Source organism: Ipomoea nil, unplaced genomic scaffold (assembly GCF_001879475.1).
Source record: "Ipomoea nil cultivar Tokyo-kokei standard unplaced genomic scaffold, Asagao_1.1 scaffold1936, whole genome shotgun sequence".
Classification (NCBI taxonomy): domain Eukaryota; kingdom Viridiplantae; phylum Streptophyta; class Magnoliopsida; order Solanales; family Convolvulaceae; genus Ipomoea; species Ipomoea nil.
Genome location: NW_017618364.1, coordinates 227,886 through 372,064, shown reverse-complemented (window position 1 = coordinate 372,064; position 144,179 = coordinate 227,886). Strand labels below are relative to the sequence as shown.

The window sequence follows — 144,179 nt, the reverse complement described above, 5'->3', positions numbered from 1 at the left end:
AGTTGGCAGACAGATCAGTGAAGTATCCTATCGGAATCCTTGAAGACGTGCCAGTAAAGATTGACAAATTCTACATTCTAGGAGACTTCGTGGTGTTAGAGATGGAAGAAGATGCTAAAGTTCCTATTATCCTTGGGAGACCGTTCTTGGCAACAGCTGGAGCTATGATTAATGTCAAACAGGGAACCTTAGTACTTGAAATTGGAGATGATAAAGTTGAATTTAATGTTTTTGAATTGGCTAACAAATCTTCTTGTCTTGATGCTTGTTTCTATGTAGATGAAATTGACTCATGTGTTGCAGCTTATGAGAGAGGTAAATGGATCTCTAATGATCCTTTACGACTCGAAAGTGAAGACACTACAGAGAATAGACACTTGGATGATGACACGAATGGTGGAGAATCACAGGAAACACCACTAATGTCTATTGCCTGTAGCCTTGAGGAAAAGGAACCACCACAGGTAGAATTAAAACATTTACCAACAAATTTGAGGTATGATTATCTTGGTCCAAATTCTACCTACCCAGTGATTGTGAGTGCTCATTTGAAAAATGATGAAACAGAGAAATTATTAAATGTGTTGAGAAAATATAAGAAAATCATTGGGTACACTATTGATGATATTGTTGGAATTAGTGTCTCTTACTGCATGCACAAGATTAATTTAGAGGATGGGCATAGATTCAGTGTTGAGCACCAACGTAGGTTGAACCCTATGATGCAGGAGGTTGTGAAGAAAGAGATCCTAAAATTGTTGAAGGCTGGGCAACTGTAGTCCGTAATGAGAAGAATGAGCTCATTCCTACCAGGTTAGTTACTGGGTGGAGGATGTGTACGGATTACAGAAAGTTGAACAATGCCACCTGGAAGGATCATTTTCCTCTCCCGTTTGTTGATCAGTTGATTGAAAGGATGGTTAAATATTCCTACTTTTGTTTTCTTGATGGTTTTTCTGGGTTCTTTCAGATCCCTATTCATCCCGATGACCAAGAGATGACTACTTTTACATGCCCCTATGGTACCTTTGCATATCGAAGGATGTCATTTGGGTTATGTAATGCACCAACTACATTTCAAAGGTGCATGTTAGCCATTTTTTCTGATTTAGTTGAGAAGACTATGTAAGTATTCATGGATGACTTTTCTGTATGTGGTTCTTCTTTTGATGATTGTCTTGATAATTTGGATGAAGCATTGGGAAAGTGCCAAGAAGCCAACCTTGTTTTAAATTAGGAAAAATGTCACTTTATGGTACAACAAGGGATTGTTCTTGGACACAAGATTTCACAGAAAGGTATTGAGGTTGACCCAGCCAAGGTGGAAGTCATTGAGAAATTGCCACCGCCTGTCTCAGTAAAGGGAATAAGGAGTTTTTTTGGTCATGCAGGGTTCTACATGAGATTTATTAAAGACTTTTCAAAGATCTCTAAACCTCTAACTCAATTGCTTTTAAAAGATGTTAACTTTGTTTTTGGTGATTCTTGTCTAGAAGTTTTTTCCAGGTTAAAGACGGCATTGACAACAGCTCCCATAATGTCTCCTCCAAATTGGAGCTTACCATTTGAGATTATGTGCGATGGTAGTGATTTTGCTGTAGGGGTCGTCCTTTGTCAAAAGAAGGGCAAGTGCCTACACCCAATTTACTATGCAAGCTGTACCCTTGATGATGCTCAGGTTAACTACACCACAACAGAGAAGGAGATGCTAGCTGTAGTTTTTGCTATTGATAAGTTCCAGTCTTATCTGGCTGGAAACAGAGTGATTGTCCATACTGATCACTCAGCATTGAAGTACTTAATGAGCAAAAAGGAATCCAAGCCAAGACTGATGAGGTGGACTCTTCTACTTCAAGAGTTTGACTTGGAATTCATAGACAAAAAGGGGACCGAAAATCTTGTAGCTGATCACTTGTCCCGATTAAAGAATCATAACGAAGTGGCTGTAGAAGAAAAGATTCCAATTGCTGATTATTTTGTGGGAGAGCAACTGATGGCTCTCTGTGTTTTTATACCCTGGTATTCAGATTTGGTGAACTATGTGGTTTGCCAACAATTCCCACCAAATGCTTCTAGATCACTGAAGAAGAAAATACAAACTGATGCCAAATTCTATCTTTGGGATGATTCGTTTTTGTACAAGAGGTGTGCAAATGGAATATTAAGAAGATGCTTGCCCGAAGATGAGACAGAAAGTATCCTAACCCATTGCCACTCATCACCTTATGGGGGACATTTTGGAGCTTCTAGAATTGCAGCAAAAGTTCTACAGTCAGGATTTTATTGGCCCAGTATATTCAAGGATGCACACTCTTTCGTGGCTCATTGTGATAAATGTCAAAGAGTAGGTACAGTGGGAAGGAGAAACGAGATGCCTCAACAAAGCATTCTTGAAGTGGAGCTATTTGATGTTTGGGGTTTGGATTTCATGGGTCTGTTCCCCAAGTCTTTTGGTAATGAATACATCCTAGTGGCAGTGGATTATGTTTCTAAATGGGTTGAAGACATTGCTTGTCCTACTAATGACTCCAAGGTTGTCATCAATTTCATCAAGAAGAATATTTTTGCAAGATTTGGGGTACCAAAGGCTTTGATCACTGATAATGGGACACATTTTTGCAACAAAGCGTTGGAGAAAGTCCTTGAGAAGTATGGAGTTCATCACCGACTCTCTACTCCCTACTATCCCCAAGCCAATGGTCAAGTAGAATTGTCAAACAAAGAAATCAAGTCTATTCTTGAGAAGGTAGTCAACCCGTCCCGGAAAGATTGGTCCACAAAGCTTGATGATGCACTATGGGCATACAGGACTGCCTACAAAAATCCTATTGGAACTTCACCATTCAGACTTGTTTATGGGAAGCCATGTCATTTACCTGTGGAGTTGGAACACAAAACTCATTGGGCAGTCACGACGCTCAACATGGATTTGCAACTTGCAGGTGAGAAGATGCTACTTCAACTAAATGAACTTGAGGAATTTAGGCTCGAGGCCTATGACAATGCAAAAAACTACAAGGAGAAGACCAAGAGGTGGAATGACAAGCACATTTTAAGAAGAGAATTTGTCCCGGGAGAAGATGTCCTTTTATTCAATTCAAGGATGAAATTATTCCCGGGAAAATTGAAATCTAAATGGACAGGGGCATACAAAGTGATTAAGGTGCATCCATCAGGTGTCGTGGTGATTCAAGGAACAAAAGAGGAATTCACAGTTAATGGACAAAGGTTGAAGCACTATTATTCAACCGAGGAAGTTAAGGCCAATGTGATACATCACCTTAACCTCCCGACCTACATGTGAAACCTGAAAAAGGAGGTACAGTCGAGCTAGCAACGTTAAATTTAGCGCTTCATGGGAGGTACCCCATGTTATCCTTTAATTTCTGGCGTTTTTATTCTTGCTTTTTATTTCGTTTCGGTTTTTGTTTTGCTAAACTTGAGTGGTTTTTGGTTTCGGGCGTTAATTGGTGATGTAGGAGTTGTTTTTGGCTAAGGAATAAGGCTAAAAATCGACCTGGGCGAAAAGTTCCACACTGGAATTTTTAAACGCGTCGAGCCCAGGCCATTTCGAGGGAAAAGTTTCTGGAAATTTTCGACGCATCGAGCCCATGACAATTCGAAAAAAAAAAGTTATTGGAATTTTTCGACACGTCGAGCTCAAGACGTCTCAAAAAATTCCATTCTGGAGTTTTTCGACGCGTCGAGACGTCGAAAATCAGGTCTTTAAAAAACGTGAACAGAAAGTCTTTTTTCCAAATTTCACAAATTTCTCACATCTCTCTCTCGCAGCTCTCTCGCCCTAAACTTCCCAAGTCTGAATTGCTTCAATTTCTTCATTCCAATCAACCCCTAAAGCTACAAGGTAACATCAATACTCTTCTTTGCTTTTAATTTCTTGAATTGGTGGTGCAAATTGCTCTATTTTTGGGTAGAAACCCTACCCACGAATTTTTCCCCAATTGTTGAAATTTTGAATGCTAGGTTGCTTAGTGTTGATTGTTCTTGATTGATTGTTGCTATAAGTGTTGTTCTTGCTTAATTATGATGCAAACCATTCAAGTTTTGATTCTAGTTTCTTAAGTTTTATTAGTTATTTGTTTAAATTTTACTTAGCTTTGTTGTGTGGTTTTAATTCATGATTTTTGTCCAGTTTTTATGTAGAACTTGCTATTGATGATTGGTATCCTTGATTTGGTTGTGTGGTGAACTTGTGGGATGAATGTGATATGTCAATTTTGCATAAACCTATTGTCAAAATTCATGCCCACAAGATGTTTGATAAAATGCCCAAATGCGTTTCTTGTCCTATTTTGAATAGTTTGAGAATTTTGGCTAAATTGTTATATCCTAGTTGTAAGCCCTCTGTCTTACCTCAAGAAAATATTGCTTTCATCTTGTGTTTTGTAGGCATTCCTTATGGCACCTAAGGCCCGTGCACCCTCCAAACGGCCAAGGGCCAAGTCCTCCCAAGCCCGAGCACAATCTCAAAACCCGGTGTATGAACGTTTTGCTACCCTCGCGGCAGCAGAACGGTACCACCGGCTGATGTCTGCAAGGCCGGTCCGGCAAGAAAGAGGAGCACATATAGCGGTCCCGGTGGCATGGAATTGGGGACCCCAGTTTCTTGCTCAGCCAGGGCAGGCATTTAGCACCCTCGTTCGAGAATTCTATGCTAATGTCAAGGACAGCCTCCAGGACAATATTTGCACTGTCCGAGGCATACAGGTCGATTTTTCTGAGGAGGCCATTAATGGGTACTACGGTACCACTAATTATGAGAACCAAGATTACTTTCATGGTGACGTGGGTCGTGGCAGCATGGAGCCAGGATGGTTGAACCGAATTGCACAATATTTCCACCCGGCGGCCGAGTGGAACATTAGGGGAGGTGTAGCCTCCTACATGGACTACAAATATTTCAAGCCAGCTGACTGGGCCATTCTGGATTTCATTAAGGCCAAGCTCGTCCCCAATTCTCATAAGGGGAATGTGACACCCCGTAAATCTAAAATCTATTTAAGGATTAATTAGATAATTAATCCTAGTTTAATTGGTAATTTATTCCTAAAATCCGGAAAATTCAATAGTCGGAGGACTAGAAATTGACTAGTCAATCCAAGTCAAAGAGTTGTACTCTATGCCTTATGAGTTGTTCCATTGTCTCCTTACTCTTCCAACTTTAGCAAGGGCAAAGAAGACTTCTTACCTTATGTTTGTGCCCCAAGCTAACCTAGCATCATCCTTCATTTCATTTCCCTAACACCCTAAACACAAAAGCTCCACCTTCTCTCTAGAAACTTGATAGCTTCTTCTTCAAGCCAAGTTTTGGGCAATCCTAGATTCTACAAGTTGGTCTCCAAGATTCATAATTTCTTAACCTTGAGCATAGGGGAGGGTAAGATCTTTGATCTCTTGGTGTTTTTAGTACCTTTTTAGGTGACTTTTTCTAAAGATAGAATCTTTGTTGTCTTTTGGTGTGTTCATGAAGTTGAAGTTGAAGGAGAGCTTTAGGAGAAGCTTTTAAGGGTGTGAAAAGTGAAGGTTTAGGCTACAAAGGTAACCCATGCTTTACAAAATCTATTTTCTTACCTATATGATGATTTCTTGACTTCTACTTGTGATTTTTGTTATGAAATGTGAGGTTTGATGAATTGTCTTGTGGTAATGCATATCTAGAGCTTGTTATTAGGGTTCTTGTATGCCATTTCTTGGCTATTTCTTGGATTCAAGTCATATTGTTGCATTGTGTGAGATTTTGAGTGTTTTGGACTTGAATTTGGACTTGTTGTTAAAAATCCCTGAAGGGATTATTTGTGGTACATGAGTGTACCCGTGGGCGGAACGGCGGGCAGTGGCCTACCCGCCGCCCCACCCACAGGGTACGAGCCTTGTGGGTGTATGTACCCGCGGACGGAACCACGGGTGGAGGTCCACCCGTGGCCCCAGCCGCGGGGTACACATTTGTGGTCGGTCGGGGATTTGTTCCCCGTGATTCTTTTGACTCGGTAATTGATGCTTTGACCTCCCGATGTTGTTTTGTTGGGCTATTTGAGTGTCTTCTTGATGTTTCGTATGTCTAGAACGGTATGATAGCAATCCATGTGGGATTTGGCGTCTTGAATCGTGCTAAGTGTTCAACCTTGTGATTCGTTGGACCATGATGAGTCTTGTATGTTCTATGGAACTATGTTCGGTTTACCCGTTTGATAAGCATGCTAGTTTGATGTTGAAATGCTAGTGTGTGCGGTTTGTTCTTTCCTATTGAAGTTGGCAACTTGTGTTGACCATCGTTGGTGTCGGATTGTAATCATTTCTTTTTGAGTATGGTTTCATATCTTTGTTGTGATCCATTGATTGATTCCTGTGATGAAAACGTGTGTATTGGATGTACCTTGATTGCACGATTAAGGGTATGGGACCTTAGTCACCAAGGTACAGATGTGGTCATCGTGGTGGCCATGAATTGAGTTTGGTGGTTTGTTATTTGAGCTTTGCTCATGAGTTTGGCGGTTTTGTAACATGATATTGAACGGTAACCTCGTGTACTGAGAGTTCGGCGGTATTGATTGGCGGTTGTTGGAGGGGGAACGACGGTTCCCGAAGGCAAAAGGTTGGATTTGGAAGTACAAGGTGGCACTCGGAGGTAAAGGTTGGAACCGTAATAAGGCCAGGGGTAGCCATAAGGTTGGAACAGGGCATAAGGTTGGAACTTGGAACTTGAAAGTGTATTCTTGTGACATGAAGTGTCATTGTGGCATGTAGTTGCCAATGTATGAATGTCTATTCTTTGCTAGTGAGCATGTCGAGTGGTATTCTACTTTGTGATCAGTAGAATATGCCTCGAGTTGTATGTGTTTACTGTTGTTGTTCTTGTCTTGATGTTGTCTTGGGATGATGATTTTCCTTTTTCCTTTGAGAGTGTGAAAGAGTCTTTGAAGTGACTTCTCTCTTGGCTTTTGAACTGATATATACTGTATTCCATTTTGAAAATGGTTTTGTTTTATACTATCTATATATGCTACTTAACGCGTATTGATGGGTTACCAGCATTATTCGTTGACCGGGCGTCATCCCCTTTCTTTATGTTGCTTTACAGGTCTTGAGTAGCTTATGGCGAGTGCGCTAGCTGTTGGTTGTAGTGTAGCTCCCTTGGACTGTGTCGATAGTGTTTTGGGCCTGTGTGCCTTGGGTTGTTTGAACATGGATAGTACGTTCGTTAGACTAGCCTGTGCATCCACTTGAGGTGGATATGGCATAGCATTTCCCGGTTTTCCTGTTTTTAATTTAAGACTTCCGATGTTGTTTACGTTTTATGATACATGTTAGTTACCTTACCTTACGTATTTAAGTTTTTAATATGTTGTGAAAATCAGGGGTGTTACAAGGAATGTCCGAAAGGACCAGGTGCTCCTTACTTACTGTATCAAGGAGCACCAGACCATTGACATTGGCCGTATTATAAATCACAACATCCGTGAGGCAGCGGAGGCAAAGGGTCGAGTGTATCTTGGTCATTCCTATCTTATCACTCACCTTTGTCAGGTGGCCGAGGTCCCGATTGATGAGACCCAAGAGGTCCGGTTGTCACCACATGCCTTCATCTCTGAGCGCTACATTGCCACCCGCTATAGGCTCGGACAGCAAGCCGAGCAAGATGAAGATGATGAAAAAGATGAAGATGAGGGGGGTGAAGAGAATGCCCCCCAGATTGAAGCACCTGCCTATCCCCATGATTGGCAGGATTTTATGCAAATATCAGATGAGGTCAACTGGTTTATGGGAACATCCATTCACCAGCAAAATCAAGCTCATCTTGGTTTTCAGCCTCATTTTCCACCACCACCACCTTGGCTTCAAGACCCACAGTACATCCCGGACTTCTACCGGGGGTATTACCCACCACCACCTCCGGATGCTGACCAGTAGCAGGTCCTAGGGTTATCCTTCAATTCCTTTTTCCTTCACTTAATTTGTTACATTGGAGACAATGTAACTCTCTAAGTGTGGGGGGGGGGGGGGGGAGGGGGGGATTGAAGTATTTCCCCTTCTTTTCTTTGTCTTCACATTTTATTTTCTATTTAGTCTTGTTTTCGTATTTTATGTTTAATGTTTTAGATTAGTCATTTGCATTTTCACCCAAAATTGCCATTCCTTTGTTTTTATTGTAAAACTTGCGCATTTTGTGTTGCTTGTTCCCCCACTTGAATACTTTGCTTGAATGATTCATGTGCTTTATTTCTAATGAACTGCTTGTCTTGACACTTAATTGCACTCACTCTCTCGTGTTGGCTAGTGGTTTGTTTTGGTGGAACTTGCTGCATCTCATTATGCCATGGATGAAATCAAAGTGTAACACATTAGTAATCCATTTCCCTTGTCAATATCCTTGCTACCCACTCATAACCGGACTAATTTCTTAATCTAGTGGTTAGTGCGTGTGCTAGTGAAAGTTTATGTGGAGTTCCAGCATTGGTTGGCTTACTAGAGCTTGTCCCATTACTCCTCAGGTTTAGACTAATTTTTGCATGTATTGAAATGATTTAGGCCATTCTTTGTAACCCACGACCTTTAAACCTGTCCCTACGTATGTTTTACCCTTTGTGTCCCCCTTGTGCCTTTTTTTTTTTTTTTTAAATTAGTGCTAAGCACTTATCCCCTCTTTGTGATTATTTTTCTTTGATTTACCCCCATTATTATAACCCTTAGCCCTTGGCCAAATATTATCCTTCCACCCTAGAGAAAATGTAGCTTTTGTCTTTAATCTTATAGAAGAGATTTCTTTAAAAAGCAAATTTGTTCCAGAAAAAAGTGAAGTTTGGGGTTATTACTTGTTCGAATAAACCAGTTCATTTCTTGTTCAGTTTGTAGTGTCGATCCTCTGTTATGAAAAAAAAAAAAAAAGAGAGAGAAAAATCCAAAAATGTTCACACAAAAAAAAAAAAACAAAAAAAAAAAACAAAAAAAAAACAAAAAAGGTTTTGTCTTTCTATATTCCAAATAAACTCAAATCAAATTTTGATTGAGGAAATTCTTTACATAGACCCCAATATCCTTCAGAATTGTTGTAGTATTGATGAGTTGCTTTTTGCTCCCTTATTCACCATTGGTTCATCTCTTCTAAGATTTAAAGCTATAGATAATTGTGTCATTCTCTCTCTTTTGTTATTTTTCCATACCCCCTTTTTTTTGTTATAAGCCATGACCCTTAGCCCCATTACAAGCTTAATAAAGACCTACTTGATCTTTGCATGAAACTTTAGTTCTATACAGGAGGAATAGGAAGGGCAAGCCTAGGATGTTTTTCTGGTGTCGTGTTTTGCATAAACCTAACTGAGTATATGTGCATACTAGATTGCTCATTACTAATAATCTGGGTGCTTGTATATTTTCTTGGGAACGGACTGCGTGTGCCAAGCATAGATGATTCTGGAAGCATGTGTCTTGCAGTGAGTTGGGTTGTGGTATGCTAAGTTGTGCACGAGAAAGTGGGAGTGATTTTTAGTGTTTTGACCTGTGGTTTTGCTTAGTTTTTTTGCTTGAGGACACGCAAAGTCTTAAGTGTGAGGGGGTGATGTTATCACATTTGTGCATGTTTTTATAGTTATTTTGAATCATCTTAGTAACTAAGTTCTTTAATCTTGCATATTTAATACGTGTTTTCCTTGCTTTCTCGTTAGAATATGGTTTTACACTTGCTTTGAATGTCTTACAGTGTTTGGTAGTGTTTTTTCACCATTACAGGCTAAGTGCAAAAGCAAGGGGAGATTTTCAAGCACGAATGGACCAAAAAGAGGATAAGTCGAGGCACCACAGATTCGACGCGTCGAGCCCGCTGCTCGACACATCGAGAATTTCCAGTAGCAAAAGAAGACGCCCAGATTAGAGGCTCGACGCGTCGAGAATGCGTATTGCTGAAATTTGGAATTTTCCTAAAATAATCCCATTGGGTTCCCGCTATAAAAGGATCATCTTCCATCAACCCTAGGGTTTTCTTTTTTCCCAGATTTTGGTATTGGAAGGCAACGAAGAGCAAGAACCAAGAGAACCAATTTGAAGATTTATAATTAGCTTTGGAGTAGAGGATTGGCTAAGAAGATTCGGGAGAATTCTTTCACTCTTTCTCTTATTCCTATTGTTGTTTGTTTATCTTTCAAGATTGTATTGATTGCTATTATGGCCATGAGTGGCTAAAACCCTTAGGGATTTTTGGGTGAATTTGTTTATGAACTTATGTGCCTAGTTCTTTAATTCCTTAATATATTTATGTTTGGTTTTATGATTTGTGTTGCAATCTTGTTTTAATCTGTTGTTGTTAGTTATTAAAGGCACAAATTACTTGCTTCATAGCCATGTTCATGTCATAACGAGAGTTAGGCATAAATTAGGGCACACACGATTGCACTTGACTGTTGCACCTTGAGAAAGGGCAACTTGGTTGGGGAATTTATTCTAGATTTCTGCGCATCGAGAGATGGTAGTAATTGGGAATAATTGAATGCTGTTCTTTGTTCTTATCGGGTGTTTAAGCCACGAGAGTGGAAATTCACTAGGGATAGAGATTACGAGAGTGATTCGATTCCACTTTGCATTCTCACACAAGTCTTAATTCCAAACTAAATATTACAAACTTTAATTGGCACTAGGTGATTAAACATTGTGATACCAAGAATCCTGTTTTGCTCTATTGCTTACAACACCTTGTTAATTAGTTTATTCTGCCTTTTATTTTCTACAATTATCCAATCTTCAAGTTCGTTCAGATTAGTTCCATATGAGTAACCAAGTAGCTAGTGTTTAGTACCCCATCTCTCTGTGGTTCGATAACCCGAATACTCCGGGTATTATTTGTTTGCCCCAAAATTATCGCAACTAACTATCACAATACACGCATATTGGAGGTACCGGTCTTTCCCAATTAGGAATATCCTCTAGAAAATGGCGTAGCCATTCAGCCTCTTCACAACCTTTGTCCAAGGCTATCAGCTCAGATTCCATCGTGGATCTAGCTATCACAGTTTGCTTAGAGGATTTCCATGCAACGGCTGCACCGGGTAGTGTAAACACGTAGCCACTCGTGGACTTAGAGTCCTTAATATCATATATCCAGTTCGCGTCGCTATACCCTTCAAGTATAGCGGGATATCTCCCGTAGTGCAGTCCAAGGTCGCGAGTATACCTCAAGTATCTCATAACCTTTACTATTGCCTTCCAGTGCATAGCGTCGGGGTTACTCGTATATCTACTGAGTTTACTAACGGCAAAGGCAATATCCGGCCTAGTACAGCTCATAAGATACATCAAACTACCAATAACCCGAGCATATTCCACTTGTGAAATACCTTCTCCGTGGTTCTTGGTTAGATGAACGTTTGTATCAAACGGTGTTCTAGCCAATTGACCATCATCCTTGTTAAATTTCTCAAGGATTTTGTCAATATAATGTGATTGGCTCAACACGATACCATCAGGTCTTCTAATGATTCTAATCCCAAGAATTAAAATTAGCCAAACCCATATCCTTCATGTCAAATCTCGCATTTAACATGTTTTTGGTGGACTTGATCTTCCGATCGTTACTACCAATGATGAGCATGTCATCCACGTATAAACAAAGAATGATAAAGCTGTCTATCGTTTCCTTAACGTAGACACATTTGTCACTTTCGTTTATTTTAAACCCGTTAGTTAACATCGCATGGTCAAACTTCTCGTGTCATTGCTTAGGCGCTTGATTCAAACCATAGAGCGATTTAACCAACTTACACACTTTCCTTTCTCGGCCCAGAACCACAAACCCCTCGGATTGTTCCAAATAGATTTCCTCATCTAATTCTCCGTTTAGGAAAGCGGTTTTCACATCCATTTGGTGAACTTCCAAGTTCCACAACACGGATATGACAAGTATCATCCTAATGGAGTTTATTGTCGTCACGAGAGAATAAGTGTCGAAGTAATCAAGGCCCCCGCATTGATTGTAACCCTTGATTACAAGCCTAGCCTTATACTTCTCGATGGAACCATCAGGTTTCATCTTCCTTTTAAAGGCCCACTTGGATCCTAAGGGTTTACTACCCGGAGGAAGATCAACAAGTTCCCAAGTGTGATTCTATAGAATATAATCCACTTCACTCTTTATAGCCTCTTTCCACATTGGTCCTTTTGTAGAAGTCACGGCTTCTACATACGTTCGAGGCTCGCTCTCTATCAAACAAGATAGAAAATCAGGTTCATTTTCTAATAAACAAGTTAGAGTACCCGAATCATACTCTAACAAGTAAGTTAGAAAATCAGGACCGAATGATTTTTCAACTCTTGTCCGCTTACTACGTCTCGGCTTGAGCTCGGGTTCTTTCTCAGATTCCCCGCTATCATTATCCATAGTTTCATCAAACGTTCGTTTTGACGTACTCGGTCCCTCGTTGGACCTACAAGGAAATATATTTTCAAGGAAATATGCATTCTTTGACTCTATTATCGTGTTCTCATGTACGCTCGGATTATGGGACTCGTGTACTAAGAACCGATAAACACTACTATTATGTGCATAGCCAATAAAGATACAGTCCACCGTCTTAGGACCTATCTTTACTTTCTTAGGTGTTAGCACCAAAACTTTGGCAAGACACCCCCACACTTTCATGTACTGGTAAGAAGGTTTCCTACTGTTCCACAGCTCATAAGGAGTCTTATCCAGCTTCTTGCGGGGTTCCTTATTCAAAAGGTAATTACTTGTCAAAATCACCTCACCCCACATACCTTGAGGTAGGCCCGAACGTATAAGCATCACATTCATCATATCTTTCAATGTACGATTCTTTCGTTCGGCAACACCGTTCAATTGAGGTGTGTAAGGTGCCGTACGCTCGTGTATGATACCTACACTTGCATAGAAGTCACCAATCGGTACTTCGTACTCACCACCTCTATCGCTTCTAACATTCTTAATGCTCCGATTAAGTTAGTTTTCCACTTCATTCTTATAAAGAATGAATTTATCAACAACTTCATCTTTGCTTTTAAGCAAATACACATAGCAGTATCGTGTGCTATCGTCGATAAACGTGATAAAATACTTATTACCACCTCTCATTTGTATCGATCTAAAATCGCAAAAATCACTATGGATTAATTCTAGTGGTTCAGTTTCCCTTTCAACTGATTTGAAAGGTATTTTCGTTAGTTTTGCCTCAACACAAATTTCACACGTTATTTGTGTTAATTTGAAAGTTAGGAATATGGTCCATGCTAATTAATCTACGTATAGAATTAAAATTAACATGACCTAGTCTACCATGCCACAAATTGGAAGACTCAAGCAAGTAAACAGAATTAACTTTGCTTTTATTGATAACAGGATTTACACTGAGCTTAAAAAGCCCATCAGTTAAATATCATTTACCAACAAACATTCCTAACTTAGACAAAACCAGTTTGTCTGACTCGAACACCATGCGGAACCCATGCTTGTTCAGCAGCGAGCCAGACACAAGATTCTTCCTCAGCTCAGGAACATACAGCACGTTGTTCAATGTCAGTTCCTTCCCGGAAGTCATCTTCAGAACCACCTTGCCCATGCCTTCCACATCAGACTGAGCAGAGTTTCCCATCCACAACTTTTCACCCTCAACGGTCTCAAAGGTGTTGAACATTTCTCGGTTGCAACATAAATACCTTGTTGCACCAGTGTCGATGAACCACTCACGTGGGTTAGAGCCCACGAGGTTCACCTCGGCCACCATAACCGAAAGGCTAATCTCGACATCTTTCTGACTGCTGTCTCCAACAACATTGGCTTCAGAACTCTTGTTATTCTTCCTTGGAGCTTTGCATTCAAACGCTCTTTGGCCAGGCTTGCCACAATTGTAGCATTCACCAAGAAACTTGTTCTTGGTAACACCACCTTTTGGACCTAGCTTTCGCTTGTCTTTCTTGTTCCTCTTGGAGCTTTTTCCGTGCTCCACAACGTTGGCCTTAGCGCCAACAACGATAGGAACTTTCCTATCATTCGTCTTGTTCCCCTCCCCAATTCTGAGTCGTTGGATCAGGTCCTCCAGATTCATCTCCTTTCGCTTATGCTTAAGGTAGTTCTTGAAGTCCCTTCCAACCTGGAGGCAGCACGTGGATAACAGATCCCACTAGGAAGGCTTCACTCAACACCATGCCCTCGTCATGAATCCCGTCGAAAATTAATTGCAAATCTTCTACCTGACTTAGCACGGTCTTAGAATCAACCATTTTGAAGTCGAGGAATCGGCCAACCACAAATTTCTTTGCACCGGCATCCTCACTTCTATACTTATGATCCAAGGCTTCCCAAGGCGCTCTTGATGTGCTTATCTTTCGATATACATCGTATAACGCATCACACAATCCGTTTAGGATGTAGTTTCGGCAAAGGAAGTCCAAATCCTTCAAAATGCCAACTGCTATCACGGATTGAGCATCTTGTTCCTTCAACTCAGGAACACTCTCGGACAAGAACCTTGCCAAATCGAGAGTTTCTAGGTAGAACAACATCTTCTGTTGCCAGCTCTTGAAGTTCGATCTGACCCCGGTGAACTTCTATGATTTTTCAGCCGATCCGCTCGGTATCGAAGGTACCCGAGTCATTGGAATATTTCCCTCGGTGCTTCCACCGTCTAGTGAACCAACATTCACTGGTCCGTCTAGTGAACCAACATTCACTGGTGGTGCCTGGGAATTCGCAACATTGTTTCTGTTCCCTCCATTGTTGTCCGCAACAACAGTCTCTTCCCCATGGATTGGCAGTACGGGGTCCTCCATTTCTTCACTGGAGTTTGTTTCAGCTTGGGAGCCGAAACTGAACATGGCCGAAACTAAAGTCTCGGCATTGGGGCATCATGTTTCGGCCTTGTGGTTCTTGGGGCATCATGTGATTATTATGGCTATTAATTGCATTTTTTTGAATTTTGTAATTTTGCCATAATTTGATAATATTTTTAAATATGGTTTGTGATTTTGTATCACAATTTGGAAAATGTATATGTTTATGGTTATTGGATATTATTTTCCATTTCAGTCTTGCCATAATGTTTTTGATTATGATGTTAAGAATCATATTTTGAAATTCATTTTAATTTGTTTGTCTAAAACTTTTATGGTAATAATGATGATATTAAGTAACATTAAATAATAATGATAATTATCATTATTATAATTAAATTTTATTCGGTTATAATTAAGATAATTGATTATTCCGTTATTACTGTTATGTAAAAATTATTAGAATTATTATTATTATAGTAATAACGATTATTGGTTTTTGAACCGATGGATCAATGTTTTGTGTCCTTACTATCTTCATTTGTTTTGGATTTTGATACTATGATTTGAAATCATAATTTTGAAACCATTTCATTCTTGATCCAAACCATATGTGTTAATAATGATAATACTTTGTAACATTTTATAGTTATTGCTATTAAATGTCAGGGGTTACGATTGGAGAAATTGATTGTTTTGTTATTACTCTCACAGTAGTCTCACATAATTATTATTATTACAGTAATAACAATTATCGGTTTTCAACTGAGGAATCAATATGTCGTAGCATTGTCATCATTATTCGTGATGCCCACTTTGATTGAGTATGAATATTTGTTTTTTTATTCATACTTTTGAGTTTGTTTTATGCATATAATTAAATTAAGTGCATAATATTATGGTTTAAATTATGCAATTTAGTTTTATGAAAATTTAATTTGTAAATGTTAGCATATCATATCACTACAAGAATAAAGACATTTAGTGACAAATCTTTTGTGACACTTCGTAATTTAGTCACAAATAATACTCTTTTTGTGACCAAAAAAATAATTCAACACTATTTGTGGTGTAATTGTGACAACTCTTTTTTTGTCACAGATAATATGGTAATTGTGACGAGTAAGTATTTGTTACGAATAAGTTGTCACTATTACTATAATAATAGTGTCGTAACATGCGTTGTCACTATTTGTTGTCACTAAATGTATGTTTATTTTGGCGGCATTATAATTTTGGCGGGAACGAATATAATTGTGACAAAATATAATGTTGACACAAATTTTTGTACTTTTTGTGACAAATAGTTGTGGGTCACTCTTGTTGATAATATTCGTGACTAAGTTTTTTGTCAATAAAAATACAATTGGCTAGTACCATTAGAAATGAGAAACAATTGTGAGAAAAAATATTGTTGTCACTAATATTGTTCTTTTTTGTGATGAAATTGTTATAAATATTTGTGATGCTCTATAATTCCGTAATAAAAATTACTAAATTGTGACAATAATTGTGTTGATTTCTTCTTTTGCCACCAATTTATTATAATTGTGACGAGTAATTAGTTGTCAGAATGACTTCGCCACCATAGTTAAATATATGGATGTTGTGTGAAATTAATGTAATTGTGAAAATACATTTTGTAATCACTCATTTTGAAACCTTCTTATATGATTGATAAGTTCACTATCAGTTATTTTACTAATTTTTCATATCAATTTTTTTTTTTTGAAAATAAACATGTATATGTTTAGTACCAACAATATATTTCAAAAAGATTTATTAAAATTAACCATTCAAACTACAAATATAAAAATTAAAGAATTCAAAATTTATAAATACAAATTCATATAGTACTCAATTAGCATCATCATTATTAGGGAGATCATAGCTAGAAATCACGAGGCTTTGTATTGACAACAATTTGCCAATTAAGCTCCTTAATATCACTTACATAGTAAACTTGCTCAGCTTGATCATATGATTCACCAGTTTGCAACTTTCGTGTAATATTAACCATACGAAACCTAAAATTGTCAACTTTGAATCCAATTTTATGATAAACATCCTACCAATCGATCTTAAATAAAATAACATTATTTCTGTAACACCCCCTAAAACCATGTTAATTAAAGCCTTAAAACATGCAGATAACTTAAACCAAAACACCAAACACAGCGGAAGACTGAAAGAGAAGATATATATATATATATATATATATATATATATATATATATATATATATATATAACAAGGAAACGGGGTGCTATGCCACGCTCACCCAAGGGTGAATGCACAGGCTAAATCTGCATTGTTTAAAATCTACAACCATCCAACTCAGTACTAAGTCTAGATTGGCTCACAGGCCACAAAACATAAAAGGGGAGCTATACTAGCTGGCACTAGACCGCGCACTCGTCTAAGCAACACCTGAAAAAAGCATATAAAACATGGGACGACGCCCGGTCAGCGAATAATGCTGGTAACCCACCAATACATGTGAAATATCATACATAGGTAAGATATACATTTGTAAAATCATTTGCGGAACGGAATACATATATATAAGTCCAAAACCAAGAGTAATAGTCAACACCAGACTCAACACTCTCAACAAGAATACGGGAACACATCCCAAGACTACTAAGAACAACAACGACTCACAAAAAATCTCAAGGTATAATCTATCATCACACAATAGATTAATACCCGACATGCATAACTCAAGGATTAAAGACACAACAAACGGCAACACATGCCAAGGCAAAACATGTCTTTGTGACTACACACGTCACAAGAAGAGAACTCACAACAACGGCTACACAAGCCCTCGTGACATCACCCAACACGAGTTGATATGCCTTCCTTATGCCCGGTTCCAACCTTATGGCTACCCCCAACCTTATATCTTCTTCCAACCATTACCTCCAGGACCCCTGTACTTCTTAGTCCAACCTTTTCCCTCCTGGGACTGTCGTCCCCCACCAACAAACCACCAACAAGACCACCAATTTCATAGTACACGAGGGTACCTATCACACACACGGCAACACATGCCACCCAAGAAATACATGAATCCATCACTCAGGTCACAAACTCCATAATCGCGTCATGGCCACCACGAGGACCACTGCAATACCTTGGTGACTAGTGTCCCATACCACTAATCATGCAATCCAGGTAAAGCCACACACACATCACACCACAACAGGAATCAATCAACGGATCACAACGAAGATATGAAACCATACTCAGTCAAGGAATAGGTCACAACCCAACAACAACAACGATGAATAACACAAGTTATCATCAACCAATAAGAAGGTACGAACAACACACACGCTAGCATTTAAACGCCGAACTAGCATGCTTAACAAACGGGTAAACCAAACGTAGTTCCGAAGAACACACAAGACCCATCACGGTTCAACGAATCACAATGTTGAACACTTAGCACGATTCAAGACACCAAAACCTACATGGATTCCTACCATATAGTTCTAGACATACGAAACATCAAGAAGACACTCAAATAGTTCCACAAAAGAACATCGGGAAGTCAAAAGACCAAATACCGAGTCAAAAGAATCACGAGGAACAAATCCCCGCCAATCACCACAGTGTACCCCGCGGGTGGACCCACGGGTAGACCCCCACCTGCGGTTCCGCCCGCGGGTACATAACCCACGAAGCCTGTACCCCGCGGGTGGGCGACGGGTGGACCTCCTACCCGCCGTTCCGCCCGCGGGTACACACATGTACCAAAATAAATCCCTTCGGGGATTTTCATCTCCAAACTCAAATTCAAGTCCAAAACATGCCAAATCTCACCAAATACAAAAAAAATGACTTGAAACAAAGGAATAGCCAAGCAATGGCATACAAGAACCCTAAACACAAGCTCTAGATATGCATTTTCACAAGACAATGCATAAACACTCACATTTAATAGCAAAACACATGTAGAATCCAAGAAATATTCATATAGGTAAGCAAAATAGATTTTGTAGAGCATGGGTTACCTCTTGTAGACCAAAAACCTTCACTTAACACCTCACCAAGCTCCTATCAAAGCTCACCTTCCAAACCCACTTCAAGAACACACCAAAGGATCATAAAGATTCTATCTTTAAGAAAAGACACCTAAAAAAACACTAAAAACACAAGATGAATATGGATCTTACCCTCCTAGATGCCCAAATATATGAAAGATAGAATCTTGGAGACAACTCTTGAAGTCTTGGCAAAGCTTCAACTTGGCTTGGAAGAAAAGCTATCCACCTTTTTAGAGAGAAGGTGGAGCTTGAATTTGGAAAGTGTAAGGAAAGAAATGAGGGTGTTCTTACTAGGTTAGGTTACAATACTAACACAATGTGAAAGGTCAAGAATACCCTTACTAACATGGAAAGGTGTAAGGGAATAAGGGAACTCCTTACAAAGCTCAAGGTACAACTTTGACTTTGGGGTTGACTAGTCAATTACTAGTCCCCGACTATTAAATTTCAGGAATTAAATTACAAATTAAAATAGGATTAATTACTTAATTAATCCCTTAATCGAATTCGGATTTCAGGGTGTCACAATTTCCTCCCTAGTAATTTAACTGTATGATATCTGTTCACTACAAGAATGAAGATAATTGTGTTGATTTCAAGTTTTTATTAGTAATTAGTTGTTACAATGACTTTGTCTCTATAATTAAATAGATGAGTATTGTGTGAAGTTACCTTGTAATCAATGTTTGCCACTAAAATTGCATTCAAGTTAGTGCCAAGTAATTTGGTGTGAATTATGTATTAAATATTGTGCTCACTTAAAATGTAACTAGTTAGTGCCTCATAAAATGAATATAATTGTAAAAATACATTTTATAAATTATTTATTAATTCAACCAATTAATTGAAACAATCAAAGTATTGGTTTGGTTGATTAGGTAACAATTTCACTCACACAGTAATTAATTTTAAATTAATCAAATTATTGAACAAGTTTAGTCTTTTTATTATTTATATACATTACCAAAAAATTAATTTTTTAAAATATTAAGTATACTTAAATATTCCTTATTGTTATCCATTATTCTTTTAATAATTACTTAGTAAATTTGGAAAGTAAATAATAAAAAAGATATTGGCGCCTTTTTATTTTGATTTGAGAGAAAATTAGCGCCTCTTCTACTGAAATTTTATAAGAATATTTATTTCTTTACATATATATAAAGTTTAGAATCATACAAAAACGCAAACACCACATACAAGAGAGGAAGACGGAGAACACCCAATTTGATATAATTATCATGTCTTATTGTTACGACTTTAGTTAACAGTAATGATTGTTTCGGCTAACTTCTTTTGTCACAAATAAAATTATATGTTATCACTTTTTAGGTCACTAATAATCATTTTTTGAGTCAAGAAAAATTCGCACAAATAAGTACAACTATTGTGACTAAATGTTCTCACAATAAAATAATTAATTGTAACGATTTTAATTGTCACTAGATGAATTTTTTGTAATAACATATTTGGTCACAAAATGTACATTTATTGTGACCAATATTATTATCACTCAAATACTACTTTTGTACGTAAAAATTGTCACAAAAGTCTTGCGTAATTGTGACAACTTTTCAAAAGTCGTCACTACTACAATAGTGACGGATGATATATTGACGACAGGTGACGACTTCAAAAATTGGTCACTAATTTTAATAGTGACCAAAATCAATAGTTTTGGTGACAACTTCTGTTGTCATTAAATGTGAAATTTCTTGTAGTGTATGGTTTTGATATGATTAGAATTTACAATTTTTAAGCTAATTTTCATAAAGTTTACTATATGCATTGAATCATTTTGTATTGGCCTACAAGTTAAAACATTTCAAAAATTGAAAAGTATATGATTATTTTAAATTATTATTCAAACTTTATAATCCTTGAAGTTTTGGATTTATGTTGTTATTTGAATAATAATTTTATAGTTAATTTTAAATTGTTATTATGATGTACAATTTATTTGGATATGAGCATATTGAATTTCGCATATAATTGTTCACTAGCATAACATTATATTTTCTAGTTATGTGAATTTAATTATGCCTTTGGAATTGCATAAGTTAGGAATTATAATAATTATTCCTTGTTAAGGTGAACTTTGTGTGTGGAATTATATACGGTAGTGCATTATGTTCAAGCACCTTTAGACCGTCTAAAATGTTCACTTGAGATTAAAAGTCTCTTCATATGTGAACTATTAAAGATTAGGAAATAAGATTGCTCGTCACTTATGCCTTAGTGTGAGAAAACATGAATCGGTGAAAAGTTTCTTGGGAAGGGGCCAATGTGCTACTAGTTCCTTGAAACATTACCTCTGTCTAAGGAGTTAATTATTTTTAATGAGGCTCTGTCCCAACCAACTTTCTTGGGAGTATACTTGGAATTGTTTATCATATTGCGTCATAATTTTTTTAGGCTTTAAAGTTGATGCCTAAGATATTAAGAAAACCGTCTAGTGATCTTCTAATTTTGATTAATTAAGTAGTAGCCACAATATCTTTAATTAATTGAAATTTTGTGAGATCACATACCATCATAGACGTATTGATTGTGATTAATTATATGATATAATAAAATTTAGCCCACATGCAATTTTATTATGTTTATATAATTAATTAGGGTAAAAACATCAAACTATGATCGTAATTTAGCCCACAGGAAATTATGTATCGAAATATAGTTTTGGTGAGTTTTATCATTACAGATAGGAAAATCAATTTATTTAACATATGGTTATAATATAAATAAATTGCCGTCTTCTATCATAAAGTTATGATATATGTACATATTCAAAGAATATTTTTATGTGTACATTTTGTGGTATTAGTCTAGGTTCTTTTATGTGTATTTATTAAGCATGAAAAATAAAATTGGATCAATAGCTTAGTACATTAATATTTTTTTGTGTACAAATATCAAGTGATCAATACAAATTCATAACTGAAATTATTTTGATCACTTTATGACTAATTACATAAAGTATAATAAAATCTACCCACAGAAATTTTATTATATTAATGTAAATAGTTAGGATAAAATATCGAATCATATTTCTTAATTTACCCACATGAATTAAGAAAAGGAACATGGTTTGATTGTTCTATCATAAAGTAGTAGATGGATCTAATTGAATAAAACTTTAGCCCACATGCAAGTTTTATGTCACTAGATTCTTCTAGCACTTTGATAATATTTTATCGTAAAGATTTAGTTGAGTCTAATTGAACAAAACTTTAGCCCACATGCAAGTTTTGTGTCACTAGATTCTTCTATTTTTGATTATCATAAAGTCTTAGTCTAGTCTAATTGAATAAATATTTAGCCTACATGCAAGTTTTATGTACTGGATTCTTCTGTTTAAATTGATGGTCAAGATAAAATTTTATCATACCAATTTTAGAATTTATAATTTTAAGGCCAGTTATAATTCTATGTCACATGGGTTGCATTGGCAACACGTGTATTTTGTTAATCTCCAAAACTTTAGTAACTTGGAATTGTTACTGTATGTAGCTTACTTGGTTTTTCAGCCCAACTACAGTAGAGCTTTTGAATTTGGACATGATATACTTTTGGATCCTTATATTGGAATTGTACATATCTAGCCAAATTTCAACTAAAGAAATTTAATTTGTTTAAGTAGTTGGAAATTGTGTCTGTTACATGTACATATTTAACATGTCCAACTATGGTGGGGAATTATAATCCTTGTTAAATTAGTTGGACTTGAGGATCATTAGTGTCTATATCATTTATGCTCAAGAATAACTTTATTAGTGGGAGTAATGTTAGATACACACACAATTTGAACACATGTGATGACCTAACCTCATAGCGGAAGCATAATGATCATCAAGCAAAACTCCAGCCATAGTTGATACTTTGTTGCAAAATATTGTTGCTTCAAGAACTCCAATGATCATAGTTTTGTTGTCTACCATTAATCTCCTGTATGAACTAGATGGTGTAGTTGTAAAGCTGCAACAAGAGCAATGGGAGGACCATGCTTAAATAGCCTACATGCCATCATTATAGGCTAAGTAACGGAAACCGTTACTTCCGTTTCAAACCACAACATAATGGCCATAATTGGCCTATTAAACTTGCACCACTTAATAGTGTAATTATAATGAAAATGTTACATTCTCCCACTTGGTGCAAGTATTAACTCAAAGAAACAAAAAACATGAACTATAGAGATGGTTCCTCTTAATCAGAGTAGTATCTACTTATGATTACAATGTAATTTATTCTCTAAGTACCTTATGTAGTATAAAACTTAATGAATAAATCTTATGTTCATTCTTGATTATAATTAGTTATCAAAACTAATTATTGCCGCAATGGCTAAATTTGGCCTAATAAACTTACACCACTTAATTTGTACAACATTAATGGAAAATGTTACAATTTTCCATTTGGTGCAAGTATTGGCACAACCTTCATTGAAGATCAAAAGCATGAATCATAGTGGTATGTCCTCTAAAGTAAAAGGTGAGTAATACCATCTATGCATCACATGCATTTTGATTCCCAACTCAGGTCCTTTATGAATAAATCCTACGTTTACTCTTGGTCCAACCTTATGGATGTTTCTCAAATAAATATGTGCATAACCATAGGAGTGTTAATAAGTGTTATAATGTATAGTTTTATATTTCTTTATTTATGTGGTTTAGTTTGTGTTGACCTGAGCTCTCTATTAGTTAGGAGAGTTTTACGTCAACTTAGCTTTTTATCTAATTGTATTCGCGTTCAGTTACAACTAATCAAGAATTGAATTCTCATTTGGTATCAGATAGGGTAGATCCTTTTTCTCTCTCCACCTCAAACCACCACCGGCCGATCACTATGTCTTCCCATTCCTCGGAAAGGACCGTCACTGCCGGAGGCTCCCCGTCGCCGGCGACCGGCGTCTCCCTCGCCGGAGCCCATCATCACGTCTCCATGAAGCTCAACAGCCGGAATTTCTTGTTCTGGCGCACTCAGCTTGTCCCCTTCCTCCGTGGGCAAGACTTACTGGGCTATGTAGACGGCTCGACGCCGTGTCCTTCCCCAACGATCGCGGCTGCCGCCTCCGGCGAGTCCGGCTCCGGTGCGACGACGTCTCATTAGGAGAAACCATCCAATTACATAGAGGTGACAACATAAATGTACGTACAATATAGTCACATAATAATAAGTTCCATGTACCCTGTATGATTCCTAAATTAAATTCTTATAAGCAATGCCTTAAGTAGGGATATGAAATTATTAGCAAAAATGCTAATATGTCGCACGACTAACTCATTTATCTTTAATATTATCGCTGACAGCTAAGTTTTCAGAGTTGACACGTCTTTCACTCCTACTCTCATTAATCTTAGCCAAAGATAATAATTGAGTAGTCCATATTCCAACGACTTAGATAACAAATTCATGAGTCTAAGCCCACAAACGGAACTTTAAACATACACCTTATAAATGATCTCCAAAAAAGAAGGAAGCTCAACTTTCATGTCATAAAGCAGTAACGAGGATTTATTAATGTAACTTTATGAAACAACAAAAAATATTGTATCATCATAAAAACAAAAATATCCTCAAGATTCATATATATGAACCAACATCATGTGTCTTTACATGCTTTATGTCTCTCAACATTGATTTTTGAGCCTTTTTAAATCTTAATGCCCATGATCAATTTGATGAGACGAAAAACTCCAATAAATGCTAAAGAATCCAACTCGTGATAGTTCACCATAAACTTCATGCCAATGTTATAATAAAAAACTATTAATGTTGTTACAACATTTTCATAAATATGTTGCACAACTTGTAGTTCAACAATTTGAACTATTGATAATAACAAGGCAAGGTGTCTTATCCTTTAAGTGGAGCAATATTGAAGTGAGATATCTTTAATGATCTTTCCAAATGATCACTCCCACTGATCAAACGGGTATCTTTATTGGATCTTTTTCAAATGATCACTCCCACTGATCAAACCATTACTCCCACTAATAAAGTTATTCTTGAGCATAAATGATATACACACTAATGATCCTCAAGTCCAACTAATTTAACAAGGATTATAATTCCCCACCATAGTTGGACATGTTAAATATGTACATGTAACAGACACAATTTCCAACTACTTAAACAAAATAAATTGCTTTAGTTGAAATTTGGCTAGATATGTACAATTCCAATATAAGGATCCAAAAGTATATCATGTCTAAATTCAAAATCTCTACTGTGGTTGGGCTGAAAAAACCAAGTCACATACAGTAACAATTTCAAGTTACTAAAGTTTTGGAGGTTAACAAAATACATGTGTTGCCAATGCAACCCATGTGACATAATATAGAATTATAACTGGCCTTAAAGTTATAAATTCTAAAATAGGTGTGATAAAATTTCATCTTGATCATCAATTTAAACAGGAGAATCCAGTGACATAAAACTTGCCTGTAGGCTAAAGATTTATTCAATTAGACTCAACTGAGACTTTATGATAATCAAATAGAAGAATCTAGTGACACAAAACTTGCCTGTGGGCTAAAGTTTTGTTCAATTAGACTCAACTAAAACTTTATGATAAAATTATTACCAAAGAGGATAGAAGAATCTAGTGACATAAAACTTGCATGTGGGCTAAAGTTTTATTCAATTAGATCCATCTACAACTTTATGATAAAACTATCAAACCATGTTCCTTTTCTTAATCCTTGTGGGTAAATTAAGAAATATGATTTAATATTTTATCTTGACTATTTACATTAATATAATAAAATTCCTGTGGGTAGATTTTATTATACTTTATGTAATTAGTCACAAAGTGATCAAAATAACTTAATAATTTCAGTTATGAAATTGTATTGATCACTTGATATTTGTACACAAAAGAATATTAATGTACCAAGCTATTAATCCAAATTTCTTCCATACATAATAAATACACATAAAAGAAACTAGACTAATACCACAAAATGCGTTCAAAAAAAGACTAATACCACAAAATGTACACATAAAAATACTTTTGAATATGTACATATATCATAACTTTATGATAGAAGACGCCAATTTATTTATATTAAAACCATATGTTAAATAAATTAACCTTCCTATCTGTAATGATAAAACTCACCAAAACTATATTCCGATGCATAATTGCATGTGGGCTAAATTATGATCATAGTTTGGTGTTTTTACCCTAATTAATTATATAAACATAACAAAATTGCCTGTGGGCTAAATTTTATTATATCATATAATTAATCACAATCAATACATCTATGACGGTATGTGATCTCACAAAATTTCAATTAATCAAAAGACTAAGTGGCTACTACTTAATTAATCAAAATTATAAGATCACTAGACGATTTTCTTAATATCTTAGGCATCAACTTTAAAGCCTAAAAAATAATTATGCAGCAATGTGATAAACAATTCAAGTGTACTCCCAGGAAAGTTGGTTGGGACTAAGCCTCATTAAAAATAACCAACTCCTTAGTCAGAGTAATGTTTCAAGGGAACTAGTAGCACATTGGCCCCTTCCCGAGAAACTTTTCACCAGTTCATGTTTTTTCACACTAAAGGCATAATTGACAAGTACTCTTTTCCAAATCTTTAATAGTTCACATATGAAAAGATTTGATCTTAGGTGAACATTTTAGACGGTCTAAAGGTGCTTGAACATAATGCACTACCGTATATAATTCCACACACAAAGTTCACCTTAACAAGGAATAATTATTATAATTCCTAACTTATGCAATTCCAAAGGCATAATTAAATTCACATAACTAGAAAATATAATGTTATGCTAGTGAACAATTATATGCGAAATTCAATATGCTCATATCCAAATAAATTGTACATCATAATAGTAATTTAAAAAGAGCTATAAAATTATTATTCAAATAACAACATGAATCTAAAACTTGAAGGATTTATAAAATTTGAATAATAATTTAAAATAACCATATACTTTTCAATTATTGAAAAGTTTTAACTTGTAGGGCCAAAAATGATTCAATGCATTTAGTAAAATTTATGAGAACTAGCTTTAAAATTGTAAATTCTAACCATATCAAAACCATATGATATGTTGACATTCACAAATTAAATTCTCATAAAACTAAATTGCATAATTTAAACCATAATATTATGCATTTAATTTAATTACATGCATAAAACAAACTCAAAATATGAATATAAAATCAAATATTCATACTCAATCAAAGTGGACATCACAATCCAAAAATCCAAAAATAATAATAATGATAACAATGTTACGACATATTGATTCCTCAGTTCAAAACTGATAATCGTTATTACTATAATTATTACATAACGGTAATAACGGAATAATCAATTTTCTTAATCGTAACCGAACAACATTTAATATTAATGATAATAATTATTAGAGTTAATTCCAGCAAAGGTCCTCTGACTATCGTAATTTTCCAGATTTAGTCCTCGTCTTTTAATTTGGACAAATTAAACCCTTGACTATCATAATCTTTCCACTATCCGTCCTTCCGTCACCTCACTGTTATTTTGGCGTTAAATTAAGGGGTAAAATGGTCGTTTCATTTACTTAGCGTCTTCTTCCTCAAATCCTCTCCTCTTCAATAATAATACTCCCCATCTATAATCATTCAAATTCAATTCAAAACCTGACCAATATGCTCATTTTCTCCCTCACAACAAACACCACCTACTAAATATACCACTACTATGATCAAACATCACAAACACAATTTCTCAACCCTGTCTCAAAACACCACCAGCAATGCTGTTGCGGCTGCCGCGGTCAGGGTGGCGGCAATGGATCCCACCGGTGTCATTGCAGAAGACGGTGGGTCTCCCTGAGTTAGCCTTGGCGCTACCTGATTAGATCCTATAGGTGTGACTGCAATTGAGCTTGGAGGTGGCTGTAATGGCGAGGAGGAAATGATGCCGATGTTCAAGCCGTTGTTGCCAACTCTGAGGGAGCGGAGACATGGTAAGCGGAGGGGAGAGAGAGGGCTGTTTTTAAACCCATTGCACAGGCACTCCGTTTTGGTTTTCAGCACCATTTTTAGGCCGGAACAGCAGCTCCCCTGCGGCTTCGCCTCGGTGCTGTCGTTGGTGACGAAGGTTATGCAATCTGCCAGGTTGAGGATGATGTTGTTACAATCCACCGCTGCGCCGGTGCTGGATAGTGGGCTGAGACCACTGCGATCGCCCATACTGCAAGCATGGCCACTGTTAGTGGCCTGATAGTATTCAGTCTCATCGCCATTTTTGAAAATTTTGAGTGAGAGAAAGAAAGCCGGAGATTGACGACGGAGAAACAATCGGTGACGGTGTTGAAAAATTACGGATAATTTTGAGGCTGTCTATCAAGAACTCAAATGATTATGCGGCGGTCACCTCTCTACCATATCATAAAGATGAAGTCTGGAATGAAGAATGAGGAAGAAAACTGCTCTGTCTATTGATTATGCGTACACTGTCTACTGCCCTTTTAAATACTGAAAACTAGGAAGACATATGAATGAAAATATCCTAACTGATACAACCAACTAATTGATACAAAATATCTTAACAGCTTCTTCTTTACGAAATTCTTATCGCCAGAGTCGCGGCATAAACTGAAATGATTATGCGCTCCCTATGACTCCTAAAGCCAATGTTTTGCCTCAATGCGAGTAGGTATCATGTGAAAGAACATTCGATTCTACAAAGACCGCAGATTCCCAGGCTCAAGCAAGAATCACTTAAACTCCAAGTTCAAATCTCGCTACAAAGCCTCATTACTCGGCGCAAAAATGGTGATATTATGGCGAGAAACAACCTCTTCAACCATCTGCATCTGCATGCAGCAACAACGACTTCTCCACAAGCTCAAATAGCTCCCTGTAGTGAGAATCCAAAAGGGCCACTAATAATGAGTTAGAATATAATTGATCTGGGCTCTCTGCCTCTCTCTCTCTCTATAAAATGTTTTTCGCTCTTGCTTCTCTCTCTTTGCAAAATGTGGATTCCTGAGGGCTGAGTATAGAATAGTGGGTAAATGAAGAGAGAGAGAGAGGTGTGTTGTTTGGCGGTGTAATAGAGCAAAGAGAAAGACACATAGGCTGTGATAAGACAAATATACCCCTCGACTTAACGTTAAAATAACAGTGAGGTGACGGAAGGACCAATGGTGGAAAGATTATGATAGTCAAGGGTTTAATTCGTCCAAATTAAAAGACGAGGACTAAATATGGAAAATCACTATAGTCAGAGGACCTTTGCTGGAATTAACTCTAATTATTATTAAATGTCACATTATATCAGCATTATTACCATAAATGTTTTGGATAAGCAAATTCATTAAGAATCTCAAAATATAATTCTTAACATCATTATTGAAATTATCATGGCAAAACTGAAAAGGAAAACAATATCCAATTGCCATAAACATATGCATTTTCCAAAATTGTGATTCAAAATCACACTCCATAATTAAAAATATTACTATTGAATTATGGCAAAGTTGCAAAATTCTGAAATTGCAATGAATAACCATAATAATCATATAATATTATAACAATTATGAGATTTAATATGGAAAAACAATTGCTAATCACCACAAACCTTTAAAACATTTTTCGGAAAAACTTTAAAACTTAATAAAAATAAAATCCGAAAACATTGATGTTGAAAAATATAATATCCAACATTTTCAACTTTAATAAACTGATATAAAGGCATAAAATGTGGTTCTTGACTAAAACTTTATGACATTACTAATTACCATAATAATGACTGTAAATGCAAACGATTGCAACAATCGCCAAACATCTCAATATATCATCTAATCATGGCAATTAGTCACAAAGTATAGCAATTCATCTTTATTACAAATAATATATCAATACATGATTACAATAGGCATTTAACCATTCACATTAAGTTAATTACCATTAATATTATCATTTAAAATATCACTCAATAATGATGGGATCCATACTTTATTGACCCAAGATAGGTCCCAAAAAGTTTGTTCAAAATAGGTTTAAAAGTCCCAAGTGAAATTAGGACTAAAAAATGCTCAAAATTAAATGAGAAACCAAACAAGCTTTCTAAATAGGCTATAAAATCCAAAATTAGCCTAAGGATCCAAAAATGAATACAATTTAATATAAAGACTATGAGTTAATAATATGCTATATCCAATCTTAATATGTTTTTCTTTTTTTTTTTTTGAATGCTACTAGCTCTATTACATTGTAGTATTTTGAAACACAAAGAGCTAATAACGCCTCCACTAAGGCTCGAACATACAACCTTCCAAATGAAAGTCCAGCCCGAATACCATTAGACCACATAGTCCTGGTTCTTAATATGTTTTTCTAAATGTACTATTATAACAAAATAATTTATGAATATACAAAGCATGCTTGGATTTTGCATATTAACATAATATTAACTCATAAATCCTAAAAAAAATTACAATAATTCAAACAATTTAACATGCACCTCAATATTAAATTAAAATTCAAGTAGCAAATTTATTACTTAATATTTGCTCAAAAATTGAATAATAATTTAATTGTGATAAGAATTACTATACTTGTACCAATAATGACAATAATTCAATCACAAATAATGCCATAAATAATCTTAATTTGAAAATTTTTAATGCCAAAATTAAAGACTAAAGGGCATCATCAATATTTCAAAACAACCAATTACCATACATCATCCATTTACCATTTGCCAAAATAATATACAATATTAATTAAGATAATATAAATATGGTAATATTTAACCAAATAATTACCATTTACCAAAATTAATATATAAATATAATAATTATTAAATAAGGCAAAAATGGAAAATGTATGGTAATTGCATATTAAATGGGAAGATGCGTACCAGCGGCTCGTCTTCTTCCAACGAAACGCAGGAAAAGCAGCGAAGAAGCAGGGAAGGAGCATCCTTCTCCATCCTCGGAAGACGCCGCCAGAAGGAGAAAACCTTCGCCGACCTCAATAGCAGCGCAGATGGAGCAGCGATCGGAGCCAGCGCCACTGAAGGAGAAAGGCATAGTAGCGACAGTCGCCGGGAAGCTACCCCGCCCCCGCCGTGCCACCATGCTACGCGTCGCCGCCTGTCGCCTGAAGCGGAAGACGAAGCATGACGTCACCAGGAACTCAGCCTTGTCGCCGCCGTCTCTTCGTCGCAACGCCACCCACCGCCGTCAACAGGGGTAGCCGGCGAGCCAACGACAACCGGAGTCCAAACACCGGAAAACAGCGTTGAGATGACGCTTAGATCGAACAGCAGTGCAGCGGCGAGAACAACTTGCGTCAATGCCTTATGTGTCTGTTCTCCTCCATCCGCTTTACCGCCGCCCAAACGGTGCCGAGGCCGCACTTTACATCGTCTCCCCGCGCCGTCCATCTCTGCCACCATTGTTTCCAGAAACATAGGAGATGGTGGCGACCATGCCTAATGTAACCTCAACGCCGCAGCTTACCGTTCCGGCGAACCTCCAATCGCAGAACTCGGAAAACAAAACGACAACGGGCAGTGAAAAAAGAAAAACAAAATATACACCAATAGTAAAAAATCCAGGTATATTCATCATATTCAAAATAAATATACATCAAAATATTTTTGCTCCAAAATATGCATAGTAATATACTTTAATAGCCAAAATCACTTTCAAAAAGCATAAATTATGTATATGCATAGTGATTTACAAAAGTAATATATGAATATACACTGGAAATTGCTACCATTACATTGGCAACAAAATTTGTATAGCATATATATTTTATACAAAATATATTCATGCAATTTTGACGAACTAGGCAGAGATTATACAAGGCTCTGATACCAAATGTTAGATACACACACAATTTGAACACATGTGATGACCTAACCTCATAGCGGAAGCATAATGATCAAGCAAAACTTCAGCCATAGTTGATACTTTGTTGCAAAATATTGTTGCTTCAAGAACTTCAATGATCATAGTTTTGTTGTCTACCATTAATCTCCTGTATGAACTAGATTGTGTAGTTGTAAAGCTGCAACAAGAGCAATGGGAGGACCATGCTTAAATAGCCTACATGCCATCATTATAGGCTAAGTAACGGAAACCGTTACTTCAGTTTCAAACCACAACATAATGGCCATAATTGGCCTATTAAACTTGCACCACTTAATAGTGTAATTATAATGAAAATGTTACAAGTAATGGTTTGATCAGTGGGAGTGATCATGTGGAAAGATCATTAAAGATGTCCTACTTCAAGATTGCTCCACTTCAAGGATAAGACACCTTGTCTTGTTATTATAAAATCAATAGTTCAAATTGTTGTACTACAAGTTGTGCAACATATTTCTGAAAATGTTGTAACAACATTAATAGTTTTTATTATTATAATAATAATAATAATAATAATAATAATAATGGCATTAAGTTTTGGTGAATTATCACGAGTTAGATTTTCTTTAGCATTTATTGGAGTCTTTAGTCTCATCAAATTGATCCTGGGCCATTATGTTTTTAAAATGCTCAAAATTCAATGTTGAGAGACATAAAACAAAGACTCATGATGTTGGTTCATATATAGATGAGTCTTGAGGACTTTTGATTATGATGATACAATATTTTGTTGTTTCATAAAGTTACATTAATAAGTCCTCGTTATTGCTCTCTGACATGAAAGTTGAGCTTTCCTTTTTTGTTTTGAAGATTATTTATAAGGTGTATGTTTAAAGTTCCGTTTGTGGGCTTAGACTCAAGAATTTGTTATCTAAGTCGTTGGAATATAGACTACTCAATTACTGTCGTTTGCTAAGATTAATGAGAGTGGGAGTGACAGACGTGTCGACTCTGAAAACTTAGCTCTTAGCGATAGTATTAAAGATAATGAGTTAGTCATACAACATATTAACATTATGCTAATAGTTGTGGATCCCTATTTAAGGCATGCTTATAAAAAATTTGGGATCATACATGATACATGGAACTTATTATGTGACTATATTGTACGTACATTTATGTTGTCACTTCTATGTAATTTGGATGGTTTCTCCTATGGTTATGCGCATATTTATTTGAGAAACATCCATAAGGTTGGATCGAGAATAAACGTAGGGTTTATTCATAAAGATCCTGAATTGGGAATCAAAATGCATGTGATGCATAGATGGTATTACTCACACTTTAATTTAGATGACATACCACTATGATTCATGTTTTTGATCTTCGGTAAAGGTTGTGCCAATACTTGCACCAAATGAAAAATTGTAACATTTTCCATTAATGTTGTACAAATAAGTGGTGTAAGTTTATTAGGCCAAATTTAGTCATTGCGGCAATAATTAGTTTTTGATAACTAATTACAAGAAAGAATGAACATAAGGTTTATTCATTAAGTTTTATACTACATAAGGTACTTAGAGAAGAAGTTACATTGTAATCATAAGTAAATACTACTCTGATTAAGAGGAACTATCTCTATGGTTCATATTTTTGCTTCTTTGAGTTAATACTTGCACCAAGTGGGAGAATGTAACATTTTCCATTTGGTCACAATTAAGTGGTGCAAGTTAATAAGCCATTTATGGCCATTATGTTGTGGTTTGAAACGGAAGTAACGGTTTCCGTTGCTTAACCTACAATGATGGCACGTAGGTTATATATATATATATATATATATATGTATGTATGTATGGTTCTCCCACTGCTCTTGTGATTTTTGGTACTTCACCATCTAGTTAAACAGGAGACCTTAAGTGGTAGACAAAACACCAAAGTTCCTTACAATTTTTGAAGCAATGTTGTAGAGATGACATCTATGGCTGGAGGTGTACGATCTTATTGGCTTTCGCTATGAGGTTAGATCATTACATGTATTATACTTGTATATATTTTTTTGAAAACATACTTGTATATATTTATTCTAACACATCTTTCAATTCTTTATTAACTTTATAAAGATGTACATCGTTGTGAACATGTTGTTGCCCCGGTGTCTACCTACCCACCACAAATCATCATTCAACATGACACAAATTTCAGAGATCATAGCAATGAAATTTTCAGTGCATTCAGAAATGAGATTAATAATTTCACCATCCCTCGCCATAATCACCATTACCTTGGCTTTAAATTTGTCTTCCTTTTCTTTTAAATTTTACAATCCCTTTTAAAATGCGGACCACTACACGCCCAATAGGAAACATATGTGTTTTTCCCTTTGGCTTTTTTTTTTTTTTTTTTTAAAAAAAAAATTTATAAAATTTGGTGACTTTACCTGCTTTCCTTTTCCTTTATTGTTTCCCCTTGATTTGCCTTGTTTCCACTAGATTTGCCTTCACCAACATATATAGTTGATAACAGAACCTGGAGTCATGGAGCCTTTGGCACTACATGCACTTTTACTTTTTTGTAGTCGAATTCAATTCCTTCCTCAACTCAAAGGTCAATGCCCAACTGTTCCATGATAAGCTCTTCCTTATTATGCTTTAAGGAATGTTGAACCTTCTTCCATAAATGTGAAAACTTGTCAATGATACAATCAATGGCAATGGATTCATCCATATTCATATTGTGTTGTTTGATCTGCCCAAGAATCCGGGCATTCTCTTGGAATTGTTCCATGATAGGACGATTGTCCACCATCTTGTAATTGTTGAAATCAGTTACCAGGAACTAGCTTATTACTTGAAGTATCTTCAGATATGTACTTTGTCTCAAGTACATCCCAAAGGTCCTTTGAATACTCCTCATGCTTATAAACATCAAAGAGAGTGTCAGACATACCGTTTAGGATGTGACCACAACAGATGAAATCATCGTTCTCCCATTTGATCCTCCAGCGAGTTGCGTCAAGAGTTTCATTCTCTTGTTCCTTCGGCTTCGGGATACTGAGAACGTATGCATGCCACGTTGAGAATAGCTGGGAGGAAATTCATATTCTTTTGCCATCTTCGGAAACCTACGCCTTCAAACTGATCAAGTTTTTGAAAGTTGGTAGCTAAATCTCATAAAGTGAACTCATGATCCTCAAAATGGAACCAAATATTTAACACTTATAGATTCATAGAAATAGTGTATCTAAGTGAGGGTGATGAGGATTGAGATTATTAGGCGTGTAAACACGTTCCTATAAGTTTTAAATCTCCCTTAACTAAGTAATGATGTTAAAGACTTAAACTTATGAGATAAAAGCTAGAAGATGTTACAAAATTCTCAAGTATATTGTTTTGGATCAGGGTCCACTCCTAATGCAAGGTGGACCCACGGTATTACAATTGCATACTCAAATCAGTCAAATGGGTTTAAGGTATGAATCATGTATGATATATTTTGCTTGGTCTCTTCAAACTTCTGAACATTAATAAGGACCTGCATTGGGGATTCTTAACTTCTGAATACAACACTTAATAATTGAATTTACACAATAATGTTTACTGCATGTGACCTTGATCACTTATTCCATGGATCCTTAATTAAAAACACAGAACATGAAAGTTTCAAAATGACACAAACAGAAACATTAATCCTTAAATTAAAACACAGAACATGAATGTCTCAAATGACACAAACAGATTACTTGCAAAAGTTTAAAGTCACAAAGTTCCAAACCATAAGTGGAAGTTTCATGTCTTTCCTTGATGCAGAATATCATCTGTAGCAGATTGACTGTGCTCATCAATTTGAAGAGAAACCATTCAAGAAATCCAGTATTCAGAGCCTGTTATAAGTACCCTGACAAAAATAAAGAAGAAAGAAATTACAGCAACCATCATTTGGGTGAAAGGGGATGTGCTATGGAAAAGAGAAGAGATGAGCATAGATAATGGAGAAGTATCTATTTTACTTACAGTTTCCTAGTTCCAGATCAGAATTGAGTACGCGAACATTTAGGTTCTCGTTTCCCAGTGCCTCCATGCCTTCCTGAATTTTCTTGACTGAGCGAGCGACAGAGCTGTTGCATTGATCAATTTCAATTACTTGTAGAGTAGTAATATCTTCGAAATCAGATGGCACCTCTTCAAGATGCCTGCATTTTGCCACAACCAGTCGCTCAAGTTTGGGAAAAGATTCAGCAGTGGCATTCCATCTCACAATCCTGGATTCGCATATTCTCAAGAACTTGAGTTTGCGGAAGTTCCCTTCCTCAACATCCCATTGCTCACCATCAAATGCTGAGAACAGTTCAAGAAACTCAAGACGGGGAAGCTTGGCAATTACTGAAATGCCATCCCATGGCAGGCGAAACTTGTGGAGTGTCAATTCCTTGAGACTTGGTGGAAAGTCAAATGCGGAATGGATTGGTGCATTCAGATGGTCACTGGCGTAACATGCTTCCAGAGATTCAAGCTGATCAAGAAATCCCAACTTAGGGAATCTACAGCAATTCCTATACCATGAATTTGAAAATCTGCATCTAAGTTTTTGGAGATGAGGAAGCTTCCTCAACAGATGCTCATCCATGCGTGAGCTGAATAGGATCGGGACGGAAAAGGTTTGGAGATTTAAAGGCTTTGGGGGTATACGGAAAAAATTTCTACTATTGAGGCACCAATGACAATAGTGATCTATATGCAAATGTCTCAAACCCTCTAAATTCCAAATCATGAATGGTAAATGCAAATCCATACTTGATTTCACCTTGAATGTTTCTAGATGGTGAAGATGCTTTAGAGATGGCTGTCGAACTGAACCCCACCCTATTAGACAAACAGCAAGGTACCTTAAACAAAGGAGAAACTCCACCATGGACAAAAATGATTTGCCCACAAATACGGACTCCAAGTCCAGTACTCTCACAAGTTTGAATGTGCTAGCTACCCATAAACCAGAGGAAAGATCCACATGGCATCCAAAGAGGGAATTTGTGCCAAGGTTAGGATTATGTGATGAAAAGCACAAAAGCGTGCCAAGACTAGGATTAAGTGACATAGCTGAATCAGGAGAAAGATATTTATCATTCCTTTTAAGCAAACAAAACCGATCATAAGTAGTAGAAGTCAATTCCGAATGTGGACTGGATTGTTCACTGTCTGTTTGCATCAAGAATTTATCTTTCTTGGCTTTTGTCAGACAAAAGCTACCTACCAGATCATGAATACGGCATGTTCTGACACTGCCATTGTATCCCCTGGTGGAAACCATTATTAGGTTACTACCAATTAGGTGATTCAGGTAGTCCTCTGCTTCATCCTCCGGCACCTTCTTTTCTATTTGTTTCACAAACCCTTCAGCCATCCACAGCTGTACCAATTTGGAGACTGGAATTTCTTGGTCCTCTGGGAACGCCCCAAAGTAGAGAAGGCATGGCTTTAAATGCTCAGGTAAATGCTTGTAACTCAATGCTATTACATCCATGCTCCGAGATTCATCTCCCCTGATATGTGAGCTTAAACTTTGAAGAAATTCATTCCACGAGAAGTATTTTTCTTCAATCTTTTTTTGTAGAATACCAGCTACCAAAACAACCACCAAAGGTACTCCACCACATCTTTCTGCTATCTGTCTCCCAAATTCCTTTAACTCTGGATGGCTAACATTCTCTTTAGATAGCTTTAACTGCAGTAAATCTTGGCTCTCTTTAGTAGTGAAAAAACGAAGAGAATAGGGATCAGCACCAGACCTGCAGTAAATCTTGGCTCTCTACTTGTTAAGATGATTCTGCTTCCTTCTGCGCCCAAGGGAAAAGCTCTACTTAACTCATCCCATGCTTCTTTTCTCCAAACATCATCCAAGACAATGAGGTATCTTTGTCCTAGCAGTTTCTTGCGTAGCTTCTCAGCTATGTTGTCATCCCAGCTTTTACTGTCTTTGCATTTCTTATTTAGGCTTATGAGCAACGTTTCAACTATATCATTTAAGCTTTTGAATAATGTTTCCAGCATTTCTTTCCAACTGTCATTCTCTTGGCACTTTTCATTTATGTTTTTGAACAACACCCCAGCAGCTAGATCCTGTAGGCTTTTGAACAACTTCCGAACTTCATCATCTGTTCTCCTAATGTCTTTTTTGTCTACAATTTTGCTTTGGCTTATCGCACTTGTTATTTCTTCCCACATCTTAATGTCTTTGTGCCTTTCCACTCGGAATTTGGGAGACATTTCAGTGGCATCATCTCTGACATTATTGTCTTCAAAATTCACAATTAAGCTTTCATACAACGGCTTAGCAATATCATCCCAATTCTTGGTGTTTTCACACTTCTCCATTATGCTTACGTGCAGTGTACTAGATATCTTTTTCCAGCTGTTATCATCTTCGCTTATTTTTATTAAACTTTCATACAACACTTCAGTCGTATCATCCCTAATCTTGTGGCCTTTACACTTCCCCCGTAGGGCCCTGCGTAGTGCTTCAGAAGTATCAACCCAGCTTTGCTCATCTTTGCACTTTTTCATTAAAATTTCAAGCACCACTTCATCTGTATCATCCTCACTCATATCGTCTGCAACTTGACTAAAAATTTCATGGAATACACGGTTCTTGTCATATTCATGAGAGACACAGCACCATGCCCGAAAATGAAACCAATCAATAACAGGTTTATGGCAAAACACCTTTCTGGCCAGAGTTGTCTTGCCGAGCCCAGCCATACCAGTAATTGATACAACATCTAGCTCTTTTGGTTCTCTAATCAGCAGGCCTGTTATGTTTTCAGTTTCATCCTCAAATCCCACCACAATTTCATCAAAACCAGGAGACGTTGGGATGTCAGGCATTGTCCCAGTGAGTTTAAAACCCTTTCTTTAAATGAGCTTAGTTTCTCCTGTTACATCATGTATGATATTTGGCTATGATAAGAAGTATGAACATTTAACCTTAAAAAGCATATGGCATACCTAACTATTACTCCTTGAAACAAAAACCCAGAAAAAAAAACATAAAAAACAATGAACAATACTGATTGTTGAAAGGAAAATGACTATTTACAGAACTTCTGCACAATGCAACTTCACAACTTTTAAATTTTCACTGAGCACTTAATGTGTATCTTGTACTATCCAGAGTAATATAAATTTAATCCAAAGTGGATAAAATAATGCCTATTTTCTGCTATCTAATCACATCTTGCAACTTTTTGCTCTAATGCATCAATGTGGATGAAGAGTAGTTATAAACAGGAAACAAACAGTACAATATTGTGTGGAACATCTAATGCAAAAATGAGTAATTTTATGTTCTAGTGGGGACAATAGTCGAAGGAAATCCAAACAGACAGCAGATAATAGTTGTTGAAAGCTTTCAATCACTCATGGGTTGCCAATTAATTTAAAGAATCATGAGACTTATCACACTCGATTCCAATGAGTATAAATTCTGATGGCAAGTTATGAGTCCAAGTAGCATTTTCTTAATTCACCAATTATCATGGGAGCAAATGATCTTTAAGGGTGGGATTTGAATATTATTTTATCATGATTTGTATGCACTTTAAATTTGGTTCAGATATATGCATAATTCTTTGAACCTAACAGACTTCGTATAAGCATTTTACTGTCAAAATCCTTGAGAAAAGAAAAGATTAAAGGAAATTCTAGAGCATGGCTTTGCCAGAATCTCTTCTGTATAAAAGTCAAGAAAGGTTCACTCACATTAAACACGCATTGTTGTCTGTTACTACAAGATCAACGATATTTCAACTAACAAATGTAGTTTCATTTCTAAAGTTGGAGGTGTTTTTGCTTACTACTTTCAAAGCTAAGAATAGAAATGAAAATTGATTAAGGATTTTTAACCTCTAAGGATAAGAGTGGAAAAAGGAAGGGAAAAGGTTTATCATTTCCATAATTCCAATCCTTTTCCTCGACTCTTCATTATTATTATGGGAGTTTCTTCAATATGTAAATTATTCAACCTTGTAGAAGCAGATGCAAACACTAATAATTCATTGATTGGAGACTAACAGATTTGAAAGAAAAACTTTGTGCAGCAGTTTGGAGACTAAAGGGCTCACCTCAATCCCACAGCGGGCAGCCCCTCCTAGCTCCAAATTTGATAGCTAGCTTGCCTGTTGATGCTGGTTTATAACTGCAAATTAAGACAAGGTCAAGACATCCATTGCGGTTGCTATATATATATATATATATATATATATATATATATATAGAGAGAGAGAGAGAGCTTACATTTTCTTGAGAGTTTAGACAGAGAGAGAGAGAGGGAAAGCATATGCAGAACAAAGGTGAGTGCTTGGCTCTTTCAAGTTTCAAATATATGGAAATATGTAACAGATCACATGACACATGTGCCACCCTTTGGGGAACTATTTATTTACATAGTTTATTTCATAACTAACAAGGTTTTGTCCGGATGTGGAGCTGCTTCAGGTGCCAGCTGGAAACCAAGAGTTGACTATGATGAACTGCATCTAAGTTAGATACTATATTATGTTTGAGTGATCTAATTAAAGATTGTAAGTCTGTAATGAGATATACTTTACAATATATATATATATATATATATATATATATATATATATATATATATATATATATAATCCAAACAGAACTGTTAGAATATAAATAATATGATAGTATGATATATTAAAATAGAACTATCTGTATTAACGTTTTATTCAAATTGAAATATCTTGCAATTAGAGTTTGTATGAGTTATTACATAATGTACACAGGACAATTAGAATAAAAATAGCATTTCCTGTGAGAATCCTTAATAAATACAAACACAAAACTCTAAAATGACACAAATACAACATTAAAAACCAGAAATGGAAGTTTCACTGTCAATTTGAACAGAAACCTTAATAAAATGACGCAGAACATCATCAGTAGTAGAAAAACTGTGCTTATCAATTTGAACAGAAACCATTCAAGAAATCCACCTTTCACTGTCAATTACGAATGCACTGACAAAAATAAAGAATGAGAGGTGTTGAGGTTTATTCACTCCACCCTAAAATATCCGGGTTTAATCTGCATTTTTGCTTAGCCAAATAAGTGAGTTTTGTGTTGATAATCAAAGTTTTGACTAAATACACAAGAATATTCACAAGTTCAATTCTTGTCATCAATCATCAAACTTATGGAATATTTCTAAGAAAAGCATTTTGTCTTCATAATTTTCTTTTTCTGATTAATATAAAGTAATACTACAAGGTTGGAACCACTTAATGTGATTGCCATATAAAGGAGAGGGTACATTTAATGCACCCCTCTAAAGGGAGAAGTCATCCTAGGCTGTTTTGCATCGCTTGACAGATAATTTAATATTTTATTTAGATTTAGAAAGATGAATGAATGAAGAACAAGGTTACAAGGATTAGTATCAAATTATATATGAATGCTTGCATAAACATGTAATTCAACTTAAATGAATAATTTTCATATTCATCTATGTTCCATCTTTAACAATGAATACACACTAAAACCCCAATAAACAGAAAGTTTGATAGTAATGAGCACTAATTATGTGATCACATCCCTACTCAAATGTGGGAGTGCATAGGAGCAGTCTATTTACACATAATGTTTTCTGGGAACTTGATCACTTATTCCATTGATCCTTAAAAACACAGAACATAAATGTCTGAAATGACACAAACACAAACATTATAATACTTGAAAGATTTGAAGTCACTGAAGCACAAAGTACCAAACCAGAAGTGGAAGTTTTCCTTAACGCAGAATATCATCTGTAACAGACTGACTGTGCTCATCAATTTGAAGAGAAACCACTGAAGAAATCCAGTTTTCAGAGCCTGTTACAAGTACCCTGACAAAAATAAAGAAGAAAGAAATTACAGCAAGCCAGCAACCATCATTTGGGTGAAAGGGGATGTGCTATGGAAAAGAGAAGAGAAGAGATGAGCATAGATAATGGAGAAGTATCTATTTTACTTACACTTTCCTAGTTCCAGATCAGAATTCAGTACGCGAACATTTAGGTTCTCGTTTCCCAGTGCCTCCATGTCTTCCTGAATTTTCTTGACTGAGCGAGCGACAGAGCTGTTGCATTGATCAATTTCAATTACTTGTAGAGTAGTAATATCTTCGAAATCAGATGGCACCTCTTCAAGATGCCTGCATTTTGCCACAACCAGTCGCTCAAGTTTGGGAAAAGATTCAGCAGTGGCATTCCATCTCACAATCCTGGATTCGCATATTCTCAAGAACTTGAGTTCGCAAAAGTACCCTTCCTCAACATCCCATTGCTCATCATCAAATGCTGAGAACAGTTCAAGAGACTCAAGACAGGGCAGCTTGGCAATTACTGAAATCCTATCCCATGGCAGGCGAAACTTGTGGAGTGTCAATTCCTTGAGACTTGGTGGAAAGTCGAATGCAGAGCGAATTGGTGCGTTCAGATTGTCACTGGCGTAACATGCTTCCAGAGATTCAAGTTGATCAAGAAATCCCAACTCAGGGAATCTATAGCAATTCCTATACCATGACGTTGAAAATCTGCATCTAAGTTTTTTGAGATGAGGAAGCTTCCTCAACAGTTGCTCATCCATGGGTGAGGTGAATAGGACCGGGACGGAAAGGGTTTGGAGATTTAAAGGGTTTGTGGGTATACGAAAAGAATTTCTCATGTTGACGCACCAAGGACAATAGTGATCTATATGCAAATGTCTCAAACCCTCTAAATTCCAAATCATGAATGGTAAATGCATACCCACACTTGATTTCACCTTGAAAGTTTCTAGGTGGTGAAGACGCTCTAGAGATGGCGGTGAAACTGAATCCCAACCTTTTAGACAAACAGCAAGGTACCTTAAACAAAGGAGAAACTCCACCATGGACAAAAATGATTTGCCTACAATTATGGACTCCAAGTCCAGTACTTTCACAAGTTTGAATGTGCTAGCTACCCATGAACCAGTGGAAGGATCCACATCGGATGCAAATATGGAAAATGTGCCAAGGTTATGTGATGAAAAGCACAAAAGCGTGCCAAGACTAGGATTGAGTGACAGAGCTGAATCAGGAGAAAGATCTTTATCATTCCTTTTATGCAAACAAAACCGATCATAAGTAGAAGTCAATTCAGAATGTGGACTGGTTTGTTCACTGTCTGATTGCATCAAGAATTTATCTTTCATGGCTTTTTTAAGACAAAAGCTACCTACCAGATCATGAATACGACATGTTTTGACACTGCCATTGTATCCCCTGGTGGAAACCATTATTAGGTTACTACCAATTAGATGATTCAGGTAGTCCTCTGCTTCATCCTCCAATACCTTCTTTTCTATTTGTTTCACAAACCCTTCAGCCATCCACAGCTGTATCAATTTGGAGACTGGAATTTCATAGTCCTCTGGGAATGCCCCAAAGTAAAGAAGGCATGGCTTTAAATGCTCAGGTAAATGCTTGTAACTCAATGCTATTACATCCATGCTCCGAGATTCATCTCCCCTGATATGTGAGCTTAAACTTTGAAGAAATTCATTCCACGAGAAGTATTTTTCTTCAATCTTTTTTTGTAGAATACCAGCTACCAAAACAACCACCAAAGGTACTCCACCACATCTTTCTGCTATCTGTCTCCCAAATTCCTTTAACTCTGGAGGGCCAACATTCTCTTTAGATAGCTTTAAATGCAGTAAATCTTGGCTCTCTTCAGTAGTGAAAAAACGAAGAGAATGGGGATCAGCACCAGACCTGGCATATTTTCCAACATCATATTCTCTACTTGTTAAGATGATTCTACTTCCTCCTGTGCCCGAGGGAAAAGCTCTACTTAACTCATCCCATGCTTCTTTTCTCCAAACATCATCCAAGACAATGAGGTATCTTTGTCCTAGCAGTTTCTTGCGTAGCTTCTCAGCTATGTTGTCATCCCAGCTTTTACTGTCTTTGCATTTCTTATTTAGGCTTATGAGCAACGTTTCAACTATATCATTTAAGCTTTTGAATAATGTTTCCAGCATTTCTTTCCAACTGTCATTCTCTTGGCACTTTTCATTTATGTTTTTGAACAACACCCCAGCAGCTAGATCCTGTAGGCTTTTGAACAACTTCCGAACTTCATCATCTGTTCTCCTAATGTCTTTTTTGTCTACAATTTTGCTTTGGCTTATCGCACTTGTTATTTCTTCCCACATCTTAATGTCTTTGTGCCTTTCCACTCGGAATTTGGGAGACATTTCAGTGGCATCATCTCTGACATTATTGTCTTCAAAATTCACAATTAAGCTTTCATACAACGGCTTAGCAATATCATCCCAATTCTTGGTGTTTTCGCACTTCTCCATTATGCTTTCGTGCAGTGTACTAGATATCTTTTTCCAGCTGTTATCATCTTCGCTCATTTTTATTAAACTTTCATACAACACTTCAGTCGTATCATTCCTAATCTTGTGGCCTTTACACTTCCCCTGTAGGGCCATGCGTAGTGCTTCAGCAGTATCAGCCCAGCTTTGCTCATCTTTGCACATTTTCATTAAAATTTCAAGCACCACTTCATCTGTATCATCCTCACTCACATCATCTGCAACTTGACTAAAAATTTCATGGAATACACGGTTCTTGTCATATTCTTGAGAGACACAGCACCATGCCCGAAAATGAAACCAATCAATAACAGGTTTATGGCAAAACACCTTTCTGGCCAGAGTTGTCTTGCCAAGCCCAGCCATACCAGTAATCGATACAACATCTAGCTCTTTTGGTCCTCTAATCAGCAGGCCTGTTATGTTTTCAGTTTCATCCTCAAATCCCACCACAATTTCATCAAAACCGGGAGACGTTGGGATGTCAGGCATTGTCCCAGTGAGTTCAAAACCCTTTCTTTTAATGAGCTTAGTTTCTCCTATTACATCATGTATGATATCAGGTTATGATAAAAAGAATGAACATTTAACCTCAAAAAGTATATGGCATACCTAACTAATACTTCTTAAAACAAGAAAACCAATGAACTATACTGATTGTTGAAAGGAAAATGACTATTTAAACAACTTCTGCACAACGTGACTTCACAACTTTTTAATTTTCACTGAGCACTTAATGTGTATCTTGTATCATCCAGAGCAATATAGAATTTAAACCAAAGTGGATAAAATAATGCCTCTTTTCTGCTATCTAATCACATCTTGCAAGTTATGTGTCCAAGTAGCATTTTCTTAATTCACCAATTATCATGGGAGCAAATGATCTTTAAGGGTGGGATTTGAGTATGCACCATAAATTTGGTTGAGATATATAAATAATTATTTAAAGCTAACAGACTTCGTATAAGCATTTTACTGTCAAAATCCTCAAGAAAAGAAGAGATTAAAGGAAATTCTAGAGCTTGCCAAAATCTCTTCTCTATAAAAGTCAAGAAAGAGTTGCTAACATTAAACACGCATTGTTTTCTGTTACTACAAGTTTAATTTCTAAAGTTGGAGGTGTTTTGTTTACTACTTTCAAAGCTAAGAATAGAAATGAAAATTGATTTTGGATTTTTAACCTCTAAGGTTAAGAGTGGAAAAAGGAAGGGAAAAGGTTTATCATTTCCATAATTCCTTCCCTTTTCCTCAACTCTTCATTATTATTATGGGGAGTTTCTTCAATGTTTTTTCCTAAAAATGTGAAAAATAAGGGCATTTTTATCACATTTCACTCTTTTCTTTCTTTTTCCAATCTAATTGACATCACCATTGTATTTGACAATATTTAAATTATTCAACCTTGTAGACGCAGATGAAAACACTAATTCATTGATTGGAACAACAAGCATAACAGATTTGAAAGAAAAACTATGTCCAGAAGTTTGGAGACTAAAGGGCTCACCTCAATCCCACGGCGGGCAGCCCCTCCTACTTTGATAGCTAGCTTGCATGTTGATGCTGGTTTATTACTGCAAATTAAGACAAGGTAAAGACATCCATTGGGCTTGATATATATACACGCACACACACATATAGAGAGAGAGAAAGAGAGACTATTTATATATGCAGAACAAAGGAGACTGCTTGGCTCTTTCAAATAGATGGGTTACTTGTTCAAAGAAAATAAAAGAAAGAACCAATAAAACAAAGCTGGTGGCTATTAATATATGGAAATATGTAAAATATCACATATGCCACCCTTTGGGAAACTATTTATTTATTACATAGTTTATTTCATAACTAACAAGGATTTGTCTGGAGTGTGGACCTACTTCAGGTGCCAGCTGGAAACCAAGAGTTGACTATAATGAATTGGATCTGACCAATTCAGAAATACTATATTATGAGTTTGAGTATTTTAATGACTGTAAGTCTGTAATGGGATATACTTTATAAATAAATAAATTGTTATATATATATATATATATATATATATATATATATATATATATATATATATATGTGTGTGTGTGTGTGTGTGTGTGTGTGTGTGTGTGTGTGTGTGTGTGTGTGTGTGTGTGATCCAAACAGAAATCATAAACTCAAATTCCACTGTTAGAATATAAATAAAATTATATGATATATTAAAATAGAACTATCTGTATTAAAGTTTTAGTTAAAATTGAAATATCTTGCAATCAGAGTTTGTCTGAGTTATTACATAATGTACACAGTAGAATTGGAATAAAAATAGCATTTCCAGTGAGCCTGATCACTGAATCCTTAATAAACACAAATACAAAAGTCTCAAATGACACAAACACAAGTACACAACATTAATATTATCACCTTGGAAAGGTCCAAAGTTAAGAACCACAAATGGAGGTTTCACTGTCTTTCCGTGATGCAGAACATCATCAGTAGTAGACACAAATGGAGGTTTCACTGTCTCAAATGACACAAACTGGGCATATCAGCAGGCCAGGCCCATCCAGGTGAAAAAGAAGTGTAAAAAAATAAACATAGAGAAGAGATGCAGATCAATGATGGTGAAGTGGCATTGATGTATATTATCACCTTGAATGCAGAATGGATTTGGTGAATTAAAGTCGCCACTTTTACATTTAGAAGTTGTACCCTATCAAAAATAACAAGTAAATAATCTCCATTAATCATGTGAATAGGTAAAAGAGAAGTAATGTTGAAGTGTTCAATTGACTTATGTTATAGAATATTCTGTGATATTGAGAATCCTATATATTAGGAAATCAAGAAATTAGAGTTTGAGGTATATGGAAACTTCCATATCAGTTGTCCTCTAGCCCTGCATTTATAGAGAGCTGAAATCCTCCCTAAAAGTGTGAGAGAAAGTGAGAGAGAGCTGCTCAAGAGGTATAGCACTCTAAACCTAATTACATGGTATCGGAGCCCCTTCAATAAATTTTTTTTCCGGCGGTCTCCTGTCGTCACCGCCCACTCAGAAAGGTCCGCCGGCATCCGGCGACCACATCTGCAGCGTTTCCCGGTGTTCTGCCCTGCGCGTGGGCCTCACGCGCCACCACCACCGCCGCCTCCTCCGTCACGCGCCGGCGCGTGCGGCTGCTCCGGTGACTGGAAACTTCTCCGGTCAGGTCTACCAGGGTCGCCTAAGTCCTGCCGTCTCAGTTCCGGACTTAGTTTGGACCATTGCCACTTCGGTTCTAAGGTTAGGTTGTTTCGTACCCCTTAGGCTCACTTTTTGGCGTAGTTTCTGATCTGCTTGGGCTCAAGTTTTGGTGGGTATGGCTGATAATAAATCTGTTGTTGTCACTGATATTGTTCCTGTGACTTCTAAGATCACGGACTGTAAGCTTAATGACTCTAATTACTTGGAATGGACTCAAGTCATTACTCTTTATCTCACTAGTTTGGATAAGACAGATCACCTAACATCATCTTTGGCTGACCAAGAGCCTACTTGGGTGCGGGATGATGCACGTTTATTTCTGCAGATTCGTAATTCTATTGATGAGAGTATTGTTGGTTTCATTAGTCATTGTGGTTCTGTTAAGGAATTGATGGAGTATTTGGATTATTTGTACTCTGGGAAAGGGAATATTACTCGTATTTATGATGTTTGCAAGTCTTTTTATCGTGCTGAGAAACGAGATTTATCTCTTATGGCATACTTTATGGAATTTAAGAAAACATATGAGGCGCTTAATAAGCTTATGCCTTTCACTACTGACATTAAAACACAGCAACAACAACGTGAACAACTGGCTGTTATGAGTTTTTTGGCAGGTCTCCCTTCTGAGTTTGATACAGCTAGGTCTGCCATTCTGAGTACCTCAGACGTCCCTACTCTGGCTGCTGTATTCCCACGTTTGATTCGTTCGGAGCAATTGCAACCGAGTCTTTCCGGTGTAACCATCCCACCAAGCAGTGCTCTCGTTGGCCGCCATCCTCGTAGTGGGAACTCCCAGGGGCAATCATCCAATCCGCCTCATAGTGGGAATAGTAGAAATTCTCAGGGGTACAGTTCTGGTGGTATTGTATGTCATTATTGCCATAAGCCTGGGCATATAAAAAGGGATTGTAGGAAGTGGTTGAGGGAGCGGGGAAATTCTGCTGCTAATATTGCATATACACCTGAGGCATCTTCCAAAACGGTCATGGTCTCTGCGGATGAGTTTGCCAAGTTCTCTCAGTACCAAGAATCCTTGAAACATTCATCCTCTTCGGTCACTGCTATTGCTGACTCAGGTAATACAACCACATGCCTTCTCTCATCCTCATCCAAATGGGTTATAGATTCGGGTGCTACAGATCATATGACAGGTAACTCTAGTTTATTTTCCACGCTCTCTTCCCATCCACATAGTTCCCCTGTCACCTTAGCGGATGGATCCTCCTCTCGTGTACTTGGGTCTGGGTCCATTACGCCAATCCCCACGCTTCCTTTGTCATCTGTCTTGCACCTACCTAATTTTTCGTTCAATTTAATTTCAGTCAGCCGTCTTACTCGTGTTTTGAATTGCTCCGTTACGTTTTTCCCTGATCATTGTGTGTTTCAGGATCTTATGACGAAGAGGGTTATTGGTAAGGGGCGCGAGTCTGGAGGTCTCTACGTTCTTGACACAGCGAGGCCGGAGTCTGTTGCGTGTTCTGGTGCTGTCACTCCAGTTGAAGCACATTGTCGTTTGGGGCATCCTTCCCTTCCCTTGTTGAAGAAATTGTGTCCGCAGTTTTCTAGTTTGTCTTTTTTACATTGTGAGTCGTGTGAGTTTTCTAAGCACCATCGTGTGCATTTGAGTCCTAGAGTTCACAAACGAGCGTCTGCTCCTTTTGAGTTAGTACATTCTGATGTTTGGGGTCCATGTTCTGTGACATCTAAACTCGGTTATAAGTATTTTGTTACTTTTGTTGATGATTTTTCCCGCATGACATGGTTATACCTACTGCAGTCTCGTTCTCAATTGTTTGATGTGTTTTGTGGGTTCTGTTCTGAAATTGAAACTCAATTTGGTATTCCTGTCAAAATTTTACGTAGTGACAATGCTAGAGAATATTTTTCACATCCTTTTGCCTCTTATATGCGTGGGAAAGGTATGATACATCAGTCCTCTTGTGTTGACACACCTTCCCAAAACGGGGTGGCTGAGCGGAAAAATCGGCATCTGCTTGAAACTGCGAGGGCCTTGATGTTTCAGAGGGGGGTTCCCAAGCAGTTCTGGGCTGATGCTGTTTCCACAGCCTGTTTCTTGATCAACCGTATGCCCTCTGCGGTTTTGGATGGGAAAATACCTTGTCATACTCTGTATCCTTCGAAACCTTTGTTTCATATTGACCCACGGATATTTGGTTGCGTGTGTTTTGTTCGGGATGTCCGTCCCAATGTCTCCAAGTTAGATCCAAAGTCTTTGAAGTGTGTATTTCTTGGTTATTCTCGTGTGCAAAAGGGTTACAAATGTTACTCTCCTGAGCTTGGTAGGTACCTTGTTTCCATTGATGTCACCTTTCATGAGGATGTTCCTTTCTTTCCTGCATCTCCTGATGTTCTCCGTGAGGGGGAGAGAGATGATATCTTGATGTATACGGTCATGTCCTCTGTTCCTATCTCTGTTCCTACTCCTCCTGTCTTACAGGTGTATTCTCGTAGACCTCGGCCTACTGCACCTGTTCCGGCACCACCTCCTGCTTCCCTTCCGGATCCAGTACCAGCTCAATGCCCTGAAACCACCTCTGTGTCATTTGATCCAGTCTTGGATGATGATCTTCCGATTGCTCAACGGAAAGGTAAACGTAGTTGTACTTATCCTATTTCCTCTTTTGCGAAATATGATCGGCTGTCATCTGCCTCGTGTTCTTTTATTGCTTCCCTTGATTCTATTCTAATCCCTAAAACTGTTACGGAAGCCTTATCCCATCCTGGGTGGCGTAATGCCATGATTGAAGAGATGACTGCTTTGGATCACAATGGTACTTGGGAGTTGGTCACTAAGCCTGCAAATAAGAAGCCTATTGGTTGTAAATGGGTGTTTACCGTCAAAGTTAATTCTGATGGGTCTGTGGCTCGTTTGAAAGCCCGCCTTGTGGCTAAGGGATATGCCCAAACTTATGGGGTTGATTATTCTGACACTTTTTCTCCTGTGGCTAAGCTTACTTCTGTCAGATTACTCATTTCAATGGCTGCCATCAATGATTGGCCTTTACATCAGCTTGATATCAAGAATGCTTTTCTGCATGGGGATCTTCTTGAAGAGGTATATATGGAGCAACCTCCTGGGTTTGTTGCTCAGGGGGAGTCTGGAAAGGTATGCCGACTTCGGCGATCGTTGTATGGGTTGAAACAAAGCCCACGTGCATGGTTTGGAAAATTTAGTCAAGCTGTTGAGAGCTTTGGGATGGTGAAAGGGAAATCGGATCACTCCATGTTTTACAAGTGGTCCAAAACAGGTATCATCTGGTTGGTAGTCTACGTAGATGACATTGTCATTACAGGGAGTGACACCGAAGGGATTTCATCTCTCAAGTCATTTCTTCATAGTCAATTTCAAACTAAAGATTTGGGACCACTGAAGTACTTCCTGGGTATTGAAGTTATGAGAAACAAAACAGGTATATTACTATCTCAACGGAAGTATGTACTTGACTTACTCTCTGAAACAGGAAAATTAGGTACTAAACCATGTAATACTCCCATGACACCGAACTTGCAATTGTCAAAGGAGGGGGAGTTGTTTGAAGATCCTGAGAGGTATAGAAGACTAGTTGGGAAGCTAAACTACTTGACAGTAACTCGTCCAGATATTGCATACCCAGTTAGTGTTTTGAGTCAGTACATGGCATCCCCAACTATTGATCACTGGGCAGCTGTAGAGCACATTTTGAGTTACTTAAAGGGAGCCCCAGGACATGGAATCTTGTATAAGAATCATGGTCACACTAGGATTGAGTGTTTTACTGATGCTGATTGGGCAGGGTCCAAAGAGGATCGTAGATCAACAACTGGATATTGTGTGTTCTTTGGAGGTAATCTGGTTTCCTGGAAGAGCAAGAAGCAGAATGTAGTCTCTCGTTCGAGTGCAGAGTCTGAATATAGAGCGATGGCACAATCAACGAGTGAAGTGATGTGGATACACAACCTTTTGTATGAGTCTGGTTTCAAAGCTCCAATTCCTGCAAAGCTATGGTGTGATAACCAAGCTGCTCTTCATATTGCATCAAACCCGGTGTTCCATGAACGAACTAAGCACATAGAGATTGACTGTCATTTTGTACGTGAAAAGATACAACAAGGGTTAATCTCCACAGGATTTGTGAAGACAGGAGAACAACTCGGGGACTTATTCACGAAGGCCCTTACTGGAACCCGAGTCAGTTATTTGTGTAACAAGTTGGGCATGATTAATATCTTTGCTCCAACTTGAGGGGGAGTGTTATAGAATATTCTGTGATATTGAGAATCCTATATATTAGGAAATCAAGAAATTAGAGTTTGAGGTATATGGAAACTTCCATATCAGTTGTCCTCTAGCCCTGCATTTATAGAGAGCTGAAATCCTCCCTAAAAGTGTGAGAGAAAGTGAGAGAGAGCTGCTCAAGAGGTATAGCACTCTAAACCTAATTACAACTTACATTTTTTTGGTTCAGAATCAGAATTCCAAACACGGACACTGAGCTGTTCATTTCCCATTTCCTTTTGCTCTTCCTGAATTTCCCTGACTGAACTGGCTAAAGGGCAGTTGCACCGGTTCACTTCTATTACATTTAGTGTATAAATTTCTCCGAAGCTCAAAGGTACCCCTTCAAGGTACCTGCAGTCCACCAAAACTAGTTGCTCAAGCCTAGGAAAGGAATCAGCAGTGGCCTTCCATCGTGCAATCCTGATGTTGCGTAATTTCAAGAATTTGAGTTCCAAGAATTTGTGATCTCCCACATTCCATTCTTCTCCCTCAAATGCTTGGTGTAGTTCAAGAGCCTCAAGTTTGGGTAGGTCTGCAATTGTTGAAATATTACTCCATGCCAAGCGAAAATAGCTTAGTGTCAATTGCTTGAGACTTGAAGGAAGTTTAAACATATGCCGACATGGCCCTGAGCAAAGTTCGTTATAGTAGGATGCCTCGAGAAATTCCAGGTGGTGAAGAAAGTGCAATTCAGGCAATTGTTGGTGGTAAGATTCTGAAAACCTGCAGCTCAGCTTCCGGAGATTGGGAAGCCTCATCAATGTATCCTTTTCTCTTATATGATTGGTGAGAACTGATGTGGTAAAACTTTGTAGATTTTCATACTTTTCGTTCAATTGAATTTGAGCTGATTCCTCTCGGCATAAAGAGCAGTAGTGATCTATATGCAAATGCCTCAGATTTCCCGCATTCCAGAAAATATATGGTAAATGCAAATCACTATTTGACTTCACCTTGAAAGTTTCAAGATGGCCAAGACCCCCTAGTGATGGTAAGATGTAACCTTGACCTTTAAGGTGGATGGCCAGGTACCTTAAGTGAACAAGGTAGTGCATCCTGTCCAAAAATGATTCTCCCACAACAATACACTCCAAGTCCAACACTCTGAGAAGCTTCAATTTGTAAGTCATCCATGAACCGTCATGGATGGTACGAAGGAATCTAGAGATTGAATAGTATCTTTCACCGAGGACAAAGCATAGAATTGTTAGGATACTAGAATTCCATGGCATCCACGATTCTGCTTCTATTTCTACCCTTGGGCAAAGCTCTACTTAACTCATCCCATGCTTTAGTTGTCCAAATATCATCCAAGACAATGAGGTATCTCTTTCCTATTAGGAATCTTCTCAGCTTTTCAGCTATATCGTCCTCTCTCATCTGGTTCTTGCACCCAATAACTTGACTGTAAATATTGTGCATCAAGACTTTCAGGTCATATTCTTGAGACACACAGCACCATGCACGGACATGAAAGTGACTGGCGACAGTATCTAGACAATATACTTTGTTGGCCAGGGTTGTCTTACCAAGCCCGGGCATTCCAGTAATTGATATAACATCTAATTCGTCTGGTCCTCTGGTAAGTTGGTCTATTATAGTTTGTGTTTCCTTCTCAAAACCCACCACTGAATTGTCAGGACTGCCAGGAGTTGGGATATCAGGCATCCTCCCACGAAGCTTTGTAACCTCAGTCTTGATAAGCTTAATCTCTCTTATCACATCATTTAAACTCAGATGATGGCACAAGCCATCATCATTAAGCCTCAGGAAGTGAATTACATATTCTGCATCATAAGCCAATCCTACAGCACGAGCTTGAAGATTAGCAAGAGATTCATGTTCATTCCTTTTGAAAAATGAATTCAAAAAGGCAAGCTCCTTCTGTATTATCCCAATTTGATGTTCCACAGAAGCAAGTGAATTATCCATGGAGTTCATAAGACTGTTCAAGCTGTGCAGCAGATTCTGAATGGGGAACAATCTATCAGTTACAGGTTTGTCAGTATCTCCGAGATGAATCTCTTCAATCTGTTTACGATTGGATTCAATCTTCTCCAAAATGTCAGAAGTTGCAAGCTGCATGTCACCTTCTTTGGCTCCATTAATTGTGTTATCCTTGATCTTGTGAACAAAAAATCTTGCCTCATTGACAATAGATGCGATGCATGCTAAGACATCTTTTGATGGCACAAACTCCGTAAGATAACTTTTTAAGATGTCTATCCCTTTTAGAATTTGAGCATTCATAGGAACATCTGAACTGGCCATGCTGTTCTGTAGCTCAGATAGATTGCCCCAGAGAAATTTGGCAAAGTTATCTGGCTGTTTAATCTTGGCTGAAATTTCTGAATTTGACCACAGTGAAGCTCTTGTGGCATTCAAGAAAATATCTTGCAGCTCCAGCTCAATAAGCTCAATCTCACATATAAGGCGAAATGATTTCTTTATATCGATGCAGTCTATGTTGAATTCAGCCCAAAAGGTAAAACAAAGATGTGCAATTTCAAAAGCCATGGTCCGCACCTGTGTAGACAGATACTCAAGTTTCTCATGTACAATCCTGCCTCTTGTATTGCAGAAGTGGAAATCTCTGAGAAGTCTCAGCTTATTCTTGAGGACAACAACTTGTTCCAAAGTAAGTTGTGTAATGAAATCAGCACGTGATGTATAGTTGAGAATCCATAAATTCCAACAGATATCCATCAGACATGTTTGTCCCTAGACACGAAATCTGATATGATAACTTTGGACGTCTGAAATGAGTTTCATCCCCAATACATTGGTTCACGTATTTTGCATGAAAAATCAGGTCAGAATCAGATGTTTTCTTGCCAAGTGAGTGAAGAATTTGATCTTCCACAAATCTGATATGAGTGTTCCTGATCTTGTCCAAGTGAGGGGACAAATCAAAATGTGGATACTTGAAGTAATAAAAGCCAATGATTCTTAGCTCCATTTTAAGCATCTCAACTTCATTGTCACTTTCTAGGCTTTCAAGACGACTGAGAAGTTTCTCTTTGCTTTCGAGCAACCCTACTCTCATTCAAGGCATGTTACTAGCCCTGCATCAAAGACCAAATTTCAGCTATATGGCACGGAGATTTTGACATAAATTAAGATGTTGACACTAATGAAACAAACATTATTGGCTCGAGAATCCGAATATAGTTGTTCCCTATATTTATTATACTTATATCAATTCCAACTGCCATGACTTCTCTATGTCGTCATGGAGTCTGATAATACTTTTCTCAAACGCATCAAGACAAAAAGGCAAGACCGAAAGGATCACACATATGTCATCAATCATTTCTAATATCACATTCATGTAATTCAAGTAAAAGAATTCAAATTCCCTTAAACAAAGTCTAAGTTCAAACCTTGTGAATATAATAACATCCTTTGAAAGAGATACTTAAATGGGACCAAACAATGCTCCACACCATATCAGTCTATCTAAATGGGACTGTAGGATACTAGAGGTCAAGGTAAAAACTGATTTCAAGCTCTTTCTATCGATACAACAATTATACCACTTAATCAACCAAAGTGACAAAACATCTATACACTCCAACTCAAAATTATTTTGGATGAAATTTAAAGTCGATCAGAAATGCCTCCATACATTAATCTAGACTAGAGTATATCTCATTGGCTCAAACTAATCTTACCTTATAATAAAACAAATGAATGGAGACTAATGAGTACAAAAAAATTTAAAGAAAAAATAAGTTGAGAAGTAGTATGGAAAAGACTCACCTCAGTTCAACCTCTCGGAGATTTTCTAGCTTTCAATTGATGGTGATCTTAATTACCAGTTTGAAGAGAGTGTTTTATCATATCAATCATGGATTCATGGGGGAAAATGTGGTTAAAGCTAGCGACCAACGTGTTTGACAGAAGTTTTATTAGAAGACAAGGATAGAAGAGCACCTGCAGATGAAGGAATGCTACTTCTCTCAACTCTAAATCACTTCAACAATGGAGAAACGCAGCCATTTCTCTCACTTCAGTAACAATCAGTTTAGACTTTTGAATAGGTATTAGTCTCCCATGAGAAATTAAGAACTAGCTGAGTGTTTTGGTTGGAGGAACATATGATTAGGTGGGAAAAATGAATTACCCTTTCACAGAGATGAATAATGTGGTTTACACCAAAAAAAAAAAAAAAAAAAAAAAAAAAAAAAAAAGATGAATAATGTGAGAATAAAATGATAATTTTAATTTTAATTTAGTTTGTAAGATTAGAATTATTGAGATTTTTAATTTCATTGTTCATACTTATTATTATTATTAGTATTTTTTATGCGCGCGATGTGCACAAAATAGGTGTCCAATATTAGTACTTTATATTAAAATTTTAAATTTATTTAGATTTTAGATATTTAAATTATTATAAATAATAATAATAATGTGAAACATTTTTATAAATTTTATATTTATATTTTATAAATTAACTAACATATAATTCTAATATATAATGTGTATATATTATTATTATTATTATTATTATTATTATTATTATTGAAGAAGATAAGAAAATATATGGTGAATGCATATGCATGATAACAATAGTGGAAAAGATAACGGATGTTATAACGGTAGGGGTATGTTCGTCCAAAATATTGTAAAAGGACATAAATGAAGGGCATAACCTTCATTCACACTTATTATGTTTTTAGATTATTATTATTATTATTATTATTATTATTATTATTATTATTAAATGATCAAATTCAAATTTTGCTTTTGAACATTTATATAACACGTTGTAAATAAATTTTAAAATTGCATAACGAAAGTAATAAAATAGATAAAAAAGTTTGGACAAAACATATTTGATAGATTTGTCTATTGATTGATGTTCTGTGTTGAGGGTAGAAGAAGACACGCAATTATCCAAAGAGAGATCAAACATTAATTTTAGGTTTTTTTTTTTTTTTAAAAAAGGTAATTTTATTTCAAAGTTATTTTTTATCTTCCTGAAATCCATGGAAATGAAATACCAAGGGGGACATAGGACTCAAATTCCATGAAAATGAGGGAATTTCAATTCCGCAAAATTACAATTCTCTCCGACCAAACGAAAGAATTTGCTTGCCTTCGAAATTATGTGGAATTAGATGGGAATGGAATTGTAATTTCCTCCAACCAAATGCTCTGTAGTAGCACCGTGTAATCCCATCCATTTGTATGTAATGATCAAGGAATGAAACTAAGGAAAATGAGAAAATGCAGTGATATTTTTATAATTACCATGGTGTATTTATAAACACTTAACACTGTATCTGTGGGTAATTAATAGTACACACATGAAAACAAAACTTGTGTAAGACCGTCTCACGAATCATTGTTAAAAAATAAAGTGTTTATTACTTATATGATAACGTGTAACACTTTTTAAAAAATGTAATATTTTTACATTTTGATTTAAAAGTATTTTATTTTTCCTTAAAAGTATTTTAAAAGGACCCAAGTTCTCTAGCTGTGAGGGTGTACAAGGCTCAATATTACCCAACAACCTCCTGCGAGGGTGTACAAGGCTCGGTATTACCAAACAACCTCCTTTATTGATGCAACTGTAGGAAATTGCCCAAGTTTTTGCTGGCAGAGTATTATGGCCGCACATGATATGGTCTGCTCTGGTGTTCAGAGGAGGATTGGAAATGGTGCAACAACACTAATTTGGGGCTACCCGTGATTACCTGATGAGAGGCTTTAGTGGTACGCCTAATTGATCAGCATACTAATACATGGGATCCTCATATTTTATCAGATTTGTTTGATCCGGATGATGTGGCTGGTATATCTAGGATCCCGGTTAGCCCGGATTATGAGGACTCATGGTATTGGCTTAGTGATCCAAAAGGGTTATATACAGTTTAAAATGCTTACAGGAAGATTGTTGGAGATTTTGGCCTTAACCCTGGTGCTTTTGATAAATGGGTTACATTGTGGAAATTGAAGGTCACCCGAAGTGGAAAACTTTTTTGTAGAGAGCTTTGTGTGATATCCTCCCTACTACAAACAATTTACTTATAAAGAGAGTGGAAGTGGAACCGACATGCCCAATGTGTGGTTTAAGTCCTTACGTTCAAGTCATGCGACTATCCTATCTTACGTCGGGATGGTTGTAGACCAGTGCCGGGCGACTTTATCTTTGTTTAATCATTACTCTTTAAATATTATCTCTAGACCAATTAATTTACATGCTCATACTTTAGCTTCGATAGCTTTTAATCAGGATGACTTTATGTATTGGGACTTTGTCCTTCCTGACTCTATTGCTTCATTCATTCATTAATATATGCTAACGCTGTTGGTTTTCAAAAAAAATAAAAATTTAATACAACTTATTTTGTAAGCAAATGTAAAATAGAAATTAACTAAAATCCTGGTAATATTGTTTCCATATTCAAAGCTTTCACGTACTAACGTAATACCCTATATAATCAATTTAAACAATTTATAATATAACATAACAAATTCATATATATATATATGCTACAACCTCACGGTCAAATCTATATTATAATTAAAAACAAAATTCTATTTACTTGATTTCCTGCCCAAACAATAGTAAATAGTAAAGGTAAATTAAAAAAAAAAGAATGAAAAAAATGAACATAAATATTTCACAATAATATTCTACATCATCAATTAAAAATGGAATGGAAATTAGGTAAATTGGAAAAAGAAATGAATATTAATAATTCACTGAAAATTAAAAATGAAAAAAAAAAAGAATTGAAGTTAGGTTAACTGGAAAAAAAAATGAATATTAATAATTGACTGAAAATAAAAAATGATCAATAATTGATTAAAATGAAAAAGGAAATGGTCAGTTTATTGCATTTTAATTTTTCACAATATAATACATCAAATCACAATTATGTCATAAATCTTTCACAATTTTAAACAATGAAATGGAAATTAAAAATGGAGCAAAAATATTTTAATAATAATATTCTACATCATCAAGTAAAAGTAAATTAAAAATGAAAAGGAAATAATTAAATAATAATATTTTACATCATCAATAGTAAATACATATTTTAAACAATAGTAAAGGTAAATTAAAAATGCAACAAAAATAAAAAATAAAATAGAAATATTTCAATAATAATATTCTACATCGTCAATTAAAAATGGAACGAAAATTGAGTAAAAATATCACTGCATCTGATATTCTAATTGGCTAATTGACTAATTGGCTGAAAATAAAAAAGAATAATTAGCTGAAAATGAATATGACATTACAAATTCACTAAAAAATATAAAAAGAAATAAATACTAATAGTTGACTGCAAATAAAAAAATGATACATAATTGATTAATATGAAAAAAATTAATGGTTAGATCATTGCATTTTAATTAACAATGGAACGAAAACTAAAATTTGACGGAAATATTTCAATAATAATTCTACATCATAAATAGTAAATGCATATTTTAAACAATATTAAAGATAAAATTAAAAATGGAACGGAAATATTTCAATAATATTATTATACATCATCAATTAAAAATGGAATGAAAATTAGGTAAAAATATCACTGCATATGATATTTTAATTGACTAATTGACTAAAAATATAAAACAATAATTTGCTGAAAATGAATTTGATATTACTAATTGACTTAAAATATAAAAGGATCACTAATTAACTAATACTCTAACATTATATATTTTCACCCGAGTCACCTATCCTGATGGACTGAAGGTGTTTGCTCTATACGATGATGGACAGGATTGCGTTGCTACTACCAATGTTCTACAAAGAGGTTTCAATAATGTGTAAATACAGTCGTTGATATTATGTTTTTTAAATGACAAAATTGCTATATATCTAGACAAAAAAAAATATATATATTCCATACAAATGAATTAAGATAGCAATTCATTCTCATAACTGAGTTGCTAGAGAACGAACACATGCATTTGCCTAATTTTTTTTAAAAAAAACTATACAATGATGGATAAAATCTCCAAAGTTACAGCACCATATGCGTACATCTACACATTAGCTATTAATTTGAGCAATTATTTGCTCAAATTCAAACAATGATAACATCAAAAACACATAAATAATCAAAACCATATATTCAATTGCACTATATAATATTTGATGTTCTAATTTAAATAATTAATATATTAATCCAAATATTTTTAATATATTATAACAAATCCAATCGCATGTGCGAAAATACTAGTTGATATAAAACCCCACCTTGTCCTGGACACACTCACTATTTTTACACCTACAATTGTCCTTAGCCTATTTAGGGCATTTAATATAATATACGGTCTCCATGACCTAAGGACATCGTTCTATCATTTTATTAAATACACTTTTATTCAGATTTCGTGATTCGGGTCCACCCCAAATAATTAAATTCATCAATGTGTTATCCACACAATTTCATTATTCATCTCATCTCATCTGAATAAAAATATGAAAGCTAAGCTAGCTGCTCTGCTTGCCTCAGTTACATACGTTATCATATCTATAATATATGCATGCACGTTACCTGGTAGGTAAAGGTTGGAATATAACGGCGGCGATGGCTGGAATACGACGGCAGCAATGGCTAGTGAAGGAGGATGGTGAAGGAGATGAAGTTGATTGTAGGGATTTGTTGATTTGGGGAGGTCTGAAACCATGAGAGAAAGAACCAACGGAAAGAAAAAGAAAATAAAAAAAGTAAATTGGTAGAAATAAAAGTGAATAGACGACTCTTGTCAAAAATAGGGTCTCACCGGAAAAATTATCAAAGGACCGAAAGTTCTTAAAAATGATACTCTAGGATATTAAATGGCAAAAACAATAGTTGAAACTAATTTTGAAATTGCCACAAAAGACAATAGACCTCTAGTGAAATTAATTTTGAAATAAGAGAGGTCTCATCGTCTCCGGCCTAAGATAAAGAAGAGTTCTTCGTCAGATAAAGGGGTTTGCTGGAGTTTTTTTATTTTTTTTTAAATTAATTTTTTTTAAATTTGGTAACCGCCACATCAGCGGATACCAAGTCAACATGTCACTTTAAGTTCAATCGTATGATTTTGTAGACTTTTTTGAACGCAAAGGCTAGATCTTTGCGCTTACTGTGCACAAAGAGTCCACTCACCTTAAGAGATTGCTCACATGAAACTCGATCCCGAATCATTGTTCTCAAACTTCACCCCTGTGACCAACTGAGCTGCCCAGGCGGACAACATCCCTATTACCTACTCAAATGGCTGCAGTGTAAGTATGATGTATGATATATTTTGCTTGGTCTCTTCAGACTTCTCAACACATTAATAAGGACCTCCTGCATTGGGGATTCTTAACTCTAAAAACAATGAATACAACACTTTTTTTTTTTTGAAAGCAATAAATACAACACTTAATAATTGAATTTACACAAATAATGTTTCTGTGACCATGATCACTTATTCCATGGATCCTTAAAAACACAGAACATGAATGTCTCAAATGACACAAACATTGTCCTTAAAAACACAGAACAGTAAATGTCTCAAATGACACAAACACAAATATTTATCCTTAAAAACACAGAACATAAATGTCTCAAATGACACAAACATTAATACTTGAAAGGTTTAAGGTCACTGATGTACAATGTACCAAACCAGAAGTGGAAGTTTCATGTCTTTCCTTGATGCAGAATATCATCAGTAGCAGATTGACTGTGCTCATCAATTTGAAGAGAAACCATTCAAGAAATCCAGTTTTCAGAGCTTGTTACAAGTACACTGACAAAAATAAAGAAGAAAGGAATTACAGCAACCATCATTTGGGTGAAAGGGGATGTGCTATAGAAAAGAGAAGAGATGAGCATAGATAATGGAGAAGTCTTTATTTCACTTACAACTTTCTAGTTCCAGATCAGAATTCATTACGCGAACATTTATCTTGTTTCCCAGTCCCTCCATGCCTTCCTGAATTTTCTTGACTGAGCGAGCAACAGAGCTGTTGCATTGATCAATTTCAATTACTTCTAGAGTAGTAATATCTTGGAAATCAGATGGCACCTCTTCAAGACGCCAGCATTTTTCCAAAACCAGTCGCTTAAGGTTGGGAAAAGATTCAGCAGTGGCATTCCATCTCACAATCCTGGATTTGCATATTCTCAAGAACTTGAGTTTGCAGAATTTTCCTTCCTCAACATCCCATTGCTCACCATCAAATGCTGAGAACAGTTCAAGAGACTCAAGCCGGGTCAGGTTGGCAATTACTGAAATGCAATCCCATGGCAGGCGAAACTTGTGGAGTGTCAATTCCTTGAGATTTGGTGGAAAGTCAAATTCAGTGTGGATTGTTGCATTCATATGGTCATTGATGTCACATACTTCCAGAGATTCAAGTTGGTCAAGATATCCCAACTCAGGGAATCTATTGCAATTCTTATACCATTCCATTGAAAGTCTGCATCTGAGTTTTTTGAGATGAGGAAGCTTCCTCAACAGATGCTCCTCCCTGCGCGTGTTGAATAGGATCGGGAAGGAAAAGGTTTGGAGATTTAAAGGCTTTGGGGGTATACGGAAAGAATTTCTCATTTTGAGGCACCAATGACAATAGTGATCTATATGCAAATGTCTCAAACCCTCTAAATTCCAAATCATGAATGGTAAATGCAAATCCGCACTTGATTTCACCTTGATTGTTTCTAGATGGTGAAGACGCTCTAGAGATGGCTGTTCAACTGTATTCCGACCTTATAGACAAATAGCAAGGTACCTTAAACAAAGGAGAAACTCCACCATGGACAAAAATGATGTGCCCACAAATACGGACTCCAAGTCCAGTACTCTCACAAGTTTGAATGTGCTAGCTACCCATAAACCAGAGGAAGGATCCACATCCCATGCAGAGAGGGAATGTGTGCCAAGGTTAGAATTATGTGATGAAAAGCACAGAAGCGTGCCAAGACTAGGATTAAGTGACATAGCTAAATCAGGAGAAAGATATTTATCATTCCTTTTAAGCAAACAAAACCGATCATAAGAAGTCAATTCCGAATGTGGACTGGTTTGTTCACTGTCTGTTTGCATCAAGAATTCATCTTTCTTGGCTTTTTTACGACAAAAGCTACCTACCAGATCATGAATACGACATGTTTTGACACTGCCATTGTATCCCCTGGTGGAAACCATTATTAGGTTACTACCAATTAGATGATTCAGGTAGTCCTCTGCTTCATCCTCCGATACCTTCTTTTTTATTTGTTTCACAAACCCTTCAGCCATCCACAGCTGTATCAATTTGGAGACTGGAATTTCATAGTCCTCTGGGAATGCCCCAAAGTAAAGAAGGCATGGCTTTAAATGCTCAGGTAAATGCTTGTAACTCAATGCTATTACATCCATGCTCCGAGATTCATCTCCCCTGATATGTGAGCTTAAACTTTGAAGAAATTCATTCCACGAGAAGTATTTTTCTTCAATCTTTTTTTGTAGAATACCAGCTACCAAAACAACCACCAAAGGTACTCCACCACATCTTTCTGCAATCTGTCTCCCAAATTCCTTTAACTCTGGAGGGCCAACATTCTCTTTAGATAGCTTTAACTGCAGTAAATCTTGGCTCTCTTCAGTAGTGAAAAAACGAAGAGAATGGGGATCAGCACCAGACCTGGCATATTTTCCAACATCATATTCTCTACTTGTTAAGATGATTCTGCTTCCTTCTGTGCCCAAGGGAAAAGCTCTACTTAACTCATCCCATGCTTTTGTTTTCCAAACATCATCCAAGACAATGAGGTATCTTTGTCCTAGCAGTTTCTTGCGTAGCTTCTCAGCTATGTTGTCATCCCAGCTTTTACTGTCTTTGCATTTCTTATTTAAGCTTATGAGCAACGTTTCAACTATATCATTTAAGCTTTTGAATAATGTTTCCAGCATTTCTTTCCAACTATCATTCTCTTGGCACTTTTCATTTATGTTTTTGAACAACACCTCAGCTAGATCCTGTAGGCTTTTGAACAACTTCCGAACTTCATCATCTGTTCTCCAGATTTCTTTTTTGTCTACAATTTTGCTTTGGCTTATTGCACTTGTTATTTTTTTCCACATCTTAATGTCTTTGTGCCTTTCCACTGGGAATTTGGGAGACATTTCAGTGGCATCATCTCTGACATTATTGTCTTCAAAATTTACAATTAAGCTTTCATACAACGGCTTAGCAATATCATCCCAATTCTTGGTGTTTTCGCACTTCCCCATTATGCTTTTGTGCAGTGTACTAGATATCTTTTTCCAGCTGTTATCATCTTCGCTCATTTTTATTAAACTTTCATACAACACTTCAGTCTTATCATCCCTAATCTTGTGGCCTTTACACTTCCCCCGTAGGGCCATGCGTAGGGCTTCAGCAGTATCAACCCAGCTTTGCTCATCTTTGCACTTTTTCATTAAAATTTCAAGCACCACTTTATCTGTATCATCCTCACTCATACCGTCTGCAACTTGACTAAAAATTTCATGGAATACGTGGTTCTTGTCATATTCTAGAGAGACACAGCACCATGCCCGAAAATGAAACCAATCAATAACAGGTTTATGGCAAAACACCTTTCTGGCCAGAGTTGTCTTGCCGAGCCCAGCCATACCAGTAATCGATACAACATCTAGCTCTTTTGGTCCTCTAATCAGCCGGCCTGTTATTTTTTCAGTTTCATCCTCAAATCCCACCACAATTTCATCAAAACCGGGAGACGTTGGTATGTCAGGCATTGTCCCAGTGAGTTCAAAACCCTTTCTTTTAATGAGCTTAGTTTCTCCTATCACATCATGTATGATATCAGGTTATGATAAAAAGAATGAACATTTAACCTCAAAAAGTATATGGCATACCTAACTATTACTTCTTAAATCAAGAAAACCAATGAACAATACTGATTGTTGAAAGGAAAATGACTATTTATACAACTTCTGCACAACGTGACTTCACAACTTTTTAATTTTCACTGAGCACTTAATGTGTATCTTGTATCATCCAAAGTGGATTAAATAATGCCTCTTTTCTGCTATCTAATCGCATCTTGCAACTTTTTCTCAGATGCATCAATGCGGGTGAAGAGTAGTTATATAACAGGAAACAAACAGTACAGTACTGTGTTAACATCTAATGGAAAAATGAGTAATTTTATGTTCTAGTGGGGACAATAGTCGAAGGAAATCCAAACAGACAGCAGATAATAGTTGTTGAAAGCTTTCAATCACTCATGGGTTGCCAATTAATTTAAAGAATCATGAGACTTATCACAATCGATTCCAATAATGAGTATAAATTTTGATGGAAAGTTATGAGTCCAAGTAGCATTTTCTTAATTCACGAATTATCATGGGAGCAAATGATCTTTAAGGGTGGTATTTGAATATTATTGTATCATGATTTGTATGCACCTTAAATTTGGTTCAGATATATGCATAATTCTTTAAACCTAACAGACTTCGTATAAGCATTTTACTGTCAAAATCCTTGAGAAAAGAAAAAATTAAAGGAAATTCTAGAGCATGGCTTTGCCAGAATCTCTTCTGTATAAAAGTCAAGAAAGGTTCACTCACATTAAACACGCATTGTTGTCTGTTACTACAAGATCAACAATATTTCAACTAACAAATGTAGTTTCATTTCTAAAGTTGGAGGTGTTTTTGCTTACTACTTTCAAAGCTAAGAATAGAAATGAAAATTGATTAAGGATTTTTAACCTCTAAGGATAAGAGTGGAAAAAGGAAGGGAAAAGGTTTATCATTTCCATTATTCCAATCCTTTTCCTCGACTCTTCATTATTATTATGGGAGTTTCTTCAATGTTTACTCCTAAAAAAAGTTAAAATAAGGGCCTTTTTTTTTTTTTTTTTTTTTTATCACATTTCACTCTTTTCTTTCTTTTTCCAATCTAGTAGACATCACCACTGTATTTGACAATATGTAAATTATTCAACCTTGTAGAAGCAGATGCAAACACTAATAATTCATTGATATATTGGAGACTAACAGATTTGAAAGAAAAACTTTGTGCAGCAGTTTGGAGACTAAAGGGCTCACCTCAATCCCACAGCTGGCAGCCCCTCCTAGCTCCAAATTTGATAGCTAGCTTGCCTGTTGATGCTGGTTTATAACTGCAAATTAAGACAAGGTAAAGACATCCATTGCGGTTGCTATATATATATATATATACACACACACACACACACACACACACACACATATATATATATATATATATATAGAGAGAGAGAGAGAGAGAGCTTACATTTTCTTGAGAGTTTAGACAGAGAGAGAGAGAGAGAGAGGGAAAGCATATGCAGAACAAAGGTGAGTGCTTGGCTCTTTCAAGTTTCAAATATATGGAAATATGTAACAGATCACATGACACATGTGCCACCCTTTGGGGAACTATTTATTTACATAGTTTATTTCATAACTAACAAGGTTTTGTCCGGATGTGGAGCTGCTTCAGGTGCCAGCTGGAAACTAAGAGTTGACTATGATGAACTGCATCTAAGTTAGATACTATATTATGAGTTTGAGTGATCTAATTAAAGATTTAAGTCTGTAGTGAGATATACTTTACAATATATATATAATCCAAACAGAAATCATAAACTCAAAGTCAACTGTTAGAATATAAATAATATGATAGTATGATATATTAAAATAGAACTATCTGTATTAAAGTTTTATTTCAAATTGAAATATCTTGCAATTAGAGTTTGTATGAGTTATTACATAATGTACACAGGACAATTAGAATAAAAATAGCATTTCATGTGAGCCTGATCACTGAATCCTTAATAAATACAAACACAAAAGTCTAAAATGACAAAAATACAACATTAAAAACCAGAAATGGAAGTTTCACTGTCCTTTGATGCAGAACATCATCAGTAGTAGAAAAACTGAGCTTATCAATTTGAACAGAAACCATTCAAGAAATCCACCTTTCACTGTCTATTACAAATGCACTGACAAAAATAAAGAAAGAGAGGTGTTGAGGTTTATTCACTCCACCCTAAAATATCCGGGTTTAATCTGCATTTTTGCTTAGCCAAATAAGTGAGTTTTGTGTTGATAATCAAAGTTTTGACTAAATAAACAAGAACTTTCATGAGTTCAATTCTTGTCATCAATCATCAAACTTATGAAATATTTCTAAGAAAAGCATTTTGTCTTCATAATTTTCGTTTTCCGATTAATATAAAGTAATACTACAAGGTTGGAACCACTTAATGTGACTGCCATATAAAGGAGAGGGTACATTTAATGTACCCCTCTAAAGGGAGAAGTCATGCTAGGCAGTTTTGCATCGTTAGACAGATCATTTAATATTTTATTTTAGATTTAGAAAGATGAATGAATGAAGAACAAGGTTACAAGGATTAGTATCAAATTATATATGAATGCATGCATAAATATGTAATTCAACTTAAATGAATAATTTTCATATTCATCTATGTTCCATCTTTAACAATGAATACACACTAAAACCCCAATAAACTAAAAGTTTGATAGTAATGAGCACTTAATTATGTGATGACATCCCTACTCAAATGTGGGAGTGCATAGGAGCAGTCTATTTACACATAATGTTTTCTGGGAACTTGATCACTTATTCCATTGATCCTTAAAAACACAGAACATAAATGTCACAAATGACACAAACACAAACATTATAATACTTGAAAGATTTGAAGTCACTGAAGCACAAAGTACTAAACCAGAAGTGGAAGTTTTCCTTAATGCATAATATCATCTGTAACAGACTGACTGTGCTCATCAATTTGAAGAGAAACCACTGAAGAAATCCAGTTTTCAGAGCCTGTTACAAGTACCCTGACAAAAATAAAGAAGAAAGAAATTACAGCAAGTCAGCAACCATCATTTGGGTGAAAGGGGATGTGCTATGGAAAAGAGAAGAGAAGAGATGAGCATAGATAATGGAGAAGTATCTATTTTACTTACACTTTCCTAGTTCCAGATCAGAATTCAGTACGCGAACATTTAGGTTCTCGTTTCCCAGTGCCTCCATGTCTTCCTGAATTTTCTTGACTGAGCGAGCGACAGAGCTGTTGCATTGATCAATTTCAATTACTTGTAGAGTAGTAATATCTTCGAAATCAGATGGCACCTCTTCAAGATGCCTGCATTTTGCCACAACCAGTCGATCAAGTTTGGGAAAAGATTCAGCAGTGGCATTCCATCTCACAATCCTGGATTCGCATATTCTCAAGAACTTGAGTTCGCAAAAGTACCCTTCCTCAACATCCCATTGCTCATCATCAAATGCTGAGAACAGTTCAAGAGACTCAACACAGGGCAGCTCGGCAATTACTGAAATCCTATCCCATGGCAGGCGAAAATTGTGGAGTCTCAATTCCTTGAGACTTGGTGGAAAGTCGAATGCAGAGCGAATTGGTGCATTCAGATTGTCACTGGCGTAACATGCTTCCAGAGATTCAAGTTGATCAAGAAATCCCAACTCAGGGAATCTATAGCAATTCCTATACCATGACGTTGAAAATCTGCATCTAAGTTTTTTGAGATGAGGAAGCTTCCTCAACAGTTGCTCATCCATGGGTGAGGTGAATAGGACCGGGACGGAAAGGGTTTGGAGATTTAAAGGCTTTGTGGGTATACGAAAAGAATTTCTCATGTTGACGCACCAAGGACAATAGTGATCTATATGCAAATGTCTCAAACCCTCTAAATTCCAAATCATGAATATAATGGTAAATGCATACCCACACTTGATTTCACCTTGAAAGTTTCTAGGTGGTGAAGACGCTCTAGAGATGGCGGTGAAACTGAATCCCAACCTTTTAGACAAATAGCAAGGTACCTTAAACAAAGGAGAAACTCCACCATGGACAAAAATGATTTGCCTACAATTATGGACTCCAAGTCCAGTACTTTCACAAGTTTGAATGTGCTAGCTACCCATGAACCAGTGGAAGGATCCACATCGGATGCAAATATGGAAAATGTGCCAAGGTTATGTGATGAAAAGCACAAAAGCGTGCCAAGACTAGGATTGAGTGACAGAGCTGAATCAGGAGAAAGATCTTTATCATTCCTTTTATGCAAACAAAACCGATCATAAGTAGAAGTCAATTCAGAATGTGGACTGGTTTGTTCACTGTCTGTTTGCATCAAGAATTTATCTTTCATGGCTTTTTTAAGACAAAAGCTACCTACCAGATCATGAATACGACATGTTTTGACACTGCCATTGTATCCCCTGGTGGAAACCATTATTAGGTTACTACCAATTAGATGATTCAGGTAGTCCTCTGCTTCATCCTCCAACACCTTCTTTTCTATTTGTTTCACAAACCCTTCAGCCATCCACAGCTGTATCAATTTGGAGACTGGAATTTCATAGTCCTCTGGGAATGCCCCAAAGTAAAGAAGGCATGGCTTTAAATGCACAGGTAAATGCTTGTAACTCAATGCTATTACATCCAGGCTCCGAGATTCATCTCCCCTGATATGTGAGCTTAAACTTTGAAGAAATTTCCTCCGCGAGAAGTATTTTTCTTCAATCTTTTTTTGTAGAATACCAGCTACCAAAACAACCACCAAAGGTACTCCACCACATCTTTCTGCTATCTGTCTCCCAAATTCCTTTAACTCTGGAGGGCCAACATTCTCTTTAGATAGCTTTAAATGCAGTAAATCTTGGCTCTCTTTGTTGAAACACAAAAGTTGTGTCTGTAGAAATATAGCTGTTGAAGTTGTGTAGGGTTGTGTCTATTAGGATTGTGTCTCTTAGTCTGTATATATATTTATCTATTGTCTCCTCATTGAGACAAGCAAGTAATAAAAACTTCTTCTACATCTTCTTTCTCAAAATGGTATCAAGAGCCAAAAGTCAAAATTTGATTTTTTTTTTCCGGTGAACAGTACATTTACTGTTCATTCGAAATTAATTTTTCAAATTACTTGCTATTGGTGAGATATTTTATCAAATTAGTACTACAGCCGCCTTACCCATCCTCCGGCGACCATTACCCATCAATTCCGGTCGCCGGAATCTCCTCCACGCGCCACCGCGTCGCTGGCGCTCCGACACCACGCGCCGGCGCGTGAGGCCATCTCCGGCGGCCTTTTCCGGCGAGATTTTCCAGATCGTATCGTCGGCTCTCCTCCTTTCCTTCCGTGCAATCAGATTTATTTTTGGTCACGATGTCTTCCGACGGAAATTCTGATAATTCGGGTACTATTTCTCCTGCCAATAATTTATCTACTTCGTCGAGCTCTGTTTATGTGCCTAATCTGTCTGGAAACCCGGTAATCACTTCTGAAAGATTATGTGGTTCTCAAAATTACCACTCTTGGTCGGATGCCGTAGAATTATGGTTTATGGGCCAAGGTGTTGTTGACCACTTGCAAAAAGAAGTGGATATGATACCGGAAAAAGAAAAGACAGTTTGGCAAAGGTTAGATGCTCAACTTTGTAGTCTCCTTTGGCAGTCTCTTTCTCCACAATTGTTGCCTTTATTCCGGCCCTTTAAGACATGTGTCGGGGTGTGGAGTCAAGCTCAATCTCTGTACACTAATGATGTCTCTCAATTCTATAATGTTGTTGACAATTTGGTTAACTTGAAGAAAGATGGTATTGATATGGAAACTTTTCTTGGCAAAGCCCAAAGTTTGATTGCTGAGTTTGGTACACTCATGCCTATTGGTGGTACACCCGCAGAGCAACTTACCCAACGAGAGAAATTCTTTGTCATACTTCTCTTAACCAAATTAGGTCCAGAATTTGAAAGCATCCGGAATCAAGTTCTTGGAAGCAACATTGTCCCGGGGACCACCAAGTTGTTCAAACGGCTCTTGCAGGTCACCTCCATTCCGGGTACTCACACATCCACTACCGAACAATCTGCTCTAGTCACACAAGGTGGTCGTGGACGAACTAACAATCGTGGTGGACAGAAAAACACTAGAGTGTGTGATTATTGTAATAGAACTGGGCACACACGAGATCAGTGTTGGAAACTTCATGGGAGACCGGTACGTACGCAAGCAAGTGTTGCTCAATCTCAACCTGGGGAACCAAATTCTCGAACCATTTCCGCTGCTGAGTATGAAGAGTTTGTTCGATTTAAAGCCACTCCCAAAGCTTCTGGTTTAACTCCTGCAGCCTACACTGATGGAACTCATACTGCCCTTGTATCACAATCTGGCCTGAGCGGACCATGGGTTATCGATTCAGGTGCCTCTGAGCATATCTCTGGTAACTCATCTTTATTTTCTCATTTCACCAAGTCTAAGTCCCTTCCATCTATTGTTTTCGGTAATGGGTCCAAGAGTACGGCTACTGCAATTGGAAAGGCTTCCCCCCTTCCTACTTTGCCTCTCTCTTCAATTCTTTATATACCTAACTGTCCTTTCAATTTAATTTCTGTTCATCAACTTACAAAATCTTTGGACTGTACGGTCACTTTTTCTTCTGATTCTGTCATTATGCAAGACCGTCGTTCGGGGAAGATGATTGGCTCGGGGTATGAATCAGAAGGACTTTATCGATTATCTACCCCAAACCCTTCTACAGTTTGCACTGCTACCATTCCTCCTTCCCTTGCCCATGACCGACTAGGACATCCTAGCCTTAAAAAATTACGGCGACTTGTCCCTAGTTTGTCTCACTTATCTACCCTAGAGTGTGAAGCCTGTCAGCTTGGCAAACATTCTAGAACATCGTTTCCTAATCGTGTTAATAAAAGAGCTGCTTTCCCTTTTTCCTTAGTTCATACTGATGTTTGGGGACCTTTTCGTTATAATTCAATTCTTGGTTTTAAATATTTTGTTACCTTCACTGATGATTTTTCTCGTTGTACATGGGTCTTTTTAATGCAAAACCGTTCTGAAGTACTTAATGTTCTTCAAAAATTTGTTAATGAGATAAAAAATCAGTTTGGGGTGTCTATTAAAACTTTACGAAGTGATAATGCTGGAGAATACTTTACAACTCCTTTATCTAACTTTCTTGATTCAGCGGGCATCCTCCATGAGTCATCTTGTCCCGATACTCCACAACAAAATGGGGTATCTGAACGTAAAAACCGGCATCTCGTTGAAACAGCCCGCACCATGATTCTCCACTATAAAGTCCCTCCAGAATTCTGGGCAGATGCTATCCTTCATTCCTGTTATTTAATAAATCGTATGCCTTCATCTGTTTTACATGGTAAGATACCTTATAATATTTTACTTCCCGATAAGCCTCTTCATACTCTTCCTTTAAAAATTTTTGGGTGCACCTGTTTTGTCCGGGACACTACCCCAGGGCGTGATAAATTTTCTCCAAAATCCTTAAAATGCATGTTTGTTGGGTACTCTAGGTTGCAAAAGGGTTTCAGATGTTATTCTCCTGATAAGCATCGATTTTATGTATCTTCTGATGTTACTTTCTTTGAATCAACACCTTTCTTTTCGTCTAGTTTACCGACCTCCATCTCTCATTTTCCTGATGTTCTTCCTGTTCCTACTTTTCAAGGAGGGACCGAGGTACATTTACCTCAAGATCCGTCATCACCTAGAAATCCTAGTCCCTCACCTACTGAACCTCCTTTACAAAACAACGGTGTTACCCCCTTTCCTTACACTTATCATCGCCGCTCTCGACCACCCGCGACAGTTCAAATCGATGAAATCCCAACTGATTCATCTCTCGAGCTATCTATGCCCTCGAACCCGGTTCCGGCAACAAGCTCTCCTATTGCAAGTCGTGTAGGTAACAGGTCATCACGAAATCCCTTTCCCATATACAACTTTATTTCATATGATAATCTCTCACCTTCATATAATGCTTTTATCACATGTTTATCTTCTGTTTCTGCCCCTAAATCTGTTAAAGAAGCCCTTTCCCACCCTGGTTGGCGTCAGGCTATGATTGATGAAATGGCTGCTCTTCATTCATCGGGAACTTGGGAGTTAGTTTCATTACCCGAAGGTAAAACAACTGTTGGTTGCCGATGGATCTATACTATGAAAGTTGGGCCCAATGGACAAGTTGATAGACTTAAAGCTCGACTGGTAGCTAAAGGATATACACAGGTTTTTGGGATTGATTATACTGACACCTTTTCACCAGTAGCTAAAATTGCTTCGGTCAGAATCTTTCTTTCTATGGCTGCCGTTCATCATTGGCCCTTGCATCAGTTAGATATTAAAAATGCCTTTCTGCATGGAGATTTAGAGGAAGAAGTCTACATGGAGCAACCTCCTGGGTTTGTTGCTCAGGGGGAGAGTAACTTGGTTTGTAAGCTCAAACGTTCTCTCTATGGTCTAAAACAATCTCCTCGTGCCTGGTTTGGACGGTTCAGCATAGTAGTGCAAAATTTTGGTTTAAATCGAAGCAAAGTTGACTATTCCGTCTTTTATAGACATCAACATGGTAAGAGCATTTATCTTGTTGTATATGTTGATGATATTGTCATTACAGGAGATGATGTTGAAGGAATACAATTGTTGAAACAACATCTATTCCAACATTTTGAAACAAAAGATCTGGGGAAGTTAAAATACTTTTTGGGAATTGAAGTAGCACAATCCAAGCAAGGAATTTGCATATCACAAAGAAAGTATGCATTGGATATACTAGAAGACACAGGTATGATGAATTGCAAACCTCTTGACACTCCTATGGATCCAAATATCAAACTCCTACCAGACCAGGGGGAGCTTATCCAAGATCCGGGAAAATATAGACGATTGGTTGGAAGATTACTTTATTTAACTGTAACTCGACCTGATATCTCTTTTGCGGTAAGTGTTGTTAGTCAGTTCTTGGCATCTCCACGTGAAAGTCATTGGGAAGCTGCCATTCGGATTTTACGATATATTAAAAAATCTCCAGGCACTGGTTTGTTATACAAAGACCATGGAAACCTTGAAATTATTGGGTACACAGATGCAGATTGGGCAGGTGCATGGGATAGAAAATCAACATCTGGATATTGTATCTTTCTTGGTGGCAACTTAATCTCTTGAAAAAGTAAAAAGCAAAATGTTGTTGCTCGATCAAGTGCAGAAGCCGAATATCGATCTATGGCCGTTGGAACATGTGAACTTGTGTGGTTGAAAAACCTCCTTACCGAACTGCAGATTTGTACAAAGGAGTCCATGAAGCTCATTTGTGATAACCAAGCAGCTTTGCATATTGCATCAAATCCAGTTTTTCATGAAAGGACGAAACACATTGAAATTGATTGCCATTTTGTTCGAGACAAAGTTACTTCTGGAGATATTACTACATCTTTTATAGGCTCAAATAATCAATTAGCTGATATATTTACTAAAGCTTTAAGAAGTCATAGGATTGAATACATTTGTAACAAGCTTGGTGCATATGATATACATGCTCCAGCTTGAGGGGGAGTGTTGAAACACAAAAGTTGTGTCTGTAGAAATATAGCTGTTGAAGTTGTGTAGGGTTGTGTCTATTAGGATTGTGTCTCTTAGTCTGTATATATATTTATCTATTGTCTCCTCATTGAGACAAGCAAGTAATAAAAACTTCTTCTACATCTTCTTTCTCAACATCTTCAGTAGTGAAAAAACGAAGAGAATGGGGATTAGCACCAGACCTGGCATATTTTCCAACATCATATTCTCTACTTGTTAAGATGATTCTACTTCCTCCTGTGCCCAAGGGAAAAGCTCTACTTAACTCATCCCATGCTTCTTTTCTCCAAACATCATCCAAGACAATGAGGTATCTTTGTCCTTGCAGTTTCTTGCGTAGCTTCTCAGCTATGTTGTCATCCCAGCTTTTACTGTCTTTGCATTTCTTATTTAGGCTTATGAGCAACGTTTCAACTATATCATTTAAGCTTTTGAATAATGTTTCCAGCATTTCTTTCCAACTGTCATTCTCTTGGCACTTTTCATTTATGTTTTTGAACAACACCCCAGCAGCTAGATCCTGTAGGCTTTTGCACAACTTCCGAACTTCATCATCTGTTCTCCTAATGTCTTTTTTGTCTACAATTTTGCTTTGGCTTATCGCACTTGTTATTTCTTCCCACATCTTAATGTCTTTGTGCCTTTCCACTGGGAATTTGGGAGACATTTCAGTGGCATCATCTCTGACATTATTGTCTTCAAAATTCACAATTAAGCTTTCATACAACGGCTTAGCAATATCATCCCAATTCTTGGTGTTTTCGCACTTCTCCATTATGCTTTCGTGCAGTGTACTAGATATCTTTTTCCAGCTGTTATCATCTTCGCTCATTTTTATTAAACTTTCATACAACACTTCAGTCGTATCATTTCTAATCTTGTGGCCTTTACACTTCCCCTGTAGGGCCATGCGTAGTGCTTCAGCAGTATCAGCCCAGCTTTGCTCATCTTTGCACATTTTCATTAAAATTTCAAGCACCACTTCATCTGTATCATCCTCACTCATAACATCAGCAACTTGACTAAAAATTTCATGGAATACACGGTTCTTGTCATATTCTTGAGAGACACAGCACCATGCCCGAAAATGAAACCAATCAATAACAGGTTTATGGCAAAACACCTTTCTGGCCAGAGTTGTCTTGCCAAGCCCAGCCATACCAGTAATCGATACAACATCTAGCTCTTTTGGTCCTCTAATCAGCAGGCCTGTTATGTTTTCAGTTTCATCCTCAAATCCCACCACAATTTCATCAAAACCGGGAGACGTTGGGATGTCAGGCATTGTCCCAGTGAGTTCAAAACCCTTTCTTTTAATGAGCTTAGTTTCTCCTATTACATCATGTATGATATCAGGTTATGATAAAAAGAATGAACATTTAACCTCAAAAAGTATATGGCATACCTAACTAATACTTCTTAAAACAAGAAAACCAATGAACTATACTGATTGTTGAAAGGAAAATGACTATTTAAACAACTTCTGCACAACATGACTTCACAACTTTTTAATTTTCACTGAGCACTTAATGTGTATCTTGTATCATCCAGAGCAATATAGAATTTAAACCAAAGTGGATAAAATAATGCCTCTTTTCTGCTATCTAATCACATCTTGCAAGTTATGTGTCCAAGTAGCATTTTCTTAATTCACCAATTATCATGGGAGCAAATGATCTTTAAGGGTGGGATTTGAGTATGCACCTTAAATTTGGTTCAGATATATAAATAATTATTTAAAGCTAACAGACTTCGTATAAGCATTTTACTGTCAAAATCCTCAAGAAAAGAAGAGATTAAAGGAAATTCTAGAGCTTGCCAAAATCTCTTCTCTATAAAAGTCAAGAAAGAGTTGCTAACATTAAACACGCATTGTTTTCTGTTACTACAAGTTTAATTTCTAAAGTTGGAGGTGTTTTGTTTACTACTTTCAAAGCTAAGAATAGAAATGAAAATTTGTTAGGAATATAGCGGAATAATGCGGAAACGAAGAATCGAAAATTGAGAATTATAGAAGTTAAATAATAGGGAAAATATGTAAACGGAGAAAATTGTATAAAATGACAAATAAATAACTAGAATGAGAAAATATAAAATATATATATTTATAATCTCTCAAGAAGATAAAACAAAGCAAATATATAGATATATGTATTCTACGTGAGAAAAGAAGGAAAAGCAATTGGTAATGAAAGAATTGCTTACAGAATGAATTGCATGATTACAAAGAAAGCTTAATCTATTTATAATTGCAAAGGAGAGAATTATGCGGCAATTCCGAGAAGCTCCGCAATGGTCGACGAACATGCAAGAAATGGACGTGCAAACGTGGAGATTATTGCCGACAAATGTTGTCTTCATGGGTTTGAATGAATTTTAGCCACATTCTAACAATCTCCACCTTGGATCAAATTCATCGTGAGAATTAACAACCAGAACAGCCGACTAAATTCAAGCACTGTTTGAACTTAGTGATAGGTAGAGGCTTGGTGAGCATATCTGCTGGATTCTCCAATGTATGAATCTTCTGAACGGTTATATCTCCCACAGTTATAACATCTCGAATAAAATGGTATCTGACATCAATGTGTTTGGTTTTGGCATGATATGTATCATTTTTGGTGAGATGGATAGCACTTTGACTATCTGAGAACACAACGGTCTGACCTTGTGAAACACCAAGTTCCATAACCAAACCTCGTAGCCAAGTAGCTTCTTTGACACCCTCTGTGGCTGCAATATATTCCGCCTCAGTCGTAGATAACGCAGCAATAGACTGAAGGGTAGCTTTCCAACTGATAGCACAATTACAAAGAGTGAAAATATAACTGGAAAGCGACCGACGTCTGTCAAGATCACCACCATAATCAGAATCTACAAAGCCCACAATATCAGTAGATGTAGAGGAATTCCGATCAAAAACCAAGCCCAACGACGAAGTACCCTTTAGGTACCGTAGAATCCATTTAACGGCGTTCCAATGTTCCTTACCAGGGTTATGCATGTAACGACTCACAACACTTACAGCATGAGCCAAATCAGGTCTAGTGCATACCATAGCATACATAAGACTTCCAACAGCACTAGAGTAAGGAACTTTTGACATATAAGCCACATCAACATCAGACTTAGGGCATGAACCAGAGGATACCTTAAAATGTGCACCAAGTGGAGTAGACACAGGTTTACAATTGGACATATTGAATCGATCAAGCACCTTCTCAACATACTTTTTCTGGGATAGATAAAGTTTACCCGCTTGACGATCCCTGTGAATCTCCATGCCAAGAATCTTCTTTGCTGCACCAAGGTCTTTCATCTCAAACTCATTGCTTAGTTGAGACTTCAAGTCATCAACCAGAGACATATCAGGGGAAGCAATGAGCATATCATCAACATAAAGCAGCAAATAGACAAAATACCCATTAGAAAATTCTTTAAAATAGACACAGCTATCATACTGACTTCTTGAGAATCCTTGCCCCAACATACATGCATCAAACCGCTTATACCACTGCCTTGGAGCTTGCTTTAGCCCATAAAGTGATTTTTGTAGACGGCAGACACAATGTTCCTTCCCAGGAACTTCAAATCCCTCAGGTTGGTACATGTAAAGTTTTTCATCAAGCTCTCCATGTAGGAAAGCAGTTTTTACATCAAGTTGCTCCAACTCCAAATTAAAAAGAGCAACAAAAGCAAGTAGAACACGTATAGAAGTATGACGAACAACTGGAGAAAAAATCTCGTTAAAGTCAATACCTTCACGTTGATCAAAACCTCGAACAACTAACCGTGCCTTCCACCGTGCTTTCTCAACCCCAGGAATGCCTTCTTTCTTTTTGTAAATCCATTTACAGCTCAATGGGCGTTTACCTTTCGGCAATTCTACCAGCTCCCAAGTCTCATTCTTATGGAGACTTTCCATCTCTTCTTGCATAGCAACCAACCACTTGGACGAGTTGGCACAAGAAATAGCTTCAGAATAGCAGGATGGATCACCATCAACCTCCTGTGCAACTGAAAGAGCATAGGCAACCAAGTGGGTTTCATCGTCACTAGCGTACCTAGCAGGTTTTTTAATTGTCCTCCTAGGCCGATCTTGGGCAATAGAGTACTCTCGCTATGGCTCGACGAGAGGTGCGGTACTTGTAGATGCATTATCTTTAGTATTACCATTAGTGGTAGTAATACTATCATTAGGCCTGAACTCAAACTCCACCTTATCACCAGTACTCTGCGTCTCACCTGTACTGGAATCTTTTCCAGAAGAAAGTAGTGCATTTTCGTCAAAAGTGATATCTCGACTCAGAATGATTTTCTGAGAATCAGGAGACCATAGACGATACCCTTTTGACTCAGAGGCATAACCAAGGAAAATGCATTTGACAGCTCTCGGGTTTAATTTACCCGTACTGGAATGAGCATAAGCAGGACATCCAAAAACTCTTAAGATAGAGTAGTCAATAGGATTACCTGACCAAACTTCCTCTGGAATTTTGAAATCAAGGGATGAATGTGGAGATCTATTCACCAAATAGCAAGCAGTAGAAACGGCCTCGGCCCAAAAATCACGCCGTTTCCATAACCCAGCATTAGAGAGCATACAACGAGCTCTTTCCAATAGTGTCCTGTTTAGACGTTCGGCAACACCATTTTGCTGGGGTTTACCAGGCAAGGTCTTGTGCCTGGCGATTCCATTTGCCGCACAGAAGTCATTGAAATCTGACTCACAGAATTCCAAGCCATTGTCTGTCCTGAGCTTCTTGACCTTTTTCCCTGTCTGAGTCTCAACAAGTATTTTCCACTTTTTGAAAATAGGAAAAGCCTGATTTTTGTGTTTCAAGAAATAGACCCAAACCTTACGGGAAAAGTCATCAATAATAGACATGAAATATCTACAGCCTCCCATAGACTGGAATTTAGTCGGTCCCCATAAATCGGAATGTATATATTCCAATACATCTTTGGTACGGTGTGTCGCAGTAGAGAAACTAACCCTCTTTTGTTTCCCAAAAACACAATGCTCACAAAATTGTAATTTACCCGTACCTGAATCACCAAGGAGACCTTTCTTGCTCAGGAGATGCATGCCTTTCTCACTCATATGCCCCAGACGCATATGCCATAGTTGAGTGAGATCTGCATCAGACATTGATGAGGATACCGCTACTGAACCTGTCACAGTACTGCCATGCAACACGTACAAGCTTCCAGATCGAGAAGTTTTCATGAGAACAAGAGAGCCTTTTATGACTTTCAGAACTCCACCTTCAGCTATGTACTTGCACCCCAGAGATTCCAAGGTGCCCAAGGATATCAGATTGCGTTTCAAATCAGGAATATACCGAACATTGGTAAGAGTCCTGACAACATTATCATGAGTTTTAATCTGAACACTTCCAATTCCACTAACCTTGCATTGGGTATCATTACCCATCAAGACAACTCCACCATTAACTGGTTCCAGAGAGACGAACCAGTCTTTGTGAGGACACATGTGGAACGTACAACCAGAGTCCAAAATCCACTCAGTCTTGCTCCGTTTGTCACCGGAGCTAACAGATAACATAACATCGCCTTCTGAATCACTTTCAACAACACTAGCTTCAGCAGACTTCTTTTCTCTCTCTTGCTTGTTTTTCAACTTGAAGCATTCAGTCACATCGTGACCCTGCTTCTTGCAGTACTTACAGGATTTGTTGGACTTACGTCCTTTGGACTTGGATCTAGATTTTTTATTGCTACTCTCTGTTTCAAGTGAACGACCCCTTACAGTCAAGCCTTCACCTTTGTCCTCAGACTTAATTTCAAAGTCAAACTTTTCTTTGGACAATAGGTTTGACTTAACATTGTCAAAAGTAAGGGTATCACTACTATTACCATACAGCATAATTTCCTTGAAATGCTTGTACGATTTAGGGAGAGAGACAAGCAATAAAACAGCACGATCCTCATCGTCAATTACGACATCAATATTTTCCAAGTCCAATAAAACAGAATTAAATTCATCCAAATGAGATTTAATCGAAGTACCTTCCGTCATACGGATTGTGTACAGACGCTCCTTCAGGCGCAGCTTGTTCGCCAGAGATTTGGCCATATAAAGCGACTCCAGCTCAGACCATAAATCTGACGTAGTCTTCTCACTCACCACCTCACGTAGAACCTCTTTAGACAGGCACAACTGAATGGTTGAACGTGCCTTGTCATCCAAATCTTCCCAATCTTCATCTGTCATTGCAGCCGGTTTCTTCTTCTTCCCAGCTAGCGCTTTCTTCAAACCGTTCTGGGTTAGAACGGCTTCCATCTGAACCTTCCAGATAGAGAAGCTAATTTTCCCGTCGAACTTCTCGATATCGAACTTAGTAACCGTCGACATCTTTGAAAATAATTCTCAATTAAACCGCTCTGATACCACTTGTTAGGAATATAGCGGAATAATGCGGAAGCGAAGAATCGAAAATTGAGAATTATAGAAGTTAAATAATAGGGAAAATATGTAAACGGAGAAAATTGTATAAAATGACAAATAAATAACTAGAATGAGAAAATATAAAATATATATATTTATAATCTCTCAAGAAGATAAAACAAAGCAAATATATAGATATATGTATTCTACGTGAGAAAAGAAGGAAAAGCAATTGGTAATGAAAGAATTGCTTACAGAATGAATTGCATGATTACAAAGAAAGCTTAATCTATTTATAATTGCAAAGGAGAGAATTATGCGGCAATTCCGAGAAGCTCCGCCCGTGCAAACGTGGAGATTATTGCCGACAAATGTTGTCTTCATGGGTTTGAATGAATTTTAGCCACATTCTAACAAAATTGATTTTGGATTTTTAACCTCTAAGGTTAAGAGTGGAAAAAGGAAGGGAAAAGGTTTATCATTTCCATAATTCCATCCCTTTTCCTCAACTCTTCATGATTATTATGGGAGTTTCTTCAATGTTTTTTCCTAAAAAAATGAAAAATAAGGACATTTTTATCACATTTCACTCTTTTCTTTCTTTTTTCCAATCTAGTTGACATCACCATTGTATTTGACAATTTTTAAATTATTCTCCCTTGTAGAAGCAGATGATCGAAAACACTAATTCATTGATTGGAACAACAAGCATAACAGATTTGAAAGAAAAACTTTGTCCAGAAGTTTGGAGACTAAAGGGCTCACCTCAATCCCACAGCGGGCAGGCCCTCCTACTTTGATAGCTAGCTTGCATGTTGATGCTGGTTTATTACTGCAAATTAAGACAAGGTAAAGACATCCATTGGGCTTGATATATATACACGCACACACACATATAGAGAGAGAGAAAGAGAGACTATTTATATATGCAGAACAAAGGAGACTGCTTGGCTCTTTCAAATAGATGGGTTACTTGTTCAAAGAAAATAAAAGAAAGAACCAATAAAACTAAGCTGCTGGCTATTAATATATGGAAATATGTAAAATATCACATATGCCACCCTTTGGGAAACTATTTATTTATTACATAGTTTATTTCATAACTAACAAGGATTTGTCTGGAGTGTGGACCTACTTCAGGTGCCAGCTGGAAACCAAGAGTTGACTATAATGAATTGGATCTGACCAATTCAGAAATACTATATTATGAGTTTGACTGTTTGAGTGATTTTAATGACTGTAAGTCTGTAATGGGATATACTTTATAAATAAATAAATTGTTATATATATATATATATATATATATATATATATATATATATATATATTGTGTGTGTGTGTGTGATCCAAACAGAAATCATAAACTCAAATTCCACTGTTAGAATATAAATAAAATTATATGATATATTAAAATAGAACTATCTGTATTAAAGTTTTAGTTAAAATTGAAATATCTTGCAATCAGAGTTTGTCTGAGTTATTACATAATGTACACAGTAGAATTGGAATAAAAATAGCATTTCCAGTGAGCCTGATCACTGAATCCTTAATAAACACAAATACAAAAGTCTCAAATGACACAAACACAAGTACACAACATTAATATTATCACCTTGGAAAGGTCCAAAGTTAAGAACCACAGATGGAGGTTTCACTGTCTTTCCGTGATGCAGAACATCATCAGTAGTAGACACAAATGGAGGTTTCACTGTCTCAAATGACACAAACTGGGCATATCAGCAGGCCAGGCCCATCCAGGTGAAAAAGAAGTGCAAAAAAATAAAAATAGAGAAGAGATGCAGATCAATGATGGTGAAGTGGCATTGATGTATATTATCACCTTGAATGCATAATGGATTTGGTGAACTAAAGTCGCCACTTTTACATTTAGAAGTTGTACCCTATCAAAAATAACAAGTAAATAATCTCCATTAATCATGTGAATAGGTAAAAGAGAAGTAATGTTGAAGAGTTCAATTGACTTACATTTTTTTGGTTCAGAATCAGAATTCCAAACACGGACGCTGAGCTGTTCGTTTCCCATTTCCTTTTGCTTTTCCTGAATTTCCCTGACTGAACTGGCTAAAGGGCGGTTGCACCGGTTCACTTCTATTAGATTTAGTGTATAAATTTCTCCGAAGCTCAAAGGGTACCTGCAGTCCACCAAAACTAGTTGCTCAAGCCTAGGAAAGGAATCTGCAGTGGCCTTCCATCGTGCAATCCTGATGTTGCGTAATTTCAAGAATTTGAGTTCCAAGAATTTGTGATCTCCCACATTCCATTCTTCTCCCTCAAATGCTTGGTGTAGTTCAAGAGCCTCAAGTTTGGGTAGGTCTGCAATTGTTGAAATATTACTCCATGCCAAGCGAAAATAGCTTAGTGTCAATTGCTTGAGACTTGAAGGAAGTTTAAACATATGCCGACATGACCCTGAGCAAATTTCGTTATAGTAGGATGCCTCGAGAAATTCCAGGTGGTGAAGAAAGTGCAATTCAGGCAATTGGCGGTGGTAAGATTCTGAAAACCTGCAGCTCAGCTTCCGGAGATTGGGAAGCCTCATCAATGTATCCTTTTCTCTTATATGATTGGTGAGAACTGATGTGGTAAAGCTTTGTAGATTTTCATACTTCTCGTACAATTGAATTTGAGCTGATTCCTCTCGGCATAAAGGGCAGTAGTGATCTATATGCAAATGCCTCAGATTTCCCACATTCCAGAAAATATATGGTAAATGCAAATCACTATTTGACTTCACCTTGAAAGTTTCAAGATGGCCAAGACCCCCTAGTGATGGTAAGATGTAACCTTGACCTTGAAGGTGGATGGCCAGGTACCTTAAGTGAACAAGGCCTGTCCAAAAATGATTTTCCCACAACAATAGACTCCAAGTCCAACACTCTGAGAAGCTTCAATTTGTAAGTCATCCATGAACCGTCATGGATGGTACGAAGGAATCTAGAGTTTGAATAGTATCTTTCACCAAGGACAAAGCATAGAATTGTTAGGATACTAGAACTCCATGGCATCCATGATTCAAGAGGAAGGTCATTACTAATAACCCTCTTATGAAAGCAAAACCGACGTGTTGAATCAAATGCAGTACCCAATCCATCTCCAGGGTTCATTGACAGCAAGAAATTTTTCTCTTTGGATTTTGTACAGCAGAACTTGCGCACCAGATCATGAATGCAGCATTTTCTGACAATTCCATTGTATCCCCTACTTGAAACAATTACTAAGTTGCTTCCAATTAGATAATTCAGGTACTCCTCAGCTTCATCCTCTAATCTCTTGTTTTTCTGTTTCACGAATCCTTCAGCCATCAAAAGCTGTATCAATTTGGAAACTGGAATTTCATGGTCCTCTGGGAATGCACCAAAGTAAAGAAAGCATGGTTTTAAATGCTCAGGCAAATGCTTGTAACTTAATTCTATAATGTCCCAGCTCCGAGTTTCATCTTTCTCAATGTGTGAGCCTAAGCGTCCAACAAAGTCCAGCCACTGAGATGCCCTCTCTTCAACCCTTCCTAGAAGACCAGCCACCAAAACAATGACTAAAGGTAGTCCCCCACATTTTTTGGCTATCTGTCTTCCAACATCCACCAACTCTTGAGGGCATGTCCTCCCTTAAAATAGCTTCATCTGCAGCAGCTGCCAGCTCTCTTCTAGAGTGAAAAAGGGAAGAGACTGAGGCTCAGTATAATTAATCTTGGCATATGATGCAACTTGATCTTCTCTAGTTGTTAAGTGATTCTGCTTCTATTTCTACCCTTGGGCAAAGCTCTACTTAACTCATCCCATGATTTAGTTGTCCAAATATCATCCAAGACAATGAGGTATCTCTTTCCTATTAGGAATCTTCTCAGCTTTTCAGCTATATCGTCCTCTCTCTTCTGGTTCTTGCACCCAATAACTTGACTGTAAATATTGTGCATCAAGTCTTTCAGGTCATATTCTTGACACACACAGCACCATGCACGGACATGAAAGTGACTGGCGACAGTATCTAGACAATATACTTTGTTGGCCAGGGTTGTCTTACCAAGCCCGGGCATTCCAGTAATTGATATAACATCTAATTCCTTTGGTCCTGTGGTAAGTTGGTCTATTATAGTTTGTGTTTCCTTCTCAAAACCTAGAAAGTGACAATTTAGTGGACAAATCAAAATGTGGATACTTGAAGTAATAAAAGCCAATGATTCTTAGCTCCATTTTAAGCATCTCAACTTCATTGTCACTTTCTAGGCTTTCAAGACGACTGAGAAGTTTCTCTATGCTTTCGAGCAACCCTACTCTCATTTGAGGCATGTTACTAGCCCTGCATCAAAGACCAAATTTCAGCTATATGGCACAGAGATTTTGACATAAATGAAGATGTTGACACTAATGAAACAAACATTATTGGCTCGAGAATCCGAATATAGTTGTTCCCTATATTTATTATACTTATATCAATTCCAACTGCCATGACTTCTCTATGTCGTCATGGAGTCTGATCATACTTTTCTCAAACGCATCAAGACAAAAAGGCAAGACCAAAAGGATCACACATATGTCATCAATCATTTGTAATATCACATTCATGTAATTCAAGTAAAAGAATTCAAATTCCCTTAAACAAAGTCTAAGTTCAAACCTTGTGAATATAATAACATCCTTTGAAAGAGATACTTAAATGGGACCAAACAATGCTCCACACCATATCAGTCGATCTAAATGGGACTGGAGGATACTAGAGGTCAAGGTAAAAACTGATTTCAAGTTCTTTCTATCGATACAACAATTATAACACTTAATCAACCAAAGTGACAAAACATCTATACACTCGAACTCAAAATTACTTTGGATGAAATTTAAAGTCGATCAGAAATGCCTCCATACATTAATCTAGACTAGAGTATATCTCATTGGCTCAAACTAAACTTACCAAATAATAAAACAAATGAATGGAGACTAAACCTCAATTGCCAGAAGCAGGTATATGCATAGCATTAGAGCATGAGTACAAAATATTTAAAGAAAAAAAAAAGTTGGGGAACAGTATGGAAAAGACTCACCTCAGTTCAACCTCTCGGAAATTTTGTAGCTTTCAATTGATGGTGATCTTAATTACCTGTTTGAAGAGAGTGTTTTATCATATCAATCATGGATTCATGGGTAAAAATGTGGTTAAAGCTAGCAACCAACGTGTTTGACAGAAGTTTTATTAGAAGACAAGGATAGAGAGAGCACCTGCAGATGAAGGAGTACTACTTCTCTCAACTCTAAATCACTTCAACAATGGAGAAATGCAGCCATTTGACCCATTTCTCTCACTTCAGTAACAATCTGTTTAGACTTTTGATTAACACGTCGTAGTCACGTACCGCAGTAATTTAAAAGATATGTTGTGTTCGGGAAATTCTATTTACCCCACTTATTTTACTATTTGCATCACTTATTGAGTAGGTCAAATAGCTTTATAGGTGGTGCAAATACAAATTTGCTATTTACACCACTAACATTAAATGTGGTCAAAGATTATTATTTGTTTTTCATTTTTTTTGAATTAAAAAAAAAAAAAAAAAAAAAAACTCCCTCCCTCCCGTCACCTTCTCCGGTGACTGCCTTCTCACCGGAGAAGGCAACTGGGCTGCCTTCTCCGGTGAGAAAGCAGCCCAATAGGTTACCTTCTCACCGGAGAAGGCAACCCAGTGGGTTGTTTAACAAAAAAAAAAAAAAAAAAAAAAAACAATGAAGGAAACCATCGCCTTTTCCAGTGAGAAGGCTATGGACATGCCTTCTCACCAGAGAAGGCGACCCATGTAGCCTTCTCCGGTGAGAAGGCAGCCCAGTGGGTTGCCTTCTCACCGGAGAAGACAACTGGGTTGCCTTTCAGCCTAGTTGCCTTCTCCGGTGATTCTCAATCACCGAAGAAGGCGGGATTCTTCTTCTTTTTTTTTTTTTTAAATTAATTAATTATTATTTAAACATAATAAATGTGATTTAATTAAGATGGTACAAATAACATTTTGACTACTCATTAGGCTATTTTCACCACCTATGTATTTATTATAAATTTTTAACTTTTTATATTTTCAATGTACTTTTTACCCCATTTTAGTCAAAGGGGGTGCAAATAGCAACACCCTTCTGTTTATATGGGTATTGTCTCCCATGAGAAATTAAGAACTAACAGAGTGTAATGTGAGAATAGAGTGGTAATTTCATTTTGAGAATTTTAATTTCAATATATTTGGTATACATGGGAATGAAAATAAATAAGTAGGCTGTGTTTGACAAACTTAGCTTAAAAGTAGTTGAAAGTTGAAAAGTTATAAATTAGAAAGTACCTATAAAGTCCTTGTACTATCGTGTATTGTTCAATTTAGTCCTTGTACGTTTATTCTGTTCAATGTAGTCACTCTACTTTAAAAAGTGGTGAAACTAAGGACAATTATCCAAATCTTATTAGGAATATGGTTGTAATTATTTAGTTTGGACATACTAATTTAATATGTTTGTGGTAAAAATAATTAATTTTAAATATTTATAAAGTAATATATGAGTAGGAATATAAATATCTTCAGCGCTACACAACCTAAGTTAACGACAATATTAATACCTTTAACTATTGTCCTTAATTGCACCACGCACTTTTGAAAGTACAGAGACTAAATTGAATAAAATAAAGGTATAAGAACTAAATTGAACAAAATAAAGGTATAAGAACTAAATTGAACAAAATGTTATAATACAAGGACCTCATAGATACTTTGACCTTTGATAAACGGGTAGATGTAAAAAGACTAAAAATAACATTTTGATAACTCTCGAAGTCAACATACTAACTCTAAGTTTCATAAAATCTTACAAAATTATCAAAATCACCGTCGTTATCATCCTCGATCGCATCTCTACGCTCTTCCATAAAAAACTAAAACATTAGGGTTTTGTTACCAAGTCTCCTCCTCCTCAATTTCTTTTTGTTGAAACCCATTCACAGTAGGCTAGATGTCTTGCTTTTTAATCAGGTAACCACAACACAAAAAATCACAATAAGATGATGAAAACAACCAATCCAACATGCAGAATGCAACACTTCAATCTCAGGGGTTTTAATGAAAAAATGTCAAAATCAAAAAACATATACCCCAAATATACATACATTTACACCAGTAACTGAACATACATTTGGACTCACTGTAACAACATATTCTGATATACAAACCCCTAACAAATCGAAATAAAGATGAAAACGTGAACATAGTTTACACCTATCGGAATCATAATATTACCTTGAAATGAACTATGAGATCTGAGCCCCTAGCTTTGCAGACTGCATTCAGAAACAACCATATAAAACTTAGAAATCAAATGAAATCATGAACCAGAGAACAATATAGAGAGCAAATGAAAGTATAATTTGTATTTATAGGTGAAAAATACTAATTCATAAGGAAAGTATAATAATTTGTAATTAAGGTAATAACATTATTATTATTATTATTATTATTATTATTATTATTATTAGTAAATGATATTACGCATGGATGAGCAACTGTTGAGGAAGCTTCCTCATCTCAAAAAACTTAGATGCAGATTTTCAACGTCATGGTATAGGAATTGCTATAGATTCCCTGAGTTGGGATTTCTTGATCAACTTGAATCTCTGGAAGCATGTTACGCCAGTGACAATCTGAATGCACCAATTCGCTCTGCATTCGACTTTCCACCAAGTCTCAAGGAATTGATACTCCACAAGTTTCGCCTGCCATGGGATAGCATTTCAGTAATTGCCAAGCTGCCCCGTCTTGAGTCTCTTGAACTGTTCTCAGCATTTGATGGTGTGCAATGGGATGTGGAGGAAGGGAACTTCTGCAAACTCAAGTTCTTGAGAATATGCGAATCCTGGATTGTGAAATGGAATGCCACTGCTGAATCTTTTCCCAAACTTGAGCGACTGGTTTTGGCAAAATGCAGGTATCTTAAAAGAGGTGCCATCTGATTTCCAAGATATTATTACTCTACAAGTAATTGAAATTGATCAATGCAACAGCTCTGTCGCTCGCTCAGTCAAGAAAATTCAGGAAGACATGGAGGCATTGGGAAACGACAACCTAAATGTTCGCGTACTCAATTCTGATCCAGGGTGGGTTTTGGATTTGTTGTGGCCCCGTCCTACCAGGGCAATCTTTAAAATCAAAACATAAGAATCAATGGACTCCTTGCTGCACCCTACTGCCAGCAACACGTAACCTGGAGTCCACCTACGCTACACCGTCTGCTCCTTCGTGGAACGGGTTCAGCTCTTAGCGGAATCAATGGCGGCCAAGGAAGCACTCAAATGGATCAAAAGTCAAGGCCTCACCAATGTTCAATTAGAACAAGTTTTAGTCTCTAATCTTGCCAACTCTTTATCAAACTGTTCCTGTGTTGGAACTATCATAACGGATTGTTTTCGTATTATTCAGTCTTTAGATAGTAGTGTTTTTTGTTACATTCGTAGAAGTAATAACCATGTTGCTCACCCTTTAGCCAAAGCTGAGAGAACTGGTCTTGCTCACTCTAAGTGAGTACCCATTTTATGAGTTCCTTAATCTAAAGTTTGAGTTGGTTAGCTTTAAAAAAATCATAACAATTCGACTAACCTACTATCTCCAAAGTCCAAACAGATAGAAATTTTTTTAAAAAATTTTTTTTGAAACTAATTGGCTAGTGGCTACCTGGTGGGCTGCCACTATCGTTTTGAATGCAAGTAGAATGATTCAAACAGTATTTATGGTGAACCGGTGAATGAGACATCATCTATGCCACTGGGGCAACGGAACGGTTTTGCAATGTGACATGCTCAATTAATAAGGTCCTAATTATTAGGAGAGATAAGTGCGGGATTTAGGGGAAAAATTAATGAGTTTCAAGATTAATTGCAATTTTTTTTTTTTTTATATTTCTTAAGAAGCTAGATCAAAAATAAATATTGGGCCCTCTGGCATTTTGATGAGCAATTATACTGTGGACCGCGGTGGACCATGGTTCAAAACGACAGACACTATAGTGTATCTAAACTGACACTGCCTCACGTATTACTTTTATTACATTATCAAATGAAACTGTAATTGAATTCAAATGAAACTGTAGTTGTGTTGAAATGAAACTGCAATGCATACAATACAAAATGAAACTTAATAACAATTTCACATATTTGAGTGAATATTGTCTAGCAAAACTGTGGCAAATTATACCGTGCACTAGGGCGCACAATGCATTGTGCACCTTGGCCCAAAACGACGTCGTTTTGTACCTTTTTCGAGTGTTTGCTGTTAACCCCTTAAAAAAAATCATGTTTCGAATGTACAGAATTGTATTATAGAAAATACCGAATTTTATACCTGAAAACACAAAACTTTTATAACTGAAAATCCCCATGTTTCGAATGTACAAAATGATATAATAGAAAACACAGAATTGTATAACTGAAAATTCCCATGTTTCAAATGTACAGAATTATATAATAGAAAACACAGAATTTTATACCTGAAAACACATAATCTTTTTTAAAATGATAAAAATCCCTTGTTTCGAATGTACATCATTTTATACCTGAAAACACAGAAGTTTATAAATGAATACAAAACGACATCGTTTTGGGAGGCGCGGGGCGCACATTACTATGTGCGCCCTGGTGCACGGTATAACGATTGCAAAACTGTAGTTGTGTTGAAATGAAACTGCATTGCATATTTGATGTCTAGACCACAATGCATTGTGGACCGCGGTCCACAGTATAATTTGCCCATTTTTATGACAAATTATTATGTGGTCCCATGTCCAAAAATTCACAATTTATATACTGAATGTTCTGAATTTACATATTGAATGTTTACAATTTTTATATATTAAATTTCACAATTTACATACTGAATGTTCACAATTTATATACTGAATGTTTACAGTTTTCGTGTTGAATGTTCACAATTTTGTATACTAAATGTTTACTATTTACATACTGAATGTTCATAATTTGAATTTTGAACATTCAATATATAAATTGTGCATTTTGACATATGTCCACCTTGCAATGTGGATTGAACATTCAATATATAAATTGTGCATTTTGACATATGTCCACCTTGCAATGTGGATCCAGATCCATGGCATAACTATTGCATTTTGCACGGTTCAAAATCAAACCCGGTTCTGATCTGGAACTAGGAAAGTGTAAGTAAAATAGATACTTCTCCATTATCTCCTCTTTTCTTTTCCATAGCACATCCCCTTTCACCCAAATGATGGTTGCTGTAATTTCTTTCTTCTTTATTTTTGTCAGGGTACTTTTAACAGGCTCTGAAAACTGGATTTCTTGAATGGTTTCTCTTCAAATTGATGAGCACAATCAGTCTATTACGGATGATATTCTGCATTAAGGAAAGACATGAAACTTCCACTTCTGGTTTGGTACTTTGTGCTTCAGTGACTTCAAACCTTTCAAGTATTATAATGTTTGTGTTTGTGTTTGTGTCATTTGAGACATTTATGTTCTATGTTTTTAAGGATCCATGGAATAAGTGATCAAGTTCCCAGAAAACATTATGTGTAAATAGACTGCTCCGATCCCATGCACTCCCACATTTGAGTAGGGATGTCATCACATAATTAAGTGTTCATTACTATCGAACTTCTGTTTATTAGGGTTTTAGTGTGTATTCATTGTTAAAGATGGAACATAGATGAATATGAAAATTATTCATTTAAGTTGAATTACATGTTTATGCATGCATTCATATATAATTTGATACTAATCCTTGTAACCTTGTTCTAAGAGTTAATACCCAATATAGTCCTCGAATATCATGGTCGATTTTTAGATTTTTGTGGTCTCGTTCTAGTAAATAAATGAGGCCCTACGACCCCTACCAAAAGTATACGCACAATATTTAAAACCAATACCGTAAAATATATAATTTTTATTTATATATTATTTTTCAAAATAAAGAAGAAAAATTCAAACAACGTTGTTTATTATAAATAAAATTCTAACATAATGCAAAAATATCAAGCAAAGGAGTAGTTTCACATGAATAATCTTGGCCAACATCACAATTATCAGTTTCATATAAAGTAGCATCATCATTATTGGGTGAATTATTCAAATGTCCATTCTCTACTTAATCAATATTTTCAATATCAATATGCACATTATCACCATTTTCAACATTAGAATCATGATTATCCACATTGTTATCATTCTCAATATCAACACCAACATTTAGATTTTGATTGTGGTATAATTTGACAAACAAATAATTACCCGGGGTATCGGGTTATGGATCCACATGGAAGCGGGCGTATTAAGCAGGTTACTAATTTATTCTTGTGAATGAAGTTTGTTGTGTATTCAATATCTGAAAAGATAATACAATAATACAAAGTAACGTAACTATTCCTATACAATAGGCTAGTAGCTAAAGTCCAACTAACTACAACCACATATACCCTAACATCTCTAACACACACCCCTCAAGCACAAGGTTGGAGGGAGAAAACATTGAGCTTGGCCCCAAGAGACCCAAAACGGGTCTTCATGAAGATATCAGCCAGCTGATCCTTCATAGACACAAAATTGACAAGAAATCCCCGGAAGCAACCTTGTCCCGAACAAAATGGTAGTCGATTTCCACATGTTTGGTCCTGGCGTGAAACACGGGGTTGGCACACATGAGAGAGTGGCTGGCGGCTGACTAGATTGAAGACCAAGCTCGCGTAGTAAAAACAGAATCCACGTAACCTCAGCCGAAACACCAGCCAAACCCTTGTATTCAGCCTCAGTTGAAGAACGGGCAACTGTTCGCTACTCGCGAGACACCCAAGAAGCTAGATTGGAACCAAGAAACATTGCGTAGCTGCTGGTTGACTTCCGATCAACTGGAAACCAAGCCTAGTCTGAATCATTAAGCTTTTTTTTTTTTTTTTTTTTTTTACCAATTAATTAATATTCATATTAGTATAGATTAGTGTACGGTAAGTATATATTAGAATCCCATTTGTATTACAAAATTAATAGTATATATTGACTACAATTTTATGTGAACATTAACTAATATATTAGAATTTCGTTGAAATTTTCTATATCATTAATTAATTAATTCTTTTTCCAATTCATTATATATTGATTAAAATGTTATATGGAAATTAACTAATATATTAGAATTTCGTTGTAATGTTCCACATAAAATTTTATAATATATTAGTCAATATACACTAATATGAATATCTAATGAATTGGTACCACAAATTAAAGTCAATAAAATTCAATGAAATTATTTTTTCAATTCATTAGATATTATATAATTTTCATATAAAATTTTGTTACCAATTAAGCTTTATTAATTTTTTTACCAATTAATTAATATTCATATTAGTATAGATTAGTGTACGGTAAATAATATATTCGAATCACATTTGTATTACAAAATTAATAGTATATATTAACTACAATTTTATATGAAAATAATTAATATATTAGAATTTCATTGGAATTTTTCATATCATTAATTAACTAATTCTTTTTTCAATTCATAAAAATTCCAACGAAATTCTTTTTCATATCAACAATTAACTAATTCTTTTTTCAATTCATTAAATATTAGTTAATTTCCAAATAAAATTTTGTTAACAATTAAGCTTTATTAATTTTTCTACAAATTGATTAATATTAATATTCATATTAGTATAGATTAGTGTACGGTAACTAATATATTACACTCCCATTTGTATTTGCGTAAAGATGGAAGATTCCTTTTCCAATTTATTTGCATGAAGATGGATTCCTTAATTTATTTATGTAAAGATTGTTCTATGTTTCAGGGAGAATTATACTATCTAAAATGCCTTTTAAATCTGATACGTGTGTTAGAATATTTTATTCTAATGTTATTGTGACTCATGTACTAAGTGGTCTGGACAATTAGAATCTCATTGTGATAGGTAATGGGTATAAAATATGTAACAGATCAAGGGGTTATTATTCCCCTCTCTCTCTCTGGCTTTCAATAGGGCTATTTAAGCCTACTTAATTTATTTGGTTTATGGTCATTATTGCCATAATTCCAATAATCAATATTGGAATGTAAGTTATGTAAAGAAGGCAATATAAAAAGGCATAAGCATTTTCCTATCCTATCACTGTGAAAGCTAAACATGAAAGACTAGAGGGAAAAACACTCTGCAAACCTGAAGAAAGAAGTTGTGAAGAAGAAAGGGCTAAAAGCTTCATCAATCTCTCATGGAATCAGGTTAGTACTTTAATGCTTCCGATTAAAGTATTGGTTGAATCATTCAATGCCTATTATTATAGTCTTACATGTGGTATCAAGAGCAAGGTTAGGTATAATGATTTACCAATTTTGTTTTGAAATTTGTGTATATATATATATATGCGTTAATTTCAATTTGTGTATATTATATATATGCGTTAATCTTGTATTGAAATTATATATATGCATATTATGGTTGTATACATATACTAAAATTTTGATGGATTAAGGATAATTTTGACGGATTAAGATTTAAATATCAGAGTTTGAATCGTCCCGTCGTAAGCTAGACGGTCGGGTTGACCGCCGTCGGTAGCCAATTCTCTTCTCCAGCCGCTTTGCTGTTGCATTCTCCAGCGCAAGGCTGGAGAAGTTTTTTTTTTTTTTCTTCTTCTTCTTTAGGCAGTACGTGAAGGGCTCTAGCCTATTTGGCTAGAGCCCGAGCCCATTATAAAAAAATTATATATAATAATAATAATAATAATAATAATAATAATAATATAATAATAATAATAATAAAATTATATTATTATTATTATATTATTATTATTATTATTATTATTATTATTATTATTATTATTATTATTATTATTATTATTATTATTATCATCATCATCAATGTCACCCCTAAATTATTAGTGGTGTAAATGTTGCCAATCAATTTTCAAGACGGTACATATATCTCCCCTCCCGTAGTGTAAATGTTGTCCCTCAATTTTCCTCCCTACAGTACAGATGGACAATACATGTACCATTTTGAAAATTGAGAGGTAATATTTACACCACTAATAATTCAAGAATGACATTGATAATTGACATATTATGGAGGGGCATAAATTACAATTTTTCTTTTGTTTTATTCAACCTCCTTCTTCAAGGGTATACTATAAAGTTGCCTTAAACAGAATGAGAACCTAGCTGAGAGATTAAAAGGAGACTAATAGTTTGGACAGAATCACAAAAATTCTTGAAGTGTTTTTCACTTTAAATGGCTTTGAGAGCTTTAGAATTCTTGCTCGTTTTTCGTTTGTAACTCGTTGCTTGTTGCTTATTACTACTTCACGCTTCAGGAGAGTCTCTATATATAGAGCTAAAAACTTGAGAGAGGAACACTTGAAATCATCTAGTTCGAGCCTTCTAAAATGGTAGGTGTCCAAAAGCCTGCCATTTTCTTCACTTACGGCTACACGTTTTTTTACCTTTAGATAATACATTTTTCCTTTCTGAGCACAACATTACCCATTACTTTTCAGAGCCCAAAAAGCACGCTACCCTTTGTCGTAAAATATCTTGCAACTAGATGCCCTTGATGAGCGTGCGACAACAACTCTTATCAACCGACATCATAAGACTTTCCTTGGGAAGTCAGTACTTCTCTACTGGTATGTTGTTGAAGATAAGTCGGTCTTCACTGGAAAATTCCTAACAAGAAAGGTTAGATGATAATGTAAGAAAATATAAGCACATATACAGTCACATATCATTGTATATGTGATAATAAGGATTAACCTCCAGCCATAGTTGTTTGCTTGATTTGCCTTATAGTTGATGTAGAATGCCTTAGTTGATTTCTGCAGTGATATGGGCAGAGTGACTCCCACTTGTCTCAAGATAATAGGATGGTGTATATTTTGTCAGGATAATGACAGTACTTGAGTAGTGGGAAGACCTAACTTATATAGCCTATCTAACCATCAATATAGGCTTTGTAACAGTTGTGACGGTAACCGGTACAGCTGTTACAATTAGCACACCTTAATGGCCATTAAGGCCATAATAACCTTGCACCAATCATTGAAAAATGTTACATTCTCCCACTTGGTGCAAGAAAAAACTTAAAGAAACAAAATACATGAACTACAGAGATATGTCCTCTTAATACGAGTAGTATCTACTATAATCACAATGCAACTTGTTCTCTAAGTACTTTATGTGCTTTAACCAAAACTTAATGGATAAACCTTATGTTTATTCCAGATCCATATATATTTTCTCAACAATATGTGCACAATACAATAACGAGAAAATATCTGAATGCTTTAAGAATTGCATAAAATAATTGTATCTATACAAACTTTACAAAGTGGGCGCAAGTCCCATTTTCTCAACAAAATCCCTAAACTTGAATGGTGGTATGCCTTTAGTTAAGGGATCAGCAATCATCAACTCAGTGCTTATATGCTCAATGACCACTTTCTTATCTTTAACACGCTCCCTGATAGCTAAGTACTTGGTGTTGATATGCTTACTTCGACTCCCACACTTATTGTTCTTAGCCAGGAAGACTGCAGCTGAGTTGTCACAATAAACCTTTAATGGCTTAGAAATAGAATCCATAACTCTAAGCCCCGAAATGAAATTCTTAAGCCATACACCTTGAGATGTAGCCTCAAAACATGAAACGAACTAGGCTTCCATAGTTGAAGTGGTGACAAGAGTTTGTTTAACACTTCTCCATGAAATAGCTCCATCGGCCATGATAAAAATGTTCCCCGAAGTTGATTTTCGAGAATCAACACAACCGACAAAGTCCGAGTCAGAATATCCAACAATGTCTAAAACGTCCATCTATTTGAACACAAGCTTAAAATCCTTGGTACCCTTGAGATACCTTAAAACCTTCTTTGCAGCTCTCCAGTGGTCTAAACCCGGATCCCTTTGATATCGTCCCAGCATTCCTACAGCAAAGGCGATGTCCGGCCTAGTACAGACTTGAACATACCCGAGACATCCGACAACTGAAGCATAAGGAATATTCTTCATGGATTCTCTTTCAAAATCATTCTTTGGACATTTGTCCAAACTGAATTTATCTCCTCTCACTATAGGAGTTGGACGCAGTGAACAATCCTTCATCCGAAATCTTTCTAAGACTTTGTTGATATAGGTTTCCTGCGATAGTCCGAGAATACCCCGGGATCTATCCCTATCGATCTTTATGCCAATGGCATAAGATTCCTCACCCATATCTTTCATATCAAAGTTCTTAGAAAGGAATTGCTTAACCTCGTGCAGCATTCCCTTATCATTTGTTGCAAGTAGAATATCATCCACATATAAAACAAGAAAGCAAATTTTACTCCCACTTGTCTTTTGGTATATGCAATGATCTAAGGGACTTTCAACAAATCCATATGAAGAAATGACCCCATTAAACTTTATATACCATTGACGGGAAGCTTGTTTTAAACCATAGATGGACTTTTTTAACTTCCAAACTAAATGCTCACCTTTACTAGAAGAGAATCGTTCAGGTTGTTTCATATAAACCTCCTCTTCTAGATCACCATTAAGGAATGCCGTTTTCACATCCATTTGTTGCAATTCAAGATTGAAATGTGCAACCAAAGCCAAAATTATACGAAGTGAATCTTTCCTTGACACAGGAGAAAATGTCTCCGTGTAGTCGATTCCTTCCTTTTGAGTAAATCCTTTAGCAACGAGCCTAGCCTTGTATCGCTCGACGTTGCCTAATGAGTCCTTTTTAGTCTTATAGACCCATTTACAGCCAATGGCCTTGGCCCCATTAGGCAACTCAACAAGGTCCCAAACCCTATTGCTTCGCATGGAACTCATTTCTTCCTTCATGACTTCATACCATAAATCTGATTCTTTATAGTTTATGGCTTGTGAAAACGTTTCTGGATCATTTTCGGCTCCAACATCAGACTCTTGCAGATACACTATATAATCACTAGGAATTGCTGGTCTTTTTCCGCGAGTAGATTGCCTTAAAGTTGAATTACCATCTTCTTGAGAAGTTAGCGATTCAACTACCGCTTCAGGAATTTCCTGAATTGGTTGATCAATTGGAATAATATCAGCATTTTGTGGAACTTCTTCAATAGGTCGTTCAATACCCGTTTGAACTTGAGGGGTGTTTGAAACTATTATCAACCTATCTGATGACGTAGAAGGACATGATTCAGTATGATCTTGATTAGAAATCAAATCATTGAACCGATCCCTCCCACTAATCATGTCATCTTCAAGAAACTTAGCATTTCTTGATTCCACAATCCTAGTTGAATTAGATGGACAATAAAATCTGTATCCCTTGGAGGACTGTGCGTATCCAATAAAGAAACCACTAATAGTCCTCGGGTCCAACTTCTTTTCTTGTGGGTTTATATATCCACACCTCAGACGGGCATCCCCAAACACGCATATGTTGCAAACTCGGTTTTCAACCTTTAAATAACTCAAACGGCGTCTTTGGGACAGCCTTGGTTGGAACACGGTTTAATATATACGTAGCCGTTTTAACTCTTAAGTGCTTCGGCCCACAAAAACTTAGTATGTTTTGAGTTGCTAAGCATACTCTGCACCATATCAATAAGCGTGCGGTTTCTTCTTTCAGCAACACCATTTTGGTCCAGAGAACCAGGCATGGTGTATTGGGCAACAATCCCATGTTCTTGAAGAAACTTAGCAAATGGACCAGGTGCTTGTCCACTTTCAGTGTACCTACCATAGTATTCACCACCTCTATCGGATCTCACTATTTGTATTTGTTTCCCACATTGGTTCTCAACTTCAGCCTTAAAAGACTTGAAGGCATCCAACGCTTCATTCTTATTATGAATCAAATACACATAGGTAAATCGCAAGTAATCATCAATGAAGGTGATGAAATACTTTTGACCTGGCATATCCATATCTGGACAGCAAATGTCAGTATGTATTCCAATATGCTTGAACTCATTTTGGCACCTTTCTTAGACTTGTTTGTCTGCTTTTCCTTAATGCAGTCTATACAAGTCTCGAAATCAGTATAATCAAGAGTACTAAGTACTCCATCATTTACTAATCTCTTTATACGTTTAAGGGAGATATGACCTAATCTCCGATGCCATAACATAGAGGAGTTCTCACTAACACTCGATCTTTTGGAACCGGAGTGAACATGCAATGAGCTATAAGTGGCATTGTTTTGTAAATTTAAACGATAAAGACCATCAGACAATGTACCATATCCAACACAAGTTGATTTATTGAAAATATCAAAATGCTTGTCTCGAAAATTAAAAGAGAAACCCAACGGTACAAGTCTAGAAACAGATATCAAGTTTCGGGAGAAACTTGGTACATAAAATGTCTTATTCAAAATCAAAATAAAGCCACTACTTAAAATAAGCTTGCATGTTCCAATGGCTTCCACTTGTGACCCCATCTTGTTTCCTGATAAGATGGTTCGTTCACTTCCCACCGGCTTCCTTAGATCCTGCATTCCCAGTAAAGAGCTTGCAATGTGGATTGTTGAACCAGAATCAATGCACCAAGTATTAGTGTTAACTTCAGACATATTAGATTCATAACAAACGAATGAGGATAGAATACCTTTCTTCTCGATCCACTTTTTGTACTTGATGCAATATTTCTTCATGTGCCCCTTCTTTTTTACAGAAGAAACACTTATGCACCTTCATGTTTGCTTGAGGTGAAAGTTTTCCTTTCCCCTTAGCCTTAGAAGTGGAACCTCGAGATTTGCCAGACTTGGACTTCTCGTGTGCCGTAGCCAGCATGGTACTTTCTCCCATTTCCATCACCAACCTTCCTTCTTCTTGAACACACATGGTCATTAAATCATTTATGGACCATTTTTCCTTATGTGTATTATAAGAAATTTTAAAAGGTCCATACGGTGATGGTAGGGTGTACAAGGCATAGTACACAATGAAGTCATCCGACATATCTACCCCAAGAGTCTTAAGTTGAGCCACAACGTCCCGCAATTCCATGATGTGCTCACGCACACCTTTAACGGAAGTGAGACGGAGAGAGGAGAATCTCATGATGAGGGTGCTTGCTAAAGCCTTTTCTGAAGTGACGAACTGGTCGTCAATAGACTTGAGCAATGCTTGGACATCCTTATGCTTTTCATTAACGGAACCCCGAATCCCATCAAATATTTTCGCCTTGATGTATATTGTACTGAGCCGATTGGACTTATTCCATCGCTCATATAGTGCAATGTCGTCTTGGGTACTATCTTCCGTGGGGACCGGTGGTTGCTCGTTATGGATAGCAAAGTCCAAGTCTCTCCACCCTAAACTTAGAAGAACCCTTTCTTTCCAAATTTTGTAGTTGTCGCCCCTAAGTTCGGGAACTTCGATATTCAAATCAATATGAGTAACGGATTGAGATGCTGTAAAGGTAAATGTTTGGATTAGAATTTTGAGCCATAAAATTAATTGAATCGCATACATTACCAATGTAAATGATACATGTCAAAGATCCAAATGCCATAAAAATTGCATGTGAGCTAAATTTTTACGCAAAAAGGGACCTTAGAAAATTTTGAATAGAAATGGGATGGGAACAATTGAATTTATATTCTCAACGATAAAACTACCAAAGAATATATGCCGATACATAATTGCCTGTGGGCTAAATTATGATCATAGTTTGGTATTTTTATCCTGATTAACCATACAAATATAACAAAATTGCCCGTGGGCTAAATTTCATTTCATTACATTACATATAATTAATCACAATTTATGCCTAAACTTTATGTGATTTGGAAAAGCTTGATATGCATTTTTAATTAAATTAAGGATGTTGTGGCTACTCCTTAATTAACTAAATTTGTATTATCACATCGGCATAGTTTTAACAAAACAGACTATGCAACTTAACATGATAAGCAATTACCAAGTATACTCCTAGGAAAGTTGGTCAAGATGAAACTCGGTTAAATACCAACTCTTTAGACAGAGTAGGATTCCAAGGGAACTAGTAGCATATTGGCTATTCCAGTTTTCTTCCCAGGAAATTTTCCCCGGTTCATGCATTCTAATATTATAGCATAACGTTTTGAAGGATTTTTCAAAACTTTGATGTTCACGGTTTGGAAAAAGGCTTTAAGAATAGGTGAACTTTTGATCTTAATGTGCTAACCTTCAAGCACTACCGTGGTCGTACTAAACCTTATGTACTTTTATAACCGCAATATGCTAAAGTCCAACTACTAAGGAATTCAACAACTCCTAAAGGGCACTACCAAAGTCCAAGTACTAAGGAGTTTAAGAAATTCCTAAAATATGCATTTCTAAGGCATAAATAAATCGCATAATTAAAACAAATTAAAATTATGCTAATTGGATATAACATGCATATTACAAAAAAAGACAAACTCATATTAAACAAATAAATTGCACAAACATTTATAGCAATTTAATACATATGAGCATACCAAATAATAAAATTTAAATTCAATTTGAAATTGAATAAAAAATATTAAAACAACAAAGTCCATTCAGATGGTAAGCATTGCACAAGCCCAGTTTTTAGTTTTTTTTTTTTTTTTTAATAAATTGAATGAGGCCAAAAAACAAACCTAATGGCCTACTCAACCCCAATGGTACTGATTGTCTTCTACACTAGCAGCCAAAGAAATTAAAATAAAACACAGTGGAGAAAAAGAACACCAACGAGAGAGCGACACCAACGGGAAACGAAATCGGAGGAGACGAAGAGATCGGAACTTGCCGGGATCCGACAGAGAAGGAATGCCACCGCCGAGAACTCAGCTCCGTCGTCGCCATCCCAGCACCATCGCCAGCCGTTGCCCGAAGAAGACAGGGATGCAGCGACGCCACCGGCCAGTGCTCTATAACGGTTAACCGGAGAAGATGGCGCACCGACGACCATCTGAAACCGTTACACGGTCGTCGGCTGGAGATCGCAATCGGCGAACCGAATGCGAAGGCAGCAGGTTCAAAATCTGATTCTTATTTTTTTTTTTTTCGAAAAACACATTTTTACACTGATATCCAATCTGATTAAATATATAAATCATACGCATATCGCAGTTTCAAAACCATATCCATACAAATACGCAAAATATTTATAGGATTGAAATATATAACATAGATATGAATATTAGTATATGCAAATAATATAATCAGTATTCAAATTGCATATGAACAAGGATATTCATTCTATTTCTCAGAATAGGTCATTCTAAAACTTAAAGCAATTTGAACAACTAGGCAGAGATTAACAGGCTCTGATACCAAATGTAAGAAAATATAGGCACATATACAGTCATATATCATTGTATATGTGATAATAAGGACTAACCTCCAACCATAGTTGTTTGCTTGATTTGCCTTGTAGTTGATGTAGAATGCCTTCGTTGATTTCTGCAGTGATTTGAGCATAGTGACTCCCACTTGTCTCAAGTATAATGGGATGATGTATATTTTGTCAGGATAATGACAGTACTTGAGTAGTGGAGGACCTTACTTATATAGCCTATCTAACCATCAATATAGGCTTTGTAACAGTTGTAACGGTAACCGTTACAGCTGTTACAATTAGCACACTTTAATGGCCATTAAGGCCATAATAACCTTGCACCAATCATGAAAAAATGTTACAGATAAAACATCTACCAGAAGATCCTACAACATATAACCAGATCTATCATTTGACCTTACAATAATCTACACGAGGTCTGTTAAATAAGGTTTGCCGAAAGTGATCACAATCAACTTCCCTTATACAACCTTCAACTACAATATGTGCCTCACAAATACATTTAAGGTCTATCGTAACTACCAAAACCTTGTGGTTTAATGGCGTCTGGGTTGGACTTCTATATAGGAGGTTGTGAGTTCGAGTTTCAGTGGAGGTGTTATTGGCACAGATATATAGATTATAAATTACAAATGTAACGTCAATTAAAACTATATGCATCAACTTTCCATTATAACTTATGATTTTTAATGGACCAGACCCATTATAAAACTGGGTTGATAACGGGTAAAGGTACGAAAACAATGTTGGATTGATAACACCAAATACCCTTAAAATAATATAAATGGGCTACAAGTGTACCAAGTAAACAAATGAGATAAGTTTGGCCCAATATGCCAACTACCAAACCCAACCATAGGTGGTCGACTAATAATGTTAACTAGCGGATCGCAAAGACAATTGACATACTATGTCATTGACTGAGGGAGAAGTCAAGAGAGAAGAAGAGCTGATGGTGGTCTAAAATGAATGCCACCCTCGCTTTTTATACTTCTCCTAGGGCAGCATGTCACGAACAACAATGCTTCACGCTCCATCGCCATACGTATGTTCCACTTTTGCCTTTAGGCCTTCTTGCTTTATTTGTAGACTTGGCCACTTTTGGGCCTTGTCCTTCTTGTTTTATTTGTTGACTTGGTCAGTTTGGGCCTTGTCCTTTCTTTTCTGGTGCCTTGGTCACTTTTGGGCCTTGGCGAGACTCTGTTCGGTTCCCGTTTTGTTTATAAATAAGATGAACCTTTTTTCAAAAAAAAAAAAAAAAAAACCACACTTCTATTATAAAAAAAAATCAATTCTTCCACGGTATGAAACGAAGAGATCTTCTTCGGCTTCGGCGGCGAGGGCTGAGGATAGCCTGAGGATCTCTCTTTCCAAAACCTTGGCCTACGTGCAGCTGCTCACCAGTAGGCTGAAGGATGACTTCACCATCGAGTGTAACGATGATGGAGTTGATTTTGTCGTCGTTAACGTGTTTGAGGAAATGTCTTCCGTTCTCGGGCACCCCAAAACTGACCTGTTGCGTCAGCTGCTTCCGGTGAATCCCGAAACTGTGTCGTCGTCAACTCGTGCGCTTCTTATGGTGCAGGTTAATAGGGTTGCTTGCGGTGGATTGGCGATGGGGTTATGCACCAGTCATGCCGTCACTGATGCTATGTCGATGACCGCTTTCCTCAAAACCTGGGCGCGCATCAATCGTTGCGGCGGCGAAAACGATGATGATGTTGTCGTTAAAGGTTTCGCCGTCCTGGATTGCACTCCCTTCTTCCCGCCGAGAGACGTCAACGGCTTTTCACTCATCCCGTTGAACACCCCGGCGGCGAGGGCTTTTTTTCTGCTGTTGTTAGCGGCGAAGTAACGGCGTTTTTGGTGTTCTGAACCGCCGGCGGAAGCCTAGTGGTGATTAACGTGGGCTTGAGGTCTTCCAAGGCCTTGCTGACTTCATCCCAGGAGCGAGGAGCTTCATCAATGGAGTTGAGCTTCTAAAGCAACGGCAGCGGGACGTGCGCCACCGCCTTTATCTTCTCCGCCTCCTTCTTTTTCTCATCATCATTATGCGTTTTACGTATTCAAACCAAAAACGCATGTGCTAATTGCGTTTTGTGGTTTTCGCGGTCGCCGGAAAGCGCCGGTACAAAATAACCAAGAAACGCAACTTACTTTTGCATTTTCGGTATAATACATAAAACGCAAAAGTAAGTTGCGTTTTCAACTATATCGTATCCCCTAGAAAACGCATTAAGGTAATGCGCTTTACGTAAATACAGGAAAAAAAAATACGGCCGGGACACAACAAAAAACGCAACTCCTAAAGGAGTTTTACAATTTATTGTAAAAAAAAAAAAAAACGCGACACATTTTGGGAAATAACGGCTGTTGACCACACATTTCGGTATTGATCCCAGGGCCCTCTGACCACCGACGAAGGGATAAAGCGATCTGGTGAGAGTTGGAAATGCTTAAGGGCAGTGGACCCAAGAGCGGTCCATTAACCTACATTTAGCGATCCACTCTGGTCCTCTTGACCCCTACAAGGTCTGCCACTCACTGTCGAGTCCAAATCCAGCACAGGGGTCGTCGGCCTTTGCCCCCACTGCCCAGGCAAACTGCTCCTCCCCACAGTTTGTTTTCTCAAATTGTTTTTCATACCACGTTTCTAAACGTACCCTTAGCCCTCTTTCCAAAGTTTTGCAATACAACTCCCTGTACATTATGTGTTACCACACTTTAACCCCCAAACTTTATTTCTCGATCTAATTTAGGCCCATAAGCAATGCCTTTGGGTTCCAATTATTTCCAGACCTAATTAACACCAATTGTTATACCATTGGTCAAGGTCCATCTTTCATTGGTGATCCTATTTCAAAATTGAAGATATATAATTGGTTAACTATATGCACATAATATGTAGTTGCATATAATGTGTCTATAGTTAACATATTATGTGTGTATATAGCTAATATATTATGCGCCTTCAATTTGTTTACTGACACATAATCCTTTAACTGTATACACATAATTTGGATATCATTTTGAATCATAGTCTATAATGCAAGGTGGACCCTGGTTCATCGTATAATTTGTCAATTAATGCTCGAGTCTCCCTTACCCTGCCCAATTGACATTGGTCCAAGCCACATGGCCCCATAAATAACCATGTTAATAAAACCTTAAGGGTCATTTAATTTGAGTGTGGTAATGTTATATTAATTTGTTTTGGTTCAAGTTATGAGATTACCTGGTAATATTATATTATCTCAAAGCTGATGTGGTAGTAATATTTCAAGATAATGTGATTACTTCTATTTTTTTTAAGTAATCTTAAATTACTTTGAATTATTCTAACTTTGTCATTTTTAACTAATAATAAAAATAATAAAAATAATAATAAAAATAAAAATAAAAATAATAATAATAATAATAATAATAATAATAATAATAATAATAATAATAATAATATGTTTATATAATCAAATATACATGCGTGTATATTTATACATTTTTTTTTATTAATATTTAAGCATTGATATGATATACATCCATACATATAAATAAACAAATACACACACACACACATGTGTGTGTGTGTATAGACAAGGGATCAAGTGCGAAACGTCTCTCAAATGAAACATGCGGATTAATCATAGCCATTAATCTTGACAAAATTAACAACCCAGATTGAAGATAAATTTTTTAAAAAAAAACAGCGATATTATGATAATTTTGCATATTATATTGTTGAAAGCTTAAGGTGCGTAATTTTAAAGTTTAAGGTGCGTCCGTTTGATACAGAAGATGTGTCAGTTCTACACTTAAGGTGCGTCATTTTAACACTTAAGGTGCACCAATTCAACACTTAAGGTGCACCAATTCAACACTTAAGGTGCTTATGTTTAAAGCTTAAGGTGCGTAAGTTTGAACCTTAAGGTGCGTCAATTCTACACTTAAGGTGCGTCCGTTTGATACTTAAGGTGCGTAAGTTCTACACTTAAGATGCGTCATTTTAACACTTGGTGCACCAATTCAACACTTAAGGTGCATATATTTAAAGCATAAGGTGCGTCAGTTTGAACCTTAAAGTGCGTATGTTTAAAGCTTAAGGTGCGTCAATTTGAACCTTAAGGTGTATCAATTCTACACTTATGGTGCATCCATTTGATACTTAATTAAGTTGCGTCAATACAACTCTAAAAGTGTGTCAGTTTGAAACTTAAGGTGCTTAAGTTTGAACCTTAAGCTACATCAGTTCAACAATGGTAGGAGGAGAATGCATCCAATTCCCAGCAAGCGCGTTTTTCTAAACATTTTCCTTGATTTAAGCTGTTGATCTAGATTTGATCAACGACTCAGATCGCTCCCCATATTTCACCTAAGAGTCTTTTCGCACTTGAGCTAGTCTATTATCTTTTTAATTTTAACTAGTATTTTTACCTGTGCGATGCACGGAATGAGTTTCTTGTAATATATTAAGAATATTTGATTCGATATACAATTATTTAAATTAGAACATCAAATATTATATAGTGCAATTAAAAATGGTTTGGATCGTTTATGTATTTTGATGTTATCATTGCTTGAATTTGTGTAAATAATTGCTCAAATTAATAGTTAATGTCTAGGTGTACGCATGCGGTGCTATAACTTTGAAGATTTTATTTATCATTGTTTAGTATTTTCATAAATAGGCAAATGTGCTCGTTCTCTAACAATTCAGTTATATGAATGAATTGCTATCCTAATTCATTTGTATGGAAGATAACATTTTTTGTCTAGATATATAACAATTTTTTCTATTAAAAAAATATAATATCACCGATTATATTTACACATTACTGAAACCTCTTTGAAGACGATATTGGTAGCGGTAACACAATCTTGTCCAGGGACGGAGCCAAAGGGGGGGAGGGGGGGGGGGGGGGAGGAGGCAGCTGCCCCCCTCACCCCACCCCCACCCCATATATAATCTTTGTATGTATATGTGTATATATAGTATAAGTTTTAGTATTAGTATAAAAAAACTAGTAAATGTTAACAAGTAAGGAGTTAGAGTAGTTGGTAAAGCATGTGTTCTTTAATAAGAAAAGTTCTTGGGTTTAAATCCTTGCATTAACAAAGTTTTACATATTTTTGAGTCCTCTTATGGTTTCAACATAGTCACTTTTTTAATATTTAATATGTGTAATTTATAATGTGTTTTGAATTTTGAATTTTTAATATGTGTAATTTATAATGTGTTTCCTATTCAAATTATTTTATCAAATTAATTATGTTTCATATTTTGTTATGAATATTTTTATAAAGTTTCGATGTGTTTTATTTTTTGCACATATCCAACAATTTACAACTATATTTCTTTAAGTAATGGTTATATATATATAAAAAAAAAATTCGTAGGTAATTTATTTATTTATTTTAAATTATCTCTTTTGTTTTAATCTTTCGCTTTTATTGAAAAACATTTCTGAATCTGCCCTACTTCTTCGTCCCCCCCCCCCCCCCTCAATCCAATTTCTGGCTCCGTCCCTGATCTTGTCCATCATTGTCTAAAGCTAACACCTTCAGTTCATCAGGGGTTACTAGTGTGAAAATATATAATGGTAGAATATCACTCAATTAGTGATCCTTTTATATTTTTAGTCAATTAGTAATATCAGATTCATTTTTAGCCAATTATTCTTTTATATTTTCAGTCAATTAGTCAATAGAATATCAAATGCAGTGATATTTTTACCTAATTTTCGTTCCATTTTTAATTGATGATGCAGATATTATTATTGAAATATTTCCATTCCATTTTTAATTTACCTTTACTATTGTTTAAAATATGCATTTACTATTGATGATGTAGAATATTATTATTAAAATATTTTCGTTCAATTTTTAATTTCCGTTCCATTTTTAATTAAAATGCAATGATTTGACCATTTCTTTTTTTTTTTAGTCAATTATGGATCATTTTTTATTTGCACTCAATAATTAATATTCATTTCCTTTTATAGATGTAGTAGAATATTATTATTGAAATATTTCCTTTCCATTTTTAATTTTTCTTTACTTGATGATGTAGAATATTGTTATTGAAATATTTTCGTTCCATTGTTTGAAATTGTGAAAGATTTATGATATAATTGTGATTTGATTTATTCTACTATGTAATATTATTATGAAAAATTAAAATGCAATAATTTGACCATTTCCTTTTCTATTTTAGTCAATTATGAATCTTTTTTATTCCAGTCAATTATTAATATTCATTTCCTTTTCCAATTAATCTAATTTCCATTCATTTTTCCACTTTTAATATTTAGTCAATTATTAATAAAAATTTTATTATATATTTAGATAATAAAATTAAAGATGAAATTATAAACAATTCTAATATTTGAAAATGTACTTTTTTTTACCACAATGTGGTCCGGACGCTTCTCTATCCAGGTCGCTCTGGGAGGCACAGAAGCTAACGCAAAGGGAATCATCACTTATGGGAATCAAACCCGAGTTATCCCGAAATTCTCCCCCATAAAGAGAGCTCATTTGCCACTTGAGCTACCCAGTTGGGTTTTTGAAAATGTACATTTATTTGATTATAAGATTAGCTTAATTACCATAATAATTATTAGTCAATTATACTAATATTTTGCCATTATACGTTTATATCTTAAGTATATTCCTTTTCACCATATCGCCTTTACTTTTTTTTTTCCTTCTCCTCTATATATGAATGAATTAATTGTAATTATTATATTAAAAGAATCCAACGACTCAAGTGTAATTGTAACTATACTAATACCTTTGTAATTATTAACTTAATTAACATAATAATTATTAATCAAGTATACTAATATTTGTGCAATTAATCTTTTAATTATATATATATATATATATATATATATATATATAGAGAGGGGGGGGGGGAGAGAGAGAGAGAGATTATCATAAAATTGATTGTAATAATTATAACAAAATCCAACGATCCATGTTTAATTGTAATTATACTATTATTAAGATAATTATTAACTTAATTACCATAATAATTATTAGTCAATTATACTAATATATGTGCAATTAATTCCTTAATTACCATAATAATTATTAGGTATATATTTTATGATAATTTATTTTTCTTGGCATCACCAAGTTCTTTTGTCCATCAAATCGTTAATCCTAAAATTGTACTATTCTGAACCACATTAAAGCTATGCCAAAGTTGAGAAAGTCACTACAAAATAGTAATAGTAATAATAATAATAATTATTATTATTATTATTATAGGGAAAATGACAAAGTAAAAAAGGGGGTGAAATTGAAAATTGTGCATATTAAATAACTTATACATGATATATATGTATACGTGTATGTTGAAGTGATGTTCACAACATATGCGTTGTTCACTCCCTACAATGAGTTGAATGTGTGTGTGTGTGTGTGTGTGTGTGTGTGTGTATATATATATATATATATATATATAGGTATGTATATGTTTGTTGTGGGTAGTGCGTAATTAACCATGTGGTGGACATGCAACCATACACTCAATGCAGCAAGGATTTTTGTCTCACACAAATTTTTGTCTAACTAGTAATATTCAATGAAATAACCAATACGGTCTTAAATAAACAACGAAATTAGCCATGTTATATATATATTTGATATAGGTAATCTCTTTTAATTTTTGAATCTGGTATTATTTAACGTAACTTCATTATATTGTTATTAATTTATAATAGATCCAACAAATTTATTAACCATTAAATAATACAGAAGGTAATAACACATATTACAGTAATACGTTACAGGTAGACGCACCTTGTTTCAAAAAAATTATATTATTCATTTTTTCTCTTTTTTATTATAAATAAAATTAATATATGAAAACACTGAGAATAGTGAAGTGATGGATAATTTCCGGCAACAATTGACGATATAAAGCTACCGCCAGTATAGTTGCTGAATGGAGCATTAATCTTTAGGAATGATTGATTTTCGATGGACGATGAAAATACCACTCTAACGAACCGGTCGTTGCAATCGTATTGTGCAGATAAAGGCTTGTCTGATAAAGAAAAATATGAGAATATAAATTTTACCTAATTGAAAAGTCAAGCTCCAAATTGCTCTTCCTCAATCTTCTGTTTGAGTCTTGGTGATGGAATGTTAGGTTTTGAGCTATATTTATAGGTGATTTAGGAGTGTTTGAGTACAACATGAAGTTGGAGATTGAGTTTTACTTTAACTGGGTTTATATTCTATTAGTAATTGTATTACACTATTTTATAATAATATTAAAATAGGAATTTTAACATAGAATTATAATACGAATAGGAAAGTAGAAAATAATAAATTTTATTAGAAAGCCAGATTTTTTAGAAATTGGGCGGGAAGTTAAAGTTTAGGATTTTCTTTTTATATATAGTATAGAAGTATAGATTAGAATAGGGATTTTAACCTAGAATTATAGTACGAATAGAAAAGTAGAAAATAATTTATTTTTATAAGAAAGTGATATTTTTTAAGAATTGGGCGGGAAGTTGAAGTTCAGGATCTTGTTTTTATATATAGTATAGATAGTATAGATAGTATAGATATGGATTAGAATAAGAATTGTATTACACTAATTTATAATATTAGAATAGAAAATTTAACCAAAAATTATAGTACGAATAGGAAAGTAGAAAACAATATATTTTTATTAGGAAGAGAGATTTTTTAGGAATTGGGCGGGAAATTAAAGTTCAGGATTTTATTTTTATATATAGTGAGTATAGATTATAATAGGAATTGTATTACACTATTTTATAATATTAGAATAGATATAGTACGAATATGAAAGTAGAAAATACTATATTTTATTAGAATGAAAGATTTTTTAGGAATTGGGCGGGAAGTTAAAGTTCAGGATTTTGTTTGTATATATATAGTATATATAGTATAGATAGTATAGATAATATAGACTAGAATAAGAATTGCATTACACTATTTTATAATATTAGAATAGGAATTTTAACCTAGAATAATAGTACGAATAGGAAAGTAAAAAAGAATATTTTATTAGAAAGATAGATTTTTCTAGGAATTGGGTCGGAAGTTAAAGTTTAGGATATGATTTTTATATATATAGTATAGATAGTATAGATTAGAATAGGAATTCTATTACACTATTTTATAATATTAGAATAGAAATTTTAACCTACAATTATAGTACGAATATGAAAGTAGAAAATAATATATTTTTATTAAAAAGAAAACTTTTTTAGGAATTGAGCTGTAAGTTAAAGTTCATGATTTTGTTTTTATATAGAGTATAGATTGGTTTGGGGCGAGTTTATGTTCAGGAGAGATTTAAAAAAAAAAAAAAAAAAAAAAATTATTTGTGGGGTATTCCCCGTATTCTTCGCGACAGTTGTGGATGAGGTATGGTGTGTGCAACTAATTATGCGTCGGATCGTTATGCTGTGCATCCGTATGCACCATACATGGTGCATACGGATGCAAAAACGACGTCGTTTTATTAAAAACGTGCATCCCATTTAAAAAAAAATCAGTTTCGATTCATAGATTCTGGAATTTTAATTCATAGATTCTGGAATTTTAGTTCATTGATCATGGATATTTAGACGTGAATCGAAACTGATTTTTTTTTTTCATTCATGCTGGATATTAGTTCATTCATTATGGATTTTTAGTTCATTCATTCTTGAATTTTTATTCATAGATTCTGGAATTTTAGTTCATAGATTCTGGAATTTTAGTTCATCGATTCTGGAATTTTAATTCAAATTATGCACAATATAATGTTGTTGCTGGGAATCGAAACTGATTTTTTTTAAAGTGAGACATGCGTTTTTAATAAAACAACATCGTTTTTGCATCCGTATGCACCATGCATGATGCATACGGATGCACAACATAATTTGCCCTATGCGTCTATGTGTGTGCACATATGATGTGATCGAATTTTTTGTTGCAATTCTAGCATATATAATAAAAAATGAGCAAATATCAAATTTGGTCTCACGACTATTAGCAAAATGACAGTTTTGATCTATATATTTAATTTTTACCAATTTTCATCCACGATTATTGTTTTAGTACCAAAGTTCATCACGCTTTTTTTTTTGAAAGCTACTGGTTCTATTACATTGTAGTATCTGTTCATATACTTTCTCAACCTACTGAAACACAAAGAACCAATAACGCCTCCACTGAGGCTCGAACTCATAATCTTCCAAATGGAAGTCCAACCCGGATACCATTAGACCACATAGTCCTGGTCACCCCTTTGTTTAAGACATGCCAAAATATGAAATTATTAAGGTTATTTTCGTCCTTTCCAAATTAAAATCTCAATTTGAGCATGAATAAAAACATTTAAGCTCTAAGACCTATCCCAATTCATAGTTCGCCTCCTAAAATTAAGGTAGGATGGAGAGAAAAACTGTGAATTGAGATCGATCTTAGGGTTTAAATCTCTTTATTCATGCTCAAATTTGAATCTTAAATTCAAAATGACAAAATGCCCAGAATAAACTTCTAATTAAGTAATATTTCAGGTGCTGGTGATGTCTGATCAATGTATAATTGATGTACCAGGTATGTGGATGCCTGAGAGCTTTTCTTTTAGAATTTTCAGTCTTATTATACTTCTCCCTTGCATTCTTCTTCACAACTGCTTTGATTATATGACCTGTGTTGTGTTTATACACCAGGCAGGTATATACAATGAAAGATTAAGGTGATATAGGAGTAACAGCATACGGAGATGGGTGATAGCAAGATGGGGGCAATCTTCATTTTTCTCTCTTCTTTGTCACTTCTTTTTCTATTAATTTATCCGTTTGGAAATCATTGGCTATGAATAATTTATATGTATTTGTGTTGTAAAAGTGAGAGTTTATTTATTGTTTTTAAAAAAGGGAAAATGACACTTTTTCTCCCTGAGTTATATACTTATAGTCATTTCTCCCCCTTAATTATTTAGGTAAGCACATTAGCCCCCTCAATTATTCTAAAAGTGGTAGTTTTTCCCCCCTGATATATTAAATTGACATTTCTACCCTTAAAGTAAACATTTTATTTATTTTACTTCTCCAACAAATTATCGCGTATACGTAGGGATGACCATGGTTCAGATCAAACTGAACCGGACACTATAGCAATTGAATTAAAAGTTTCCGGTTATGATTCAGATCTAGAACCTAATATTTGGATTTCAATTTATTAAAATTATGAATAAAAAAAATTGGATCTTGAACCGTGAATCGGCGATTCTGGATCCGGTTCGCGATTTTGAACCGTCTTTATTTTAAAATTTTATTTTTTATTTTAAATAGTCTAAATTCAACAATAAATGTATTTTATTTTTTCAGTTCGGAACATGAATCGTCTGTTCCAGTTCACGATTTTAATAAACTCTAAATATCGAGTTTCGATTCTAAATTGTAATTGAAATATTTCGGTTTGGTTGCTATAGTGTTTGTTTGGTTTGAACCAAATTATTGTCATAATTTGTTGGAGAAGAAAAATAAATGAAATATTTATTTTAAGGGTAAATATGTCCATTTAACATTTTAGGGGGAAAAACAGCCACTTGAATAATTCAGGAGGAGAAAGTGCTATAAGTATATAACTTAGGGCGAAGAAGTGCCATTTTCCCTTTAAAAAATTAGTTACTTATAATATATATATATATATATATATATATATATATATATATATATATATATTAAAATCGTGCTCTGTTGCAGGTGTCTTGGAAAGTCTTTATTGGAAAGTCTTTAATTTTTTTAAAAAAATTATATATATATATATATATATATATATATATATATATTGTAAAAAAAAAAATAAAAGACTTTCCGCGACACCCACCTGTGCGTGGGTGCCGCGGATAGTATTTAATAATAAAATATTAAATTTCTTTTCGAGGCACCTGTGACACAACAGGTGCCTCGGAAAGTCTATTAAAAAAAATAAAAAATGCTTATTTAGCTTTCCGCCACACCCTATACGGGTGCTTCGGAAAACTAAACACTTTCAGAGGCTCTGGAATCCGAGTCACCTGTACAGGTGACTCGGAAAGTGTTTTATAGGTGACTCAGAAAGTGTTTTTGTACTAGTGAATAGAATTAAAAATCATTTCCCAATTACTATATCACTTGTGTGAATTAATTCTAATTTAAATGGAAGAAGATAAAAGGGTACGGTAAATCATGACCTTTAATATTTATTTGATGAATGATTTGGATTTGTTCTCACGTCTTTAAGTAGGAAACTGTTCTCAGTTGAACCCATCTATATATATTTGGGGGGAGGGGGGGGGGGAGGTTTAGGGTTTGCGTGCTCTTAATTAGCACGGAGCCTGCAGTATGTATATATAGTAGGTAGTTATGGTTTGGTGCTACTATTTATCACAAATTAAAGTATTATGGGCATGAAGCAATATAATTTTAAATCTTCAAACCAGTTGCCACAACCTTAGATCAGAAGTGTTAGAGGGTTAATCATTACAGTATTCAATAGTAGAAACTTTAAGTCACACCCAAAAAAACATAATTGTCATCACATACATACCGAGATACTTGTAATGACTGCATTTACAGCAAAGAAGTGAATTTAATTAACTGTGTTTAGGACATGCAAATGAACAAGTAAATTATAATATAAGCTTAGTGTTACATCCATATGCTCTTAATCTTGTCACTGTGCCTGAAACTGTATGTTATCACCAAACTTCCATCCATTCTTTTCAACACAAACCTCTCCACCAATATATAGCAACAAAATTCTCTCCACCCACCAAACTCTCCATACTCTTCTCTTCTTTTCACCTTCAATTCCTTCTCCCCACCTGACCATCCTCCTCTTTCTTGCTCCCATTTCATCTGCTCAACAATTTCTTGCCTCAACCCCACACTTGTTTCTTCTGTTTCTGCGTTGAACCGTTTAAACCATATCACCCCGTTCTCAATACTTTCGTCCCATTTCGCTTTGCTGCCAGAAATAAGTACTTCTTTGTCAAGAACAGTATCCACTAGTACACTGCTAATTCCTTCATTTCTGTCATTATTCTGGCAAGTGAAGATTTGCTCCCATCTCTGCTCGAGTGTCATCTCGTAGAACGCTGATCTTTCCATATGATCCTTAAGCGTTCCGTCCTTGATGAACACGAAAGGACAATACCACTTCCCTACAACAACAGCTTCTTCTGATGGAGGGATATTTAACTCTGGAAGGCGCTTACGCAATGAAACATCAAGGCCTAAAGCTTCTTCCAATCTGTAGTTTTTACAAGTTTTGGCTTCAATTCCCCCACCTTTCCTCCTCAAAAAGTAAGGAGGGAAACCATCAGGTGCCATGGACTTGGCATCAAAGCTACCTTTGCTATTATTGCAACACGACACGCGAACAGAAACCTCAAACTGCTGATACATGTTGTGTGGATCCAATGGTTTCGGTCTAACATCCTTAACACACCTCCAGAAACAGCAAGTGGTCTTGTCTTCCTCTGTTGAACAAGTAAATGCTTCACTGCAACAAACAATTAATAATAAATTATTCATCAATTAATCTGTTAGCTTCAATTCAATGCTAAGAATTAAAAACAGTGCATACCCTTTGTGCGTCCCATCGGGCTTTATTGCATAGTAGCGGTTTGAAGACAGTGGGTGACCAAGAACAGGAATGAGAAGAACAGGATCACGATGTACATATGTTGTTTCACCAGAACTTTGGATATAAGTAACCATGAGCCTCTTCTTCTGAGGGAAAGGTAAGTCTTAAAGATCACTTCTTTTGCAGAGGCCAAAGCAGGTGTACCTTTCAGATTCCTCATCTTGAAGAACTAAGTAGCCCGATTTTGGACCCTCAGGTGGCACAGCCAGAGACTCTGGAGATTTCTGGTAGTGAGATAGAGCCCTTGTCACATATATATATATAATCCAAACAGAAATCATAAACTCAAAGTCAACTGTAAAAATAGCATTTCCTGTGAGCCTGATCACTGAATCCTTAATAAATACAAACACAAAAGTCTAACATGACACAAATACAACATTAATACTTGGAAAGGTCCAAAGTTAAAAACCAGAAATGAAAGTTTCACTGTCCTTCCTTGACGCAGAACATCATCAGTAGTAGAAAAACTGTGCTTATCAATTTGAACAGAAACCATTCAAGAAATCCACCTTTCACTGTCAATTACAAATGCACTGACAAAATAAAGAATGAGAGGTGTTGAGGTTTATTCACTCCACCCTAAAATATCCGGGTTTAATCTGCATTTTTGCTTAGCCAAATAAGTGAGTTTTGTGTTGATAATCAAAGTTTTGACTAAATAAACAAGAACGTTCACAAGTTCAATTCTTGTCATCAATTCATCAAACTTATGAAATATTTCTAAGGAAAGCATTTTGTCTTCATAATTTTCGTTTTCCGATTAATATAAAGTAATACTACAAGGTTGGAACCACTTAATGTGACTGCCATATAAAGGAGAGGGTACATTTAATGCACCCCTCTAAAGGGAGAAGTCATGCTAGGCGGTTTTGCATCGCTTGACAGATCATTTAATATTTTATTTAGATTTAGAAAGATGAATGAATGAAGAACAAGGTTACAAGGATTATATATGAATGCATGCATAAACATGTAATTCAACTTAAATGAATAGTTTTCATATTCATCTATGTTCCATCTTTAACAATGAATACACACTAAAATCCCAATAAACAGAAAGTTTGATAGTAATGAGCACTTAATTATGTGATGAGATCCCTACTCAAATGTGGGAGTGCATGGGAGCAGTCTATTTACACATAATGTTTTATGGGAACTTGATCACTTATTCCATGGATCCTTAAAAACACAGAACATAAATGTCTCAAATGACAAACACAAACCTTATAAGTTATAATACTTGAAAGGTTTGAAGTCACTGAAGCACAAAGTACCAAACCAGAAGTGGAAGTTTCATGTCTTTCCTTGATGCAGAATATCATCTGTAGCAGATTGACTGAGCTCATCAATTTGAAGAGAAACCATTCAAGAAATCCAGTTTGCAGAGCCTGTTACAAGTACCCTGACAAAAATAAAGAAGAAAGAAATTACAGAAACCATCATTTGGGTGAAAAGGGATGTGCAACGGAAAACAGAAGAGAAGAGATGAGTATAGATAATAGAGAAGTATCTATTTTACTTACACTTTCCTAGTTCCAGATCAGAACAGGGCCGGATTTTGGGCTGTGCAAAATGTCCAAGAGCACATAACCTCAATTTTTAAAGGGTCCAATATTTAATTATGACAACTATTTAAGAAATTAAAAAAAAAATTCCAATTAATTTTGAAATTCATCCGTTTTTTCCATCACTCCTCTCTCCTAATAATTACGACCTTATTAATTGAACATACTGCATTGCAAAACCGTTTTGTTTCCCAACAACACAGATGATGTCTCAAGTCCTGAATATGCAGAGATAACCTGAAACTTGTACCATTTACCAGTTCACCACCAATACTGCTTGAGAAATTGATTCTTCCCACCTTAACAGATCATTCTACTTGCATTCCTAGCAGCAACCCAACAGGTAGCCATTATTCAAGTAGTTTCAAGATTTTTTTTTTTTTTTTTTTTTTTTTTTTTTTGGATTTTGGAGATAGTAGGTTAGTAAAATTCTTATGGTTTGGTTTTAAAATTTGCTACCGGGCCACAAAAATCCAAAAAATGGCGAATCAGAATTCAGTACGCGAACATTTAGGTTCTCTTTTCCCAGTACCTCCATGCCTTCCCGAATTTTCTTGACTGAGCGAACGACAGGGCTGTTGCATTGATCAATTTCAATTACTTGTAGAGTAATAATATCTTGGAAATCAGATGGCACCTCTTCAAGACGCCTGCATTTTGCCAAAACCAGTCGCTCAAGTTTGGGAAAAGATTCAGCAGTGGCATTCCATCTCACAATCCTAGATTCACATATTCTCAAGAACTTGAGTTTGCGAAAGTTCCCTTCCTCCACATCCCATTGCGCACCATCAAATGCTGAGAACAGTTCAAGAGACTCAAGACGGGGCAGCTTGGCAATTACTGAAATGCTATCCCATGGCAGGCGAAACTTGTGGAGTGTCAATTCCTTGAGACTTGGTGGAAAGTCAAATGCAGAGAGAATTGGTGCATTCAGATTGTCACTGCCGTAACATGCTTCCAGAGATTCAAGTTGATCAAGAAATCCCAACTCAGGGAATCTATAGCAATTCCTATACCATGACATTGAAAATCTGCATCTAAGTTTTTTGAGATGAGGAAGCTTCCTCAACAGTTGCTCATCCATGCGTGAGGTGAATAGGACCGGGATGGAAACGGTTTGGAGATTTAAAGGCTTTGTGGGTATACGAAAAGAATTTCTCATGTCGAGGCACCAATGACAATAGTGATCTATATGCAAATGTCTCAAACCCTCTAAATTCCAAATCATGAATGGTAAATGCAAATCCTTATTTGATTTCACCTTGAATGTTTCTAGATGGTGAAGATGCTCTAGAGATGGCTGTGGAACTGAACCCCAACCTCTTAGACAAACAGCAAGGTACCTTAAACAAAGGAGAAACTCCACCATGGACAAAAATGATTTGCCCACAAATACGGACTCCAAGTCCAGTACTCTCACAAGTTTGAATGTGCTAGCTACCCATAAACCAGAGGAAGGATCCACATCCCATGAAAAGAGGTTAGGATTATCTGATGAAAAGCAAAAAAGCGTGCCAAGACTAGGATTAAGTGACATAGCTGAATCAGGAGAAAGATATTTATCATTCCTTATAAGCAGTAGAAGTCAATTCCGAATGTGGACTGGATTGTTCACTGTCTGTTTGCATCAAGAATTTATCTTTCTTGGCTTTTGTCAGACAAAAGCTACCTACCAGATCATGAATACGGCATGTTCTGACACTGCCATTGTATCCCCTGGTGGAAACCATTATTAGGTTACTACCAATTAGGTGATTCAGGTAGTCCTCTGCTTCATCCTCCGGCACCTTCTTTTCTATTTGTTTCACAAACTCTTCAGCCATCCACAGCTGTATCAATTTGGAGACTGGAATTTCATAGTCCTCTGGGAATGCCCCAAAGTAAAGAAGGCATGGCTTTAAATGCTCAGGTAAATGCTTGTAACTCAATGCTATTACATCCATGCTCCGAGATTCATCTCCCCTGATATGTGAGCTTAAACTTTGAAGAAATTCATTCCACGAGAAGTATTTTTCTTCAATCTTTTTTTGTAGAATACCAGCTACCAAAACAACCACCAAAGGTACTCCACCACATCTTTCTGCTATCTGTCTCCCAAATTCCTTTAACTCTGGATGCCCAACATTCTCTTTAGATAGCTTTAACTGTAGTAAATCTTGGCTCTCTTTAGTAGTGAAAAAACGAAGACAATGGGGATCAGCACCAGACCTGGCATATTTTCCAACACCATATTCTCTACTTGTTAAGATGAATCTGCTTCCTTCTGCGCCCAAGGGAAAAGCTCTACTTAACTCATCCCATGCTTCTTTTCTCCAAACATCATCCAAGACAATGAGGTATCTTTGTCCTAGCAGTTTCTTGCGTAGCTTCTCAGCTATGTTGTCATCCCAGCTTTTACTGCCTTTGCATTTCTTATTTAAGCTTATGAGCAACGTTTCAACTATATCATTTAAGCTTTTGAATAATGTTTCCAGCATTTCTTTCCAACTATCATTCTCTTGGCACTTTTCATTTATGTTTTTGAACAACACCTCAGCTAGATCCTGTAGGCTTTTGAACAACTTCCGAACTTCATCATCTGTTCTCCTAATGTCTTTTTTGTCTACAATTTTGCTTTGGCTTATCGCACTTGTTATTTCTTCCCACATCTGAATGTCTTTGTGCCTTTCCACTCGGAATTTGGGAGACATTTCAGTGGCATCATCTCTGACATTATTGTCTTCAAAATTCACAATTAAGCTTTCATACAACGGCTTAGCAATATCATCCCAATTCTTGGTGTTTTCACACTTCTCCATTATGCTTCCGTGCAGTGTACTAGATATCTTTTTCCAGCTGTTATCATCTTCGCTTATTTTTATTAAACTTTCATACAACACTTCAGTCGTATCATCCCTAATCTTGTGGCCTTTACACTTCCCCCGTAGGGCCCTGCGTAGTGCTTCAGCAGTATCAACCCAGCTTTGCTCATCTTTGCACTTTTTCTTTAAAATTTCAAGCAGCACTTCATCTGTATCATCCTCACTCATAACGTCTGCAACTTGACTAAAAATTTCATGGAATACACGCTTCTTATCATATTCATGAGAGACACAGCACCATGCCCGAAAATGAAACCAATCAATAACAGGTTTATGGCAAAACACCTTTCTGGCCAGAGTTGTCTTCCCGAGCCCAGCCATACCAGTAATCGATATAACATCTAGCTCTTTTGGTCCTCTAATCAGCAGGCGTGTTATGTTTTCAGTTTCATCCTCAAATCCCACCACAATTTCATCAAAACCGGGAGACGTTGGGATGTCAGGCATTGTCCCAGTGAGTTCAAAACCCTTTCTTTTAATGAGCTTAGTTTCTCCTATTACATCATGTATGATATCAGGTTATGATAAAAAGAATGAACATTTAACCTCAAAAAGTATATGGCATACCTAACTAATACTTCTTAAAACAAGAAAACCAATGAACTATACTGAATCACTGATTGTTGACAGGAAAATGACTATTTAAACAACTTCTGCACAACGTGACTTCACAACTTAATGTGTATCTTGTATCATCCAGAGCAATATAGAATTTAATTCAAAGTGGATAAAATAATGCCTCTTTTCTGCTATCTAATCACATCTTGCAACTTTTAGCTGTAATGCATCAATGTGGATGAAGAGTAGTTATATAACAGGAAACAAACAGTACAGTATTGTGTGGAACATCTAATGCAAAAATGAGTAATTGTATGTTCTATTGGGGACAATAGTTGAAGTAAATCCAAACAAACAACAGATAATAGTTGAAGAAATGGCAGGGAGGTTTAGCCCTTGAGGTTGTTGAAAGCTTTCTGTCACTCATGGGTCGCCAATTAATATAAAGAATCATGACACTATCACAATCGATTTAAACGAGCATAAATTTTGATGGCAAGTTATGTGTCCAAGTAGCATTTCTTAATTCACCAATTATCATAGGAGCAAATGATCTTTAAGGGTGGGATTTGAATATGCACCTTAAATTTGGTTCAGATATATAGATAATTCTTTAAAGCTAACAGACTTCATATAAGCATTTTACTGTCAAAATCCTCAAGAAAATAAGAGATTAAAGGAAATTCTAGAGCTTGCCAAAATCTCTTCTCTATAAAAGTCAAGAAAGAGTCACTAATATTAAACACACATTGTTTTCTGTTACGACAAGTTTAATTTCTAAAGTCGGAGGTGTTTTGTTTACTACTTTCAAAGCTAAGAATAGAAATGAAAATTGATTTTGGATTTTTAACCTCTAAGGTTAAGAGTGGAAAAAGGAAGGGAAAAGGTTTATCATTTCCATAATTCCATCCCTTTTCCTCAACTCTTCATTATTATTATGGGAGTTTCTTCAATGTTTTTCCTAAAAAAAGTGAAAAATAAGGGCATTTTTATCACATTTCACTCTGTTCTTTCTTTTTCCAATCTAGTTGACATCACCATTGTATTTGACAATATTTAAATTATTCAACCTTGTAGAAGCAGATGAAAAACACTAATTCATTGATTGGAACAACAAGCATAACAGATTTGAAAGAAAAACTTTGTGCAGAAGTTTGGAGACTAAAGGCTAGGGCTCACCTTAATCCCACAGCGGGCAGCCCCTCCTACTTTGATAGCTAGCTTGCATGTTGATGCTGGCTTATTACTGCAAATTAAGACAAGGTAAAGACATCCATTGGGCTTGATATATATACACGCACACACACATATATATAGAGAGAGAGAGAAAGAGAGCTTATATTTTCTTGAGAGTTGAGACAGACACACAGAGAGAGGGAGGGGGGAAGCATATGCAGAACAAAGGAGACTGCTTGGGTCTTTCAAATGGATGGGTTACCAATAAACGAAAAGAAACAATAAAATATGTAAAATATCACATATGCCACCCTTTGGGAAACTATTTATTTCATAACTAACAAGGTTTTGTCTGGAGTGTGGGACCTACTTCAGGTGCCAGCTGGAAACCAAGAGTTGACTATAATGAATTGGATCTGACCAATTCAGAAATACTATATTATGAGTTTGAGTGATTTTAATGACTGTAAGTCTGTAAATCTGTAATGGGATATATATATATATACATATACATACATATATATATATATATATATATATATATATATATATATATATATATATATATATATATGTGTGTGTGTGTGTGTATGATCCAAACAGAAATCATAAACTCAAATTCCACTGTTAGAATATAAATAAAATTATATGATATATTAAAATAGAACTATCTGTATTAAAGTTTTAGTTAAAATTGAAATATCTTGCAATCAGAGTTTGTCTGAGTTATTACATAATGTACACAGTAGAATTGGAATAAAAATAGCATTTCCAGTGAGCCTGATCACTGAATCCTTAATAAACACAAATACAAAAGTCTCAAATGACACAAACACAAGTACACAACATTAATATTATCACCTTGGAAAGGTCCAAAGTTAAGAACCACAAATGGAAGTTGCACTGTCTTTCCGTGATGCAGAACATCATCAGTAGTAGACAAACTGGGCATCTCAGCAAGCCAGGCCCATCCAGGTGAAAAAGAAGTGCAAAAAAATAAAAATAGAGAAGAGATGCAGATCAATGATGGTGAAGTGGCATTGATGTATATTATCACCTTGAATGCAGAATGGATTTGGTGAATTGAAGTCGCCACTTTTACATTTAGAAATCGTACCCTATCAAAAATAACAAGTAAATAATCTCCATTAATCATGTGAATAGGTAAAAGAGAAGTAATGTTGAAGAGTTCATTTGACTTACATTTTTTTGGTTCAGAATCAGAATTCCAAACACGGGCACTGAGCTGTTCGTTTCCCATTTCCTTTTGCTCTTTCTGAATTTCCCTGACTGAACTGGCTAAAGGGCGGTTGCACTGGTTCACTTCTATTTCTTTTAGTGTATAAATATCTGCGAAGCTCAAAGGTACCCCTTCAAGGTACCTGCAGTCCACCAAAACTAGTTGCTCAAGCCTAGGAAAGGAATCAGCAGTGGCCTTCCATCGTGCAATCCTGATGTTGCGTAATTTCAAGAATTTGTGATCTCCCACATTCCATTCTTCTCCCTCAAATGCTTGGTGTAGTTCAAGAGCCTCAAGATCACCAGATCATGAATGCAGCATGTTCTGACATTGCCATTGTATCCCCTACTTGAAACAATTACTAAGTTGCTTCTAATTAGATAATTCAGGTACTCCTCAGCTTCATCCTCTAATCTCTTGTTTTTCTGTTTCACGAATCCTTCAGCCATCCAAAGCTGTATCAATTTGGAAACTGGAATTTCATGGTCCTCTGGGAATGCACCAAAGTAAAGAAAGCATAGTTTTAAATGCTCAGGCAAATGCTTGTAACTTAATTCTATAATGTCCCAGCTCCGAGTTTCATCTTTCTCAATGTGTGAGCCTAAGCGTCCAACAAAGTCCAGCCACTGAGATGCCCTCTCTTCAACCCTTCCTAGAAGACCAGCCACCAAAACAATGACTAAAGGTAGTCCCCCACATTTTTTGGCTATCTGTCTTCCAACATCCACCAACTCTTGAGGGCATGACCTCCCTTTAAATAGCTTCATCTGCAGCAGCTGCCAGCTCTCTTCTAGAGTGAAAAAGGGAATAGACTGAGGCTCAGTATAATTAATCTTGGCATATGATGCAACTTGATCTTCTCTAGTTGTTAAGTGATTCTGCTTCTATTTCTACCCTTGGGCAAAGCTCTACTTAACTCATCCCATGCTTTAGTTGTCCAAATATCATCCGAGACAATGAGGTATCTCTTTCCTATTAGGAATCTTCTCAGCTTTTCAGCTATATCGTCCTCTCTCATCTGGTTCTTGCACCCAATAACTTGACTGTAAATATTGTGCATCAAGTCTTTCAGGTCATATTCTTGACACACACAGCACCATGCACGGACATGAAAGTGACTGGCGACAGTATCTAGACAATATACTTTGTTGGCCAGGGTTGTCTTACCAAGCCCGGGCATTCCAGTAATTGATATAACATCTAATTCCTTTGGTCCTGTGGTAAGTTGGTCTATTATAGTTTGTGTTTCCTTCTCAAAACCCACCACTAAATTGTCAGGACTGCCAGGAGTTGGGATATCAGGCATCCTCCCACGAAGCTTTGTAACCTCAGTCTTGATAAGCTTAATCTCTCTTATCACATCATTTAAATTCAGATGATGGCACAAGCAATCATCATTAAGCCTCAGGAAGTGGATTACATATTCTGCATCGTAAGCCAACCCTACAGCACGAGCTTGAAGATTAGCAAGAGATTCATGTTCATTCCTTTTGAAAAATGAATTCAAAAAGGCAAGCTCCTTCTGTATTATCCCAATTTGATGTTCCACAGAAGCAAGTGAATTATCCATGGAGTTCATAAGACTGTTCAAGCTGTGCAGCAGATTATATTCTGAATGGGGAACAATCTATCAGTTACAGGTTTGTCAGTATCTCCGAGATGAATCTCTTCAATCTGTTTACGACTGGATTCAATCTTCTCCAAAATGTCAGAAGTTGCAAGCTGCATGTCACCTTCTTTGGCTCCATTAATTGTGTTATCCTTGATCTTGTGAACAAAAAATCTTGCCTCATTGACAATAGATGCGATGCATGCTAAGACATCTTTTGATGGCACAAACTCCGAAAGATAACTTTTTAAGATGTCTATCTCTTTTAGAATTTGAGCATTCATAGGAACATCTGAACTGGCCATGCTGTTCTGTAGCTCAGATAGATTGCCCCAGAGAAATTTGGCAAAGATATCTGGCTGTTTAATCTTGGCTGAAATTTCTGAATTTGACCACAGTGAAGCTCTTGTGGCATTCAAGAAAATCTCTTGCAGCTCCAGCTCAATAAGCTCAATCTCACATATAAGGCGAAATGATTTCTTTATATCGATGCAGTCTATGTTGAATTCAGCCCAAAAGGTAAAACAAAGATGTGCAATTTCAAAAGCCATGGTCCGCACCTGTGTAGACAGATACTCTAGTTTCTCATGTACAATCCTGCCTCTTGTTTTGCAGAAGTGGAAATCTCTGAGAAGTCTCAGCTTATTCTTGAGGACAACAACTTGGTCCAAAGTAAGTTGTGTAATGAAATCAGCATGTGATATATAGTTCAGAATCTCTATGTGAGAATCCATGAATTCCAACAGATATCCATCACACATGTTTGTCCCTAGACACGAAATCTGATATGATAACTTTGGACGTCTGAAATGAGTTTCATCCCCAATACATTGGTTCACATATTTTGCAAGAAAAATCAGGTTAGAATCAGATGTTTTCTTGCCAAGTGAGTGAAGAATCTGACCTTCCACAAATCTGATATGATTGTCCGTGATCTTGTCCAAGTGAGGGGACAAATCAAAATGTGGATACTTGAAGTAATAAAAGCCAATGATTCTTAGCTCCATTTTAAGCATCTCAATTTCATTGTCACTTTCTAGGCTTTCAAGACGACTGAGAAGTTTCTCTATGCTTTCGAGCAACCCTACTCTCATTCGAGCCATGTTCCTAGCCCTGCATCAAAGACCAAATTTCAGCTATATGGCACAGAGATTTTGACATAAATTAAGATGTTGACACTAATGAAACAAACATTATTGGCTCGAGAATCCAAATATAGCTGTTCCATTTTAACAGCCTATATATATTTATCATACTTGTATCAATTCCAACTGCCATGACTTCTCTATGTCGTCATGGAGTCTGATCATACTTTTGTCAAACGCATCAAGACAAAAAGGCAAGACCGAAAGGATCACACATATGTCATCAATCATTTGTAATATCACACTCATGTAATTCAACTAAACAAACAATTCAAACCTTGTGAATACAATAGCAACCATTGAAAGAGATCCTTAAATGAGACCAAACAATGCTCCACACCATATCAGTCTATCTAAATGGGACTGTAGGATACTAGAGGTCAAGGTAAAAACTGATTTCAAGCTCTTGCGATCGATACAACAATTATAACACTTAATCAACCAAAGTGACAAAACATCTATACACTCGAACTCAAAATTATTTTGGATGAAATTTAAAGTCGATCAGAAATGCCTCCATACATTAATCTAGACTAGAGTATATCTCATTGGCTCAAACTAATCTTACCTTATAATAAAACAAATGAATGGAGACTAATGAGTACAAAAAAATTTAAAGAAAAAATAAGTTGGGAAGTAGTATGGAAAAGACTCACCTCAGTTCAACCTCTCGGAGATTTTGTAGCTTTCAATTGATGGTGATCTTAATTACCAGTTTGAAGAGAGCTGAGTGTTTTATCATATCAATCATGGATTCATGGGGAAAATTGTGGTTAAAGCTAGCAACCAACGTGTTTGATAGAAGTTTTATTAGAAGACAATGATAGAGAGAGCACCTGCAGATGAAGGAATGCTACTTCTCTCAACTCTAAAATCACTTCAACAATGGAGAAACGCAGCCATTTCTCTCACTTCAGTAACAATCAGTTTAGACTTTTGAATAGGTATTAGTCTCCCATGAGAAATTAAGAACTAGCTGAGTGTTTTGGTTGGAGGAACATATGATTAGGTGGGGAATGAATTACACTTTCACAGAGATGAATAATGTGGTTTACACCCAAAAAAAAGAAAAAAAAAAAAGATGAATAATGTGAGAATAAAATGGTAATTTAAATTTTAATTTAGTTTGCAAGATTAGAATTATTGAGATTTTCAATTCCATGGTTCATACTTATTATTATTATTAGTATTTTTTATGCGCGCAATGCGCAAAAAATAAGTGCTCAATATTAATACTTTATATTAAAATTTTAAATTTATTTAGATTTTAGATATTTAAATTATTGTAAATAATAATAATGTGAAACATTTTTATAAATTTTATATTTATATTTTATAAATTAACTAACATACAATTCTAATATATAATGTGTATATTATTATTATTATTATTATTATTGAAAAAGATAAGAAAATATATGGTGGATGCATATGCATGATAACAATAGTGGAAAAGATAACGGATGTTATAGCGGTAGGGATATGTTCGTCCAAAATATTGTAAAGTACAACTTTTATAGCATAATGTATAAAAATACTTAACGAAAAAAGGGATATAAATGAAGAGCATAACCTTCATTCACACTTATTATGCTTTTAGATTATTATTATTATTATTATTATTATTATTATTGTTATTATTATTAAATGATCAAATTCAAATTTTGCTTTTGAACATTTATATAACACGTTGTAAATAAATTCTAAAATTGCATAACGAAAGTAATAAAATAGATAAAAAAAAAAAAAAAAAAAGTTTGGACAAAACATATTTGATTGAGATTTGTTTATTGATTGATGTTCTGTGGAGGGTAGAAGAAGACACGCAATTGTCCAAAGAGAGATCAAACATTAATTTTAAGTTTTTTTTTTTTTTTTTAAAAAAATGTAATTTTATTTCAAAGTTATTTTTTATCTTCCTGAAATCCATGGAAATGAAATACCAAGGGGGACATAGGACTCTAATTCCATGAAAATGAGGGAATTTCAATTCCTCAAAGTTACAATTCTCTCCGACCAAACGAAAGAATTTGCTTGCCTTCGGAATTATGTGAAATTAGATGGGAATGGAATTGTAATTTTCTCCAACCAAATGCTCTGTAGTAGCACCGTGTAATCCCATCCATTCGTATGGAATGATCAAGGAATGAAACTAAGAAACATGAGAAAATGCAGTGATATTTTTATAATTACCATGGTGCATTTATAAACACTTAACACTGTATTTGTGGGTAATTAATAGTACACACATGAAAAAAAAAAACTTGTGTAAGACCGTCTCACGAATCATTATTAAAAAATAAAGTGTTTATTACTTATATGATAACGTGTAACACTTTTTATAAAATGTAATATTTTTACATTTTGATTTAAAAGTATTTTATTTTTCCTTAAAAGTATTTTAAAAGGACCCAAGTTCTCTAGCTGCGAGGGTGTACAAGGCTCGGTATTACTCAACAACCTCCTTTATTGATGCAATTGTAGGAAATTGCCTAAGTTTTTGCTGGCAGAGTACTATGGCCGCACATGATATGGTCTGCTCTGGTGTTCAGAGGAGGATTGGAAATGGCGCAACAACACTAATTTGGGACCACCCGTGGTTACCTGATGATCCTAGCCCTTTGGTGCAAACCATTATGCCTGAGGAGTTACGAGAGGCTTTAGTGGTACGCCTAATTGATCAACATACTAATTAATACATGGGATCCTCATATTTTATCAGATTTGTTTGATCCAGATGATGTGGCTGGTATATCTAGGATCCCGGTTAGCCCGGATTATGAGGACTCGTGGTATTGGCTTAGTGATCCAAAAGGGTTATATACAGTTAAAAATGCTTACAGGAAGATTGTTCAAGATTTTGGCCTTAACCCTGGTGCTTTTGATAAATGGGTTACATTGTGGAATTTGAAGGTCCCCCGAAGTGGAACACTTTTTTGTAGAGAGCTTTGTGTGATATTCTCCCTACCACAAACAATTTACTTATAAAGAGAGTGGAAGTGGAACCGACATGCCCAATGTGTGGTTTAAGTCCTTACGTTCAAGTCCTGCGACTATCCTATCTTACGTCGGGATGGTTGTAGACCAGTGCCGGGCGACTTTAGCTTTGTTTAATCATTACTCTTTAAATATTATCTCTAGATCAATTAATTTACATGCTCATAATTTTCAAAAAAAAAAAATTACATGCTCATACTTTAGCTTCGATAGCTTTTAATCAGGATGACTCTATGTATTGGGACTTTGTCCCTTCTGACTCTATTGCTTCATTCATTCATTAATATATGCTAATGCTGTTGGTTTTCAAAAAAAAAAAAAAAAAAATTAATACAACTTATTTTGTAAGAAAATGTAAAATAGAAATTAACTAAAATCCTGGTAATATTGTTTCCATATTCAAAGCTCTCATGTACTAACGTAATACCCTATATAATCAATTTAAACAATTTATAATATAACAAATTCATATATATATATATATATATGCTACAACCTCACGGTCAAATCTATACTATAATTAAAAACAAAATTCTATTTACTTGATTTCCTGCCCAAACAATAGTAAATAGTAATAGTAATTTTTTTTTTTAAAAAAAGAATGAAAAAAGGAACATAAATATTTCACAATAATATTCTACATCATCAATTAAAAATGGAATGGAAATGAGGTAAATTGGAAAAAGAAATGAATATTAATAATTCACTGAAAATTAAAAATGAAAAAAAAAAAGGAATTGAAGTTAGGTTAACTGGAAAAAGAAATGAATATTAATAATTGACTGAAAATAAAAAATGATCCATAATTGACTAAAATGGAAAAGAAAATGGTCACTTTATTGCATTTTAATTTTTCACAATAATATTATACAATATAATACATCAAATCACAATTATGTCATAAATCTTTCACAATTTTAAACAATGAAATGAAAATTAAAAATGGAACAAAAATATTTTAATAATAATATTCTACATCATCAAGTAAAAGTAAATTAAAAATGAAAAGGGAATATTTAAATAATAATATTCTACATTATCAATAGTAAATACATATTTTAAACAATAGTAAAGGTAAATTAAAAATGCAACGAAAATTAAAAATGAAACGGAAATATTTCAATAATAATATTCTACATCATCAATTAAAAATGGAACGAAAATTGAGAAAAATATCACTGCATCTGATATTCTAATTGGCTAATTGACTAATTGACTGAAAATAAAAAAGAATAATTAGCTGAAAATGAATATGACATTACAAATTCACTGAAAAATATAACAAGAAATGAATACTAAGGGCTCGTTTGGTTCGCGGAAAATATTTTAAGGGAAGTGGAATTGGAATTCCATGTAAAAACAATTACTAGGAAGATGAATTTCATTGTTTGGTTGATGGAAAAAGAATTACTGGGAATACTAATTCTATTGTTTGCTTAGATTTGGAATTGTAAGAAATAATGAGTATAAAAACCTATATGCCCCTACAAATTAATAAAAGTAATATAATTAGAAAAGAAAGCAAGGGTAAAATAGGCAATCTATTCACTTTTTTCTTCCCATCTTCCACGGAAAACAAAATCCTTGGTCCAATCAAGGATTTTGTTTTCCTCAAATTTGAGGAATTCATTTTCCATTTGGAAAATGAATTCCATGAACCAAACACTAGAAAACAACATTTTCCTTCACTTTACAGGGCGTTTGGTTGAAGGGATTTTAAATTCCCTTCCCACTTAATTCCCACCTAATTCCAAAGGCCATTAAATTTCGTAATTTGGTTGGAGGGAATTGGAATTGCAATTCCCCCATTTTCATGGAATTAAAATCCCATGCCCCCTCCCCCCCCCCCCCCCCCCCCCCCCCGGGATTTTAGGAAGAAAAAAAATACTGATAATACAAAATTACCCTTCTCTTTTTTAACCTAAAATGAATGTCTGATCTTTCCTTTTAACAACAACAATGGGCATTTTGGACTTTATACTACTTATTCCCTTTCAATTCCCATGTATACCGAACATTGTAATTGAAATTCCCAGTAATTCTATTCCTGTCAACCAAACACTGGAATTTAAATTCCCACTTTATTCCCAGTAATTCAACTCCCATGGAATTAAAATTCACTTCCCACATAATCCCCCCCCCCCCCAACCAAACGCGCGGTTAAGGAAAATGTTTTCCTTTGGAAAACATTTTCCATGAACCAAACATCCCCTAATAGTTGACTGCAAATAAAAAAAATGATACATAATTGATTAATATGAAAAAAAATAAATGGATAGATCATTGCATTTTAATTAACAATGGAACGGAAACTAAAATTTGACGGGAATATTTCAATAATAATTCTACATCATAAATAGTAAATGCGTATTTTAAACAGTATTAAAGATAAATTAAAAATGGAACGGAAATATTTCAATAATATTATTATACATCATCAATTAAAAATGGAATGAAAATTAGGTAAAAATATCACTACATATGATATTTTAATTGACTAATTGACTAAAAATATAAAAGAATAATTTGCTGAAAATGAATTTGATAATACTAATTGACTTAAAATATAAAAGGATCACTAATTAACTAATACTCTACCATTATATATTTTCACCCGAGTCACCTATCCTGATGGACTGAATGTGTTTGCTCTATACGATGATGGACAGGATTGCGTTGCTACTACCAATGTTCTACAAAGAGGTTTCAATAATGTGTAAATACAGTCGTTGATATTATGTTTTTTAAATGACAAAATTGCTATATATCTAGACAAAAAAAATATATATTCCATACAAATGAATTAAGATAGCAATTCATTCCTATAACTGAGTTGCTAGAGAACGAACACATGCATTTGCCTAATTTAAAAAAAAAAAAAAAAACAATGATGAACAAAATCTCCAAAGTTACAGCACCATATGCGTATATCTACACATTAGCTATTAATTTGAGCAATTATTTGATCAAATTCAAACAATGATAACATCAAAACACATAAATAATCCAAACCATATCTTCAATTGGACTATATAATATTTGATGTTCTAATTTAAATAATTATATATTAATCCAAATATTTTAATATATTATAACAAATCCATTCCGTGCATCGCACGTGCGAAAATACTAGTTGATATAAAAAAAAAACCCCACCTTGTCCTAGACACGTTCACTATTTTTACACCTACAATTGTCCTTAGCCTATTTAGGGCATTTAATATAGAGTAAATACCCAAAATGGTCCATCGACTATAGCTAAATTCACAAATTGGTCCTCGACTTTCAATTTTAACCAATTAAGTCCTTAACTTTGCAATTTTGACACGATTTGGTCCTTCATCTATTTGACCGTTTGTTGACCGTGATCGATGATCTCCAGAAGAACCTTCAGCTCTCGTCAGAGCACGTGGAGGCCTCTAGGATGACGTTGCACTGGTTCGGAAACACGTCGTCTTCTTCGCTCTTGCATGAACTCAACTACATTGAATCCAAAGGGAGGATGAAGAAAGGCGACCGAATTTGATAGATTGCTTTCGACAGTGGATTCAAATGTAACAGTGCGGTCTGGAAATGCAATCGGAACCTTAAAAACCCGACGATAGACCATGAAATTACATATATATCCTCAAAAAGCACAGTCAACAAATGGTCAAATAGATGGAGGACCAAGTCGTGTCAAAATTGCAAAGTTAAGGACTTAATTGGTTGAAATTGAAAGTCAAGGACTAATTTGTGAATTTAGCTATAGTCGATGGACCATTTTGAGTATTTACTCTTTAATAGAGTTTTTTCCCATTTTGGTCCCTTGACTATCGCTCATTCTCAATTTTGCATTCTGACTTTTAATTGCACCCAATGTGATCCCTTGACTTTAAAAAATTACCCCAATTTGATCCTCCGTTACATTTTCCATCAACTAGCTGTTAAGTTCGGGGGTATTTTGGTCCATTCATCCGTTGTACGCCTTAGCTTCTTCTTTTTCCTTTTCTTTTTCAGTCTTGAATTTTGATTGAATGTGAACTATGGTTCCAAAATCTATATTCCAGAATCTTGATTCAATGTGAATTTCGACGCGTTTGTATAACTGCTCGAAGCTTGAGTACTTGGACCTCTCACAGAACTTCTTCGTGGGCCTCATTCCTTCGGACATTGACCGGCTCCGGAACCTCCGACACCTCAACCTCGGCGGCAATAATTTCACCGGCGGCGTCCCGCCTACGATCGGGAACATGACGGAGCTCCGATTTCTACATCTTTACTCCAATCTGTTCGATGGTACTTTCCCCGTCGAAATCTCCAAATTGTCGAATCTCGAGAGCCTGGGAATGGCGTTCAACAATTTCTTGCCGGCAGCCATCCCGCCGGAATTTGGTGAGCTTAAGAAGCTCAAGTTTATCTGGTGGCGGGCCGCGAATTTGATCAAAGAAATTCCTAGAAGCTTCAAGAATCTATCAAGCCTTGAGCATTTGGATTTGGCTTATAATAGTTTAGAAGGGTAAATCCCTAAGGGATTGTTCTTGCTCGCTAATCTCAGCGAGGTTTTCCTGTTCAAAAACGGGCTTTCGGGTCATATTCCGTCGGGTTTTACAGAATCTTCTAGATTGTCCGAGGTTGATTTGTCAATGAACAATCTGCTACATACTCTGCTCCATGGCTAATCTTTAAGAGGAAGAGCATTTCGTTTCCCTTCGGCTTTTCTAACCCGCAAAGGCCCAAACATCATAGGTGAGGGTCTCTGTTACTTTTCCCCCCAATCTATGTTTTCTCCCCAAGTCTTAGCTTCCTAATTTCGTTTTATTTACAAAATACTAAATTTACAGTTGAAGAATAGAAGTATTTTGGCTTTTGATTTGCGGCAGTCTGATTTGAATAGGGGTGGTGTGTCTTTTTCTATCAAGAAATGGTTGGAGAGGCTTAACATTTATGGAGGTGGTTTATCATATAAGCTGTGGATTTTTTCGGTTTGCATTTGGAGTTATGATTTTTTATTTGGAGTTTTTTCTGAACGTTAAACAATAGGAACACGATGGAGGGATGAACAACAGTTGATTTAGGCGTGTAGCAAATGAATGGACCAAAATACCCCTGAACTTAACAGCTGGTTGATGGAAAATGTAACGGTGGACTAAATTGGGATAATTTTTTAAAGTCAAGGGACCACATTGGGTACAATTAAAAGTCGGAATGCAAAATTGAGAATGAGCGATAGTCAAGGGACCAAAATGGGAAAAAACTCCTCTTTAATATAATATACGGTCTCCATGACCTAAGGACATCGTTCTATCATTTTATTATATACATTTTTATTCAGATTTAGTGATTCGGGTCCACCCCAAATAATTAAATTCAACAATGTGTTATCCACACAATTTCATTATTCATCTCATCTCATCTGAATAAAAATATGAAAGCTAAGCTAGCTGCTCTGCTAGCCTCAGTTACATACGTTATCATATCTATAATATATGCATGCACGTTACCTGGTAGGTGAAGGTTAGAATATAACGGCGGCGATGGCTGGAATACGACGGCAGCAATGGCTACTGAAGGAGGATGGTGAAGGAGATGAAGTTGATTGTAGGGATTTGTTGATTTGGGGAGGTCTGAAACCATGAGAGAAAGAACCAACGGAAAGAAAAAGAAAAAGAAAAAAAGTAAATTGGTAGAAATAAAAGTGAATAGACAACTCTTGTCAAAAATAGGGTGTTACCGGAAAAATTATCAAAAGGACCGAAAGTTCTTAAAAATGATACTCTAGGATATTAAATGGCAAAAATAATAGTTGAAACTAATTTTGAAATTTTCACAAAAGACAATAGACCTCTAGTGAAATTAACTTTGAAATAAGAGAGGTCTCATCGTCTCCGGCCTAAGATAAAGAAGAGTTCTTCGTCAGATAAATGGGTTTGCTGGAGTTTTTTATTTTTATTTTTAAATTAATTTTTTTTAAATTTAGTAACCGCCACATCAGCGGATACCAAGTCAACATGTCACTTTAAGTTCAATCGTATGATTTTGTAAACTTTTTTGAACGCAAAGACTAGATCTTTGCCTTACTGTGCACAAAGAGTCCATTCACCTTAAGAGATTGCTCATATGAAACTCGATCCCAAATCATTGTTCTCAAACTTCACCCCTGTGACCAACTGAGCTGCCCAGGCGGACAACATCCCTATTACCTACTCAAATGGGTGCAGTGTAAGTATGATGTATGATATATTTTGCTTGGTCTCTTCAGACTTCTCAACAGATTAATAAGGACCTCCTGCATTGGGGATTCTTAACTCTAAAAACAATGAATACAACACTTTTTTTTTGAAAGCAATAAATACAACACTTAATAATTGAATTTACACAAATAATGTTTCTGTGACCTTGATCACTTATTCCATGGATCCTTAAAAACACAGAACATGAATGTCTCAAATGACACAAACATTGTCCTTAAAAACACAGAACAGTAAATGTCTCAAATGACACAAACACAAACATTTATCCTTAAAAACACAGAACATAAATGTCTCAAATGACACAAACATTAATACTTGAAAGGTTTAAGGTCACTGAAGTACAATGTACCAAACCAGAAGTGGAAGTTTCATGTCTTTCCTTGATGCAGAATATCATCTGTAGCAGTAATCGACTGTGCTCATCAATTTGAAGAGAAACCATTCAAGAAATCCAGTTTTCAGAGCTTGTTACAAGTACACTGACCAAAATAAAGAAGAAAGGAATTACAGCAACCATCATTTGGGTGAAAGGGGATGTGCTATAGAAAAGAGAAGAGATGAGCATAGATAATGGAGAAGTCTTTATTTCACTTACAACTTTCTAGTTCCAGATCAGAATTCATTACGCGAACATTTATCTTGTTTCCCAGTCCCTCCATGCCTTCCTGAATTTTCTTGACTGAGCGAGCAACAGAGCTGTTGCATTGATCAATTTCAATTACTTCTAGAGTAGTAATATCTTGGAAATCAGATGGCACCTCTTCAAGACGCCAGCATTTTTCCAAAACCAGTCGCTTAAGGTTGGGAAAAGATTCAGCAGTGGCATTCCATCTCACAATCCTGGATTTGCATATTCTCAAGAACTTGAGTTTGCAGAATTTTCCTTCCTCAACATCCCATTGCTCACCATCAAATGCTGAGAACAGTTCAAGAGACTCAAGCCGGGTCAGGTTGGCAATTACTGAAATGCAATCCCATGGCAGGCGAAACTTGTGGAGTGTCAATTCCTTGAGATTTGGTGGAAAGTCAAATTCAGTGTGGATTGTTGCATTCATATGGTCATTGATGTCACATACTTCCAGAGATTCAAGTTGGTCAAGATATCCCAACTCAGGGAATCTATTGCAATTCTTATACCATTCCATTGAAAGTCTGCATCTGAGTTTTTTGAGATGAGGAAGCTTCCTCAACAGATGCTCCTCCCTGCGCGTGTTGAATAGGATCGGGAAGGAAAAGGTTTGGAGATTTAAAGGCTTTGGGGGTATACGGAAAGAATTTCTCATTTTGAGGCACCAATGACAATAGTGATCTATATGCAAATGTCTCAAACCCTCTAAATTCCAAATCATGAATGGTAAATGCAAATCCGCACTTGATTTCACCTTGATTGTTTCTAGATGGTGAAGACGCTCTAGAGATGGCTGTTCAACTGTATTCCGACCTTTTAGACAAATAGCAAGGTACCTTAAACAAAGGAGAAACTCCACCATGGACAAAAATGATGTGCCCACAAATACAGACTCCAAGTCCAGTACTCTCACAAGTTTGAATGTGCTAGCTACCCATAAACCAGAGGAAGGATCCACATCCCATGCAGAGAGGGAATGTGTGCCAAGGTTAGAATTATGTGATGAAAAGCACAGAAGCGTGCCAAGACTAGGATTAAGTGACATAGCTAAATCAGGAGAAAGATATTTATCATTCCTTTTAAGCAAACAAAACCGATCATAAGAAGTCAATTCCGAATGTGGACTGGTTTGTTCACTGTCTGTTTGCATCAAGAATTCATCTTTCTTGGCTTTTTTAAGACAAAAGCTACCTACCAGATCATGAATACGACATGTTTTGACACTGCCATTGTATCCCCTGGTGGAAACCATTATTAGGTTACTACCAATTAGATGATTCAGGTAGTCCTCTGCTTCATCCTCCGATACCTTCTTTTTTATTTGTTTCACAAACCCTTCAGCCATCCACAGCTGTATCAATTTGGAGACTGGAATTTCATAGTCCTCTGGGAATGCCCCAAAGTAAAGAAGGCATGGCTTTAAATGCTCAGGTAAATGATTGTAACTCAATGCTATTACATCCATGCTCCGAGATTCATCTCCCCTGATATGTGAGCTTAAACTTTGAAGAAATTCATTCCACGAGAAGTATTTTTCTTCAATCTTTTTTTTGTAGAATACCAGCTACCAAAACAACCACCAAAGGTACTCCACCACATCTTTCTGCAATCTGTCTCCCAAATTCCTTTAACTCTGGAGGGCCAACATTCTCTTTAGATAGCTTTAACTGCAGTAAATCTTGGCTCTCTTCAGTAGTGAAAAAACGAAGAGAATGGGGATCAGCACCAGACCTGGCATATTTTCCAACATCATATTCTCTACTTGTTAAGATGATTCTGCTTCCTTCTGTGCCCAAGGGAAAAGCTCTACTTAACTCATCCCATGCTTTTGTTTTCCAAACATCATCCAAGACAATGAGGTATCTTTGTCCTAGCAGTTTCTTGCGTAGCTTCTCAGCTATGTTGTCATCCCAGCTTTTACTGTCTTTGCATTTCTTATTTAAGCTTATGAGCAACGTTTCAACTATATCATTTAAGCTTTTGAATAATGTTTCCAGCATTTCTTTCCAACTATCATTCTCTTGGCACTTTTCATTTATGTTTTTGAACAACACCTCAGCTAGATCCTGTAGGCTTTTGAACAACTTCCGAACTTCATCATCTGTTCTCCTAATGTCTTTTTTGTCTACAATTTTGCTTTGGCTTATCGCACTTGTTATTTCTTCCCACATCTTAATGTCTTTGTGCCTTTCCACTCGGAATTTGGGAGACATTTCAGTGGCATCATCTCTGACATTATTGTCTTCAAAATTTACAATTAAGCTTTCATACAGCAGCTTAGCAATATCATCCCAATTCTTGGTGTTTTCGCACTTCCCCATTATGCTTTCGTGCAGTGTACTAGATATCTTTTTCCAGCTGTTATCATCTTCGCTCATTTTTATTAAACTTTCATACAACACTTCAGTCTTATCATCCCTAATCTTGTGGCCTTTACACTACCCCCGTAGGGCCATGCGTAGGGCTTCAGCAGTATCAACCCAGCTTTGCTCATCTTTGCACTTTTTCATTAAAATTTCAAGCACCACTTTATCTGTATCATCCTCACTCATACCGTCTGCAACTTGACTAAAAATTTCATGGAATACGTGGTTCTTGTCATATTCTAGAGAGACACAGCACCATGCCCGAAAATGAAACCAATCAATAACAGGTTTATGGCAAAACACCTTTCTGGCCAGAGTTGTCTTGCCGAGCCCAGCCATACCAGTAATCGATACAACATCTAGCTCTTTTGGTCCTCTAATCAGCTAGCCTGTTATTTTTTCGGTTTCATCCTCAAATCCCACCACAATTTCATCAAAACCGGGAGACGTTGGTATGTCAGGCATTGTCCCAGTGAGTTCAAAACCCTTTCTTTTAATGAGCTTAGTTTCTCCTATCACATCATGTATGATATCAGGTTATGATAAAAAGAATGAACATTTAACCTCAAAAAGTATATGGCATACCTAACTATTACTTCTTAAATCAAGAAAACCAATGAACAATACTGATTGTTGAAAGGAAAATGACTATTTATACAACTTCTGCACAACGTGACTTCACAACTTTTTAATTTTCACTGAGCACTTAATGTGTATCTTGTATCATCCAAAGTGGATTAAATAATGCCTCTTTTCTGCTATCTAATTGCATCTTGCAACTTTTTCTCAGATGCATCAATGCGGGTGAAGAGTAGTTATATAACAGGAAACAAACAGTACAGTACTGTGTTAACATCTAATGGAAAAATGAGTAATTTTATGTTCTAGTGGGGACAATAGTCGAAGGAAATCCAAACAGACAGCAGATAATAGTTGTTGAAAGCTTTCAATCACTCATGGGTTGCCAATTAATTTAAAGAATCATGAGACTTATCACAATCGATTCCAATAATGAGTATAAATTTTGATGGAAAGTTATGAGTCCAAGTAGCATTTTCTTAATTCACGAATTATCATGGGAGCAAATGATCTTTAAGGGTGGTATTTGAATATTATTGTATCATGATTTGTATGCACCTTAAATTTGGTTCAGATATATGCATAATTCTTTAAACCTAACAGACTTCGTATAAGCATTTTACTGTCAAAATCCTTGAGAAAAGAAAAAATTAAAGGAAATTCTAGAGCATGGCTTTGCCAGAATCTCTTCTGTATAAAAGTCAAGAAAGGTTCACTCACATTAAACAGCATTGTTGTCTGTTACTACAAGATCAACAATATTTCAACTAACAAATGTAGTTTCATTTCTAAAGTTGGAGGTGTTTTTGCTTACTACTTTCAAAGCTAAGAATAGAAATGAAAATTGATTAAGGATTTTTAACCTCTAAGGATAAGAGTGGAAAAAGGAAGGGAAAAGGTTTATCATTTCCATTATTCCAATCCTTTTCCTCGACTCTTCATTATTATTATGGGAGTTTCTTCAATGTTTACTCCTAAAAAAAGTTAAAATAAGGGCCTTTTTTTTTTTTTTTTTTATCACATTTCACTCTTTTCTTTCTTTTTCCAATCTAGTAGACATCACCACTGTATTTGACAATATGTAAATTATTCAACCTTGTAGAAGCAGATGGAAACACTAATAATTCATTGATTGGAGACTAACAGATTTGAAAGAAAAACTTTGTGCAGCAGTTTGGAGACTAAAGGGCTCACCTCAATCCCACAGCGGGCAGCCCCTCCTAGCTCCAAATTTGATAGCTAGCTTGCCTGTTGATGCTGGTTTATAACTGCAAATTAAGACAAGGTAAATACATCCATTGCGGTTGCTATATATATATATATATATATACACACACACACACACACACACACACACACACACACACATATATATATATATATATATATAGAGAGAGAGAGAGAGAGAGAGCTTACATTTTCTTGAGAGTTTAGACAGAGAGAGAGAGAGAGAGAGGGAAAGCATATGCAGAACAAAGGTGAGTGCTTGGCTCTTTCAAGTTTCAAATATATGGAAATATGTAACGGATCACATGACACATGTGCCACCCTTTGGGGAACTATTTATTTACATAGTTTATTTCATAACTAACAAGGTTTTGTCCGGATGTGGAGCTGCTTCAGGTGCCAGCTGGAAACTAAGAGTTGACTATGATGAACTGCATCTAAGTTAGATACTATATTATGAGTTTGAGTGATCTAATTAAAGATTTAAGTCTGTAGTGAGATATACTTTACAATATATATATAATCCAAACAGAAATCATAAACTCAAAGTCAACTGTTAGAATATAAATAATATGATAGTATGATATATTAAAATAGAACTATCTGTATTAAAGTTTTATTTCAAATTGAAATATCTTGCAATTAGAGTTTGTATGAGTTATTACATAATGTACACAGGACAATTAGAATAAAAATAGCATTTCATGTGAGCCTGATCACTGAATCCTTAATAAATACAAACACAAAAGTCTAAAATGACAAAAATACAACATTAAAAACCAGAAATGGAAGTTTCACTGTCCTTTGACGCAGAACATCATCAGTAGTAGAAAAACTGAGCTTATCAATTTGAACAGAAACCATTCAAGAAATCCACCTTTCACTGTCAATTACAAATGCACTGACAAAATAAAGAATGAGAGGTGTTGAGGTTTATTCACTCCACCCTAAAATATCCGGGTTTAATCTGCATTTTTGCTTAGCCAAATAAGTGAGTTTTGTGTTGATAATCAAAGTTTTGACTAAATAAACAAGAATTTTCATGAGTTCAATTCTTGTCATCAATCATCAAACTTATGAAATATTCCTAAGAAAAGCATTTTGTCTTCATAATTTTCGTTTTCCGATTAATATAAAGTAATACTACAAGGTTGGAACCACTTAATGTGACTGCCATATAAAGGAGAGGGTACATTTAATGTACCCCTCTAAAGGGAGAAGTCATGCTAGGCAGTTTTGCATCGTTAGACAGATCATTTAATATTTTATTTTAGATTTAGAAAGATGAATGAATGAAGAACAAGGTTACAAGGATTAGTATCAAATTATATATGAATGCATGCATAAATATGTAATTCAACTTAAATGAATAATTTTCATATTCATCTATGTTCCATCTTTAACAATGAATACACACTAAAACCCCAATAAACTAAAAGTTTGATAGTAATGAGCACTTAATTATGTGATGACATCCCTACTCAAATGTGGGAGTGCATGGGAGCAGTCTATTTACACGACTGAAAAATGCAATTTTAATGGTTTGGCTATGATACCATGTTGAATTTGGAAGATGGAATGACTTGGCAGATGGAGAATAACAACCACCCGCCAGTTAGGCAGAAGCAAGAATGAAGAATCAAGTAATGGAAAATGTATATAAGACTGAAAGATATAGAAAATATATGATTCTATATTATATCTGTTTGTTTCTAACAAAGAAACATAGTACATATATATATACAAACACATAACTGTAAGTACCTAGCCATGAACTGACACCTATTCATAAACAGACACAACCCTATATATAAACCTAACTCTTTATTTTTCAACAATAATGTTTTCTGGGGACTTGATCACTTATTCCATGGATCCTTAAAGACACAGAACATAAATGTCTCAAATGACACAAACACAAACATTATAATACTTGAAAGGTTGGTTCGAAGTCACTGAAGCACAAAGTACCAAACCAGAAGTGGAAGTTTCATGTCTTTCCTTAATGCAGAATATCATCTGTAACAGACTGACTGTGCTCATCAATTTGAAGAGAAACCATTCCAGAAATCCAGTTTTCAGAGCCTGATACAAGTACCCTGACAAAAATAAAGAAGAAAGGAATTACAGCAACCATCATTTGGGTGAAAGGGGATGTGATATGGAACAGAGAAGAGAAGAGATGAGCATAGATAATGGAGAAGTATCTATTTTACTTACACTTTCCTAGTCCTCCTAGTCCCAGAACAGGATTCAGTACGCAAACATTAGATTTGGCTTAATTTCTTCCTGATACTTCTTAACTGAGCAAGCGACAGAGCTGTTGCATTGATCAATTTCAATTACTTGTAGAGTAGTAATATCTTGGAAACCAGAAAATGGAGATGAGCATAGATAATGGAGAAGTATCTATTTTACTTACGCTTTCCTAGTCCCAGAACAGGATTTAGTATGCGAACATTTATCTTGTTTCCCAGTCCCTCCATGCCTTCCTGAATTTTCTTGACTGAGCGAGCAACAGAGCTGTTGCATTGATCAATTTCAATTACTTCTAGAGTAGTAATATCTTGGAAATCAGATGGCACCTCTTTAAGATGACTGCACTTTGCCACAACCAGTCGCTCAAGTCTGGGAAAACATTCAGCAGTGGCATTCCATCTCACAATCCAGGATTCGCATATTCTCAAGAACTTGAGTTTGCGGAAGTTCCCTTCCTCAACATCCCATTGATCACCATCAAATGATGAGAACAGTTCAAGAGACTCAAGACGGGGCAGCTTGGCAATTGCTGAAATGTAATGCCATGGCAGGCGAAACTTGTGGAGTGTCAATTCCTTGAGACTTGGTGGAAAGTCAAATGCGGAATGGATTGGTGCATTCAGATGGTCACTGGTGTGACATGCTTCCAGAGATTCAAGTTGATCAAGAAATCCCAACTTAGGGAATCTATAGCAATTGCCATACCATGATGTTGAAAATCTGCATCTAAGTTTTCGGAGATGAGGAAGCTTCCTCAACAGACGCTCATTCATGTGTGAGGTCAATAGGACCGGGAAGGAAAAGGTTTGGAGATTTAAAGGCTTTGGGGGTATACGGAAAGAATTTCTCATTTTGAGGCACCAATGACAATAGTGATCTATATGCAAATGTCTCAAACCCTTTAAATTCCAAATCATTAATGGTAAATGCAAATCTGCACTTGATTTCACCTTGAATGTTTCTAGATGGTGAAGACGCTCTAGAGATGGCTGTGGAACTGAACACCAACCTTTTAGACAAACAGCAAGGTACCTTAAAGAAAGGAGAAACTCCACCATGGGCAAAAATGATTTGCCCACAAATATGGACTCCAAGTCCAGTACTCTCACAAGTTTGAATGTGTTAGCTATCAAGAAATCAAGGGAAGGATCCATCGATGCAAAGAGGGAATGTGTGCCAAGGTTAGGATTATGTGATGAAAAGCACAAAAGCGTGACAAGACTAGGATTAAGTGACATAGCTGAATCAGGAGACAGATATTTATCAGTCCTTTTAAGCAAACAAAACCGATCATAAGTAGAAGTCAATTCCGACTGTGGACTGGTTTGTTCACTGTCTGTTTGCATCAAGAATTTATCTTTCTTGGCTTTTGTCAGACAAAAGCTACCTACCAGATCATGAATACGGCATGTTCTGACACTGCCATTGTATCCCCTGGTGGAAACCATTATTAGGTTACTACCAATTAGATGATTCAGGTATTCCTCTGCTTCATCCTCCGGTACCTTCTTTTCTATTTGTTTCACAAACCCTTCAGCCATCCACAACTGTATCAATTTGGACACAGGAATTTCATAGTCCTCTGGGAATGCCCCAAAGTAAAGAAGGCATGGCTTTAAATGCTCAGGTAAATGCTTGTAACTCAATGCTATTACATCCATGCTCCGAGATTCATCTCCCCTGATATGTGACCTTAAACTTTGAAGAAATTCATTCCACGAGAAGTATTTTTCTTCAATCTTCTTTTGAAGAATACCAGCTACCAAAACAACCACCAATGGTACTCCACCACATCTTTCTGCTATCTGTCTCCCAAATTCCTTTAACTCTGGAGGGCCAACATTCTCTTTAGATAGCTTTAACTGCAGTAAATCTTGGCTCTCTTCAGTAGTGAAAAAACGAAGAGGATGGTGATCAGCATCAGACCTGGCATATTTTCCAACTTCATAATCTCTACTTGTTAAGATGATTCTGCTTCCTTCTGCGCCCAAGGGAAAAGCTCTACTTAACTCATCCCATGCTTCTTTTCTCCAAACATCATCCAAGACAATGAGGTATCTTTGTCCTAGCAGTTTCTTGCGTAGCTTCTCAGCTATGTTGTCATCCCAGCTTTTACTGTCTTTGCATTTCTTATTTAGGCTTATGAGCAACGTTTCAACTATATCATTTAAGCTTTTGAATAATGTTTCCAGCATTTCTTTCCAACTGTCATTCTCATTTATGTTTTTGAACAACACCTCAGCTAGATCCTGTAGGCTTTTGAACAACTTCCGAACTTCATCATCTGTTCTCCTAATGTCTTT

The 144,179-nt window shown here is 36.0% G+C and overlaps 9 protein-coding genes and 2 pseudogenes across 9 annotated transcripts in view; 1 reads left to right on the top strand and 10 right to left on the bottom strand.

Moving 5' to 3' along the window:
* LOC109146653 overlaps positions 1 to 779 on the top strand; it is a 1,128-nt gene extending 349 nt beyond the window's left edge. The window contains exon 1 of the mRNA XM_019294306.1: positions 1 to 779. This exon is cut by the window's left edge and continues 349 nt beyond it. Within this exon, the coding sequence (XP_019149851.1) occupies positions 1 to 779 (779 nt within the window).
* A 34,805-nt stretch (positions 780 to 35,584) lies between these two features.
* On the bottom strand, positions 35,585 to 37,098 carry LOC109146652 (putative late blight resistance protein homolog R1A-3). The gene is made up of 2 exons (XM_019294305.1): positions 35,712 to 37,098; positions 35,585 to 35,595 (listed from the first exon to the last, which is right to left on the bottom strand). The coding sequence occupies exons 1-2, from the start codon at positions 37,096 to 37,098 to the stop codon at positions 35,585 to 35,587; spliced, it is 1,398 nt and encodes a 465-aa protein (XP_019149850.1).
* A 317-nt stretch (positions 37,099 to 37,415) lies between these two features.
* LOC109146651 (putative late blight resistance protein homolog R1B-16) lies at positions 37,416 to 38,579 on the bottom strand. Its single transcript, XM_019294304.1, has one exon. It carries the CDS (start codon positions 38,577 to 38,579, stop codon positions 37,416 to 37,418), a length of 1,164 nt encoding a protein of 387 aa, XP_019149849.1.
* A 2,601-nt stretch (positions 38,580 to 41,180) lies between these two features.
* Positions 41,181 to 52,378, bottom strand: LOC109146750 (putative late blight resistance protein homolog R1C-3). The gene is made up of 5 exons (XM_019294393.1): positions 51,758 to 52,378; positions 46,715 to 46,775; positions 45,600 to 45,666; positions 41,722 to 44,634; positions 41,181 to 41,592 (listed from the first exon to the last, which is right to left on the bottom strand). The coding sequence occupies exons 4-5, from the start codon at positions 44,585 to 44,587 to the stop codon at positions 41,582 to 41,584; spliced, it is 2,877 nt and encodes a 958-aa protein (XP_019149938.1). The 5' UTR covers positions 44,588 to 44,634; positions 45,600 to 45,666; positions 46,715 to 46,775; positions 51,758 to 52,378; the 3' UTR covers positions 41,181 to 41,581.
* On the bottom strand, positions 51,642 to 52,715 carry LOC109146650 (putative late blight resistance protein homolog R1A-3). Its single transcript, XM_019294303.1, has 2 exons — positions 51,758 to 52,715; positions 51,642 to 51,658 (listed from the first exon to the last, which is right to left on the bottom strand). The coding sequence occupies exons 1-2, from the start codon at positions 52,713 to 52,715 to the stop codon at positions 51,642 to 51,644; spliced, it is 975 nt and encodes a 324-aa protein (XP_019149848.1).
* Positions 52,716 to 52,800: 85 nt separating this feature from the next.
* On the bottom strand, positions 52,801 to 54,291 carry LOC109146649 (putative late blight resistance protein homolog R1B-17). Its single transcript, XM_019294302.1, has one exon. The coding sequence runs from the start codon at positions 54,289 to 54,291 to the stop codon at positions 52,801 to 52,803; it is 1,491 nt and encodes a 496-aa protein (XP_019149847.1).
* Positions 54,292 to 67,336: 13,045 nt separating this feature from the next.
* Positions 67,337 to 116,996, bottom strand: LOC109146648 (putative late blight resistance protein homolog R1C-3). Its single transcript, XM_019294301.1, has 8 exons — positions 116,957 to 116,996; positions 116,708 to 116,835; positions 81,184 to 81,254; positions 79,406 to 79,409; positions 74,123 to 75,342; positions 68,340 to 69,309; positions 67,561 to 68,277; positions 67,337 to 67,431 (listed from the first exon to the last, which is right to left on the bottom strand). The coding sequence occupies exons 5-8, from the start codon at positions 75,293 to 75,295 to the stop codon at positions 67,421 to 67,423; spliced, it is 2,871 nt and encodes a 956-aa protein (XP_019149846.1). The 5' UTR covers positions 75,296 to 75,342; positions 79,406 to 79,409; positions 81,184 to 81,254; positions 116,708 to 116,835; positions 116,957 to 116,996; the 3' UTR covers positions 67,337 to 67,420.
* LOC109146755 lies at positions 114,307 to 115,675 on the bottom strand. The gene is made up of 2 exons (XM_019294400.1): positions 115,371 to 115,675; positions 114,307 to 115,286 (listed from the first exon to the last, which is right to left on the bottom strand). Exons 1-2 carry the CDS (start codon positions 115,502 to 115,504, stop codon positions 114,431 to 114,433), a joined length of 990 nt encoding a protein of 329 aa, XP_019149945.1. The 5' UTR covers positions 115,505 to 115,675; the 3' UTR covers positions 114,307 to 114,430.
* Positions 116,595 to 125,545, bottom strand: LOC109146647 (annotated as a pseudogene).
* Positions 125,546 to 135,404: 9,859 nt separating this feature from the next.
* LOC109146646 lies at positions 135,405 to 139,880 on the bottom strand (annotated as a pseudogene).
* Positions 139,881 to 142,031: 2,151 nt separating this feature from the next.
* LOC109146645 (putative late blight resistance protein homolog R1B-8) overlaps positions 142,032 to 144,179 on the bottom strand; it is a 3,504-nt gene continuing 1,356 nt past the window's right edge. Inside the window, exon 3 of the mRNA XM_019294300.1 lies at positions 142,032 to 144,179. This exon is cut by the window's right edge and continues 228 nt beyond it. Within this exon, the coding sequence (XP_019149845.1) occupies positions 142,032 to 144,179 (2,148 nt within the window).

What these genes read in the sequence shown, in the direction of transcription:
- LOC109146652 (XM_019294305.1), bottom strand. Translation starts at nt 37,098, where the DNA reads ATGGCTGAAGGGTTTGTGAAACAAATAGAAAAGAAGGTGCCGGAGGAT.
- LOC109146651 (XM_019294304.1), bottom strand. Translation starts at nt 38,579, where the DNA reads ATGCCTGACATCCCAACGTCTCCTGGTTTTGATGAAATTGTGGTGGGA.
- LOC109146750 (XM_019294393.1), bottom strand. Translation starts at nt 44,587, where the DNA reads ATGCCTGACATCCCAACGTCTCCCGGTTTTGATGAAATTGTGGTGGGA.
- LOC109146650 (XM_019294303.1), bottom strand. Translation starts at nt 52,715, where the DNA reads ATGACTTACAAATTGAAGCTTCTCAGAGTGTTGGACTTGGAGTGTATT.
- LOC109146649 (XM_019294302.1), bottom strand. Translation starts at nt 54,291, where the DNA reads ATGGATATCTGTTGGAATTTATGGATTCTCAACTATACATCACGTGCT.
- LOC109146648 (XM_019294301.1), bottom strand. Translation starts at nt 75,295, where the DNA reads ATGCCTGACATCCCAACGTCTCCCGGTTTTGATGAAATTGTGGTGGGA. An exon ending in AGAAAGAAGATGTAGAAGAA is followed by an intron (nt 69,310 to 74,122) that starts GTTTTTATTACT and finishes ATATTTCTACAG; the next exon opens with ACACAACTTTTGTGTTTCAA. An exon ending in CAAGGTGAAATCAAGTGTGG is followed by an intron (nt 68,278 to 68,339) that starts GTATGCATTTAC and finishes ATTTGCATATAG; the next exon opens with ATCACTATTGTCCTTGGTGC.
- LOC109146755 (XM_019294400.1), bottom strand. Translation starts at nt 115,504, where the DNA reads ATGGTTACTTATATCCAAAGTTCTGGTGAAACAACATATGTACATCGT. An exon ending in CCCGATGGGACGCACAAAGG is followed by an intron (nt 115,287 to 115,370) that starts GTATGCACTGTT and finishes TGTTTGTTGCAG; the next exon opens with TGAAGCATTTACTTGTTCAA.